This window comes from Petromyzon marinus, chromosome 60 (genome assembly GCF_048934315.1).
Source record: "Petromyzon marinus isolate PM22_M1 ecotype Great Lakes invasive population chromosome 60, UKy_Petmar_22M1.pri1.0, whole genome shotgun sequence".
NCBI classification, from domain to species: Eukaryota; Metazoa; Chordata; class Hyperoartia; order Petromyzontiformes; family Petromyzontidae; genus Petromyzon; species Petromyzon marinus.
This window is the reverse complement of record NC_133726.1, coordinates 6,044,972-6,166,867: the sequence shown is the minus strand read 5'-3', so window position 1 is coordinate 6,166,867 and position 121,896 is coordinate 6,044,972. Positions and strand designations below refer to the sequence as shown.

The 121,896-nt window shown below is 51.1% G+C and overlaps 4 protein-coding genes and 1 long non-coding RNA gene across 7 annotated transcripts; 1 reads left to right on the top strand and 4 right to left on the bottom strand.

The window, feature by feature from the left end:
* Positions 1–743: 743 nt before the first annotated feature.
* LOC116955632 (uncharacterized) lies at positions 744–23,722 on the bottom strand. Of its 2 annotated transcripts, XM_076053305.1 has the most exons (10): positions 23,532–23,722; positions 21,068–21,155; positions 20,454–20,540; positions 18,992–19,071; positions 17,782–17,856; positions 16,686–16,801; positions 10,650–16,021; positions 6,787–9,874; positions 5,712–5,814; positions 744–5,153 (listed from the first exon to the last, which is right to left on the bottom strand). In XM_076053305.1, exons 2-10 carry the CDS (start codon positions 21,123–21,125, stop codon positions 4,986–4,988), a joined length of 9,147 nt encoding a protein of 3,048 aa, XP_075909420.1. In that variant the 5' UTR covers positions 21,126–21,155; positions 23,532–23,722; the 3' UTR covers positions 744–4,985. The 2 variants fall into 2 exon arrangements, with proteins under 2 accessions (XP_075909420.1, XP_075909421.1); XM_076053306.1 differs by lacking the exons at positions 18,992–19,071; positions 20,454–20,540; positions 21,068–21,155; positions 23,532–23,722 and adding an exon at positions 18,576–18,983.
* A 3,720-nt stretch (positions 23,723–27,442) lies between these two features.
* On the bottom strand, positions 27,443–33,071 carry UTP11 (UTP11 small subunit processome component). The gene is made up of 8 exons (XM_032976689.2): positions 32,830–33,071; positions 31,821–31,882; positions 30,803–30,905; positions 30,295–30,411; positions 30,056–30,149; positions 28,890–29,020; positions 28,244–28,354; positions 27,443–27,726 (listed from the first exon to the last, which is right to left on the bottom strand). Exons 1-8 carry the CDS (start codon positions 32,887–32,889, stop codon positions 27,643–27,645), a joined length of 762 nt encoding a protein of 253 aa, XP_032832580.1. The 5' UTR covers positions 32,890–33,071; the 3' UTR covers positions 27,443–27,642.
* A 3,212-nt stretch (positions 33,072–36,283) lies between these two features.
* Positions 36,284–57,190, bottom strand: TGFBRAP1 (transforming growth factor beta receptor associated protein 1). The gene is made up of 13 exons (XM_032976561.2): positions 56,297–57,190; positions 53,113–53,262; positions 52,335–52,458; positions 51,516–51,710; positions 49,906–50,060; positions 49,073–49,155; positions 47,763–48,176; positions 47,167–47,224; positions 44,301–44,444; positions 43,623–43,769; positions 42,363–42,561; positions 41,377–41,921; positions 36,284–40,644 (listed from the first exon to the last, which is right to left on the bottom strand). The coding sequence occupies exons 1-13, from the start codon at positions 56,723–56,725 to the stop codon at positions 40,471–40,473; spliced, it is 2,817 nt and encodes a 938-aa protein (XP_032832452.1). The 5' UTR covers positions 56,726–57,190; the 3' UTR covers positions 36,284–40,470.
* Positions 57,191–59,833: 2,643 nt separating this feature from the next.
* On the bottom strand, positions 59,834–82,745 carry LOC142905982 (uncharacterized). 2 transcript variants are annotated; one of them, XR_012930012.1, is made up of 2 exons: positions 81,816–82,745; positions 59,834–61,968 (listed from the first exon to the last, which is right to left on the bottom strand). It is a non-coding gene; the product is annotated as an uncharacterized LOC142905982 (long non-coding RNA). The 2 variants fall into 2 exon arrangements; XR_012930011.1 differs by lacking the exon at positions 81,816–82,745 and adding an exon at positions 62,987–63,653.
* Positions 61,692–88,731, top strand: LOC116955501 (uncharacterized). The gene is made up of 6 exons (XM_032976631.2): positions 61,692–61,816; positions 77,496–78,008; positions 79,984–80,181; positions 81,660–81,838; positions 84,075–87,315; positions 88,425–88,731. The coding sequence occupies exons 1-6, from the start codon at positions 61,772–61,774 to the stop codon at positions 88,632–88,634; spliced, it is 4,386 nt and encodes a 1,461-aa protein (XP_032832522.2). The 5' UTR covers positions 61,692–61,771; the 3' UTR covers positions 88,635–88,731.
* The last annotated feature ends 33,165 nt before the right edge of the window (positions 88,732–121,896 follow it).

Below are 121,896 nucleotides of genomic sequence, written 5' to 3'. Positions count from 1 at the left end.
AGTAAGATCCTGCCAAGTTTTTCACAGTCGGCATTGATGGTTGCGATCTATAATCCTAAATGAGCAATGGGTTTTTTCCCCCTCCCTTTTAAAATTTTGACCGTGACGCAGCCGACAATGCCATGACCTGCTCTTGTCAATAATAATAAGTTTACATTTGTAAGGTGGTTTCCACGAATGTCTGAAGGCGTCTTGTAAGAATAAGGGCCAAGAGAGGTGAAGCTAAATAGAATAAGCAGACTTTGAAAAAAATATGTATTTTAAGACGAGAAATAAAAGCAGGCACATAGGATAGACGAATTTCCAACGGTAGGGAATTCCACGATGTCACGGGATCTTTAACGTCCACTCTGAAGCAGAGGGCGCGGATTACGGCTGATACCCCCCGCGGTAATAACCAGGGCAGCCGCTGTGTTTCGAACCTCCGCAACAAGCAGCGAGGGCGCTATCGCTGTGCCAGGTCACCGCGACATTGTTAGACGGTACTTCTGTGCTACCGCGTCTACGTGCCCCACCATCGCACAACCCGCAGTTAATATTTCCATGGGTCGCTGGTTGGTTTGGGGAAGGGCCGTGAATCTACTCGTAGCCATAACCAGGACGAGGTACTACTCCATACACTGGGTGTGGTGTGTCAGCCGAAAAAATATTTTCCGGGTCTTCGACCTGGACAGACCCAGTTAAAAGATTAAGGCATGAGTTAACATATTTAAAGAAACAAGCCAAGACACAAATAATCGCAATGACTTTACAATTGCCCTGTATTCACAACTGAAAGGGTACTGAAGTTACATATATACAGTATACACAAAAAATATGACCTGTACAACTGCTGTATAAAATAAATTATTGATAAATCCTATCAGGCATTAGGTATCTTGGTAATATGGCCACTAACCAGTGCACACAATGGTGCTTTTGTACACACACTTCGCGGCGAATGACAATTGTGAGAAAGTGACAAACATTACAACCATCACAGTACTACCACAGCACCCAACCACCGCATACCACCATGCAATAACCACACAATCACTCCAAATATACCATGCATCACGCCAACAACCATGTACCACCATGCACTATCACTCGAACATCAAGCAACAATCACCAACCACCACGCATCACCATACAATAATACATCTAGATTGTGAAGTTTGTCCTTCCCCCGCACCTCCGATTAGCATGGTTGGTTACAAACGGTTCGAATGTTCTCCATACATGCATACATAATAGCATTCCTCAGGCAACACCATACCACCATCCCGCAACAATCACCAGACAACTAGCATGCGTCGTGGTGACGAGATGCTATCTCCAATGCTCTGTACGCAGGAGGGGTCACGGGTTCTCTCCTGGATCCTGACGGTGGCTATTTGGCTGCGACTACAAGTTCCCACGTGCAATGATGATGATGTAAGCAATGTCGATGAGAAATCTCATGTGTAGCCAGGTCGCCCTCTGAAAAATAGCGAATATCTCAGTGGCCTTTACCTGGTAAAAAAAAAACACATTTCACACCACACAGCAATCATCGTGCAAACCAACATAAAACCAGCACCAGCATGCAACAACCATAATAAAACCACGACTCAATTATCGCTTACCACCACAATCAGAAAAGCACCAGCAGGGAGGGATGTGCCACCAGTAAAGTGATGGTTTTGGCCTCGGAGCACACTCGATGTTTCTAAAAATCGACTATTAAGGAAGGCTCGACAACACAAAGAACACCGTATTCGCACACATGAAAACACCATGCAAGCCAACTTCGGTCCCCCACCCCCCGCCGCTAGCCAAAACTGGGGCAAATATCCAAAGCATTACTTCTCTACCATCTCAAGAATATGGTTTCTGTGTACACACGCCTCTAGTAAAGTTCCTACATCGCTTGAAATGAACGTAATTTTGAGAGGAAAAAAATGAAAATGAAGCCGACAAAAAATGGGGTAAAATGATTATGCACTCGTGTCTGCATACGTCTACACCGTACGCGGAGAACCAATGAGTCAAATAAGATCAGCAGGTTCACGTCAAACGGCCAGTGGCAACGTGAGGCCTACCACTTTGAAATGGCCCGCAGGTTGTATGTATCCACTGCATTTGTATCCGCACTCATTGGGGAGGGGATGGGAATATTCTCGACACGGGAAAAAACGTGTTTCTATGTATGTACATGTACGTGTGGTGGCGGCTCGACAAATGTAATGGGAAGGGTCCCCCCCCCTCTCCCACCCCCAAGTCCTATTCTGCACTCACGACCAGATGTTCTTTTTGTTGTTCACTTTCGTATCTCAAAAAAGTTGCGCTCAACGTCCAGCAACAATTTGTTCAGTAACTCTACAGGCCACAATTGTTAATATCCGAGTTCCACGTTTCTCTCTTTAGCTGTGTAACTAAGTGACCCGGGAATGTGAAATCCATACATTTTGTGATCCTGAATGTCAAGCAGAATGCTTAAGAATAACACCACCGGTGCATTAAAATGTTTCAATCCACTTGCGTATTCTCAGAGGTCTCACCTCCCAGCAAAGAAAACGAATTGTATAATCCATTCGACATTAAACTGACAGGGTAAACAAATATACAATTTTTTTAACAAAATGACATCAAACTTATTAAGGGACTTTCCGATCATCCTGAATGTACACCCAACAATGAAATGCCAAAGCACGTGACTTTTCTCTAAGCTACAGAAAAAGAAACTTGTTTTATTATTTAAAGCTTTCCCACCTGATGACGGACGCTGGTGTTGCGCCCGAAACGTCGTGATTTATTAAATGTTTGCTGCAGTCACGAAAGCTTCAAATCAAGATTATTTTAACTTTAAGGAACTGCAATCAATGGATAACTAACAATTGTGACTATGCAATCAAATACGTAAATTATATTGGACATTTTAATTGTCATTAAATGTGAAAATCCCAAACCCATTCTAGATCAAACTCACAACCACCGCAAGTTGAACCACATGTATGCAGTAAATTCTCAATTATCCAGGGTAATAGGGAGGAGGGGGGGTGTGGGCATAGTGGCCCACACCCACGCGGCAAATGATCCTTACGGCGCTACCCCGGGGTACCAAATAATACAAAATGGCCGAGGCAATTTAATATTTTATTTCTGGGTCACTTTTTTTTTTCCCAGGGGTGTACTTCACTCCACGACTGGGGTACCAATCAATCCGAAATCAGCGCCACTCCGCGATGTCGAAACGCATTGAGGACGATTGCGCCGAAACGTTGAACGCTCGCGGTACCACGGTGCATCGTGCATTGCTCGTCGAGACGAGTCGATTGCCGCATCGCCGACCATCAACAGAGACTAACAGTGCTGCATCACGGACATTATGCGAGAGCAGGGGTACTATGGTACCTCGGGGTACCGCCATAAGGTTCAAATATCCAGAGCATTGCTTTTCAGCAGTGTCAAGAAAACTGTTCACTCGACGTCTTGCCGAATGTCTTCAGTAACTCTACAGGCCACAATTCATAACCTATCTTAATTACAGTTCAGTAACTCGATACAGGCCGCAATTTGTAACCTTTTCGAAGGTCTGTTTGGCACCGTTGATGTCACAATTCCTATGACCTTGACGGCCAACCAGAACACTCGTGGAGAATATGGGCGAAGACGTAAAATGCCTCGTCTGTTTTTATTCTTACCTTATATAGATGTATTCCTTCTTTAAGTAAATGGTTCTCTCACTGACATGCCTGCGCTCACGTAGGCACTGACACTCAATGAGGAGCAGCTAATAACAGACAGTGCGTGTGTAAAAATATATTGTTTCGCAAGCCCGGTTAAACCCATAACCCAGACAATCCATCTACGAACATTCGAGAGTGAATTCTATACAGCAGCTCGTGTGTCGGTGTCAAGTGGGCTATATCGCAGGATATTAGAGACTCTGATACCCCTCCATCAAAGTGGGATAACTGTGACTGATGTTAAACTGTATACAGGGTGGCCCAAAAGCCAGGGCACACCAGACCATTATATATTTATTTTATATTACATGATGTTATTTTATTTATTTTAACATATGTTCAAACTGACTTCCATCGACATCAATGCATGCGTGAATGTTTTGAAACGAATTCAGGGCTTTATTTCTAAAAAAAATAATTACAGGTGTGCTCTTTGAACATTTCACAATTTTGTATTTCGATTTATTCAGGGTTATTGGTCGAGTTTTGTAAATGACGGTGACCCCACGGGAAGAAGAAAAATTAGATATCAATTATGATAACAGATATAGCATATTAACTTATAGAATCAACAATTTAAATGTATTAATGCCAGTGTTAAAATAAATTAAGCATATGTCCTGACTCTTGAGCCACCCTGTATATATCTTACAAGTTCAATTAAATATTGAGACTTACACTGAAAACTGGGTTTCCAGGGCAGCACCTCTTCACCGAGAAAACAAAACTGTCGTAAGGTATACAAGTCATGCTATTTAATAGGGGAGGGGGGGAACATAGGCTGGACGCTTCAAACACTGAATAAAGTCAACCAACATGAACTTGTATCATTGCTCTTTGTAAAAAAGGTAAAAGATGCAGGCCCGGCTACTGCTGGTAGCCAAAGCACCTCCAACTAAGGGTGACCACTTAACAGCGCCTGCCTCCTGAGGTTTATTTTGGCCTTCATGTTCACGCCGGCCAGACGTCTCGCCAGAAAGAGGCGGAAGTACCCACAATTTACCCAGCCACGCACAAGGCCCGCCGGTCGAATGTGGCGCACCCATTCATACACGGCTGGGTGGACGGAGGCGGTGAGATTTAAGAAACACACCGAGGATTTCAACCGCCGTTGCCGGAGGACGACTGCAACCGGTGACCCCTGGGGATTGCAATTCGAGAGCGTGCGCCGAACCATTCGCAACCGTCAATGGGCAGCATCCATTGCTTCAGTACCGATATTTATACTGAACGAAATCTGCTTGCACGAGCGACGGCCTGCCTCCGCATCGGCCGTCAGCAACGCGGGGCGTGGGCTGCCGGCGGCGGCGGCGAGGATCCGCGGTCCGACTCCTGCATCGCGTCACTGTCGCTCTGCAACTTGGCGAAGGCCTCGTTGGTTAGTCTTTCCGCCGCAGCCGCCTTCTGGAAAAGCTTCAGCAGCTCCCGGAACCTGCGGGACACCTAGGCGACGCACAACAGGGGGCGGGGCGGGGGGGGGGCGAGCGTGAGAGTCACGCGACATTTGGGCATCTGTTAAAAAGGAGCTTCATAGCCTCGTCGGATTCCCGTAGCATAAATAAAGATGAGGATTCTGCGCAACTGCAATGTCTCCGTGCGGCTCGCGCACACGCATGACTGCACACCGGGGTTTTGCCGCGTAATTATGTTTGATGATACAATACGATAGAATGAGCAATGGAAAGCATTTCAAAACTAAAAAAAAAATGTATTTTACCAGGTATGGCTCACTCAGTAATATAGCTCTTTTTCAAAAGCAGCCTGGCCACAAACCATAGCTCATTTATTAACAGCCAAATACTCTAGACGCATGTTCAGTCTAAATGTGGAGGGGGAAAAAAACGGAGGACCCGGAGAAAAAATCCACGAGACCAGGGTCGGGATTGAACCCATAACCTTCCTATATACCAGACGAGGTAGTTAACATCTCGGCACCGTGGTGGCCCCATTTAAAAAAAACACACACAAAGGCCCGGTCGATGTGGTGGAGCCGGCACTGACCTGAGATCCAGTTTTGTCACCGAGCAACGCCGCGACGGAGGAGAAGATGTCCGGAGAGGGCCCGTGACGCTGCACCTCCGACAGAATCAGCCGGTCGTCGTCCCTGCGGATGACAAAGCGGCACGGAGGTCACGAGGTGGCAGCAGCGGCACTGGCGTGGGTGAGAGAGAGAGCGCACCAGTTCGTGGAAGGTTAGTGTTGGGTTAGCGTTCCCCGTAAGATTACTGGAGCGTTATGGTTAGCTTAGTGCGAGGGTCCAGATTAGGCAGGGTTAGTGATCATCTTAATGTCAGATTGACACTCGTGTCAGGGTTAGGGTCAGTGTTGGAACAAGTGTTAGGGTTAAGGTTAGATGAGTGTTTGGGTTTGTGTTAGTTTTAAGGTTTGTGTTAGCTATAGGCTTGTATGTCAAGAGAGGGAATAGATCTCTAAAGGAATTAAAATGGACCAAAAGCTGAAAATTGTGCAAAACAGCATTGAGAGTTTCACGCTTGGAAGTCACCATTAACAATATCAAAATATCTATTAAGTAAAGCGATAATCGCAAAATTGACTGACTGATAGTTTGAGATCACACTTTACGCTGGAATCTCCCATAAAGTTAAGGAAATTGCCACCGACAGTTTTTAATTGGCAAGTGAACAAGAGGCTGTTTGTGCAGTGACAGAAGTGACTGAAAATGCACGAAAATTAGAAAGTGTTGCCAGGTCAAAGACATTCTTCCCCACCCCCCCACAGTACAAGATTAGCGTAGCCAAGATGCTTGCAGTGACGGAAAAATTGCGTCTGTGCCACGGGCCACATGAAATGAAGTCAAGGGCCAAATGTAAAGGAGTCACGGGCCGTAGGCTCCACGCTCCTGGTTTAACCATGCTACGATATAAGTCAGCTCTCTGCATTTGATTCGTGTGTACGCATGTATTATGTTGAGCTTCTTTCGCACCGTAAGGTAGCCAACCGTGCCAATTGGAGGTTCGGGGCGGGGTGGGGGGGACAAACAACAAACTAAACGCAAAAAGCAGTTGTAAAGAAATTAGCTTTCACTTACGCGCAAAACCATCATCGCTGCACTCACCTGGTCCAAAGCAGCACCACCTCCCCGTGTTTCTTCACCACATTCTTCGCCAGGATGACTTTGTCGGGGGAAGCACTGCAACCCGATCGTTTCTTGCCCTTGCGCGGTGGCTCCTCGCCCGGTGAGGATCTCGCCTCCTCCCCGAGCTCCACCACATTTACCGATGACCTCCTTGATTTAGTTTTTTTTCTTTTCCGTCGATGGCCCTTTTCTGGTGTCAGGAGTTCTTCTGCAGACGACGGCATCGATGATTTCCTCTTCCTGCCACTAGTTGTCGACTCTGGTCCAACGGAATGTTTTTCAGACTCTGGTGACGATACTAAATTTGTCTCGGATGCTCTTGGCTTTTTACATTTCTTTTTGTCTCCATCTTGCTTGGCAGTGACGGGCGACTTGCTGTGTCGCCGCCGTTTACAGCCGTGCGGTTCTGGAGTCTTACTCAATTCTTCTTCCTCCTCCTCCTCTGCCTCCTCCGCCTCCTCTGCCTCCTCCTCCTCCTCTGCCTCCTCCTCTGCCTCCTCCTCTGCCTCCTCTGCCTCCTCCTCCACCTCCTCTGCCTCCTCCTTCTCCGCCTCCTCCTTAGGCTTCCCACCATCACACTCCTCCTCAAAAGGCACCTGCCACTTCCTGGACACACCCTCACACTCCGAATGCAGCCTAAAGTCTGCGTCCGCCTCTCTGCTTTTCTGACTTTGTGGAGCCTCGTGTGTGACAATTTCGAAGAATCCCTCTTTGGGAGCCCTGTTTTTGAGTGGTGAGAACTTCTGGCCAGAGTCGCCGTCCTCCGACGGGCTCTCCGTGTCCAACGCGAGGTGGAAGTCCGACTCCTCCTCGTCAAACTGCGCGTTCTCACTGTAGCATGCTGCGGGCAGCGAGACAAACTTCAGGCCTTCCGACGGCAGCGGCATCTTCTCGCCGACCATCGCACAGTTGGCCAGCCTGTAGCTGTCCTTCAGAGGAGAGAGCAGGGAGTTGGAAACCTCGAGGTCGGCCAGCAAGATGGACGAGATGGGAGGGTCCCAGTTGGTCCTTTCGTGGCACATGGAAAAGGTGGAGTCCGGGCTTTTCAACTGCCTGGATTTATCACAGCTCGTGTCCGCGCTGTCCGATGACGGGAGGCTCTCCGAGCACTCGAGGCAAGGGTAGGTCACTTGCACCTCCGGCGATCTGGCCACGGACAGTTCCTTCAGAATCTGCCTATTCACACCCAGCAGGGACATGAGCTCGTCCCCCATGTTTGACTCCGTGCAAAGGGTAAAGTGCAGGGACGGCGGAAGAGGGGGCGGCTCCTGCGGGGTTTCCACGGCGGGACTCTTGTCGTCTGACTGCAATTCCGACACCCGCAACGCTTCCGCGCTGTCCGGAGGCTCGGTCGCTTTGTCCATGTCCGGGCCGAACATGCTCTTACCGGGTGTTACAGGGCACTCGTCCAACTCCACGCTCGTTGTCTCAACGTCCTCTGCAACACCCTCCAGTGCAAAGTCGCCGTGGACAATCACGTCGCGGCCATCGCTGCCACCGTTACCGCTGCCAACGCTGCCGTGGCTGCCACTTTTACCGCAGCTGCTCACCGCCTCGGTTTTCTTCTGAGCTGCACTCCCACAGTTGTCCCCATTGCCTGCAACACTTTTAAAACCCTTCACCGTTTGGTCAAAATTTCCCTCTGGTTCAATTTTTCTCCTCTTCCCCACTGGGGTGGATATTTTCACAGGCGCGCTTATAACCTCCACCTCTGAACACATCTTTCGCTTGAGCTGTGACTGAGGTTCTCTCATGGACATGACGCCCAACTTTAGAGATTGTACAGTTGAGTTCTGGACAGATGCCATGCCCTCTGTAAAGTGTGGCATGCAAACAGGGTCTCGTCGTTCAACCGGAGATCGGAGGACACCATTAGGATACTTGGGAATCTTGTAAACCTTGAGGTTGGCGTGAACTCCCGTCGAGGCCAGCAGAGACCGAGCAGGCGATGCAGTGGCGACCGAAGCTTTACCACCTACCGCGTGTTTGGGCGACGTTAGCCGCTCACGCTCGTCTCTGCCGCTCACCGTCCCACACTGCTCCGCAGACATCGATTTCACAGACCGACGGCGTGTTGCCATTCTGCTTGCATTGTGGGGCCTGCTGCCGAGCTGCTGCAGACACAGCGTGTATTGAATGTTGTTGAACAAAATGTCAAACTCCTTGTCCAGCAGCCTGAGCAACACTCCAGTCTCGTGAGGCCTGTGGCCTGAAAACAAGCTCTCGAAGTTCGTGTTATTTTTCAGCTGTCCGATTGACTTTCTGATCAGGGAACACAGCTCCATCTTGCTACCATCCTGCCCGCACCAATTGAACTTGTTCAACGTGTCGACGGACTGCTTCTCGGCATAATCCAGGATCTCGAACAGCGGTGGGTCCCGTGCCTGTGTACTAGAGCTCGGGTAGGTGCTATGCACAAGCTTCCGTACGCTCTCCAGTTCGTTCAGGATGGACTGCATCGTCAGCAGCGCTTGTTCCGGCTGCTGATTCTTGTTTCCGGGACAGTTCACTTTAGAGCGGTCGTTTTGTTTGGTCGGGCCGGTCGGTGGGTTCCTACTGAGATGAGACCGCTTGCGCAGTTTGAACTCCTGCCTGCACGACCTATTTGGGAAGCGCCCATGCTTCTGGGAGGCGTAGCCGTTGAGACGCGACAATTTTCCGGGCCACTTTTTGTTCCCACGCGGGTTGGCGGACGCGCTCCTGCACCGGCTGGCAGCCTCCCTGTTACGGCGGACGGGAATTGCTGCCCGATCAGCGACACTGGCGACGGTGGCGGTGATGACGACGGCGGTGGTGGTGGTGGTGTTGGCGGCAGTGGTAGTGGTGCAATTAGCTCGGGAGCTGCTCCCCTTGGTGTCCTGCGCGCACGTGTCCCGAGGGATGTCTTCAGGTTCCGTGTCGCTCACGATCTCGCCCTCCTCCGGCCAGTCATCTTCCGCCTCTGGCGGTTTATCCGGTGTCGACTCTTTGACGCTGCCGCTGTTCTGCTGTGGCATCGCAGCTGCGCAGGGGAATTCCTCTCGCAGATGTCCCGAGAGAATGCTCTTTGTAAGATCTTCCAAGGGGCCTGCGTCCACACCACGTGAATAACGCGAAGTTAAGTGAAGACATCAGTTTATGCAATGTGTGCCATTAACATTAATATTATAACCATTTTACTTGGACATCTCTATGTCCTGGAATATTTCAACACCATTCACATAAAAAATTACACTCTTTTACGGAAAGTTAGTCGGCAGTCGAGGTCATCCGACCAATAAAATATAAAACAATTAAATGCTTTTAAAATGTCACACTTTTCAAGGCACTGGATAGGTTTAAAAATAAGTAGGAATAACTTACTTTTACAATAAATACTATGTATCAAGAATCAACTTACAATTAACAGTATGTATTAATCAAGTGTGCAAATGAATTGGGAATATTCGTCTCAGTCTCGCATGTTCACACAGCATGCAAACTGCTGCGCACCACAGCTCACCAAAATACCATTCAACTTATTAAACATCAAATACCAAGTGGGTGAAGCGGTCACTCAATTTTAGCGTGCCACACCTTGAACCCACGCGACCAGAGCTTAATTCCTGGCCACGGCTAACATGTATGGAAAGTGATCACCGAACTGATCTTGTGCCCCCAAAGCGCCAACCTGCACTGACCAGCGTGGTGAAGTATGGAGGGTCAAACAACCCCCACGACTGGCATATCGTGGCAAGGCCTTCAGCTACCAGTAGGCTTACAAAGGGCTGTGAGGTGACATCGTGAAGTGTAAGTATCGATTTTATTCAATGAATAATTACAAAATATTGTATAAATATGCCAAAGAATAGTCAAATGCCTACCGGCTGCTGCTGGGTCTGTTCCATATTTATCTCGACTGCCGGCGTCTTCTGCTCGCTTGCCCATCGTAGCTGGAGGCCCTGTCTGAGAAGACGATGCTGTCGCCACCTCTGCCACCACCGCCGCTGCCGCCACGACCACCCCAGCACTGTCACTATCCACATTTTTTGCACGGATCCCACGTTGTGGTGACAGCGCTAGGCTCAGGCTCGACATGAACGTCACCTTCGACTGCTTGAGCTCGGGCACCTCCTCTGCGCTGCCGCCTCTTTTTCTCGGCGTTTGCGCCGCCTCTGTTCTTTCGGGCGATACTTCTGAATCACGCGAGGTCGCAGCCGAAACGTTTCTTTCAAGAGTAACGACGACATCGTCTTGCTGGGAGTGGTGCTCGATAGGCCGTGATGGTCGACCGGCTGCCAGGGCTACGTCTCCCAGGGCTTCGTCCCCTGAGTGGCCTTCACTGAATTCTCGCTGAACTAATGCCGAGGTGCCTTCGCCGTCCCATTTGGCTAGAATTTCAGAATGCTCCGCTGAGCCTGCATGCTGATCAACAGTTGTACCGGAATGTGCATGCCAGATCTCTACGCTCTCCTCGAGTCCATCACCATCACCGCCATCGCGATCAGCTTCACTGTTGGAATCTCCAGAATTCTCGAGAATAAACTCATCCACAACAACCAAGTCATCCATGTTGTCTGGCTGATAAGAGGCACTGTTGTTGAGTTCTGATGCCTCGGCCACACTGCTTGACTGCTCAACAATTATGGCTGGGGGAGAAGTTGGAGGCTCCGTGACCCCTTCGGGAGCAAGGCACCAACTAAAAGTGCCTCCGCTCCGCTGAGCGAATTCGGATAACGCCGAAAACGAAAGCTGCTCGGCCCCAGACCCCCACCGTTGGCGCAAATCGTCCGGTAGCGCGCCATCGCGTGGGTCATTGATGCCCACCACATTGCGTGCAGAGTTGAATTTTCGTCCGCGAGACTCGTGCTTTGGTGAAGATTTAGCACACTCAGGGTGACTGTGTTCCTGCATTTTACCTGGTGTTCTTACTGCCGAGCCACCACTACGTTTCAGCTTCTCCTTGGACCTTTCTTTCTCCGGGGAGATTTTCTTCCTGCCGGCGCTCGAGGTAGCTTCTCTCGGAAGGGAACTCTCCCCCTCCCCGTTTTTATGTAAATTTCCCCGGCCGCACTCGCTATCTTTTCCCTCTCTTCCCTCCGCACTTCCACGCTTGTCTACTTTGGCCTTATGCCTCGCGTTGTATTTCTCTGCCGAGCCGTCTCTGCGATACCGGACCTCGCACACTGACGAGCATCCTCCGAAGTCATCAGCAGGCCTTCCCTTACGCTCTCCAACACGGCGTTTGCTACCTTTGCTGCCGTGACACCGCTGTTCGGAAGCGTCGGCGTTGCAATGCGAATCCCTGGGCCTCTGGCATTTATCCACTCTGTGACTTCGCTCTCCCCTCATCTTTTCCTTCCGGTTATTTTCTAGCAAACCTTCCCGGGTGCCGTCACACATGTGAGACCTCCCGCCATCGTTGCGTTCGTAACTCTGCATATCGTGTTCGCTTCTTTGCTCACGTTCCTTGCCATCAGCACCATCAAGAGACCAGCACTGTGAGCCAGATGACTCGATCCTCTGCCGTTGCCTCTCCTGGTTGTAAATGGTGCTGCTCATGCTGGCTTTGCTGTGGGTGGCACTGCACTCATCCGACGGCATGGCGTCCCGGTCTGTCCCATGCAGGCTGTGTTTTGAATAATCCATGATATTCCTGTCTGTCTGCCCAGTGGTCGCATCTGGAAAACCGCTCTGTGACTTCAGCTGCCTCACTCTGCTCTTGTGTGCCTCTTCAGTGATGCTATCGCGTGAACGCTCGTGCTCCTTGGCCCGATGGTCATGAGCAGCCACAGCAAGTTGAAATCTGTGCTTTCTAGGCGTTACCTGATCACAATCTCCTCTTCCTCCACTTTCACCGCTCCTCCTCACTGATCTCCTCTCATGCCCTTGTTCGCCTGTGCCTACCTCGCTTGGGCAGCTTGGGACACTCTGCTTTTCGTCGTCTCCCTCACATAACCTGTCCAGCGAGAGCGCCTGAAGGAGCAAGCGCAGGTCAACTGTGATATCCGTCGGGTCCTCCGTTGCATCATGCATTGGCGCTGCTTTGTTTTCCGATTTCTTTTTGGTGGAGCCCTCAGTGGCCCGTGTCTGTGCTTGGAATGCCTGTCCTGGCCTCGGTGTCCCACCTCCTTTGCCTCTCAGTTCCACGCAATGTGAAAGCTCGGGCTGAGATATTAACAGCTGATGGCCACCAGCAGGTGCCTGTGGCGTCCCGAGGGAGGTCGCAATTGGAACGTCCTGGTCGAGTGCGCTCGCCAGAGACTCGACGTGTTGCTCGGGGTCAAGCAAATACACAGAGAGAGGAGGACCCTTCAAAGAGTTTGGTGGAATGGGCTGCTCTGAAATTGACTCAACAGCCTTGGCAGCCTCGTCCATATGTGGCTTAGGGTGATGCGAACACGATTTCTCAGTACAGTCCGAATGTGGCCTTTCAGCCTGGTGTAAATGTGCTTTTGAGGCATCGTCTGTATGAGGCTCAGAGAGATGAGTATGTGGCTTGGCAGACTGTTTTGGATTCAGAATAGAAGATTGGTTGAAATGAGATTTGGGAGACTGGTCTGAACGTGACATAGACTCGTCTAAATATGGCTTACCAAACTGACCAGAGTGTTGCTTAGAATTGTCTGAGGTCGTTTTATTGGACTGGTCTATGTGCAGCTGTTCTGGCTGGACTGACTGTGTCTTGCAATGGTCTATATGAGACCTATTAGTGTGGACTAAACTTGACTCGGATTGCTCTAAGCACGAGTTATGTTGCTCTACATGTGGCGTATCACACTGTGCTGGACAGGACATATCAGGATGGTCTGAAGGTGAATCATTGCACTGATATAACTGTGACTTCGACCGATCTACACGTACCTCATCACACTGATCTAAATGTGACTTTGACGGGTCTACACGTGACATAGACTGGTCTACATGTGACTTAGCCTGGTCCACACGTGACATAGACTGGTCTACGCGTGATGTATCAGCCTGGCCTACACGTGACATAGATTGGTCTACATGTGACTTAGCCTGGTCTACGCATGACTCAGCCTGGTCTACACATGACTTAGCCTGGTCTACGCGTGATGTATCAGCCTGGTCTACGCGTGATGTATCAGCCTGGTCTACATGTGACTTAGCCTGGTCTACATGTGACTTAGCCTGGTCTACACGTGACTTAGACTGGTCTACACGTGACTTATCAGCCTGGTCTACATGTGACTTAGCCTGGTCTACATGTGACTTAGCCTGGTCTACATGTGACTTAGCCTGGTCTACACGTGACATAGACTGGTCTACACGTGACTTATCAGCCTGGTCTACATGTGACTTATCAGCCTGGTCTACACGTGACTTATCAGCCTGGCCTGCATGTGACTCAGCCTGGTCTACATGTGACTTAGCCTGGTCTACATGTGACTTAGCCTGGTCTACACGTGACTTAGCCTGGTCTACACGTGACGTAGCCTGGACTACGCGTGATGTATCAGCCTGGTCTACATGTGACTTAGCCTGGTCTACATGTGACTTAGCCTTGTCTACACGTGACTTAGCCTTGTCTACACGTGACTTATCAGCCTGGCCTACATGTGACTTATCAGCCTGGTCTACATGTGACTTAGCCTGGCCTACATGTGACTTATCAGCCTGGTCTACATGTGACTTAGCCTGGTCTACATGTGACTTAGCCTGGTCTACACGTGACTTATCAGCCTGGCCTACATGTGACTTAGCCTTGCCTACATGTGATTTATCAGCCTGGTCTACATGTGACTTATCAGCCTGGTCTACATGTGACTTAGCCTTGCCTACATGTGATTTATCAGCCTGGTCTACATGTGACTTAGCCTGGTCTACACGTGACTTAGCCTGGTCTACATGTGACTTAGCCTGGTCTACACGTGACTTAGCCTGGTCTACATGTGACTTAGCCTGGTCTACACGTGACTTAGCCTGGTCTACACGTGACTTAGCCTGGTCTACATGTGACTTAACCTGGTCTACGCGTGACTTATCAGCCTGGCCTGCATGTGACTCAGCCTGGTCTACATGTGACTTAGCCTGGTCTACATGTGACTTAGCCTGGTCTACACGTGACTTAGCCTGGTCTACACGTGACGTAGCCTGGACTACGCGTGATGTATCAGCCTGGTCTACACGTGACGTATCAGCCTGGTCCACACGTGACTTAGCCTGGTCTACACGTGATTTATCAGCCTGGTTTACATGTGACTTAGCCTGGTCTACATGTGACTTAGCCTGGTCCACACGTGACTTAGCCTGGTCTACATGTGACTTATCAGCCTGGTCCACACGTGACTTAGCCTGGTCTACATGTGACTTAGCCTGGTCTACATGTGACTTATCAGCCTGGTCCACACGTGACTTAGCCTGGTCCACACGTGACTTAGACTTATCTGAATGTGACCTAGACTGGTCTACACGTGACCTAGACTGGTCTACATGTGACCTAGACTGGTCTACACGTGACCTAGACTGGTCTACATGTGACTTAGACTGGCCTACACATGATTTATCAGCCTGGTGCACACGTGACCTATCAGCCCGGTCTACACGTGACTTATCAGCATGGTCTACACATGACTTGGACTTATCTGAATGTGACTTAGACTTATCTGAATGTGACTTAGACTGGTCTACACGTGACTTAGACTGGTCTACACGTGATGTATCAGATTGGTCTAAACGATACTTGGACTGGCGTATATCTGCTTTGTCAGACTGGCCTAAACATGGCTTAATCCGGTTTGAATGTGGTTTATCAGACCAGGCTGCACGGGACTTATCAGAGTGTTCTAAACGAGTACTATCATATTGGTCTAATCGTGACTTAGACTGCTCTAAATGGGACTGAACAGAACGCTCTGAACGTGACAGAGTTCGGTCTAAACGTGGCCTATGAGACTGGTCTAACCGTGACTCCGACTGGTACATGCTCAGCCTCTTCGACTGGTCTGAAGGTGTCTTTGCGGACGAGTCCAAGGCGGTGGTTTTATCGGACGCAGAAACGCGGTGTCGAGCAGTCGGATCCACGCGCTCCCCATCCGTCTGGGATGAATCCGGCTCCAACGCCTCTTCCGGCGTTGGCGATTCGCGTCTGCGTTGCCCGTTGTGCCAGGACGAGGAGGCGACGACTGTGGCGGGCGGTAAAGTCCGCGTGAAGCGAGACTCGTGCCGCTGGGCCCTCTCGTGCTGCGCTGCGTGTCTCCTCCAGCTCCCGGCGCACTTCAGCGACGTTAGGCTGTGCCGCGGTGACAGGAAAAAAAAACCGATCATTAATATTTACAATCAAATCATTGGTTTCCTTGGTATCCACATATTTTTTATTGCACAAGGATAGCACAACAGCGTTGTTTGACAGTAGTCTTAGAGTAGGTAGCTATCTTGCCGCGTGGTTTTTAAAAATTGTTTCATTTTCAGGTTACGCAATGTGGACCTCGACACTGGGATACACAGCCGACACATTTTCAAATGACGTCGCATCCGCTGTGAAGCAGACGGCATACATATATTTGTATAACACCCGCAATATTATCAAGGGCTCCCAGTGGGCCCTGGATAATATTGTAATGAATTGGCAATGCCATTGCCCCAAAATAGGTACCAAATGCAAAAAATATTTTGATGGGAGTGATGGTGCCGTCGTCAGCATAATGTGCTCTTAACCCGGTGGCTTTAGTTCGATTCCCACCCACGGCTAACATCAATGGCGAGTGATATCTAAACCGGCCCCATTCACCAATTCACACTCGCCAGCGAGGGGGGGGGGAGCTGGTCAGATATCTTCTACAACCGACACGACTTAGCAAGGAATCCATCCAGTGGGTTGCCAAAGGGGGGTGAAAACGATAAAAGACTAAACGTTTTCTGTGAATAAACAAACGACCCCATTCCCCCACTCCCACCTGCTATGGAGACGTCGGATCTCATCGTCCTTCCTGTTGATCTCAGCCTTGGCAGTCTTGAAGAGGGCGCATATGTTCTTTTTCAGCTGTTCATTCTGGCTCAGGAGTACCGTGTTCTGAACAGAGCAAAAGCACGGCGCTGTGAAATCCTCTCCTCGCAACAAGGACATCAATCTGTCGCGTCCTCCACGCAGAGCCGGCGAGGTCAGGTATCAAAATTTGGCTTTGTGGTGCAGTCTGGGTTTTCAATGTGGGTCATCTCCTGGTTCTCACTTTTCCTCTCACGTGAAAAAAAAAATTCCTCAAAAAAGGAAATTGATCAAACATCACCAATGCAGAACCCCCTAAGATAGACATGTGAAACACAGCAAACAAGGCTTTCCTGGATAAAGGCCTTTATTGGTGCTCTATTAAAGAATTAAAATAGATCCGCAACCACCTCTCATTTCTCTATTCCCCCTTTTTTGTCCACTTAGCTGCCTCTTCATACTCCGCCCATCCATGAATCAGTGCACCATGGGAGGTGTCAATTATTCTCCTTTGGTTAGGAAAATATTTCTCTTGTCTCTGGTTCTTGTTTTCTCTCGCAGTTTCAATGCACAATTCTTATCAACAAGCACATTTTTACGAATGCACACACAGGTGTGCAAGCGTTTATAAACGAATTGTAATTTTTAAGGTAGCTAAAAAGCTACTCGATTGCTATGCGCAGGACATAAGGTGTGTCCATCCAGGGACACGTCGCATGTTTTCACAAATGCAACAAACTGCCGAAACAAATCGTTCACGACGTATCACACAGCTCACCAATACCAAAGTCCAGATCTGTACAGTTGTTGGGCGAGTGCGGCAAGGAAACACTTACAAAATATTGAATTATAAAACGTTATACAATTCGGTGCACATCAGCGAGATTAGTTTGTGTGGAATGGTAGGGGTGGTATAAACTCACATGCCCAACACGTCCTTCCGTTTGTATGTGCATTTGCTTATTTCTCTGCATAATTCTACTCATAAAACTGGCTTCCTTAATGGGCTGGATTGTCGGCTTATTGTTAAAGGCATTTGACAGGCATGAGAAAAAGCCCGAGCTTACCTGCTCCTGCACCGTTTTCATATTTTTGGTGAACACCTCGATTTGCTGTTGGCTTTCTTCAAACTTCTGACACAGCTGCAGCAGGGAGTACAGCAACACGGAACCAGCACAGAGATCAAGTGTTCAAGGACACAGCATACAATATGCTGCCAATTACATATACGCCCTGTGTCATGCAATACAGCAAAATTATTTATTTATCATGTAAATGTGACAGCATTTCAAGGCACTGGACACTTTAATAACTTGAGCATAGATATTACTTGGGGTAGGGAATTGACAGCACAGACTGCTTGAGAGAGCGAGTTCTGGACTATGGGGGCATAATAGGAGAATAAGCGACCTAACCTTAAGTGAAGGTTGATTGGGGGACTTAAATAGAAAGCTCTTGGTTGCTCAGGTAGGGTACAAGGTGATGAGGGAGAGGTAGGTAGGGGCAAGTCTACAGAGCACATTGATCTTGCTACAACTATTATATAGTTTGAATTACACGGGAAAGCAAACGGGATGAGGTATAATAGGCAACAGCCACGTAATTTAACAGTGACCAAATTGTCATTCGTGCATTACTAGAACCACAAGTAAGGAGCATCATCACTCGACTTCGAGGGATCCCAGATTATGATGAACTACAAAGGCTCAATTTATTACACAGCCACACAAACACATGACAGTATTGGCATGCATCACCAGAGATTAGAAGCCCATGCATTGTACTGGATGGTTCTAAACCAGGGATTGTGAACCTTTTTCTTACCGAGGACCAAACAGAACCGAATAGAAATTTAAAATACCTTTGGTTGGCCACACATGTGCACATACCTTAGCATCCAAGAATAACACAAAACAAAATTAGGGTGCACGTTTTCAGATTGACGTAGCGTACCGAACATAGTAACGAAGTGATGCCTGGTCAAAAATATTCCCTTGAGTGCCCGAAGTGTGGCAAAGATGCTTACAGTGACGGATAATCATGAGGTACGGCCAGTTTCTAAGTGGTAGGCCTCATGTGAACATGGGCTGTGTAAAATGAAGTTGCAGGAAATAGGTTCCCATCCCTTTTAATAAATGAAGTAAGCCACAACGAGGTAGTTAATTGTGAGTAAAAATTAAATGATTACAAGCATGGGCAATAGAGCTGTGAGCTACCATGGAAAAAATGACTCTCTACAAATGCCGATATTCATCACGAAAGTTGATAAGCGTTCACCTCTTCGTGGGTTCTCACTTTCAGGCTTGTTTCTTCGATAAGGAGCTCTTCCAACAGATCAAACGCAACTCCTCCCTCACCTTGGTAGAAACAGGTTACTTTACAACGGTTTCACAAAATAATATTAGCAAACAGCAACTTAAACGCACGATTACAGGACTTGGTATTCAGTAAAAAAAAGTGTTTCCTTAAAATACTGGGAAAATTCCGGACGGCTGCTTGCGTTGTGGCCAAAACATCGTGAGAATTTTTAAAATGTTTTATTATTATTTTATTATTTCCCTTCTACGTGACTTTACCGAAAGAACCAAGAATATGAATGTGGGATACCAGGTTTAATACCCATTTTCTGAACAAAATTCCGTTATTTCAGCAACATCAAATGTATCATGTTTTAAAAATTATTTTTAAAAAGGCATTACAAATGGCAAAACAACCACCAACAAAACCACCAAAAATCACAAATTCTGGAATGCACAATTACAATGGTGCAGCAGTGACTATACGGAGCAGTACGAGACTGGGACTGTCTGGTGTTTGATATTCCTGTAATGCGTGGAGACGCAGTTAACAACAAATCAATATTGCTTAGCAGGCTGTTTGACTTTCGAGCTTCGGGAATAAAATAAATAAAATCCCCCTAATTTATTTTTCACTATTTAAGGGTCTCCCTGAAATACCCTGTTATATGCGGGACATGGTATACCCTGAGTAGTTAGCGAGGGATGGATCTGGGCTAGGCAATGATGGCCGTGAGGTCTCAATCAGGTCAGCGAAGGATGTAATGATAATAAGTTACATTTATAAAGCACCTTTAAACAATGGATCTCACAGCACCATGCATTTAAAGGAGGAAAATTATTGAGAATAAATAGACTGAAGAGACAAGATAGAGACGTAGAGAGAAAAGGACCTATTAAACAGGTATGGTCTTCAACTGGAACTTAAAACTATCCACTGACTACGAGTTCCACACCTCAAAGGGCAAGGAATTCCAGAGGCTGGTCGCTGTACAAAAAAAAGCCTGGTCATCAGCTGAAGCGCAGTTTTGCCAAGTAAGGCATGATCGCTAGATCTCAGAGATCTCAGTGGCGTGTATGGTTAATGAACTCATGAAGCAAGCCGATTGATTGAAAGCACGGAACACAAGTAGGAGAATCTGAAATTCAATGCAGGTCTGAACTGGCAGCCAATGAAGAGATATGAGCACAGGTGAGATATGGTTCCAGCGATGGGTGGCCAGTGAGTGAGCATCCTGGCCACTTGATAACCCCCACGACATCTGCTTGACCTGACATTACCAACAGCGAGCTTTCAGACGTCATGAGCAGGAGTTATCAGAGTGTATGACGTGTCTGATGAGTGCGAGCCGTCAATGCATCAATATCTTCAATGCACCATCACACTTTTGCGCTGTGCCAGCAGCACCCAAGGAGTAGACGGTGAAGAGGGCGAGTCTCACCGTGTTCGAACGGTACGGGACTGCTGGGCTTGGCCAGGTCCTCGTAAATGTCCACCGAGTCCTCGCACATGCCCAAAGCCTCGCAGCCTCCACACAGATCCACACAAACTTCATCAGTGAGCAAAGCGAGGTAGTTCAAGCGGTGAGAGTGGCACTAAAGATTCTTGCAAAAATGCAAAAACCAACACAATGATCACATTGATCACACACAAAAGTGCTTGCCACAAACAAACCACAATACCTTGCTGATGTCGTCAAGGAGCATACACTATTACACGAACTCCAGTCATCCTCGCAGCGGCTTTTGGCTGGCCACTGAACAAAGATGGTCACCGCATCACGCACTTTCAGACGCGCTTCTGCGGCCGTCTGGAACACTCTTCCTTCCGATATTAGGAAGCCACCAGAGCTATGTACTTCAAAATCATTATTTAGATTAACAAATTCATTTCTTTAGAATTGATTTTTATGTTCAGTTTGTTGTGCTTCCCCCGCACCTCCGATTAGCATGGTTGGCTACGCACGGTGCGAAAGAAGTTCAACATACATACATACAAACCACACCATTGTGGGAAAACTTTACTTGTGAAAAGAATTACGAGAGCACCTCTTACCTTCCACTGGAGTGGACTGCCCAGGCTTTCCATCAAAATCAACATCGTCCTCCTCCATGATTACAGAGGCGGTGGCATTTGACGGTGCCTGATGTAACAAAGAAGCAAAATGGAAAGCGTTAATAATGGTGGGTACAGCAGAAGGGGCAATTCACCAGTAACATCCCTCCACATTGCTCAATGCTTGCCTTGTCAATCCACGATGAGATAAGGGCCTACCCAAACCGCACGGATCGTGGGGGTTATTTGACCATACTTCACCACGCTGGTCAGTGCGGGTTGGTAATGGAAGGGAGCGCATGTTGGAGAGTAGTCCAGTAGAACAATGGATTCGGCTGCACTGCTATCTGCTCACAACGTGGCAATGCAGGAGCCTACGCGCTATCCAGGCTCAACTCCGCTTAGCTTCTGAGGCATGCCGTGGTTGGGTGCATTTCGGGTGCTTCGCATGCACCTCAAGTCTCGCGATTTGGAACTATTTTTAGTTGTTTACCTGAATATGATTCACTCGGTGCACGGGAAGCTTCCAATGGTTCAGGTCTTACGCGAGGGTCAGCTCCAAAAGTATTGTCTTCATTTAAAGCCATTTTTGTGAAAAAAAGTGGGAAACTATTAACTATCCAGGGTTATTATTACTTCATTAACTATTGGGGTGTTCACCAAGTGGTCGATATTAACCCTCTCCAAACAGGTACGAGCAGAACTCCAAAAAAGTCGCCCCCCCCCACCCCCCTTGTTTTACAGTCAAATGTTTGCGTCTCAACTTATTGAGTTTTTCCTCTCGGTTTCTTGAGTTTCCCTCCCTTTCCTGGGCTTCTGCCTCAGTTTCTTGAGTTTTCCCAAGGCATTTTCTATTGTAGGGGATCTCATTTAGTGAAACCGTTTTGGCCTTGAAATGTACGTATTTGATGACAGAACGTTACAATGAACGAATACCAACCGCAAACGGCCAGCCCTGTTGTTTGCGAGGCAAGATGAAACGAATGTTATACAGACACAAAATAAATAAGCAGACAATACCGTCTCCTTCACCTATCTGCCCACATTAAAACAAAATTACAAGCATGTTTTTTTCTTCACATCCCACCAGCCACAAAACCCTCTGGGAGTGCATCATTTCAGCAGCATTTGTTCAACACAAACACTGAACCGTTTTCGACATTCAGTGGCTCATCGGCAGTCTATGTTTTGTAATACAGGGTGGGTTAAAGAACCTTGGAGGCACGCGATGAGCCCACACGCAATACATTAAGAGTACTGCACACAGACTACTACTCGAGATTGCTGGTAGTAGCTTCGTGGCAAAGAGTAAACCTCTGTTTATGTACAATATAAAGTGGTCAGCGCACTGCACTACAAACCCGGCGACCCGAGTTTGAGTCCCGCTCACGACCAGCAACAGTGGCAAACACGTGAACCGGTCCTGTGCTCTCCCCTAGGTCGACGTGGGCTGAAAATTAGTACTTTTTCTGCGGCGTGTCAAGCATCAGTCCATGGGGAGACAAAGGCGGCCGGGCGTGGCGCTGGTTACATCACTGACTCGTGTGTCTACATAGGTACTCGCTACTAAATCGCGTGGCCCAACAGGTGTGGAGCATAAACGAAACGCTGGACGTGCCACCGTACTGTACACTGTACAGTATGTTACGCGGCCTGTTATCAGGGTCACCCAATATAGGCGAGTATGTTAAAGCAGAGGACGTGAAAGAATGCAGTATTGTAGCATAAATAACGCTCGCTTCTACAACATAAATAACGTCAGATGTGACGTTAATAGACTAAGTGGCGCTTAAGCCAAATGCGTTAATTGAGCAGTACTTTACATAAAAAATGGACCTCACGGAGTACACCACTTCAAGCGATGCATTCGAACTAGCACATCTTAACTCGCTACTCTGTAGGTAGCAAATATTCACAGCACTGTACCAGGCGGCACGGTTAAAGCGGTATATTACAAGTGGCATTCAAAACGGCGACTTTACGAAAGCGACAGAGCGGGCGTCCCCGACGCCGCACAGCAAGTCGCGAGCCCTCGCCTCACAGGAGGAGTGGTGAGTTTTACAAAGGCGAAGATCCCCCGCGTAGCCTGTAACAGACTGTTGGTTGCAAGTGCTGTGAGCGAGCAGCAGCAACCTCTCTGAAGGCCGGCAACGGTAAACGCGAAGCGGGTGACGGTGGCCGGCAGCACGCCCGGCCGCCTTTGTCTCCCCTCCCCCAGTGGCGACGTTTGACACACTACGCACCCAGGTACTCACTTGAGGGCGAGTCGACCTAACGGGGGAAGGCCCGGGGACGCTTACGAGAGATAAATCGTCACCGTTGTTTGCCCGTCAGCGGAGGAGAATCGCAAACGGCTGGAACCGCAGGTTTTTTTTGTTTGTTAGCGCTCGGCCCGCGAAACCGCCTCAACAAGTAAGTTGTCTCCCCTCGCGCGTGCGTGCGAGCGCGAGATTTGAGAGCTCACCTCACAGGAGGAAGGGGTGGTGGTGTTGGTTGGTGAGGTTTCCCCTCACGCGGCAACGCGGGGGTGGTCTGAGTTGTTGAGCTCTCGCCCACCCGGGGTGAGGAGACCCGCGGCGAGACTCACCCGGAAGCGGAGGTTTCCCGCGCGCGGCGCGAGAGGCCACGTGCGCGACGTCACGTCCGGAATAACATCACGCTTGGTGGATGATCGGAACAATTGTACTGGTGGAAGAAATCCGAGGAGCTATAAAGCTCTTTTTCAATTATCAGAATCGGAATAATTATACTCGGAGGAATCCAAGGATCTATAAAGCACTTTTTCAACGATCGGCATCGGAATAATTATACTGGGAGAAATCCGAGGATCTATAAAGCTTCGATTTAAAGCTTTCGTGACTGCAAGGATTCATCTTCTTTGGTTCTTTCGGTAAAGTCACGTAGAATGAGAATAAAATAATAAAATAAAATAACACGACGAAACGTCGTGATAATTTTATTGTTATTTTATTTTATTAATTTATTATTTTATTCTCATTCTACGTGACTTTACCGAAAGAACCAAAGAAGATCTATAAAGCTCTTTTTAAATTATCGGAATCATACTGGGAGAAATCCGAGGATCTATAAAGCTATTTTTCATTTACCAATCGGAGGAATCCGAGGAGCTATAAAGCTCTTTTTCAATTATCAGAATCGTAATAATTATACTGGGAGAAATCCGATGAGCTATAAAGCACTTGTTTTATAGATGTCCAATAGGTGTAAGGGGTCAGAACATTCCAACAAACAATACAACACGATAGGAATGCAATATACTGTATAAGAAAGCTAAGCAAATAACTTTCATATATATACAAATAAAACTAAACTATTGTTTTTGTATCTTACCAGTTAAAGCCCACTGAGCTATGAGCTTTTTCAAAAGCCACCTGGCTATCACAAACGATAGGGCAACGAAGTGGCTTATCACGTGGCAATTTATAGCAGGAAAATATTATTCATAATAAACGTTTTTGGGTGAGATCGCGTTATTTATAAATGTGTCGTAACCCTCCACCACCCGACACTGCCAATCAGCAAAAAAGTGTCATGTTGACAAAATACAAAATAGTTCACGACTTGTGGATTCACTCTTCAACACACCGGTGGTTCTGACTTCGTAGTGAGGGGGGGGGAGGCGCCTCGCCCCCCCATGTGGAGTGACGTCACCCGCTAATTATTATGAATGAAAGGGTGTCCATTTGGAAGACGTCACCTCTTCATGATTATTAATGAGGGGGGCTGTTCGATGTGGAGTGACGTCACCTGCTCATGATTATTAATGAGGGGGCCTGGCCGACGTGAAGTGACGTCACGCGCGGGACACAGACATCCTTGGCTCATTATAGTAGTAAATTTGAAATAGTACAATACAAAATTAAGTTTAAAAAAACATGAGGCCCAAAATCGGCAGGACCTGAACCAGATCTTTAAATGAAATATTGAATTGTCACGCGAGACGACTACGAGTCTGTTGTGTACAATATTTCAGTTCGGCCTCGTAGATCAGAAGATATTAAGCATCAACGATTTGAAAGAATATAAACAGAACGCAAGTTAAATAAAAGTAATAATACAAAAATCACTCATTTGAAACCAACTCAATTGTAGTCTTCCCTCCTATCGTCCCTCCTCATCGCCATCCTCTCTCGTGGCGTTTTTGTTTTGATGCCGTTTCTCAATTCGTTTATTCGTTTGGATTTTGCTTGGCAGTAGGTTTTCATTTGCATGTGTTGGGCTTCTTTCGCGCCATGCGTGACCAACCTCGCGTATATGAAATTTGGTCCTTGTATATAATTAATGTACAGCGTTTTGGGATGCTGGTGGCATGAATATCTCCATATATATAAAAGGCAAAGTTGTGAATGTGTGTCTGTTCAAAATGTTTAGCGTACTTCCCGACATGTAACAAACTTGACATTTGCTATGGGGGTACTTTCCAGACTGTACACCATGCAACAATTATAAAAATACACTTTTGTGGTTTTTTTTGGGGGGGGGGGGGCTTAATAATGCATTTTTTTACACGGCAAGTGAACTGTGACGTCAAATCTGTCACGTGACCGCACATGTGGAAGCGCAACGCATTGTAGTGTAGTGGTTAGCGCGCCGCGCTACGAACCCGGCGACCCGAGTTCGATTCCCGCTCACGGCCACCACCGGTGACGATTATTGTAACCGGTCCTGGGACTCCCCTAGGTCGATTCAGCCTCAAACGAGTAACTGGTGTGGTGTGTCAACATCGCCACTGGGGGGACAAAGGCGGCCGGGCGTGGTGAATCCAAGTCTCGGGCGAAGCCGGGTAAAGCTAGTTGCTATATAAAATTAAAGCACGATTGTGTTTTCCGATCGAACTGCTTGCATTATAACAACCAGCGCATCATTTTCCGGGTAGACTGCAGTTGTTCGCACGTGACTCGTAGTCGCCACAATCCATAGCAAGAGGCACGCTGGACGTGGCGTTTCTGGGCGTGGATATATTATCTGGTTTGCTAACCCAGACTTGGCTGAAATTATTCTCCGGCTCAACAAATGAGAAAACACACAAGCTCGGCTGATACAATGTTTGGGACCAAACAGAATCTGAATATTTAAAGGTAACTGTGGCAATGCTGCATGTGTTCATCAACAGCACGGCACACGCTTTCGACAAATCAGTAGAGATGGGGTGGGGGTTGTGGAGAAACGCGGTGGATCGGTAAAATGGAGCATCACCAGCACCTGCCACAAATCCCCTGCACGGGCTGCCTCGGTGCGACAGTTGTGATGACCAAGCAGGCTTGGTTTGCGGTGAAAGTCGTGGTTGCACCGACGGTGAGCTCCAGTGTCCGCGAGCGGCCAGTTGTGCAGTTCGTCGTTTCAGGCGACCGTCCCTCGGGGAGCCGCGTGGCTCGACAGGTCAGAGCGTCGAGCCGAAACAGCAGATGGTCCCTGGGTTCCAACCCAGGTTTTCAGCCGCCAGTAATTAAACCGGGGTTCTCAAGTGTAAGCGATTTGATGGTCTCAGCCCCGTCATCAATGAGCGCATATTTAAAAAAGAAAATGTTATAGTCAATTCATATAAGTTTTGTTGAATATTTGATACATTCGTAACCCCCCTATCCAAATTCCACGGGAAGGCAGCCTCTACTTATAGTGCGGATGGCATACCAGGGTGGTTTTACCAATAAAATGTATGTTGAACACATTATTACGTAGTTCAATGAACTCTTTGCAGCGGTGCTAACAACTGCTCGCACACACAGACTGATCTGTTGCGGTAATACTTTTAACTTGCAAACTTTGTGTGATGTCTGCAATAGTTGAGCAATGTGTCACACACAGCCTTTCCTCACATACACGATAGCCCATGAGCCAAGCGCATTTGTCGGTACCACCGGGGGAGGAAACATTCTACGAGTATCCGCCATTGGAAGTATCCACATGAAATTACAGTGACCATGCCATTATAATGACAGTAGAGTCCACCTCTGGTGTGAGCGGACCAGTGGCCACGGGAGGTAATGACAGGAGAGTGAGCCTGCAGTACGAATGATCGAGGAGCGTGGTTTGGGAATGGGGACGTGGCCTCGGATCGTATTTAAGGGAGACGCTTGGGAGACTCGGGGCTGTTGCAGTGGGGGTCTCCGCCTGTTCTCGTGTGAGCACGTGGCTCCTTAAATAAAGAAAACATCTCAAGACAAGTGCGTCGAAGTCGTCATTACACTTATAAATTTGGGAGGCGGAGATAAATTGCGTCATAAAAAAATAATTGTTAGCAGTTGCCACCCTAATTGGTAGCAATAAGCCGTTTTTTTGGGCCAACAGTTCAAGGGCTAAATACGACAGGGGGGTGAGAGAGTAAGAAAAGAATACACGATGGACAAAAGCAGATCATAGCATCGAACATTTATTTAAGGTTTATCTAACATTGACTGTGTTATGCAACCCCTCCCGCCCCCCCCCCCAGTTTAAACATGGTCGCGGCTACACAGCCGGGGTTGCGGCTACACGGCCGGGGTCGTGGCTACACGGCCGGGGTCGTGGCTCGCAGCCGACAGACGGCTGCGACCGAGCAAACCGCACTCGCGATGTCAGCGCTTGCGCTCGGTCTTGAAGCAGTACACGGCCGCGGACGTCTTGGTCTCAGCCTTCACCTTGATTTTCTGCCGCTTGTCCTGGAAGAGCAAAGACACGCGGCACCGACGGTGAGCGCCAGCAATTCTCCGAGAGCGGGCTTCAGGCGGAGCGATCGCCGACGTGCCGTTCGTGTCGGGCGCTGGTCTTGAGAGGTGGCCGGGTAGCTCAGAGGTAAGAGCGCCGAGCCGGCAACCCACTGAGCTCCTGGCTTCGAGTCCGGGTTTTTTTTAGCCGCTAGTGACTTAACGGGGGGTTCTCAAGCAAAGCGGAGTTGATGGTCTCAGCCCGGTCATCAATGACCGTGTAAAAAATATATATATTTCATTGTGCATTTAATTTGACTAAGTTCCAGTTCTGAGAATTAAAAAGTTTTTTTTTACAATCAGTCACCAAACATTTATTGCTTTATAGCCTAATTTATACTATGCTTTGCATTGTGTGTTCTTTTTCATTTGGGCCATCCCTGGCCTCCCATTACGCGGGATAATGTAGAGCTGAATGCAAATCTTAAATGCACAGTATGGAGTTGTCTCGTGCTGTGGGAGACTGCATTACCATGAGGTCCATCCTCGTCTGGATCTTCTGCTGGGTGACGAACAGCGTGGACTCGCGCACGATCCTCCTCTCCAGGTTGCGGTACTCACGGGCGCGCTGGCGGGCCAGATTCTGCGTTCACACGTTGGCACGGCACGAAGGAAGAAACAAAAAAACGATTATTATTCAATTGGACTCTCTCAAGCGTTTGCGAGTTTATGGCCTGAACCCTGTCACCAATGAAAGGCACACACAACAAACTTTAAAAAAATAAAAAATAAACACTTAGTTCAACGTATTACATCTTTTGGAATTAAACATTTGACTGACGAGCGGTGAAAACGAATTTGCAGGGCATGTGAAATGTGACCCGAGTGTGGATCAAGAGGCCGATTGAAGCGATTTAAGAAACTATTATGGAGATGTCATCGATCTCAGTGGGCCTTACCTGAAATAATAATAATCATAAAATAGATATTGAAAACTGTGTTCATCTTTCAGACGACATCTTTCTTACGGTGCCGTGAATAACCTCGGTGAGACCGCGGTGAAACCAAGCAAGCAGGTCCATCGTGGTCACACGCGACGTGCACAAGGTGGGGGGAGGGGGGGACCACAGGGGCTCAAGTGTTCGTTGGTGCCCCCCCCCCCCACGCCAATGCTGTACCTTGATGGTATTTTTGTCGGTGACTCCCTGCAGGGTGGCGGTGCGCAGGGTGTCCAGCCTGGGCCGGTTGTACACGCACCGCACCAGCTCCGGCGCCGTCTGAAGCCGCTCGGCCAGATTGAATTGTTCCACTGTCGAGACAGACGGGCACAAAGCATCCCGCTTTGGGATTCGCAGCGACGGCGTCCACATCTCTGACAAGACCGAGGAGTGGATACAGGCCGCAACTTCCGCGTGCCTCCGTGTGTGCACGCATTGGGAAGACAAAGGTGGCTGGGTCATAGGTATGCGCCACAATGCTCAGCAGTATGCTAGGAGGTGTCGTATTTGGGGTGGAGTGCCCTGGTTCCAATCTCCCTGCACCTGATAGAATTCAACATAAATCAGTGAGTGTTGATCCAGCACTCACTTATTTACTCCAAAAACAACAACCGAAGTGACTCAATCACCAGGTATTTAATCATGCTTAACTGTTCCCATGAACTCCACTCAATGATTCCTCCACCCATGTTGGCGGCCCGATTTACCAAACTGACCGTTTCACCACATACATATGGTGTTCACAGTAAGCACACTCGAACACTCGCCTACCTCATTCACAAACTCAACCATGACACTTGCAGGTCACAAAACGCCTCTTTCCGCTTCCTCCCTGCGGCCGACGTAAAAATATAATCATCTCATACAGGACCCTACCGTCAAACCTCCCGGTTTCAACCTTCCACGCCACCAATGGTCGACCATCAACCGAATCAGGAGCTGGCCACGTGGTCGATGCGACCACCCGATGCCACAAATGGCGCCATCAAAGACTCGGCAACCTGCGATTGGCACGGCCACGAATCCCAAACCATCAACCGCATCGTAAACACTCCGCCGCTGCTGCTTTCACTCCTTTAAAGGAGCAATGGAACGAGATCTACTTGTGCTTCTGAACAGACAATTGAGTGGACAACACGTCTAAAATGACATCTTTAATCTGCTGAGATTAATCCCAACGAAAGACTGCTGTACTTTGGAATTCCCTTTCTGTCACTTTTCCCAAGTCCTTGGTATAACTTTGCTAGGTAAAAAAAAAGACACGTGGTCGTGTTTCCGCGACGTTGAGCACGATTGCCGAGTCCTCGCTAAGCAACCGCGCCCAACCATCCCTACGCGACTCTCACCGTCCTGTTTGGTGTCCACGTAGAACGTGTGGCGATTCCGCTGCTTTCCGTTGGCGTTCAGCAGGTGCAGCTCCCCTTTCATCCGCTCGATTTTCTGCGCGAAACGCAACAACAGCGCGGCGCAGGTCAGCATCCGTCACGGATGAGAGACGCCGGGGTGCGAACTCTCCGCTCTGGGATGCGAGAGGGCAGCTGCGCTCTCCTCACCCCCCCCCTCTCCCTGCCTCCGCGTGCCTCACCTTGGCCTCTGCTACCCTCTTCATCTCCACGTAGCGCAGGTCGCGGGTCCTCATGAGCTTCAGTTGGTCAGGTGTCGTCTCCTCGTCGGCCGGATTCTTCTTTAAGTGAACACCGTCCTGCAGGCACACAAAGACAGAGATCCACCGTAAAGCCAAACAGACTGCATGGGGCAAGGGCTGTTAATGAGCACCCATGGAGGCCGACATGGCGCTTGGGGGCGTGGCATGGCAAGTACGACGCCCAGCTCGGCAGCCTTTGCCTTCCCATTGGTGATGTTTACACATTGCACCGGGTACTATTGACGCCGAGTTGACTTAGGGAAAGCCCAGGACCGCTTCAGAACTGAACCACTGCAATTGGCCGTGAGCGGGAATAGAACTCGGTTTGCCGGCTTTGTACAGCAGTGTACTAACCACAGTGCCACCGCTTCACAGTGCACGTGCACATACACACACACACACGTGTACGTGCGCACACACACGCACACACACGCAGGTAGGCAGGCACCTTGAGCTTGGTGCTCGTCATCTTGAAGTAGAACTCATCGGGGTTTTTGTCGAGCGCCTTCCGACGCAGCCCCTTCAGGAAGTCCTGCTTGCGGTGCCAGTTTCTGCGGTTCAGGAGGGGAACAAAAGAGCACGGAGCGTGGGTGAGTGAGTGCGGGTGAGTGTGGGGGAGTGAGCACAGAGTGTGGGTGAGTGCGGACGAGCGTGGGTGAGAGAGCACAGAGCGTGGGTGAGTGAGTGTGGGTGAGTGAGTGCGGCTGAGTGAGTGCGGGTGAGTGTGGGGGAGTGAGCACAGAGTGTGGGTGAGTGAGTGCGGGTGAGTGAGTGCGGGTGAGTGTGGGGGAGTGAGCACAGAGTGTGGGTGAGTGCGGGTGAGTGTGGGTGAGACAGCACAGAGTGTGGGTGAGTGTGGACGTGCGTGGGTGAGAGAGCACAGAGTGTGGGTGAGTGCGGATGAGCGTGGGTGAGAGAGCACAGAGCGTGGGTGAGTGAGTGTGGGTGAGTGAGTGCGGCTGAGTGAGTGCGGGTGAGTGTGGGGGAGTGAGCACAGAGTGTGGGTGAGTGCGGGTGAGTGCGGGTGAGTGAGTGCGGGTGAGTGTGGGGGAGTGAGCACAGAGTGTGGGTGAGTGCGGGTGAGTGTGGGTGAGACAGCACAGAGTGTGGGTGAGTGTGGACGTGCGTGGGTGAGAGAGCACAGAGTGTGGGTGAGTGTGGACGTGCGTGGGTGAGAGAGCACAGAGTGTGGGTGAGTGTGGACGTGCGTGGGTGAGAGAGCACAGAGTGTGGGTGTGGACGTGCGTGGGGTGGGGGAGAGAGCACCGAGCGGGGGTGAGTGTGGGGGAGTGAACACAGTGTGGTGAGCGTGAGGGAGAGAGCACACAGAGTCGGTAAGCGTGGGGGAGCGTGCATGGGACAGCAGACAGTGTGGGTGAGCGTGTGGTGGGGAGGAGAGCACAGCGCGTGGGTGAGAGTGATGAGGGGGGGGGTGAGCGAGAGCGAAGGCCCGGTGGGTCACTCACTGAGCCCGCAGCTTGTAATCCTTCTTTTTCTCCAACAGGCCCAGCCCCCGGCGAGCCGTAGGCTGCAGAACAAAGACAAAGATCACCCGTGTAGCCTTAACAGACGTTTCGGGCAATTGCTGTTAGCGAGCACCTATGAAGGCCGGCACGGTACACGAGGTGGGTGGCCAGCACCACGCCCGGCCGCCTTTGTCTCCCCAGTGGCGCTGTTTACTACACACCGCTTCAGGTACTCATTTGAGGCCGAGTCGACCTAGGGGAGGCCCAGGACCGGTTCAGATAATCGTCACTGGTGTTGGCCGCGAGCGTGAATCGAACTCGGGTCGCCGGGTTAGTAGCGCAGCGTAATAAATGGTGCGCACTAACAATTTGACCAGCATGTTGAGTGTGTTGGGGTCCAGTGTAAGGAGCTGTGTGTAGGGTCTAGGGTAGAAAGATAGAGGGGTCCTGGTGCTTAGTGAGTAGTGAGCTAGGGGGGTCCTGGTGCTTAGTGAGTAGTGAGCTAGGGGGGTCCTGGTGCTTAGTGAGTAGCGAGCTAGGGGGGTCCTGGTGCTTAGTGAGTAGCGAGCTAGGGGGTCCTGGTGCTTAGTGAGTAGTGAGCTAGGGGGGTCCTGGTGCTTAGTGAGTAGTGTGCTAGGGGGGTCCTGGTGCTTAGTGAGTAGTGAGCTAGGGGGGTCCTGGTGCTTAGTGAGTAGTGTGCTAGGGGGGTCCTGGTGCTTAGTGAGTAGTGAGCTAGGGGGTCCTGGTGCTTAGTGAGTAGTGAGCTAGGGGGGTCCTGGTGCTTAGTGAGTAGTGTGCTAGGGGGGTCCTGGTGCTTAGTGAGTAGTGAGCTAGGGGGGTCCTGGTGCTTAGTGAGTAGTGTGCTAGGGGGGTCCTGGTGCTTAGTGAGTAGTGAGCTAGGGGGGTCCTGGTGCTTAGTGAGTAGTGTGCTAGGGGGGTCCTGGTGGTCGCCACGGCCACACGAGAGGCTGACCGAGCGACCCGCGTCGCGAGCCGTCCCCCTGCTCACCTGAGACCGCTCGCGGTGCTCCCGCTGATTGGACTTCATCGCTTTCTTGTAGCTCGACATCGCGGCGGCGGCGGCGGCTCCGTTCGAACGGGAGGTGGCCGGCTACTTCGCGCGGATTTCTTTTTATTTCTCGAACAAAAACCTCACGGTTTAAGATCGCCAAACACGGCCTGGGCCCAGCGCTGCGGAAGCCACGCGAGAAAGAAACCTAAGGAACTCACCCACCACCACGTGGTATCGAATATCAGATGACGTCATTTAAAAAAAGCTCATCCGATGACGTCATTTGCCGTGCTATTGCGTCATGTCCTCTTCTTCCCCCCCTTCTCCCACATTGCACCGTGGCCACGTGTCTGTAGTCCAGGGGTCGGGAACCTTTTTGACTAAGAGAGCCATGAAAGCAAAAAAATTGGAAATTTATTTCAGTGAGAGCCATATAATATATTTTAAAAGTGAATTCAACTAAATGTCAGTATAATAAGCCTCTGAATTTATTCTTTTAAATAATGTTGTTATAACACTCACCATTAATGCGACTTCTGGTGCTGCATGGATTTGCTGATGTCTTTGTAGTCGGGTTGGTACTTGGTGAGGTTAAGCTTCATGCAAGCGTTGAGGCTTTCATCCGTTAAACGTGATCGTAGGTTGGACTTGATGTTTTTAAGATGTGAGAATGACTGCTCACATGCATACGTAGATCCAAACATGGTCAATACAGCAATACTCACACGCTGCAGTGTGTGGTATGTGACAGGAAGCGCGTTCCAAGTTTTGAGAATCAGCTGGTCTTCGGGTTGGAGTTTTTTCATTTCTGTCCACATGTGCTTGCTCGCCAACTCCGCTTTCTGTCGTGTGATTCTTTCCAAATCTTCATTCAGTGACTTGAACTTATTCACCCACATGTCTGAGGCCTTCAGGTCAGCCACTTCTGCTTCAAAATCTCTGACGGAGACACCAGGGATGTAATTCAGGTCGGCTGTGTTCAGTGAACACTCGTTTGGATGGGTGATGAACTTAAAAAGACGAGTGTGCTCACGAAATTCTCCAAAGCGTGCTTTGAAGGACTGTAGGAGACTGGATGTGCAGCCAGCTAGCTGGTGGAGATCAAGGTTTTGAATGGGCTCACTTGCTGTGCATGCATCTTTAAATTGGCTCAGTTTTTCAAAATGTAGTAAACGACCTGTTTCAAGATCCGTGATGAAAAGCTCCAGCTTGTTTTCAAAAGCAAATACAGCTTGTTGAAGGGATAACACTGTATTTCCAATGCCTTGCATTTTCACGTTGAGCTGGTTCAGATGTTCAGTCAGATCTACGAGATAGTAAAACTTGAGGAGCCACTCGGTGTCGGCTAGCTCAGGATGCCCGACGCCTTTCATGTCAAGGAAAGTCCGGATTTCGTTCAGGCAAGCCGCAAAACGGCTAAGCACCTTCCCTCTTGACAACCAACGCACATTGCTGTGCAAAAGCAGACCAGGATAGTTATTTACAACTTCATCCAGCAGTGTTTTAAACTGGCGATCATTTAAGGCTCGGGCAACAATAAAGTTGATCACACGAATGACCAGCGACATCACTTCGCCAAACTGCCTGTCACACATCTGAGCACAAAGTGCCTCCTGGTGTATAATGCAATGGAAACTTAGGATGGGTCTATTTTCATGTTCACGGAGAAGCGCCACAAATGCTTTGTTTTTCCCCACCATACACGGAGCACCATCAGTACACACTGAGAGAAGTTTATCCATAGGTAGACTTTTTTCTTGAGCAAACTCCATGAAAGACTTGAATAAATCCTCACCTCTTGTGGACCCTTTTAATGGCAGAACAGCAAGACTTTCTTCGCGCAGTGTGTCACCAACAGCATATCTTGCAATCACGCTGAACTGCGACAAATGGCTCACGTCTGTTGACTCATCCAAAGCCAGAGAAAAGAACGGCGCTGCATTTATGTCCTTCACTTGCGTTTCCTCCACTTTGTTTGCCATCACGATGGTACGATCATGAACAGTTCTTGCCGACAGAGGCATGTCTTGTATCCGTTTGATTATCTTGTCTTTGTTCGGAAGATCATCAAAAAGTTCATTGGCTACATCCAGCATGAACGTTTTAGCATACTCGCCATCTGTGAATGGTTTTCCGTTCCTCACTATTGCTAAAGAACCAGCAAAGCTAGCCGAATTATAGTCACCTTGCCGGGTCCATACGCGGAGTTGCTGCTGGCTAGCTTGCACCCTGCTCAGAAGCTCTTGGCACGCTTTCTTTCTGCTGTCTCCCGCAGGGTATTTTGATGCAAAGGTAGCGTGGCGCGTGTCGAAGTGCCGCTTTACATTCGACCGTTTCAACGATGTAATTTTGTCATTGCAAATTAGACACACCGCAGAACCCGCTCTCTCCACAAAGGCGAATTCTTCGGTCCATTCGTCCTGAAATGTACGATACTCGTCGTCTTTTTTTCTTTTCGCCATCTTCTTCGTCGAAGGGTTAGCTTTGAGCTAATGACCGAGCAGACGCAGTCTCAGACTGATTCAAAAGGGGGCGTTTACCTGTTTTACCCAGCAACGGCAAACGTAGGCCAGTATCATCCAATTAAAATAATGGACAATTGCTCCTGCAGCCCTGAACAGGACATGCGCAGTGAAAAATCGATGGATGGATTAAAACAAGTGAGAATATTTTGTTTTATCTGCGAGCCATATGCAATCATCAAAAGAGCCACATCTGGCTCGCGAGCCATAGGTTCCCGACCCCTGCTGTAGTCTTTGGGTCTTTCGGTAAGGGTTGCGCCCGAAACGTCGTGATTTATTTTATTTTGTAACTACGTGACTTTACCGAAGGAGCCAAAGAGTATGGATTCCTGCAGTCACGAAAGCTTCAACTCAATGTGTTCTGTTGAGAACAAGGCACAATCCACAGGGTATAAATATCCACTGCTGGATGAAGCCCTAACCCACACCTGTGTAGGTAATGTGGGTGAGTTAGACACGGAGCTCGCCTGGGTTCCACATCCCATGACATTTACACACACACGTGGGTTTTCGCAGAGTGTTTAATTTGAATGTGGAGACACATTCAAATTAAATCGACGGTGCTGTAGTTAGCGTTTGTCCTGCAGCGTGTGGCATCCACGGCAGTCATTGAAGGCGGATCGGGATCAAAATAATCAGTTAAATAGGCAGATGAGAGCGTGGTTGGGGTGCTTTAAAAAAAACTCATAAATCATGAAACCTTTTAGCCAGTATCAAAAGTATGAAAAGGTTTTACCCTTTTTGGCAATACAACAGGTGTTAAGATATCATACTTTATTAACTCAAAGTATAACGTTTCTTTCGCATCATACCTGCTACGACGTGGTAAATAAGCAGACGTCACCTTCACCGTCCAAATCACTCCACGTAAAATATACCGTATTGAAGTAGTTCTTATTGTTTCAGCAGCATTGATTCAACCACACAAGGACGTTTGTTTAATTTTATTTTAAATTTCTTTAAGTAGTGCACACTCCCATCAGCTTGAAATAAATGGTATTGTATTGGCTGCATTTTTATGCATCTCATCAAATCACACGAACTGCAGTCATAGTTCATACACAGATTCATAGAAACACGTCTATACAAGCACACACGTATACACACACACATACACAAAATCGCGTAAAAATGTTTGCGGAATTATTTCATCACAACTCGACGGGGGGTGATGAATACAGAATTTGCTTCGAGACACCGCTGTGTATGCATGTTGAACTTCTTTCGCACCGTACGTAACCAACCGTGCTAATCGGGGGTGTGGGCCGGCTATGGCGCGTGCAGGCGGTGCAACTGCACCAAGGGGGCCGAGACGCTGGGCTACGAAGAGGAATGGAAATTAGCACCGCTCCCCCCCCCCCCACATTTAATTCCTTGCTCCATCCATCCCATGCCAGCTGCTGTGGGCGCATGACTTCGGCAGGGGGGGGGGGCATCGCACGAGGAGGGCATGTCTATTACGAGCTTGGGTAGCGTGCAAGTAAGTCGTGGAGAAACAGCGGCTACTTTTATAAATGTTTTTTTGCGCTAAACCGGTGAAAACGCCCCTACTCCCACACGCACACTCTCGCCGCGTTCCACCAGCACAGCGCAGCGAGACCGCGGGGTGCCGTGTGATGCACGACGATCCGGCGGGTGGAAGTGGCTGCCAATACGCCGTGCGGCTGAGTCAACCAAACAAGAGTCAAGAGTTGAACTCGCAACCTTCTGACAGCGCGAGCCGATCACCCTGCCGCCGCCGAGCCGCACGGCATGAGGATTGATATCGTTGTGAATGTAATAATTCTGCGAACTTTTGACTGGCCCATCGTCACAGACCTTCACAGATGCACATTCATACATTAGTATATACATACCATAAAGAGCCCTTGTTATCAATCCGCTTTTGGATGAGGGCCTCCACCGCACCTGTGTGGGTCGTGGGCATCACTGGACAATACTTGACCGTGCTGGGCAGTGGTCGGACAAGGCCGGGAGGATTGGCGAGTGGAAGAACGGAAGCACTGCGCTCTTTTACCGCCAAGCACCGACCCGCGAGCCCCATGACACCCGATTTGTGCGCGGTGGTCTTCGACACAAGCAGCGGTGTCCGGGCGCAAACCTGCCGAGCTTCTGAGATCCGACGCATTCCAGGTGAAGCGCGCGCCACATGCATCTCCAACAGCCACCATTCGCCCCCGGGTGGCATCACCACAGCAGCTGTGTGCCAGGTTAGGTGCAGGTGATAGGTCGGAACCAGATGTTATGAGGAGAGTGTACCACATGCATGTACAACGGCCACCATTCGCCACCGAGTGGCACCACCACAGCAGTTCCGCGCCAGGTTAGGTGGCAGGCGATGGGACGGAACCAGATGTTATGGGTTATACCTGGGATTACTGGGAGATGCATCGGCTTCAACAAGTTGTGTCTATGTACGTACAACTTCTGCGTAGCCAACCGTGCTAATCGGAGGTGCGAAAGTTCCACACGTACAATGACAAGGCACGTTCATACAGATAACCAAAGGGCACACACACCCACACATCACTCATTCTTTTGTAACATGCCATTAACTCGCAAGCAAACCTGCTCACACACACAAAATACCCCCGCATAGCCTTATCGGCTATTGGGGTAAGCGCTGTGAGTGATCACCTATTAAGGTAACCTCGGCACACGAGGAAGTAGTGTGGGCAGCCCCATGATTGACAGTTTCTGTCTCCCCAGTGTTTATGTTTACACACAGAACTAGGTACTGTACTCATTTAAGGCCGAGTCTATCTAGGGGAGGACCAGGACTGCATGATACACTTGTCACCGTTAGCCACAGCTGGCAATTAAACATGTCATCGGGTTCGTAGCGCAGTGCGCTACCACATTGTACTTCCCACCCCAATGCACACAAACACATACAGCACAGACGCAATCCTTACAGTACTTTGCCTGAACTGCCACTGATCAGCTACCCCCAAAGCCGACGAGTGTTATGCTCCAGCTATCCGTCCAACCGTGTGGCCCACATCCAAACCGCCGTGTTCATAAGTGGGGTGACCATCAATGGCGAAGCTACCGAGTGTCCAGGTGTTACAACTGCACCAGTGCCTGCGAACCAGGAGGGCCGTTTTGCCATGCTACAAATAAAGAGGGCGAATTGGATAATGGGGGGGGGGGAGGGGCATTTAATTCCTTGCCACGAGGGGCCATGCCAATTATTGCCCTGCCATCGTGGAGGAAAGTGTCTAAACCATAAAAACCCTATCAACCATATTAAGGGTGTGCTACGTGTCAACTATAATCAGCAGGCTTGCATGTCATGGCTGCGAGACCATAGGTCACAGGGGGCAGCTTCGCACCCCAACGATTTGTTAACTCAACATGGGCCCCCATAGCAACACGCACCTCAAATCACCTGTCATTACCTTGGCTCGCTGGTAAAAAAAATATATATCAATAAGCCCCCCTCGCCTAAGTCCCACAATTCCGCAATAAATCGCACAGCTTACTCACCTGGTCTCATCACCACACGGCTCAACACCGAGTGACGGACATGTGACAATTCACGTCCGTGGTGATCCGATGAATACGGTCACGGTTCAAGTAAAGAATCAATTCTTCTTTGTCCCATTCTTACCGTTGTTCTGTTAATAGTCTACCTCATATCTTTCGTCTCGTTGTTTCAGTTACCACACGCCGATATGAGTATATAATTCTCATAAATTGTAAACAATCAATTCTGAGATGTGCGATTTTAAGTGTGTGCTGTGAGCATATGAATCTATTTTAATCGGCGAGTTATTTCATAATTAATCAGGCGTATCTCTCGCCTGGGGGGGGGGGGGGTGACAATTTAACGGTGGCACCCTCCACTCTCTCGCGTGCAGCCGAACGATCCAGCGCGACGTCACGCAACACGACGACACGCAAGCTGGATGAGTCGCGTTCACATCCAGGCCAGAGCCGACAAGAGTCGGACAATCCTACGGTCTATGCCGAGCTCGCGGAGGCCGGCTGGCCAGAGCCAAGGGGTCTCCCCTCTTCAGATGAGGACCAAATGGACGGCAGTAGTAATCGGTCATAAAACAAAACACAATGGGCCGACAAGGAGCCGCGTCTCTCTACGTCTGTCCTATATTTGCCGCAATCACTCCGGAAATTGCTCTAAAAGCAGGGGTGAGGAACCTATGGCCGATGCAGCCCATTACTTTGTTTCATATGGCCGGCTGCCACCAAAGGGGCCTAACTACCTCCGAACAGTGGCCCGCAGTTCATTGTCGCTGCAAGCATCTTAAGTCGTACTCATCGGGCACTAGAGGGCAATTGTTTTTCCACCTGGCAACACCGTTTCTAAAATTATAGGTGTTCCTCAATTATTTTTGTACGCTATTATTGTATATATGTCTAAGGTGTGTGCGTTTTTCAAGTGCGGTTGCCCGCCACATGTATGCGACAGTCCAATTCGGCCTTCGGCAAAGAAAAGATTCCCCAGCCCTGCTCTAATGCTATGCGCGTCCCTACGAGCAGCGACCACCGCTTAGCGGCATTCCCCCCCCCCATCCACATGCACAGGTGCGCGATCCCACGACACGTCGCTCGCAGATACAACGCACAACTAAGGTTAGGAAAGTAAAATAATTGAGGATATGGTCGTGGTTTGTTTCCGGCGAGGGCAAACCCTTCCGTTCATCACGACGAGGGAGACATTTGTTTAAATTCATGACTTCAGGCCCCGCGTCGTCGTCATCATCATCATAACAGAGTATTTTTTGGCAGGGTAGAATTCGCGGTTTTGTCATTCTCAGGGCTTAATTCCCCTAATGGAATATCTTGCGGGTCGCTGGCAGACTGGAGCAGGTGTGCAAGTGACCAGCGGCCACAGCCACAGCGGGATGGATACCTGGATGCGATGTTGCCGGGTGTGGAAACACTTTTTCCTGGTCGCTGACCCAAACCGATCCAGCTGACATTAAAGCCCTGGCTCTTCTTGCTCGCTTTGTCACAAAGTTTCCACGCAGAAAAAAATAATCGGCGAAATCCTCGGCGACGCCGCCGCCGCCGAGCAGCGGCGTGGCCAATCGTTCTTCAAGTTTAACGACACAATGGAGTGGACGGACGCACGGGGCGGGCGGGGGCGCCGTCACGGCGAGTACACGTGGCCCGTGATGGGGCACACCGAGCGCTGGCGGGCGCACGCCGGGTGCACCACCGCGCCGCTGGGGTAGCGCGCAAACTCGGGCTCGGAGAACACCCCCTGGCACATGGGGCAGATGGTACGCTCCGTGAGCACCACGGGCCGCCGGCACAGAGAGGCCTACGGGGGCGGTGTGTGTGGGGGGGGGGCAGATGGAGGCACGGATGGGCAGAGGTCAGCGCCGCACGGCGAGTGAGAAAGGACGATGATCGCTTGCACGCTTCCAAAACTAACGACGCTCGCAAAACCTACCTGCTTGAAATTGCGCTTGAATTATGTAACGCGTTCCAGCGTGTGCTCGTCTTTGGAGGTATTTGATTCGCAAGACAGACGCCCAAGGGGAGGGCAAAATGTGTGTGCATATTTGTAAATAAAGTAATTATTTTGCTCTCGTTTTTTGTTTCCAGGTTTTTGGGCAAACTTTGGATCAATGTGGCCGGTAATCAATAAAGTAGGTCGCCAATCGCAATGCCACTTTTTAGCACAGTTTGATTCATACAGGATCATCTTTATGATAGTCATAGAGCCCGCACCATTATGGACAGACAAGACAAAGAACCCTCATATAACCTTAACAGACTGTTAGGGCAAGTGCTGTTAGCCAGCACCTATGAAGACTAGCACGGCACACGAAGGGCTGGGTGGAAAGCACCAACGCTACGTTAACACATTACACCAGATACTAATTTGAGGCCGAGTCGATCTAGGGGAGGCCCAGGGCCTGTTCAAATAATCGTCTATGGTGTTGGCCACGAGCGGGAAATCGAACTCGGGTCGCCGGGTTCGTAGTCCAGCGGGCTAACCGCTACGGCACCATCTCCCCGTTACGGACAGGAGGACACATTCTCTCACCTTCTCCCTGCGCAGCGCGAGGTTCTGCGCACACGCCAGCCCACGCTGCGCCTGCGCGGTGCGCCGCGCGTGCAGGCTGCCCCGCAGCGCCGTGCGCAGGAACGGCGCCAGCAGCCCCGCCGACCAGCCTTCGGGCAGCGTCGCCAGCACGGCGGACGCCTCGAACTCGGGGGCCTCGCCGTTCAGCAGATCCGCCACGGCCACCGCGTCGGTCTCGTCGGCACGGCGCACGCCGTCGTGCCCGTCGAAGGCACTGTCGTCGTAGGCGCCGTCGTCGTCGGGCCCCGCGCCCGTCCCGTTGCGGGCGGCGCCGCGCTCCGGCCCGTTGGACTGGCAGGGCCCGGCCGGCGGCACCAGGCAGGCGGAGAGGAGGAGGTGGAAGAGGCGGCGGCGCTGGGCCGGGTCCGGGTGGCGAGAGCAGTAGCGGCGTGCCGCGGGGAGGTCGTGCGCGCCGTGCACCAGAGTGTGCAGGGCGCCGCCGTGGTCGCCCAGGCGGCCCTGCAGCAAGGCCCGCTCGGCCAGCAGCGGAGAGGCGCCCAGCTTACCTGCAGGGAGGGGAAAGGGCAGAGGGGGAGGATGTCGAAGAGCAGCGAGACAGGGGGGGAGGGTGGGAGCAGAGGGGACGGAAGGGAGGCGTTCATCCAGCGGTATTTCGCCAATGACAATATATTATTATATAAATAGGGAATTAATGAGTTGGTGGCCAGATGGCGTATTTCATGAGATTGCTTTCAAAGGGGGTCAAGCACTGTCAAGAGCTGGGCCCCATCTAACTCTAAACATCTCAAGGGATGAAGCCACCTGCCTGGGCTCCACTTTACACACTGCACGTGTCTTCCCCCACACTCCCGGTGTCTCTGCCCACACTCTCCTAGTCTCTCTTCACACTCCCCGTGTCCCACACTCCCGGTGTCTCTGCCCACACTCCCCAGTCTCTCCCCACACTTCCCAGAGTGTCTCTACCCACCACCACCACCACCACTCACCGAGCAGGAACTCCGCACGGTAGAGCTCCGACTCCTGCAGCATGAGCTGGAGCTTGGCCCGTGCCGCGGCCAGCTTGGCGCCCTGCGACCCCGCCGTGACCCCCGGTGACCCCCCGTGGTCGTCAGGCTGATGGTTGCACAGGATGTCGAGGACGTCCTCCAGGTAGAGTGTGGCGAGGTGCGTGTGGTGCCTCTCCTCCTGGGCCGCGTCGCCACCATCATCACAGTTAACACCGCTACCATCATCGTCGTCATCAACATCGTCAACACCACTACCATCAAAGTCATCGTCGTCAATACCACCACCATCATTATCATCATCACAATCTTCAAAATCATCATCATCATCATCACCACCATGTCCTGTCAAATATCGGACCGTGAGATACATTCAGCACGATGCTGTATTGCTACGTTGACAGCACCGATTGGATGTCGGCCCAAATCTCCTTCTAAACGACGACGATCTGAATACAAATTTCCGTGTCCGCGCCATGAGATCCACAACTCGGCCGCTTTGGAAACACGCGGCACAAACTCTGCACAAGGGGAACTTCAGCATTGAAACAGTGTGGACCAACGCGTGGGATTCAATGTGCCTAACACACACCCTGTTCAGCAAGTCCACCACCCCACTACCCAGCTTCCATAACACGCAGCTCGCCAGTGAACCCACCACCACACTGCCCAGCTTCCACAACACGCAGCTCGTCAGTGAACCCACAACGACACTGCCCGAATAGGGCTGATTGAAACTGGATTGGCAGCTTCGAACAACAAGCCATGCAGCGATTCATTTTTCACTTCCCCAAATATCAATATAAATGCAATGGGTGGGTGAGTTGGTGGGTAGTTCAGTAGGTAAGTGTGGCTGAATCAGCTGAGAACTGAATCTCTATTGTTTCTCTTCATCAGCCATATGAAATCATCACCATCACAATCATGAAAGTTAGTATCTTCATCAGAATCACCATCACCATTTTCATCATCATCACCACCACCACCAGCATAATCATCTACATCAGCAAAGTCATCATCACTATCATCACAACCATTATTACCATCACTAGTCATCACTGATCACCCATGGTGGGTCAATATACTGCGTCCCGGTTCAAATAATCGTCACTGGTGTTGGTGTTGGCCGTGATCGGGAATCGAACCCGCGTTCGCCAGGTTCGTAGCGCGCCAATCGATGCACTGCCGCTCACCACACACGAGTAAACGCATGCGCACTTGCACACAGCCGTGCGATCGCACCTGCACCCGCCTCTCCAGCACCAGGTGTTCCAGGAAAGCCATCAGGGCACGCGGGAACTGGCCCAGGAACCGCACCACCTCGTCGGCGCACAGCTCCTTGCTCCCCTCCTCTCGCCACGGCCGCTTGGTGAAGATGTGGACTCCTGTCTGGGCGGCCAACATGGAGACCTCTTTCATTCGCGGCACCGGGCGACGCTCCAGCCGTCAAGCGTGCAGAGCAGGCGGTGGGGAACCAACCAGCTTGTGACTTAATATCATGCGGCCCCGCAATTTTAAATTCAAACGGCCCGCGATTTCATATCACACGGCACCGCGACTTGATGCGACACGCAACTTCATTTTAGATTAGCACGGTTGGCTACGTTACGATGTGCAAGAAGTGCACAATATATACGTACATTTCCAACGGTCCGTGGCCACATGAGGCTTACCCACTCCGAACAAGATGGCCCACAAACTTGACATTGTAGAACTCGACATTGCCGGCCCCTCCAAAACCCCAGGCAAATGCCTACGCTGCCCTACACTGCCCTACGCTGCCCACGCTGCCCTACGCTGCCCACGCTACCTATGCTGCCTACGACCAATTGCCAGTGCTCGCCCTTGCCTACTTTCCCCCAACTTCATAGCCCCCCTCCATCCTCTCCCCCCGCGCGCCACCGCTGGCGGTGAGCTCACCTCCTCGCTGCGCTTCAGGGCCCAGGCGGAGTGCCTCCACACCAGCTTGGCGTTCGGGCAGTAGCTCAGGAAGTCGATGATGAATGAGAAGAGGTCGGGCCGTGATGCGTCGCTCAGCTCCCCGTCAACCACTCGCACCCAGTACTGGCGAGAACACAAAGACAAAGATCCCCCGTGTAGACTTACACAGGCTGTTGGGGCAAGTGCCGTTCGCGAGCACCTATTGAGGCCGCCACGGTGCATGAGCGGTGTGGTGTGTGCATCGCTGTGCCCGTCCGCCTTTGTCTCCCCTGTGCCCATGTTCTCAAACCGCACCAGGTACTCATATTTGTCAATGTTGATGGTTGCGAGCAGGAATCAAACTCGCGTCCCCGGGTACGTGCCACGGTGCGCTCACCACTACGCTACCACTCCCCTACCGCCCCACAAAGACAAACATCCCCCGTATAGCCTTAACAGACTGTTGGGGCAAGTGCTGCAAGTGAGTAGCACCTATGAAAGCTGGAAAACCACACGAGGGGGTGGGTGGCCAGCACCACGCCCGCCCATCTTTGTCTCCTTTGTGGCAATGCTTTTTACGCATCGCACTAGGTACTCAATGAGGAGGCCCAGGACCGGTTAAGATCGTCACTGGTGTCGGCCATAAACTTGACTACTGTGACATCGTGTATAAATCAGCCCCAAGTACTGTACTGAAGAAGCTTAATTCCATCTATCACTCGGCCTTAAGATTTGCATTGAACTGCCCATATAGGACTCACCACTGTGATCTCTACATTGGGTCAAACTTAACATCTCTTAATGTTCGACGGCTTGTGCACCAGATATTATTTATTCACGATGTACTTACAAAAAAATCCGCAGACTACCTACTGGATCTCCTCTCTGTTTCAAAGAACAAATTTGACCTCAGGTCTTCGCTCATCTACCAGCTTCACATTCCATATTGCCGTACAAAACCGGAGGAACGGCCTTTGCTATTGATGCCTCCAGGGTCTGGAATGCTATTGCCAATAAACTGCAACTTGAATCACTACCTATGAGATCTTCACTCAAAACTGCTCTAGAGGAGTTGTACACCCCTAGCTGCCACTGCTATTCAGTGGCCTAAAATATGGCTCTAGATTTTGGTGTAATCATTTATTTATGTAGTTTATTGTTAAACATTCGGTCACAGTCCCTATGATCACTGTTACATTGCATTTATGGCTTTTATTTTGGTGATTTCGAAAACGTTTTTTTTGTTTTGGCCATGTTTTTGTTTATTGTAGTACGGAGTTAGACTGATGGCCTTAATCTTAGTTGTCTTGTGGTTGTTGTTGTTATTTGACTTGCATCCCACTAGCATTTTTGCACACAGCGTTGGTGTACGTTGCTATTTCAGGAATATTTTGATTGTTTTTTTCCTGGATTTTCTGTTTGCACAGTCACATAATCACTTTAAGATGTTTTTTTTTGTTCATGTTTTTTGTTTGTTGAGGTTGCACCCGATTCAAGAGCCGAATGGCTCACAGGGCTATACCAAATAAATAAACTATGAACTATGGGTCACCGGGATCGTAAGTGCAGCGCACTAACCGTTACACCACCGCTCGTCCTCAGAGAACACACACACAGAGCAACAGCACATCAACATCCACCATTTGCCACAAACTCCCACCTTTTTCACTGGTACATCCAAGCCAAGCCGGCGTGGGTGTCACACAAGTTATGAATGTGTTTCAAATTGGTGTTTCGGCGAGCTGGAGCCAGAATCAAAACGGTAATATGCCGAGCTCGCAAGTGACGTCTGGATCTGGGGCCTGGGGGCCAAGCAGGGCCAGGGCTAACGACCCGTTCGTTGTGTGCGACGTCAAGGCAAAATTGCTTGCACGGCTCAGCTTCTGTAGAAACTTGAATGAGATTATCGGGAATTTAAACGTTCAGAATCGGAATATTTATTCATACTGGAGGAATCCGATGAGCTATGAAGCTCTTTTTCACAGATGTCCGGTAGGCGTGGGTCAGAACGTTACAACAATAAATACAAAAACACCATAGGCGTGCACAGCATAGGAAAGATAAACAAATCACCTTCAAAGGATATAAAAAAAATATTTTTTTATCTTACCAGGTAAAGCCCACTGAGCTATTAGCTTCTTTTCAGAAGCAACCTGGCCACAAATGAGGGCTCAACGAAGCGGCTTATCACGTGCAAATGTATAGCAGCAAAAATCAATAAAACTCGTTTACAATCTGCTGATGCTGTCTATGCGTTGGTAGCGATGCACAAGAACAATTAACAACAAAATCAACAAATCTGTTATTAACACTGCGGCCTTCGAAGGAAAACTACAATGCCTGTCCTGTAACCACAACTACACCACCGCTTTTAACAACCGCACTCGCTCCTTATTTTAAGCACCATAATCTTACGTACGGTTGCATATTTATTGCAAAGCACCTTGGACTAAGCCGCTCTACACATCTATTTCAGATATGACATTCATGGCATTTCGTTTTGGCAGTTGACCAAATGTCAGCCAGTGGCTTATCTTGTGGAGGCTGGCATGGCTAGCGGCAGTGCCGGATTAAGCTAGTGCGGGGGCCTGTACCATGTGTTATAAAGGGGCCCTAAATAAATAAAAAACACAAATATTAAAACACACATTTTTTTACTTGCATAGTAAAGTAATTACATTTTAGTAATAGAGTAATTGCAGAATCACTGAACCGGAATTTATAGCTTGAAAGCATTTAGCGCGGGGCCCTTGAAAGTGCGGGGCCCGTAGCATGTGTAGCTACTTTTGCTACTAGGATAACCCGGCACTGGCTAGCGGGTGGACCCAGCGAGCGTGCTCAGGTTCAATCCCGCGAGGCCTCTCACCTGCAGCGCCACGTCGTCCTGCTGATGGTGGTGGTAGAGCAGGCCGAGTGCAAAATACCTGCAGTGCACACGCAGGAGATAACCACCACAGGGACGGAGGGATCTCATCAACTCGTGTGCAGGCACACAGATGCCCCCCGTATTGCATTAAGCAGACTGTCGGGGAAAATGCTGTTTGCGGGCACCTATTAAGAGCAGCACGGCGCTCGAGGTGATGGCGAAATGAGCAACGCGCGTGGCCACCTTTGTCTCCCCACGACAAAGAAAAAGATCCCCCTTGTAGCCTCAACAGACTGTTTGGACAAGTGCTGTTAGCGAGCTCCAATGATGGCCGGCACGGCACACGATGGGGGTGTGTGGCCAGCACAAAGCACGTCCGCCTTTGTCTCCCCAGTGGCGATGTTTACACACCGCACCAGGTACTGATTTGAGGCCGAGTCGATCAGTTCAAATAATCGTCACTGGTTTTGGCCGTGCGCGGGCATCGAACCCGGGTCGCCAGGTTCGTAGTGCAGCGCGCTAACCGCTACACCACCGCTCCTCACTCCCGACAAAACACGGACAAACACACGCGCGCACACGGACTCAAGGCTCACCTGCCGAGGCGCTCCAGGTGAGCGGCAGAGTCCTGCAGGTGAGCGGCGCAGTCGCCGCCCGCCAGCAGGTCGAAGAGCCGCTCGTCCCCCTCCTCGGCGTACAGCTTCACCAGCGCCGTGTCCACGTCCTCCCGCCAGCTTGGCGGGCCGGGCGGCGGGGGGCTGGGGAGCGCCCCCCCGCCGCCGCCGACGAGCACGACGGCGCGCGAGTCGGGGGGCCCCGCGGTGCGCGCCTCCGCCAGGCGGGAGGCGAGGAAGCGGCGGATGGAGGTGGCGAGGTGGGGGCGGCCCCCGGCGAGCGTGGTGAGGTCGGCGTGCGGGTGCAGCGGGGGGTGCGCACGCGAGAAGGAGGAGGAGGGAGGCAGGAGGTCGGGCACCAGCGAGGCGAGCTCGCGCACGTCCAGGCGGCCGCTCCTGTCGAGTCACCATTCATTAATTTAACAACACGTTCGATTAATAGTTAACTGCAACGACCATTAATTCAATTCATAATTTCATCACCCAATTGTCAGGATTGGGATGTTTGGCCAATACCAGTTATATTGTGTGTTTTTTGCTTTTTGGGGCAACTGGCGAACACGGAGGAAACCTAAACTCCACGCAGAAGGCATCCAATTCAGGAATTGAATCCAGGTCCTTCTTACTGCGAGGTACTAGTGTTACCACTACGTCACCCTGCCCACAGACTTATGTAGGAACCCATAGACTAACATGGAACCTCTACAATAGCGTTGGCTCCAGTGTTGTGGCTATAAAGTGTGCACCGGGGGCCCACAGGACGGAGGGGCCCCCGCTCTTGGCTATGAATAATTGGGGGATAAATTGGGCAGGGAGGGCCCATTTAACCGCTTGCACCAAGGCCGACGCCAACCTCGCTACGCCATTGGGTTCGGTGTTTCTGACGTAAGTCAAGCAACCACTCAGCTGCTGTTGTTGTTCCCGTGTTAACTCAGTTTGTCCGATACCCAGTGCCGGATTATCCTAGTAGCAAAAGTTGCATATGCTATGGGCCCCGCACTTTCAAGGGTCTCGCGCTAAATGCTTTCAAGCTATGAATTCCGGTTCAGTGATTCTGCACTTGCTCTATTACCATAGTACTATGCCGCCTTCAACTTTTATGAACGACTGGGTGTTTAAGGTTAGCGATTTGTCGTATTATCTGGCTGTATAGCAAATGAAAAAATACAATTACTTTACTATGCAAGTAAAAAAATGCGTTTTAATATTTGTGTATTTTTTTTTAATTCATGGCCCCTTTTTAAACATTTGCTACAGGCTCCGCCACTAGCTTGATCCGGCACTGCCGATACCTGAAAAGCTCCGTGGCTTCAGGGAGGCGTCCCAACGCCAACTCCACGAAGCCCGCCTGCTGCTTGACGCGCTCGTACAGCGGCTGGGAACGCGCAGCACACACGATCCCCGCATAGCCTTAGCGGAATGTTGGGGCAAGTGCACACAGTAAGTACCGGGTTCTCGTTTAAGCCTGCGTGGACCTCGGGGGGTTGGCCCAGGAACCCGTTCAGTTATTCTCGTCGCCGATGTTGCCCGCGCACCGCAGTTTAAGTCGCGTGCCAAGGGCTCGCGGAGCAGTGCGCATTAACCGCTCTACAGGGCTCTCCGCGTGAGAAATTGAAAATATTTCACGAAAATTAAACCAATGTTAAATGATACAAGTTGGCCTCGGGTAGATTCATTTTTGTTAAGATCAAAATACAATGACAAATTAAGTAAGAAACGTTTAAACACACACATTGGGTGGCTATTGTACTTGTATGTAAACAGCCAAGGATGTGTCGAATGCATATATCCTCGTCTGTTTATATATCAGAAGAATATGCGTACAAGCGGGAACGTATCAGTACGTGGTGTCTAACTTCCGGCGTCTTCTCTGTAAAACTGGAGACAAATTACGACTTAAAGGGGGCCCCATTTGTCGATGCAGATTGGAAGGAATATGCAGCCCAACAAACCGGAGCGCCTTAACATGAGAGCACCTCCAATTATCATGGCTGGCTACGTACGTACGGCGCGAAAGAAGTTCAAGTTCAACAGAGTACGACGAGCGAGCGGGCAAGCGTGCTGCAAACCACCCGACCGTGTCGCCGCGTGCGTGCGTGCGTGCGTTCACTCGCAAGCAGCTCACCGCGTAGCGTTCGCGGGGCAGCGTGTGACGCGACGCCCTCGCCAGCTCCAGCGCCTGGTCGACGCGGCCCCCCGCCAGCAGGTCCCCCACCTGGCTCTCGAGCGAGCACGGCTCCAGCGCGTAGAGCCGGCCGCCCGCGCACGCCAGCAGCTTCCCTGCACCGCGAGCACGCAAGGGCGCCCCCCCCCCCCCCCCCCCCGGCGTCGCCGCAACCAACCGTCAACACCGGCTACCGGCACCGCTGGCGAGGAAGTGTTTAATGGGTAGAGAGAGCAGCTCGCGATAAGAATGTCGCGAGCTCAAATCCTCGATGGGTGGATTGACTCGGCCCATCATCCCTCCAGGGTCGATAAAATAGGTAAAATGGGTGGATTGACTCGGCCCATCATCCCTCCAGGGTCGATAAAATAGGTAAAATGGGTGGATTGACTCGGCCCATCATCCCTCCAGGGTCGATAAAATAGGTATCACTTTGAAGGGGAAGTTAAGAATGGTTGTCCTATTTGAGTTAATCACCTCTGCCATAGGAATGTGGAATTTCCACCAATCGCACAGGGCTGTATACAGGCGGCGAGCAATGCCTCAATTATCATTTGGGCAGGAAATCACGAGGTTTTCTTTTCTAATGGGTGGAGCGGTGGCATAGTGGATAGCGCACTGCGCTTTAAATCCAGTGACCCAAGTTTGATTCTCGGTCAAGGCAACATCAGGAGCGAGTGATATCTGAACGAAACAAAAAACGATTTTAATATTACCAGGTAAGGCCCACCGAGCTATATAGCTATTTTTCAAAAGCAGCCCAACCAGAAATTATAGTTCAAAGAAGTGGCTCATCATTACGTGGAAATGTACAGCAGCCAAATACTCTAAACGTGCGATGTTAATTCTGAATGTAGAGGGAAAAACCAGAGGACCCTGGGAAAAATCCACACGACCACAGGGAGAACATGAAAACTACAAATATCCAGGTGTCAGGGTCAGGATCGAACCCACGACCTCCTGTATACCACATCTCGCAACCGTGGCGCCCATGAACAGGTCCTGGCCACCCTTCTTTCACCAACCCACAATGACCAGCGCGATGAACTGTGCTCAAATTATTCCCATGATCCACATGGCGTGGGGTGGTCCTGTTTCAGCAAAGCATTACCAAAACAGGCTCTAGACACACGAACGCTCACTGAAACACCTTTACTCACTCCAACACCTTTACTAACAAAAACACCATCAGCCATGGTCATTCCAATGCCGCCATCTCTCCTGATCCTGCGACGTAACAACCCACTTGGCACCCACGCACCACAAGCTGATTTCATCGCTCCATCTCTCCGGTGGGCATCCTCTCGGACTCATTCCACTCCTCGCCTGCCATCCCGTACTCAATCTCGCCCAAACATCCCTTCTAGCGACGTGTCCTACCCAAGCCCACTCACTTGTTTTAACAGTTCGAACGATGTACGTACGTATGTTCAACTTCTTTCGCAAACGTACGTAGCCAACTATGCTAATCAGAGGTGCGGTTGTTCATGTCAACAACCCCGTCGAAAGAACGGGGAAAGATGTGGGTGCTTGGCTGTGCGGGCGTAGGCACGGGTCGTTGTGCTCCGTACCCTCCAGGCTGTCGAGGCAGTGCCCGCCCGTGAAGGGGATGCTCTGCTTGAGCTGCTGGTCCAGGAGGCTGTGCACGGTGAGGAGCTGGGCCCCCAGCGCCAACAGGTACGGGGGCGCCAGCGCGGCGCCGCGCACGCCATCGCCCCAGCGGACTGGGGCCCGACGCGACACACCCTCCGACGTTACGAACATTCCTGCGGACAGCGGCGAAGAGTAGGTTGGCGTCGGCAAAGAATACAAAGAGGTGACCCGGTCCAATTTACCCAACAATCTCTTCGTAGCTCAGCGTCTGGGCTCACCCCCGGCCTGTGGGCTCCGGTGCAATTGCACCGGCTGCACACTCTCCCGAAAGTCACACCACCAGCTGTGGTGCAAGTTAGGCCCCGCAACGATTCCTGACAGCGCAATTTTCGTTCTGCTCTGTATATGCTGGCAAATGGAGAAAGCAATTATCGTGGACTGTATATCATACAATATATATCACAGTACTTCCATGTTGTTGCAACAATCATTTTTACGGCCTAATTGACATTGTTTTTTTTATTACCCGTGTCTTTGTTTTATCCAGGCCATACCTCGCCTCGCCCCACCTTACTCCGGAAAATCGAGGGCCGACTGTACTTCACCACGCTTGTCAGTGCGGGTTGGTGAAGGGGCAGGGGACACGGCACGGTGTACAACAACGGATGTTGCCACAATGGGCTGATGACTCAGCAGGTAGATGGCAAAAGGCTGCTCTCACCACCGAGTCACATTCCGTCAGAGAGAGAGAGAGAGAGAACGAGCGAGTGGGTGGGTGGGCAGGCGGGCAGACTGACCGAGTGAGCCGGGCCCAGTGAGCAGGAACTCCTCCTTGGCGATGCGCTTCACGATGGGGGCGGTGGTCCGCCCCGACCCCTCCGTCTCATCCTCCTCCTCTTCTTGCTCCCTCGGGAACAGCTCCTGGGCAGTGCAGTCGGGCGGCGGATGGGAAAACGAGGAAGCCGGTCAATAAACATTTAGATATTTATTACTTGAAACCTCTGTTCCCACGTGTGACGCAGGACGGTAGATCCTTTTTAGGAATAAATTATTGATTCCAATAGTCACGGAATCGCTAATCGAATCGAGCTCGATTTTTTGTCACATTCGAACACCAAAAATCTATTTCAACCCTTAGAACCCCCCGATGGTGGATTTGCACAGCAACTGCAATGGTGCAAATCCATAATAACGTGAAGGGTTGGGAAAAAATGCAAGAGTGATACCGATCGCAGACAAGCTGAAAGGTCAACTCATAAGGCAGGAACACCATATCAGAAGGTGAACATGGAATCATCAGAGAGACAGGCATAAAATTAGGTGGTGCGGAGTGGTAAGCCAGGATATTAAGGGGAATGTGGAGTGGATAAAGAGATGGGCTCAGATATAACTCACAACCAATATTAGCCATGGCCAGGAATCAAACTCAGTTCACTGGATTCACAGATCAGTACGACAGAAACTCTGCTGCTGCTCCACCCCACATATCTACTCATCATAATCGGCCATAATCGATCTACTGCTGCGTGTCTGCAAATGCCAGTGACTGAACAACGCCGATTGCTCTTGGCCAACCTGGCAGGCTCCCGTGGAGGAGTTGAGCATCACGTATCGCGTTGTCATGGCGACGCACACAAAGGCTCCGTCTGCTGCCACGGCGACGGGCAGCTCCGGGGTCGCGAGGTCACGCAGTGGCTGAATGCGGTCCCCGCGGACCAGGTAAATCTGTGGAGGCAGCGGAATGGCGCAGACGAGCAACTTGAACGGGCGAGCTTTCTGAACGATGCTGCAGCGATGATGAGGAAAACGGTTATGTATTCAATGCTTATTTACTCAAGAAGGCATCGCTCAGTCCCTGCTAAGTTTTTCGCAGTCCGAATGATCATTGCTGTGCATATTCCAATTGGGCAATTTGTGGGAAATGCAAATTACTCAATTGGAATGTACGTAACCATCAAAATGATGGTGCAGTGTCCTCGACATGCCGTGGGCGGATATATCGTGTTCCGCATATACAGTGAGGGAAAAAAGTCTTTGATCCCCTGCTGATTTTGTACGTTTGCCCACTGACAAAGAAATGATCAGTCTATAATTTTAATGGTAGGTTTATTTGAACAGTGAGAGACAGAATAACAACAACAAAATCCAGAAAAACGCATGTCAAAAATGTTATAAATTTATTTGCATTTTAATGAGGGAAATAAGTATTTGACCCCTCTGCAAAACATGACTTAGTACTTGGTGGCAAAACCCTTGTTGGCAATCACAGAGGTCAGACGTTTATTGTAGTTGGCCACCAGGTTTGCACACATCTCAGGAGGGATTTTGTCCCACTCCTCTTTGCAGATCTTCTCCAAGTCATTAAGGTTTCGAGGCTGACGTTCGGCAACTCGAACCTTCAGCTCCCTCCACAGATTTTCTATAGGATTAAGGTCTGGAGACTGGCTAGGCCACTCCAGGACCTTAATGTGCTTCTTCTTGAGCCACTCCTTTGTTGCCTTGGCCGTGTATTTTGGATCATTGTCATGCTGGAATACCCATCCACGACCCATTTTCAATGCCCTGGCTGAGGGAAGGAGGTTCTCACCCAAGATTTGACGGTACATGGCCCCGTCCATCGTCCCTTTGATGCGGTGAAGTTGTCCTGTCCCCTTAGCAGAAAAACACCCCCAAAGCATAATGTTTCCACCTCCATGTTTGACGGTGGGAATGGTGTTCTTGGGGTCATAGGCAGCATTCCTCCTCCTCCAAACACAGCGAGTTGAGTTGATGCCAAAGAGCTCAATTTTGGTGTCATCAGACCACAACACTTTCACCCAGTTGTCCTCTGAATCATTCAGATGTTCATTGGCAAACTTCAGACGGGCATGTATATGTGCTTTCTTGAGCAGGGGGACCTTGCGGGCGCTGCAGGATTTGTCCATATCGTAGTGTGTTACCAATTGTTTTCTTGGTGACTATGGTCCCAGCTGCCTTGAGATCATTGACAAGATCCTCCCGTGTAGTTCTGTAGGCCGATTCCTCACCATTCTCATGACCATTGCAACTCCACGAGGTGAGATCTTGCATGGAGCCCCAGGCCGAGGGAGATTGACAGTTCTTTTGTGTTTTGTCCATTTGCGAATAATCGCACCAACTGTTGTCACCTTCTCACCAAGCTGCTTGGAAATGGTCTTGTAGCCCATTCCAGCCTTGTGTAGGTCTACAATCTTGTCCCTGACATCCTTGGAGAGCTCTTTGGTCTTGGCCATGGTGGAGAGTTTGGAATCTGAATGATTGCTTCTGTGGACAGGTGCCTTTTATACAGATAACAATCTGAGATTCGGAGCACTCCCTTTAAGAGTGTGCTCCTAATCTCAGCTCGTTACCTGTATAAAAGACACCTGGGAGCCAGAAATCTTTCTGATTGAGAGGGGGTCAAATACTTATTTCCCTCATTAAAATGCAAATCAATTTATAACATTTTTGACATGCGTTTTTCTGGATTTTGTTGTTGTTATTCTGTCTCTCACTGTTCAAATAAACCTACCATTAAAATTATAGACTGATCATTTCTTTGTCAGTGGGCAAACGTACAAAATCAGCAGGGGATCAAATACTTTTTTCCTTCACTGTAATGGGGGTTTTGGGGGAGACCCATGAAAAAAACACAAGGAAATGATGAATATCCATAACAGATTGTTTTTGGGTTAGATCGCGTAAGTATAAACGTTGTGTCGTTAAAACCGCCACCACCCGACACAGCCAATTAGTAAGGTTTGGTCAGGTAAACAAAACATGCCAATTCTTTCCAAGTACGGCACACCGGTGTGTTGGAGAGCAAAATCCACAACATTTACAATTATGAACATCACACTCCCGAAGCTCAAAAGCTGATCGGCATGCAAGGCGATACCGACTTGTTAAATGCGTCTCCAAGCCGGGCGGAAACGTCATGGTCCAAGCCAGTCCCAGTTGCGCTGTACCAATCGTCACCGTGGTTAGTGGTGGGTCGTGCATTTTCAGAGGCAGGTGGACAACTGCGACACGCTGACAAGGACGTGAGCGCCCACACTTGCCTTCGAGAGACAGCGACGGCCAGGTAGAAAATATCGAGCATGTCAACAATGAATGTGGCTCGACCAGGAAGCTGGGCTTGTCCTCTGTATCGACTTCAGTTCGTTAATAGAAGACAGTTAAAGGGGGAAGTTGGTTTATTGTGAAGGTCGCAGGTAAGAGGCACCTGTCGCAGTTGATTGACACGTGTCAACGGTGACAGGTGACTCCGCAGTTACCTTCATTTATAATGATGTAAAATTATTGACTTATTCAGGAACGCCAAACTGAGTCGTCGTAGTGGGTCCTGCATTGAGTTTGCATTTTAAAACGAATGTTTATACACGCTGGAGGAAACCGGAGCACCCGGAGAAAAACGCCGCGCGCAAGGGACTAACACTCTATCCTCGTACAGATGGAAACAGATGGCGATGAATCCACTTGCTGTGCTGCTTTCTCCCGGCCAGCCAGGGGTACGGGGCAACCCTCCTCAAAGTCCACGGGAAGCGAGTTTCCACAACATCCGTGCAAGACCACCAAACACCCTCGCCCTCCACACCCAGTCCCGGCCTCCATACTTAGTCCCCGCCTCCACACACAGTCCCGGCCTCCACACACAGTCCCGGCCTCCACACCCAGTCCCGGCCTCCACACACAGTCGCGGCCTCCACACACAGCGCCGGCCTCACACGGCGTGCGCCAGCATCGCGCCCCCGGGTTTTACCTGCACGACCTTGCGCTTCATAGCCGCCACGCACAGCTGCACGCAGAACGCCTCCGTGCCCACGGGGTTCTCGTTGAGGCAAAACGCGGCCACGCCACGCAGCCGCGCCGCCCCGCTCACGGCCGCGTCGCCGAGCGCCTCCATGTCCACCACGCGTAGGCAGCCGTCGGCCCACAGTGCCAGCAAATGACCCAGGGCCGAGGCCGCGCGCAGGCACGTGGCGGGCCCCGCGTGAGGGATCGGCGCCGGCCGAGAGCAGACGAGGCGAGCGCGGGCGGCGCCCTCGGGCATCGCGAGGCGGTGCAGCATGCCGCTCGCAGCGCCCGCGTACAGCCGCTCGCCGCTGCGCTCCAGGCTCACCACGGCGTCCGCAGGCGGCAGGTCGCCTCGCTCCGTCACGGGCACGAGGGAAAATGCGCGCACACTCATGGTCGGCGGCGGTAGGGGAGCGGCCAGGGCTTGGTCGAAGCGAACCCTCTGGTGCCGGGGTGGGGGGGGGGAGGTTCAACTCCTGCCTAACCGGGCAGGGCGCACCCCTCGCCTGTTAGGGCATTCAGGCAAATGGGTAGGGCCCGCGAGCGCGAAGTAGGCCGTCGCCGCCGCCGCTGAGACGCGAGCCGAGGTGGGGCGCGGCGCTCAGCCGACGCGGCGTGCTCGAGGCGGCATGGCGGTGTTGGGCTTCTCGCACCGCGGTGTCCGCCCGCTGTGCCGCTCTTCGCGACGCCACTGCGGGGTGGGGTTTTGAGGGTTGAGTGGGGGGTCACCGAGACGGAACGTAAACACGGCCGGGGAGCTGTGGCGGTGGTGGGAGCGTAACGACGGCACGCGCCCCGGGGGTGGGGGGTGACGGTGACGTCGTAGTCACGTGGGGCTCTGCCGGATGTGACGACGACGCGCCACGTGCGGTTGGGCAACTTTGATGAGTCCAGGATCAAGTTTATACTGGTAGGTACGAAGTTGTAAACTGAGTGTACCAGCCTGCAATAGATTAATGTGTCCGTCCGTCCGTCCCCTTTCAATACTTTAACGAAGTGAAATCTCGTGCTGTTGGGTGTAAAATCAGCAATAGACAGCGCAGAGACTTGTCCTACCAGCCCACCCTGCAGGGACCTGTTTTAGGGCTGGGCTGGAGGAGGATGCCGATGAGCTGTAAAGCTCTTTGGGGGGTTGTTGTTTTACAGATGTCCGGTAAGAGCGGCAGGAGGGGTGAGGGTGCGTCCAGAACGTTACAACAAATAATACAAAAAACACGATAGGATTGGGAAAGTATAGGAAAGGTAAACAAATAACTTGAAAAAAATATTTTAAAAACACAGATAAGGCTAAACAATGTTTTATATCTTACCAGGTAAAGCTCACTGAGGTATTAACTTATTTTTCATAAGCGACCTGGCTACCACAAATGATAGCCCAACAAAAGTGGCTTATCGTGTTTAATAGCACCCAAATACTCGAAATAACCTCAAATGGGAGATGAAGCACGGTGTGTGACTTTGGGTTGCCAACTGACCCCGGGGTTGACCCGAATAGTCCAGGAATTTGTTGGCATCCGTTGTGTTCTCGCGAGGCAGAAATTGATGATTTGTCACCGTGATCTTATGCAGGACCAGGGTGTTGCGTTGAAATTTGTAACAGTCAAATAGCAGAGTTGTGACAAACTTGGTTTCGAAAAGGTGGCAACCATAGGGGTGCGTCGCTGTGTAAACATCGCCACTCGGGAGACAAAGGCGGCTGGGCGTGTTGTTGGCCACTCATCCCGTGGTGTGCCGTTCACCAACAGTCTGTTAAGGCGACATGAGGGATGTGTCTTGAGTTATGTCCTCTCCTCTGTACGGAGGACCTCTTTCAAGACAATGGGAGCGATTAACTTACGCTTATTGTGGCACCACTTCAGAAGGGTGGTGAAGGCGCAGCCATGCAATTTCTCTCTCCAACGACCCCTGCTAGCGGAAACGCTTCATCTACAATGGGCATTAAGAGAGTAACCTCACGTGCACTCACTTTAACTCGTGGGTTTCCGTAGCCGATGGAATGGGATTCGTAATTATTGGGTTTAGGCCACAGTGGTTCCTGGTACAACCCCCCCCCCCCCTTGTTGAATTTCGTTTCAAACCAAGTAACCCCCCGCCTCCCTGGCCTGACCCCAACATGGTTCTGATCAATTAAATTAATGAATTAATGAACATCGATATTTTAACCAAATTGTCCAATTTGAGAGCTCGTAACTGCAAGCGATTAAAAAAAAACAAAATTCAACCGACGCTTTGCACGCGCTCGCTGGTTACGCTTGGAAACAAAACATTTTTTGCCTTTTACATCGTTAATGTTTACCATATGGATTCACATTTGATAGTAGTTATTTCATAATGTCAGATTCATATATGAATATTCACCACTCTCGTGTCTGAATTTCGCACGTTTATAAATCTCATCACGTACCCGTTGGGACATTGCCACGTAACCCCCAGGGGTCCACGTAGACCCCGGTTGAGAACCACTGGGTTAGGCTACGAAATTAACTCACTAAATCAATGTTACTTGGAACCCTCCACTACCCAACACAGCCAATTACATTGTCACGTGTAAAAGGATTTAACGCGCAATTTATCCAACGACAATCCTCACAACCAGATTTAGCAATACCTCTCGTGGGTATTTAGCCTCCTCTTCTGCTACGCTGGTCAGACGACTTTGAAGAGGTGGGCGCAGCCACACGTTGCAGTCCTCCACCACACGCCACCTGCCGGTCGACTGCGGCGTTTACCAATGGATATCTGCTGGGTGGACAGAGGTTCGGTGCATTTCAAGAAAGCTGTCTGTCCATTATTTAAACCGTCGCACCAGGAGATCGAACCGGCGACCTCTGCATTGTAAGCCGTGTGCCAAACATTACATCACGGCAGCGACCCTCCACACCACATGCACGGTTGTGTTATTGGGTAGCAACACCTTTTTAGCCTGCAGAGAAAAAAACACACACACACACACTGACCGATAGCTAAATATACCTGCGTCTGGCGAATGGGGGAGGAGGCTGGTCTGCTGTTTCTGGGCCGCGGAGCTGCTGATGATGGTGGTGTTGGTGGTGGTGGCCGGGCGAGGTAACTCACGAAAACAGTGGTGCATCAAGCATCAGCTCACATTCTAAAGGCGAGTGAACATTCGCTCAGTAACATTTCTTGATCTCTCCCATATCGTCTCTATATCTCTCCCATATCACCTCTATATCTTTCTCCAAAGGGGCCGTCCATAAATGACGTCACGCACCTGGGGGGGGGGTCAGACATTTGTGACGATGTGTGACAAGGTGGGGGGGGGTGATAAATGTGACGTCACATCAAAATGCGCAACTTTAAATAAATATAGACAACACGTTCTACTTGATTAAACATACTTTTTAATGTTTTCTCCTACAACATCAAAGTGCAACGCCACATTAAATACGCACTACAATGACAATAGTTTAAAGCGATTTGAAGCATGTTTTTTAGGGGGGGGGCAGAGCTTTGTTGCGTCATATTTGAGGGGGGGGGTCTGACTTTTTGTGACGCCGTGTGACGAAGGAGGGGGGGTCAAAAATCGTCCAAAATCGCGTGACGTCATTTATGGACGCCCCCTCACCTCTATATCACTCCCATATCTCTCCCATATCACCTCTATATCATTCTCCAAAGGATCTAAATCAGTTCAAGCCTCCCGTAAATCACGTGACTTCCGTGGTAGCCAACACCCTTCTGCCCTCTGTGAAAACACACGCTGCTCCGTGTAGCAGCTTCGAGGACCTCGTGTAGCCTCTTCCTCCTTATCCTTATCTTATTTTGACGCATTTTCTGCAGTTTTTCTATTCCCTTTAAATTATTGTCCTCTTATTTGCCATTCTTTTTCTCCCCATCTCCCGCTCCCATTCCCATGCCTTACGTTTATATCATTGATGACTCTGCTCTCCCCTTGCAGTGGCGTAGCAGGGGTTAAACAAACAACGTTGCTTGGACAAAACCAACAACACCTCTCGTATCTATCTGAACTCACCCTGACCACAGCTCTATTTATGTCCGCATCGCACTCCCATCTATATCTCTGCCGTCATCTCACCAGGATGTTATACATATCGAAAGGGGCAACGGTGGATGGAGGGGGAGGGAGGGCCAGTGGGCCCGTCATTAACCATTGGTGGTGGCGATGCACGGAGCTAATTGGTTTGGCCGCCTAGAATGGGTTGGCTAAGCCAGGGGCGGGGAGAGGAAGAGAGGGGGGTGGGGGACCGAGATGAGAAGAGACCCCTGCTGACTCTGCGTGGGCCATTTGAAAAAAGTCACCAAGCCACGAGGTATAGGATTTGCTTTTGTACGACAATGTCCATAGGCTGTCCACGCTATACACACACACACAGAGGCTGTTGTCTACGTGTGTGTCGCGTGTGAATCAGTGCAGATGGACAGCTGTGCCCACGTGGCTCTGGTCGTGTGAGAGTCGTCGGATGGTTACTTTTATTTTTAAACTCTGAAGGAAATTACAAAAATAAACGCGGGCCGACCTCTCTCGTCCGCTCGTCTTTCAGCTGTTCGTGTTGCACAGCCAACAGCAGCAGCAGCAGCTTCAGTATCAGCAGCAACAACAGCAGGAGTATCATCATTCGCAGCGACATCATTCAGCAGGGAGCAGTAATTGCAGCAGTAGAGTATTAGAACCGCCTGCGGGAGCAATATAATCAGCGGTGGCAGCAAAGGAGCCGCGTCAGTATCATCAGCAACAGCAGTATCAGCACTATCATCATCATTAGCAGGAGCGGTAGTATCAGTATCACAATTGTATTATCCGCAGCAATATCAGCAGGGGTTAGTATTTTGAGCCAGCAGCAGCGTTACAAAGTTTCCTTGATAACCAGACTGCAGTGCCACCCGAGGCAAACCGATTTGCCAACTTTCATCAACAACCGGATTGGTGTATATACAGCGTGGGCGCCCATAGCCTGCAGCAACACTGCGTTACAACCGGACAAACAGATTGATTCACTAACAACGACGCTTCAGCCACGCGATAGCTAATTGAATGTAGAACAAACTTTGAGAAGGAGTTGAGAAGGAGGAAGCGGCGGCGAGGAGGAGTGGTGGCGTGGCAGTTTGCACATTGTTCCCGCTGAGATCGGGTCACGGATCTTCTTCGCAGAAAGAAGAAGAGTCAAGTCGCACCACCCTCCACATCTCATCCCTTCTTCTTGCGTGAAGGCGATCCCCTTCTCACGGGAGCGAGAAAAGGGGGGTCCCCACCCCCCTCCCTACCAGCCTGCTCCAACTTCTCCCGGGGCCATGAGGTGACCCAGTTCGGAGGGTCTCGGCCCCTGGGGGTGGCCGACTGCAACCCCCGGATCTCTGTACCTCCTCCTCCTCTTTAACTACCCAGGGTGTCCCCCTTGTACCCTCCACCCCGACAAGTCCCTTGCTGCCGCTGGAGGCTTTTGCCTGGACTCACTCAACAATGGAGCGGTGGCGAGATGGTTGCAGCTGGGATGACACGATGCTGGTGAGTGCTGTTTTCGCGTCAATAACGCGCACTGAAGGTTACACAACCTCCATCCTTCCCACCATCCCGTCGTGATGAACATTTGTTGATGAATCTTGACGTAAAGCTTTCGTGACTGCAGGAATTCATGTTCTTCAATCTTTAACCGCTTTCTACGGGGGGAGGGATTCCACACAACTATTTTGTTATTTGCTCTGAACCCATCTACGTGACTTTACCGAATGACCCAAAGGAATATTTGTTGATACATTTTTACAGAAACAGACCGGTTAGAGACATCAAGTCGATGCTCGTGGGAGATAACCCATTCAGAAGAGGTTTGTGGCCAGGAACCACATCTGGTCGCCGCCCCTCTTTTGCTCCCAGCAGTGTTGTTACGTGGTTTACACACACACAGCAAGGTTGTAGTTGGTGGGGTTTTTTAAAATTGTCATTTAAAAAAAAATTCGTCGTGTTGAAGATTTTTCTCGTCATTTACAGATTTGTACTTAAAAGTCGCAACCACCCTACGCAGTACCATTCGCGCGATGTGCATGAATGTACTTTATACTTCAAGATAACTTGACCTAGGAGAGGCCCAGAACTGGTTCTGATGTTACCAGCAATGCTAGTGGAACAAATTACAAAGATCCCCCGTGTAGCCTTAACAGACTGTTGGGGCAAGTGCTGTTAGCGAGCACCGGTGAAGGCCGGCACGGCACACGAAATGGGTGGGTGGAACAACACCACGCCCGGCCGCCTTTGTCTCCCCAGTGGCGATGATTACACACCGCACCAGGTGTATTCATTTGAGGCTGAGTCGACCTCGGGGAGGTCCAGGATCGGTTCAGATAATCGTCACTGGGTATTGGCCGTGAGCGGGAATCGAACCCGGGTCGCCAGGTTCGTAGCGTAGCGCTAACCACTACACGACCGCTCCTCACCCAATGTGTGCGTTTCCCAAGTGTTTGTGTAACACACACGTGGGTCACGTGTGTACAGTGCTGTACATGCAGTAAGTAGGAACAAATCGGGACTTCTCGCCGGTATAAGACAGGCGAGTGGAGCCCCTTATATATCACAGCCTGAAAATCTGTTCTGTACGCGTACCCTTAATAGTGGTAGGTATAGGGTGGGCGAGAAGTCCCTATACCACAGTCCTAAATACAATCCCAACTCGCGCACACTTACCTTGAGATTGTTGCTACGACGCGCGCGTGTGCGCGTGGAGATTACGTAACGATCAACAATTAGAACGTTTTTCTTTAACGAATCGCTCCATATCATTTACCCAGGGTATACGCAGATCGCGCTGGATTGCATACAAGCATTCTCCGCACTCGAGGCTTCATTCAAATGGGTTTGGCTCCGACCGATCGATCAATCGGCTGATCGATCGTGCTAGTTGAGTCACTCATATCGCGTCCCAACGCCACCGCATATTTCAAAAGGACCACCCACGCGGTAGAGCGGTTAAAAAAAAGTTAACTCTACGCATTTCGTTGCTGCTGTTGTTGTTGATGTTGTGATGTTTTCTTGCGTGTGCCGTACAATTCTCGCCCACGTGGTTGTTGCTGTCTCCGTCCAGCAAAGTGGATTTTTTTTATCGTGGCCTCGTGGGTGAATTGACCGTTTGTAAAAGTTGCCGTTCTACCCTCGTTTTAAATGTCTGGATGTTGCTGCAAGAGCAGGAGCAGCAGCACACGTGGCTGGAGGGTGGTCGCCCTTCTTTGTCCAGACCGCGTATTGTTCCGTCAACGCTTATTTGCTGTTTGCTCCGTGTGTGTGTGTGGACTGGCCTTTGAATTGCGTTAGAGGGCGCAGTGTTTCGTGTGTTGCTGCTACTGCTGATCCTCCGTGTGTGTGCGCTTTGTAAGACACCAATCAGGGGCTTGTCTCTCGCGCGCGAACAATCCGTCAATATGGCAACTCAAAATAATCATAAGCACGCTTTATTGTGGAGAATATAAAAATAATTAATAAGCAGACGCCTGCTAAATTTATTTCCTCCATATCCCCATCAGCCGCACGGCCTCCTGGGAAGCGCATCATTGTAAATATTGTGGATTTGCTCTCCAAAAACACCGGTGTGCTGTCCTAGTAACCATTTGGCACGTTCTGTTTACCTGACAAACCTTACTAATTGGTTGTGTCGGGTGGTGGCGGGTTTAACGACACGTTTATAGCTAGTTTTTTTTAGTTTTCATTTATTTGGTATAGCCCTGTGAGCCATTCGGCTCTTGAATCGGGTGCAACCGCAACAAACAAAAAACATGAACAAGAAAACATCTTAAAGTGACTATGTGACTTTGTGCAAACAGAAAATCCAGGAAAAAAAACAGCAAAATATTCCTGAAAAAGCACCGTACATCAACGCTGTGTTAAAAAAATCCCAGTGGGTACAATGGTTGCCATCCTGAAAGTGACTTTAAATAAAAATTATCATTAACGAAGTTTCAAACCCATTTTAGACCAGGTCAAACAGTCCATTTTAGCATCTATAAAATAAGAGTGGTTCATCCTGTGCGGGCTGCGTGTCCCCGTTTACGTGAACTCTTCTCAACGATAGCTCCATGCAACTGGCCCACACTACGTGATGTAACCCAAAAAAAGACCTAAATTATTGAAGGGCCTCATTTTCAGCAGCATTCATTCAGCACAGGCAAAACTCTGGACCGGTTTAGGCACAAGTGGCTCATCAGCAGTGGCGGGCTTGCTCGGTGAACTGCTGCCCAACTTACGGACAAGGACCCCCCCACCTCTCCTCTCTTATACTCTGTGGGGCCGCTAGCTTTATGGGAAATAATGTGATCCGAGAAAAACCTACTGTGCTGGCGAAGGGACAATTTGTGTCGAATTCCAGTCCAGAGTTTTTGCTCGCGTTGAATCAATGCCGCTCTGGGAAGGTCGTGCGGAGGATGATGGGTCGTGTAAGAGTTACTTTTATTTTTTTACGTGAAGGGACGGGTATGTGGTGGAGACGTTACTTATTTGTGTTGTCAGTTGCTCAGCTAAACTATGCAGTTGTCAAATAAATAATAAGACAATACGTCCCCTATTCTTGGGTCTTTCAGTGAAGGCACGTAGATATGTTCAAAGAAAATAATAAAAAATCACAGAAAATTACGACGTTTCGATCGCGACGCAGGCGGTCGTCTTTTTCCTGAAGACGACCGCTTGTGTTGCGATCGAAACGTCGTAGTTTTCTGTTATTTTTTATTATTTTCTTTGAACCTATCTAGGTGACTTTACCGAAAGACCCAATAATATTAATTCCTGCAGTCACGAAAGCTTTAAGTCGATAAGTCGAGACAATACGTCCCCTTAATATCTATGGTTTTATTTACATTCTCCACAATGAATGACTCTAATAATTTTTTTATGATTTTGAGTTAAACTTGGACCCTTAATCTTAAAAACAGGGTCCTTAATTAGAGCCGACTCCACTGATGAGACACCGTGTGTGTCTGTGTGGAATTCGGCCCAGTGTTTTCTTGTATTGAATCAAAGCTGCTGAAATTCACGTGCAATTATGCACCGATGGTTCTTGCAAACAAAAAAAATCCTTAAATTTTTACGTGGCAATACAGATTTACGCAGGATAATTATTGTCTCGTTTTGTTATTTTTTTAGGGAAGGACACGACATTTTATATGGTGCACGTGAATCGAACGCCGTGTGTCTGTAGAATTAGTGTTTGTGAGTTGACAACTTGGGTAAGCCCGGTTAACCGTTCCCATAGTCCGACCTCAGTGGAATTTTAGTGATGATTGAAGACACCGATTTGCACTCACAATCGTACAAATGGCACGGCGTCTATGTCACCGGGTCGGCACATCGTCTGCCCTCGTTCCTCCGTTAGACGGGCAAAGACGCAAGCCCTGCAGTAGCGCACTTTGTCACACCGCGCGGGAAGAGTGCTGAGCCGTAGCCCCTGTGTTGAGTGGCACGCGTGGAAAGCCGGTGCGGGAAGGGGCTGTTGTGGCACGGGGTGTTGCCATGTTGCTGTTGGCCTTTCTGGGAAACGTTCCGTGCCCCTAAGGTGTTTTTTTAATAGCTCAGGGTTTTGGATGGGGGGGCGTGGGGGGGGGCAGAGTAATGAGGGGGGGGGGTGTTCAGGGTCTTTGTTTGTTTTGGGGAAGGCAGCTCTTGTGTACATGAGCAATTTCGGCATTTGACGATTTGTGTCGGTACACCAGAACACCAATACAGGGACTCCTCTACCTACGAACATTCGACTTACGAACTTCCAGAGGTACGAACAAACCTGTCCGTATGTCCAGCCGCCTGTGCGGACCGAGAGTCTTAAGTTCAACCACCGTACAACAGATGACGGAGGTGGCGTCTACATCTGCAGGAGATTATACAACTTTTAAAGCCATTCCCTGTGGTTAGTGTACACGCCGTACAACATGTCTGGATTCGACAGGAGTAAAGTTGGACTTGAGACCAAATGGACTGACGAACAGACCTCTGGAACCTAACTCGTTCGTAAGTAGAGGAGGCCCTGTACCACGCAGCAGGGCTTCATATCCCAATATTTGTCACGTCGCTGGTAGACTGGCGTAGGCGGCACGTGATGAAGAGATAGCCAAAGCCATCTCGAGGTGTATACTCAGGGGCGGAGCCAGGATTTCAGGCCGGGGTGACATTCAACAAATTTTAATTTCACGAATGTTTAGAGAGTCAGGCTGTTGAACTAGACGCCATCGGTTGGCGACACACGCTCTGACAATGCAGTTGGCACGGAGTCCGCCAGACCGAGTGTCGTACACTTTTACGCAGAATGTCACCCCTGTCACCCCCCCCCCCCCTGGCTCCGCCCCTGTGTATACTGGATGTGGTGTGTTGGTTTTGGAACAAACTTTTCCAGTCACGGTATCAGACAGACCCGGCTGAAATTAATCGCCGTCAGTGATGATAATAATAGAATATGAGAATATGTACACACGCAGCACTTTTGGCAATACACTCCCGGATGACAGCCTGTGCAGTTCAATGAGGGCCATAGATGTGGAAACATAGAACTACAGTACAACGGTGGAATTACCTGCACTGTTCTCTACCACCCACCGCGTAGCTCTGTGACAACCCATTTGTGCATGGCGGTCGTTCGTCCACGCACTGTCGAGGCTCAGCGCTGCTTGGCTTGCAAATTTTGATATCAGGGGCACTCTGGGCGATTGTTCCACAGGGCAGTGGTGGAAGTGTGAATGTAGGAGCCAGGGTATGAACCTTCTGCGGCCTGCAGCAGCAGCAGCCCATGTTTATGTACTGCAACTTCCCCTCTGCGGAGACGTCTCGGCATACGAATATGAATAATTCTGACCAGTGGCCGGTATTCATGCTCGGTGTATCTGAGAAGTGCCGGTATGAAATGCCATCGCCTGCCGGCCACATTTCAACCACTGGTCATAGGCCAATAATAATATGAACGTGGCTTGTTTATCCAAGAGAGCCTCACCAAATATTAAGATGCATTTTTTTTTTAGGAAGGATCCAGCATTGAGATATTCGGCTGTTTTCCTTTTGCGTGGCGAGTGTGAAATCCGATGCGTAGAGATGATAACACTTGAGAGGTCCGCACAGACAGTTTATATTAACCCACTCGCTGTACTGCCATTCCCTGCCTAGCTGGCAGCCTAGCAGGTTGGGAGTTTTGCAGCACTTGGAGATGACTGCGTGACACACGCTGTGGTCCACTGCCGGGCACTTAGATCACAGCCACGCGTCACCTTCGCATTATAGACTACTAACTTACAGCCCTTTGTCAAACCACTGCTGGACGAGGGCCTCACCATGTTGTCCCGGTCCTGGAGGAGGAAGGGGGGTGATTGTTTGACCATACATCACCGCACCGGAGTGGCCAGAACCGGTTTCGTATGTCGCTCGCCATTGCGGCCAGGATTCGAACTCGAGTGATTCGGGGCTTATGTAGTCGTGGCGTCCTAACCACTGCCGTCACACAGCCCCAGCCACCTCCACAGCCCGGCAGGAACCTCCAAAGCACGAGGTGGGCAGCCGACGCACGCGTGGCCACCGCACACGTGGCCACCGCACGCGTGGCCACCGCACACGTGGACACCGCACGCGCGATTAATGCCGCCCTGCTAAATAAGGGCTTCGTGTCTGCGTGCACAGGCGCCTAATAATAATTCGCAGCCGATCCTCGAGCAAAGCGGGCTTCTTTTTTTTATTTTTGTACGGAGCTCGCCGGCTCTTAGCGGCTCGCGGGCAACGACACTGTACGTTTCGCGGAGCTATTTAAATGGACAACGTTGAAACTGTAGCAAACAAATATAGCGGGGGGCCCCGTCGCGGCCCGCCGCCGGAAACCCGATGAGGCGGCTCGCGTGTCCTTCGCGGAATTCTTTTGGAACGGGACGTTCGAGAAAGGGCCTCAGTTTTGGCGCGCCGTGCGGTTGCTGGGCAACAGTGGAATTGGCTCGGGAGCGTCGATCTGAAAGGTCTGGAGTCGTGCCGGGGCACCCGTTCGGGACACGCGACGCGAAAGTCGCCCTGTACCCCACGGCCTGCCGTGTACGTGGACGGGTCGGGTCATGGGGCGATGGCGACGCGGTGAACGTGGTCTGACCTGCGCTCCGAACGACCGCCCGTAAAACTCCTTGGTTCCAACTGACCTTGCGGGTCACCAGTAGCTTAACTCGCGTGGGGGCACGGGGTGCCTTGGCCTCAGCTGGTGACCAATGCTACTGATAATGTAGACACTACACCACTGATAATGTAGTTACTACGCCACTGATAATGTAGTTACTATGCCACTGATAATGTAGTTACTACACCACTGATAATGTAGTCACTACACCACTGATAATGTCGTCACTACGCCACTGATAATGTAGTTTACTACGTCACTGATAATGTAGTTACTACGCCACTGATTATGTAGTTACTACACCACTGATAATGTAGTTACTACACCACTGATAATGTAGTTACTACACCACTGATAATGTAGTTACTACACCACTGATAATGTCGTCACTACACCACTGATAATGTAGTTACTACGTCACTGATAATGTAGTTACCACGCCACTGATAATGTAGTTACTACACCACTGATAATGTAGTCACTACGCCACTGATAATGTAGTTACTACATCACTGATAATGTAGTTACTACGTCACTGATAATGTAGTCCCTACGCCACTGATAATGTAGTTACTACGTCACTGATAATGTAGTTACTACATCACTGATAATGTAGTCACTATACCACTGATAATGTAGTTACTGCATCACTGATAATGTAGTTACTACGTCACTGATAATGTAGTCACTACGCCACTGATAATGTAGTCACTACACCACTGATAATGTAGTTACTACACCACTGATAATGTAGTTACTACGTCACTGCTAATGTAGTTACTACGCCACTGATAATGTAGTTACTACACCACTGATAATGTAGTTACTACGTCACTGATAATGTAGTCACTACGCCACTGATAATGTAGTTACTACACCACTGATAATGTAGTCACTACACCACTGATAATGTAGTTACTACGTCACTGATAATGTAGTTACTACACCACTGATAATGTAGTTACTACGTCACTGATAACGTAGTTACTACGCCACTGATAACGTAGCTACTACGCCACTGATAATGTAGTTACTACACCACTGATAATGTAGTTACTACGCCACTGATAATGTAGTTACTACACCACTGATAATGTAGTCACTACGTCACTGATAATGTAATCACTACGCCACTGATAATGTAGTTACTGCACCACTGATAATGTAGTTACTACGTCACTGATAATGTAGTTACTACGTCACTGATAACGTAGTTACTACGCCACTGATAATGTAGTTACTACGTCACTGATAATGTAGTCACTACGCCACTGATAATGTAGTTACTACGTCACTGATAATGTAGTCACTACGCCACTGATAATGTAGTCACTACGTCACTGATAATGTAGTTACTACGTCACTGATAATGTAGTCACTACGCCACTGATAATGTAGTTACTACGTCACTGATAATGTAGTCACTACGCCACTGATAATGTAGTCACTACGTCACTGGTAATGTAGTTACTACGCCATTGCGGGTCGCCCTTGGATACCCACGGATACCCGACCTGATGCAGGACTCTCCTGCGAGGCACGCAGTCTCCGTTCATACTCAATGGACGGCGGCGCCGGTTTTAGTCGTGGTCTCGGTGCGGTTGCTACCACCGAGGTGAAAATAACTTGAACTTATCATGGGAGGGAGAATATCTCCACAAGTTGTCACCGTGTCTCGTGCCTGGGGAGGCTATAGAGACTCCCCGAGAGACCCATGTAAATCGCATATACGCCTATAGACTCGCATAGAGCCCCCACAGACTCGCAGATACGACGTGTAAATGCATTGCCCTGAGTGTGCATTCTTGCACAGCTGTCAAAAGCAGGAATTTTATTATCCTGGAAATACCGAAGGGATTCCCCAGGATGGCAGCTACTTCAACAAGTAAGATGTTCCGGGAAAACCAGGACGGGTGGCAACCGTAACGATGAAGCTACCATACGGTAGATATATGGCGTCTGATTGTGGTCGCGCAGTTTGATTGCTTAGGTGTGGACCCGCTATAAAATATCTGAGCCACCTATTCTGGTATTGATCATTCGTGCAATTGCGGGGAGTATATAAGCAACGACGACTACTGGACGTAGAGCTCTAGTTTAAAATCAATAAATGTACTGATTCTGAGTATCCATGACATTTCTGACGGAGTCGTGACATTGTGGAACTTCTCGGCAGACGTGTTGCACGCAGCCGGGGCAATTTCACGTTCGTGGGACGTCAGCGATAGCTAATACGAGTGCCCGCGTCATAAGACGTGAATGATGATGTGGATATTATTAACGTGACACAAAATATATACTTTAGCAGGAAAACGAGCGGTCTACCAATGTATTTGTAGAATTTCCCATCACAGAGGCTATAACAGGGGTGGTGGGGGGAACCTTTTCTTTCGTGAGAGGCGAATAGGAATTTGAAATATCAACTATGGGCCACGCATGAACACCCACCCCCTGAGCCTTGTGGCAAATTGGAATCGGCCGTACTCTTACTGAGCGTGCTAAAATTGGCGCGGCTAAGACGCTCACAGAGACGGGTAAATATTTAGGGGGCCGTTTCTCAGCCGTCGGCTTTGCGCGGTCGCAGGCCGCGTGCGATTAGGCTGCATAGTGCCGGCATGTGCCGCAGCCTTGGTCTATAACAACGGTGACACCGCGGGACCTAAAGCCAATGTTTTCCACCCACGTGGCTTTTACTCTCGCTTTGCCAGCGTTCCTAAAGGGCGCCCGCTCGCGTGCCCGCGCGCTCATGGCGTTTGAAAAATAATCTATTTTTATTTTATCAGGTTAAGGCCCACTGAGCTCTGTAGCTATTTTTCAGAAGCGACCTGGCCGCAGATAGTTCAAATATGTGGCTTATCATCGTCACGTGGACATTCGTAGCAGCGAAATACTCTAAACGCGCGATGTTAATTCTAAATGTGGAGTGAAAAACCGGAGGACCCGGAGAAAAATCGGGGAGAGAGAAACATGCACACTCCAAATATACAGCAGGCGTCAGGGTCGGGATCGAACCCACGAGGGAGTTAACATATTACCACCGTGGCGGTTACGGTGGCGAGATGTTTGATGTGCCCTTCACTCGTCCGCGGGCACCCATGGCTCTACTAGCGCCACCTGCCCCTGCTGCCTCCCACTGGACTAAACGAGGTGCCTGTACCCTGGCCGTACCTGTTGCCCCCCCCACTCCGCCCTTGCAAGGAAAACCGACTCCACGTGACCCCCCCCTCCCGCCACGCTCCGCAGGCTCCCCCGTGCGGCCCCCTTCACCCCGCGGCGATCCATCACGCTGTCGTCGGCGCAGCCTCCCCACTGAGGTCGCGCCGACGCTGATCCGTCATCCGCATGTGCTAGGGTTGCCACCTTCAGGGCACAACAGAAGAATCCCCGTACGTCTCACGGATAGGAACAAGGTAAATAAGTGGACAGCACGCCCCCCTTCCCACATCTGCCCCGACACATAAATAATACGGATCTACAGTAAAACCTTGGATTGCGAGTAACTTGGTCTGCGAGTGTTTTGTAAGACGAACAAATTTTTTTAATATTAATTTGATAAACGAGCGAGGTCTTGCAATACGAGTAGTAGTATAGACGCTTTGTCTGCCGAGCGTCACGTGATCACAACTGATATACTAGTGCTTTGATATACAAGTGCTTTGGATCACAAACACGTTTCTAGAATGAATTATGCTCGCAATCCAAGGTTTTACTGTATTTTTATAATTTACATCCCGTCGGCCAAGCGGCCTTCTGGGAGTGTAGTATTTATTTATCTATCTGTCGGCATCGGTTTAACAAAAGCAAATTGGAAGGTCTATTGTCTCCTCATTTATTTGTTGCTTATATTCTCCGCAATCGCGTGACTGAAAGTTGCGTTGTCAATGCCATGAGTGGGGAGACCTGATTGACCGAAGGAGATTTTCGCGGTCGGTATTTTTTAAATCAACATTTCGTTGTTTTTTTTGTTTGGGTCAGGTCTCGTAAGTACAGAGCACAAATGTTGTCGTACACCAGTCTTCTTGTAAGGCCCGCGGGCCACTGGCGGCCCCTTGTGGCCTTTAGTGTGGCCCTTGACGTGCAGCCCCTGACGTGCAACCACCGACAATCACAAGTGAAAACACCCTCCCATCATCATCGTGCTGCTGTCAAACTACCCAATGGTTTCAAATGTGTGTCGGCCCTCACACACTGATGAGGTCTTATCGGCGAAAGTGCCCCCCCCCCCCGCTCTCTGAAAATGTGTGAGGAACACTAGTGTACAGGAACACACGCGAACTCAGTAAGACTCGTGTGAATGATAACGGCTGTTGCGGATGTAACGATGTACTGCATCTCGCGATGCAGTACATCAATACATCTGTACGATGCAGTATTGATGTACTGCATCTCGCGATGCAGTACATCAATACATCTGTACGATCTTCGATTCTCACATTTTGAAAATAGCTCCCTTTATTATAGCTCATAGCTCCATTTATTTGGTATAGCCCTGTGAGCCATTCGGCTCTTGAATCGGGTGCAACCGCAACAAACAAAAAACATGAACAAGAAAACATCTTAAAGTGATCATGTGACTGTCCAAACAGAAAATCCAGGAGAAAAAAACATCAAAATATTCCTGAGATAGCACCGTACACCAACGCTGTGTGCAAAAATCCCAGTGGGATGCAAGTCAAACAACAACAACCACAAGAAAACTAAGATTAAGGCCATCAGTCTAACTCCGTACTACAATAAACAAAAACATGGCCATCTTCATTAGCAGCGGCATTGACATTGCCACCATCAGTTGTTGCGGTGTCATCAGCGGCATTGACATCACTGTCGCCTGTATTAGCATTATCATCATCAACAACATCAGCGTCATTGAGCCTCTGGGGTGGGTGGGTGGGGGGTCTGTCTTCGTCGTTGTATGAATGAAGTGCACTGCCGTACACCCTCTGGTACCGGACACGGCCAAACAAATCAAGCTGTCTCGTGAACCGTGACGATTGATATTGTGTTCGGTAAAGTGGCCTGGATGTTGAGAGAGTAATTCACTCCAAAATCTCACTTTCTTATGAACGAAATGAGGACAAAATAAGGAGAGACAGGTGTGGCATGCCGATGTTTTTTTTTATTTAAACAGCGTTCCGGACTTTTCCGACTAAAATGAAGCACTACATTAAGGTGTACATCCGTCTGTGTACACAGGTGTGTGAGAGAACACAGGTGTATGTGTGAGAACACAGGTTTGTGTGTGAGAACACAGGTGTGTGTGTGTGAGAACACAGGTGTGTGTGTGAGAACACAGGTGTGTGTGTGAGAACACAGGTGTGTGTGTGTGAGAACACAGGTGTGTGTGTGAGAACACAGGTGTGTGTGTGTGAGAACACAGGTTTGTGCGTGAGAACACAGGTGTATGTGTGAGAACACAGGTGTGTGTGTGAGAACACAGGTGTGTGTGTGAGAACACAGGTGTGTGTGTGAGAACACAGGTGTGTGTGTGTGAGAACACAGGTGTGTGTGTGTAGCTGGGGTGGTGTGGACCACTGGATGGGTTCCACAGGATTGGAAGGATGCCTTGGTGGTTCCCATCTTTAACAAGGGGGACCGCACAGACTGTAATATGTCAGTCCTCAGTGTGCCGGGAAAGGTCCTGGCAAGGTTTATTCAACATTGCCTTGCCAGGCACGCTGAAGAGAGGCTTGCAGAGCCCCAATGTGGCTTCAGGAAAGGGTGATCCTGCAAAGATGCCATATTTTCTGTCTGTCTGCTACAGCAGAGGTGTAGGGAATCCAACAAGCCCTACACTTCTGCTTTATTGACCTGGTCAAGGTCTATGATACCATCAGTAGGCTTGGGCTCTGGGTTGTTCTTCGTGCTTTCAGAGTCCCTAACTCTCTGCTCACAATCATTAAGGACCTTCATGATGGTGAGCAGGCCCGGGTGAAACTATGTTTCCGGGAATCAGAGCCATTCCCTGATCACCTTGGGGTGCGACAGGGATGTCCTCTGGCTCCCACATTATTTAACATCTATTTCGACGACATAGTCTGTGAAGCCTGCGATGGCTGTACTGGTGGGAGGCTGATCGATGCCCGGGTGCGGTCATGGGATGGCTCCTTCTTGGTAAACTCCCAATTAGTGATGGGGCAGTTGTGGAGAGAGTGGAGAGTTTCCATACCTGGGCAGTGTGTTAATGACCGGCTCCGGTTTGACAGCAGAGGTCTCACTCTGAATCAATCGAGCGGCATTATCTTTTCATCGGCTGTGTAACACATTTTGGAAGCTACCTGGTCTGTCGCTCCACACAAGCTTCGGGTCTTCTCAGACATGGTCATGCCCTCCCTTTATGCTTGCAAAACATGGACCCCCTAATGGAACATCTTTGTCAGAAAGAAACATTTAGGCTGGCCTGCCTACGATCCATCCTGGGTTTAACCAGGCTGGATTGTGTGAGCTCAACAAATCCCTGAATGATCTGGACAAAGTCCCATCGGTGAGCTCCTCCGGCAGACAAGGCTGCATTGGTTGGGTCATGTAGCCTACATGCCCAGCCACCGCATGCCTAAACAGCTTTTGTTCAGCCGGATAGAGGGGGGCTCAACGGGCACGGCACGGGCTAGAGAGGAGATGGAGTGATGTGGTACAAGAAGATGTGGAGCTGAGTGGACTTGCCGGTGACTGGTACCAGCGGTGTCAAGATCGGCCTCTGTTGAGGAGGCTGGTGAAGGACGCTGCTACTGGACAGTTGGAGGCAGTCACCCTCCAGCAACAACTGAGGGCAGAGGAACGATGCTCACAACAACGAGCGGAGCGCTGGGCAGCTAAAACACAAGTTGGTACAGTAGGGGGCACAGGTGGTGTATCGGCCAGTCATCTCAGTCAGTCGACCCATGGCACCTCTTGTCTGCCCCATGACCTCCTGCCAGCGGGCGTTTGACACTTCACGTGGCCTTAATGTGCACATAGCCTGGCACACGTGCCGTGGTGACGTCACCGCCACTTAGTGGCAAATGGCGATTGTTGGTTGGGGGGAGTGGCAGTGTAGTGGTTCGCGCACTGCGGCACAAACCCAAGTTTAATTCACAATAACGGCCACCAACACCAGTGACGATTATCTGAATCGGTCCTGGGCCTCCCCTAGGTCGACCGAGCCTGATATTAGTGCCTGGTGCGACATGTACACGTCGCCACTGGTCAAGCGTGGTGCTGGCCACCCACCCCCTCGTGTGCCGTGCCGACTTTCATAGGTGCTTGCTAACAGCATTTGCCCCAACAGTCTGTTAAGGCTATACGGGGGATGTTTGTCTTTGTGGGGTGGTAGGGGAGTGGTAGCGTAGTGGTGAGCGCACCGTGGCACGTACCCGGGGACGCGAGTTCGATTCCTGCTCGCAACCAACAACAGTGACGAATATGAGTACCTGGTGCGGTTTGAGAACATGGGCACAGGGGAGACAAAGGCGGACGGGCATTATGACACCCACACCGCTTCATGCTCCGTGGCAGCCTCAAAAGGTGCTCGCGAACGGCACGTGTCCCAACAGCCTGTGTATGCTACACGGGGGATCTTTGTTACATAAGTGTGCCAGGTCGTGCGTGCGAGTGTGCGTGTGTTCCAGGAATCTATGGTACATATCTCACCAAATTGGGGCGCTCGCCCCAGTTATATCAGAATGCCGTGTGAGACTCGCGGAACGAAAGGCATTTTTTAATTCATCCGGGCGTACCCCGAAAAACAGGTCATCACTTTTTTGGACATTGGACTGATTGATATGAATGAGCGGTGGCTTTTTTGGTCACTCAATCGCTGCTCCTCCTCATCCTCCTGGCTTTGTTTGGAAGTTTGTGATTGTGGTCTGGCATGCGTAGGAGACCTCATGGACTCAGCTCTTTGTTGCGATAACTGCTTTGTTGTTTGTGCTTTTCGTTTTAGTGTCATTTATTAATTTGTTTATTCATTTAAAAATTTTGCTTGGTAGTAGCAGGGTTTTGATTTGCTTGGTAGTAGTGGCTTTATATGGGGGTTGGTCCTCATGTACAGCTTTATAGGGATGCTATAAGCATGAATAAAACAATAGAACATGAAAGTAATATTATCCCACACTCGCCCGGTCGCGTAATCTCTGGGCCACCGCCACCGCTCATCACCCGGCGGCTAAAACACAGCGGGCGTCACACCAGGCCGCTTAGGCTGCCGAAGGTGCAGGCCTGTGATTGGCTGCTCGTGCTCCTGCCTGCACCAAAACGAGCACTAGAAATCCTCCTCCAGAGGGTCTTTGGCCTACTCTTCCACGCTGGCCAAACGTGTCGGAGGGGGGTGGGGAGTATCCACATTTTACCGCAACCGCACCGTGCACGCGGGATCTGCCAATCCACTAACTGCGCCGTGCCCGGCGATGCCTGCTTGTGGTGGACAGAGGTGGGCTCCGGATTGCAAGCCCGGTGCGCCAAGCATTACATCGCGGCAACGTCCGTTGACGCCACTGCTTAGTTGTGTTGTTGGGTACCAACACCTTCAGCAGGCGGAGAGAAGCGCTGACCGACGGCTAAATATACCCGTGACTGGCGGGGGAAAGAGGCTGCCCTGCTGTATTTGGGCTACGGAGCTGCTGATGAAGATGATGATGGCGGTGGTGTGGTAGTGGCGGCGCTATGTAAAAGTTTCCCTCGCTCTACGCGGGTTCGGTTTGTGCGATTTCATGCCGTCCAGGCGGCGAACCTATTTCTACCCAAAATTCGCTCCATTATGAGGTTTGAATTCACTCGCACGCGGCTATGCGGTCGGACTTGGAACAACATTGCATGTGTTTTGTATGTGCTACTAGGCAGGCAGCTGTCTCACACAGATATGCGCAGATATACACACACATACGGAGATACGTACACACAAATAGAGTTCCATAGAGATGCATACACAGATGCTAACACACGGAGAGACATTGTTTGTGTACTTTGCTCGCTACACGGCAGGCAGCTGTCTCCTCGTGCGGCTTCGCTTTGCTCGCGCCCTTTTTTGAAAAGCCACTACCACCACCACCGCATAGAGCGAGGGAAACCTGTCTAAGCAAACCAAGCAGTCCACTTCCGTGCCACCCGCAGCCACGCTCCGGCAGCGGCAGCGGCAGCGGCAGCGGTAGCGGCAGCGGCTCCGAGATCGTCCAATCGGCGCACCGGTCGCGCTCACGGCAGCGCGCGGGGATCCGCAGCCAGCGCCCCTGCTCCAGCCAATCGGACGAGTCGTCGAGCCCCACGCCACCGGACGTGCCGCGAGGAGGGCGGCGGCGCAGCGACGGCGCTGGCACCGGCGCGGAGCTGGGGGGAGACGCCGCCGCTCCCTTCCTCGCCGAGCGTTGGGCTGAGTTGGCGGTGGCCGGCGAGCACACCGACACGGTGCGCAGGCGGCACCGGCACCGCGGCGGGGACGACCACCACCAGCACCGCGAGCGACAGCGGCGGCGGCACCGGCGTCGCCGCGGCAGCGGCGGCGGCGACGACGACGACGACGACGACTGCAGCGATCGCGCCCAGGGAGAGGACGCCGGGAACGCACGGCAGAGGCCGTCGAGTGGCAACCTCCTGCAGCTGCTGAGCGTCCTCGAAGGGGAGATTCAGGTGAGGTCATGGCGCAGCGTGGTTGGCGTGGGCGGTGTTGCATTGTGGGCCCTGGCGCAGCGTGGCGCAGCGTGGTGCAGCGTGGTTGGCGTAGGCCCTGGTGCCACGAATGAAATAGGGGTGGCCCCATGTCCAAGTGAACTCCCCCCCTCCCCCCCCACTCTGTGTATCTCGGCGCTTGGGCCCCTCTGGCCTGCGGGCCCCGGTGCAGTTGCACCTGCCTGCACACTCTGAATAGCTGTGTCACTCACTCACATAGAGACCCATAGACTCTCACAGAGACCCATAAAAGCCACGAACTGACATTGGAACGACAGACTCGCAACTGCACCAGGAACCCAGGGACCTCCACGAGTATTCAGTGGTGAGTGGTTATCCAACCAGCTCTGTACCCAGTTCTGGCCCACACCTCCACGATTATTCAGTGGGGAGTAGTTATGCAATCAGTTCTGTGCCCAGTTCTGACCCCCACCTCCACGAGTATTCAGTGGTTATCCAACCAGTTCTGTGCCCAGTTATGGCCCACGCCTCCTCGCCAACCCGCACTGACCAGCGTGACAAAGTGAGGTCAACCAACTCCCGCGACCTGCACGGCATGGGTTGGGGGCGGTCATTGTCCAGCAGTCCTCATGTTGGTTCACATGGCCACTGAAGAGCAACTGTGGTGAGGAGCAAGAGTTCTAGAGTGGTTTAGACATTCAGTTGGTTTATGAGATACAGTCATACCTCGGTATACGACCGCTTTGGAATACGTCGAATTTGGTACACGTCGTGTTTTGACGAGAAAATAATGTCTTGGGATACGACGTCTTGCTTTGGGATACAACACGCTTGCTAGAACTTGTATGGGTCGGGATGAGTCACCGCGTACCCGCGTAGACCCCGTTCACGGCTGAGACAAAGCGCAGCTCCTCAGTCTGCCTGTCCGGTAGATCTCGTTCAGTGCACAACCGTTGCTATATTTTTATTTCAATTTATTTTAATTTATTGATGCATTTATATGAATGCATGTATTGCATTTTAGTAAAAATAAGTAGTGTCTAACTTATGTTATACCACCCCATTAATGTGTAATATGCCATATAAAATAGAATTTCTTATACTCTGGAAGGGATTCTTTTCCTTTCCCTTTATTTCTTATGGGAAAGATTCGTTTGGTAGACGTCACTTCCGGTATAAGTCCTCCTACCTTCTGGAACGAATTAACGACGTATACCGAGGTACCACTGTAGTGAATTGCAGATCGACAAAGGCCCCCCAAATAGCCTTAACAGACTGTTGGGGCAAGTGCTGTTAGCAAGCACCTATTGAAGGCTGGAACGGTACACGAGGGGGCGGGTGGTCAGCACCACGCCCGACCGCCTTTGTCTCCGTAGTGGCGATATTTACACACCACACCAGGTACTTATTTTAGGCTGAGTCGACCTAGGGGATGCCCAGGACCGGTTCACATAATTGTCACCGGTGTTGGCCGTGAACCGGGAATCGAACTCGGGTCGCCGGGTTCGTAGCGCAGCTCGCTAAACAATACCGCTCGCCAGGTTTGTCTGAGAGTTGGTGAATTACAGACACACCCACCCACCCATTCACTCGCCCACCCATACACCCACCGCCTTCAAGTTCCTATTTGGGGCAGTGTGACGTTGCGTGGTTGATGATTTGCTGTTGCACACAGGGGAGAGAGTCTTTGATTTTCCGCTCGTGCATCAGGCATCCACATCTCCCGTGGCGTGTGCGTGTGGCGATCCGGTTAAGCGCTGCCAATTGTTTCCGCAGAAGGTCGAATCCGGGCAGAGTGGTGGCAGTGGCGGCGGTGACGATGGGTGTCACCCATCAGGCTTTTGTCGGGCGCGCTGCTCCAGCAGCGGTATCGTCAACCGGGGATCTCCACGTACTTGCACGCGTGCGCGACTCGCTAACGCTTGCCCGCCACTCACCGCCGCTCACCGCCGCTCACCACCCGGTTATGACGCAGGCGCGGGACGAGGTGATCGCGCTGCTGCGGGCGGAGCGCGTCTCGCCGGCCCGGCTCGAGGCTCGCTACGGCACGGCCGCCGGCGCCGGAGCGCTGCGCTCGCTGCAGAGGGACGCGGCGCTCGGAGACGGAGACCCGTCGTCCCGGCGGCACCGCGACGGCGACGGCGACGACGTCTACGAGACGCCCATGGCCGAGGTGACTCGACGGGGGGCGGCGAGGGGCCCGCGATGACCGCGTGTCGGCCGACGTCCAATGTGGGGCCCGGAGCGCGGGGACGTTGTTGCGTCGCTACGACGTCATGAGCTGACTTTGTCCCAACGCGGCTCCCATCGTGGCACCGGTCGATCATTACCGTGGGGGAAACGTTCCCGTTGCGGCAACGCACGGACGATATTCTTCTACGTCCCGGCTGCCACTTCCGCCGTCGTTTTGACGTTCTTCTTTGCTCGGAATCGGCGAATGATTAACAAGGCGGCCCGGGCGATAGAGCCTGTCGTGTTGCACGTGGCCGTTGATGTGCGGCACCTACCCGGAGCCACGACCGCGGCGACGCCCGTGGCCGAGGTGACTCGACGGGGCGGCGAGGGGCCGCGACGCTGACGATCACCGCTCGGTCGACGCCCGTTCTGGGGCCCAGAGCGCAGGGGACGTGTCACGACATCGCAGCGATGTTGTGCGTTTCGGTTTGAGAGAAGATTCCTCGTGAACCCCCAAGTGAATATGGGATGCCACGGTGGCGAGATGTTAACCACCTCGCCTGGTGTACAGGAGGTCGTGGGTTCGATCCCGACCCTGACGCCTGCTGCTGCTGTATATTTGGAGTTTGCGTGTCTCTCTTCCCGTGGTCGCGTGGATCTTTATCAGGGTCCTCCGGTTTTTCCCTCCATTTAAAATCGACGTGCATTTAGAGTTTGTGATAGGCCAAGCCAAAGCTCAGCGGGCCTTACCTGGTAAAGTAAATTGACTTTAGTTTAGAATAAGAGAATATGCGATGTCGGGCTTTTGGAAAGTGATGAGAACTCTGATTGGTGCGGCTAAGATGTTTGCAGTGGCAACTACTAACATGGTTTGCGAGGCACATGAAGCGGTAGGCCTCTTGGCCGCGTGCAATGTGATGTTGCCGGCTGTGTCCGGCCTGTGGGGTGCCCATAAGTTCCACACGTTGGGTTGCGACCTGTCCTGATTTCCCCAGGACCACCCTCTTGTTGAGGCAAGTGAGCTGCCATCCTGAGAAATCTATTAATGTCCGTTTAGCGCCAGATTTGACCGTCCCCATGTTTTGGCCAACCCCTTTTTGATCAACTTGGCCGGTTTTGCTTATCGGGTAAGTCTCTTAACAGCTTTATGATATTTTTATTTATTTATCTTGGATTGTTCGTAATATAGGGGGGGGGGGGATTTGGGTTAGATTGCGTAAATATAAATGTGTCGTTAAACCCGCCACCACACAGCAAATCAGTAAGGTTTGTCACGTAAACAGAACGTGCCAATTCGTTACTAGTACAGCACGCCGGTGTGTTGGAGAGCAAATCCACAACATTTACAATCCGAGTACGTGATTGTCTTAACCAGCGTTATCGTATACTGTGCATATATATATTTTTTGGGGCCATCAATTTCCGAGACCCTGGAGTTGCCGGCCATAAAAATGCCCGTTGCGTCTCCCCCCACAGCTGGATCGCGTGATCGCGCGCCAGCGGGAGACGCACGCCCGCGCCCTCCGGCAGCTGCTGCTGGCGCAGAGCAGCGAGCGGCGCTCGGCGCGGCAGCTGGAGGCGGAGCGGCACAAGCACGAACAATACATGGCGCAGAGCGACGATTTCACCAACCTGCTGGAGCTCGAGCGGGAGAGGTGGGTCGCTGACGCCCGTGGGTCCCCCGCCGCCCGTGGGTGGCCCCGTGAGGCGGGTGAGCGTTTCGCCCACCGCTCCTGCCTGTCAAACCGCCATTACCGGCGTCTCTCGCGGTCGTTCCCAATCGCTTGCCCGTCACAGACCCCTGGCCGGCGTGACCCCTACTAGCAGGCGGGATTCCTGTTTAATTCAGGAGTTGAAAAATTACCAAATTGTTATTGCATTTGCACGTCACGAGCACCGAATACATTCAACCGACACTGGACGGATACACTCGTCCCCGCCATAGGGATGTGTAATTTCTACCACTGGTCCAGGGCTGTAAAGAGAAAATGAGCACTGCCTTGCTGCTTACTTAATCATAACTTTGTAGGCCACATCTGCCGACGTATTTTTCTGCATATTCCTCAAATTAATTTACACTAATTGCGCATCGCGGCATGAGACGAACAATCAGTTCAGATCTCACGGCAGTGAAACCCTTCGTCCTTGACATGGGCTTCCACGGAAGCAGAGATACCCACGAGGCTATCTTTGAGAGATCCCTACTGGTGATCTCTGGCGCACACAGTAGGTGGCAGCACTATCCCACTAATATAAACTAAAATTTACCGACGGACACACAACGGGAAGGGGAGTAGACTCCAGGATGTAATGTTTGGATACATTTAAAGGACAGGAAAGGGGCGGGAGTTTCGTGGACGGACAAAGAGGGCGGTACGGCTCAAGATGAGCAGCGGGAACAGAGAAAGGAGCGGTGGTACAGGAGGAGGAGGATGGGCAGGAGGAGGAGGACGATGGGGGGGAAGGAGTTCGGAGAGAGACAAGAGAGATGGAAGGAGCGAGCAGCCAGTTACCCAGCTAGTTTGCAAGGGAGATCCGTGGTTTGTTCATTGCTCTGCCTGCTGCGTGTAATTTGCACGCAGGGCAAATAATGAACTCGCGCGCACGCAATTCGACGTGCAGTTCGCGAGCGTGGCCAATCCCGCGCGTCGTTGCTCGTCGGCTGGTTCGAGAACGTCGCCCCCGCACTCCGCACTCTCCGGCGCGTCTCCCCGGGATATCCCCCCGCGTGTTGTTCGGCGTGACATCCGACGTTTCACGCCACGCGCCGGGGAGATTCTTCGGCGACTGAATTTTGGTGGAGCTCGCCGTCTCCTTCGTGATTGCACAGCGCCCGCCCTTCAGCTGCAGGCACAACGGGAAACGCCGCCCGTGTGTCTGATTGAGGGATGAAGATCGCCGGTGTGCGGCTGGCAATTGTTTATGATCAAGGCCGGAGAACGTAAGCCGCTCGATTCGGGTTCCTGAACAAGCTCCCAGCACGGTGGAGCGAAACGTCGGGACACCGTGCCGAACGACGCGCGGCGTGACCCGAAAATGCGAGAGAGTGCGGCGCCTTACGCTGTGGCGCCAAGCCACATTATTCAGAACACGGACAAACTTTAGATTTTTATCCCACGTGGCTCCATCGTGGCACCGGTCAATCATTACCGCGGGGGAGGGAAATGTTCCAGTTGCGGCAACGCACGGACGATTTGCTTCTCCGTCCCAGCCGCCACTTCCGCAGCTAACGTCGCCAAGTCACACGCGCACGCGCGCCCTCGATGGTTATCGCCGTCGTTTGATTTTCAAAAATGTTATTTTTGTGTGCTCGGAATCGGCGAATGATTAACAAAGCAGCCCGGCGATAGCCGTCGTTTTGCACATGGCCGTTAATGTGCGGCACGTGCCCGTGGCCACGACCGCGCGTCGGCACAGCTTTTTGAGCAATAGGCACCCCGATAACAGCACTTGCACCCGTTATTTTCGAGCCGGCGGTCTCAGGAAGAAAAGAATCTATCGATAAAACATATTCAACATTTTTTGTATTGATTATGTATAAATACCGGCAACATTAATAGCAACATTAATAAAGACCATAATAAACATAATAAATATATTTACCCGAGCGCATCGGGTGGTGATGCCATGGCGGCCATGTTGCATGGGGTTGTCTTCCTGGCAGCTGATTGGCTGCTGCAGATGGATTTGATGATGTCATCCCTAGCAACCGCTGCCACGCCCACAGCATTGCAATCTCACTGGGAGACACCTGTATTTACGTTTAATGCTCGTCAGTTGTCTCTCGCGGTCTTTCGAATCTTGCTACAAACGGCGCCTGAGACTTACAACTAATTTCTCGTGAACATTTTCCACGCTTCGGTCTTCTGTCGTCGCGCGTGTCTCCCAAAGGCTGAAGCGGCTGCTGGACCAGGAGAAGGCGTCGAGCGCCGAGCGCGAGAAGCAGCAGGAGACGGCGGCGGCCACCCTGCAGGATGAGCTGCGCAAGCTCAAGTCGTTCTCGCTGCTCCTCGTCGACGAGCGCCAGGCCCAGGAGGCGCGCCTCGAGCAGCAGGCCGAGCGGCTCGCCGAGCTGTCGGCGCGCCTAGGCGAAGAGCAGGCTCGGGCCGCGAGCCAGGCCGAGAGGGCGTCCGCCGAGGCCGAGGGCGCTCGCCGGAGCGCCGAGGAGGCGGAGGAGCGCGGCAGGGAGGCGGCGCGGGCCCAGCGGGAGGCCGAGGCCCTGGCGGCCGAAGCCGAGCGCCGGGCGTGCGAGCAGGAGCGGCTGCGCGCCGACGTGGAGCGGCTGGCGGTCGAGAGCGCCGAGCTGCGCGCCGCCAAGGCGGAGCTGGAGGAGGCCCTGCTCAGCGGCAGCCAGGAGATGGAGGGCCTGCGCCAGCGGGCCGTCGAGCTGGAGTGGAAGGACGGCGAGGTCCGCGAGGCGGAGGAGCGCTCCGCCGAGCTCCGCGGCCGCCTGTTGGCCGAAGGGGGCCTCCTGGCCGAGCTGCAGGAAGAGCAGCGTCGGCTGAGGGCGCGGGCCGCTGAGCTGGAGCGGACCGGCGCTTCGGAGCTGAAGCAGAGCCGGGACGAGTGCCAGCTGCTGGCCGAGCGGCTCCACGCGGAGCAGGACGGCGCCCGGGCCCTGGCGGCCGATGTCGCCGAGCTGAGGCGGCGGCTGCTGGAGGCGGAGAGGTCCGGGGAGGCGCTGAGCGGCGCCGAGACGGCGCTGCGCGGGGAGGTGGCGCGCGCTCGGGCGCTGGCGTCGGCGCTCGCCGAGGATCGGCGGGTGAGCCAGGAGCGGCTGCGTCTGGCCGAGGCGTCCGTCGAGGCGCTGGCGGCGGAGCTGACGGCCGAGCGGGACCGGCTATCGGAGGCCAGCGGGCGGCTGATCGAGGAGCGCCGGCGGGCGATGCACGAGCGCGCGGAGGCCGGGGAGGCGCTGCGGCGCTCGCGGGAGGAGTGCGAGGCGGCACACGGCAGCCTCGACGTCGAGCGGGAGAAGGCCCGAGAGGCGGCGGCCCGGGCCGCCTCGCTGCGCGAGCAGCTGGAGCGTGCAACCGGCACCGGCGGCGGGAGCGACGGCGCGATCGAGGGCGCCGACGACGGCACCGACCCCGTGCGACCGCTGGCCAACGGTTGGTCGAACCGTGAGGCTGCGGTCGCCGCGGCGGCGTGGGACGAGAAGGCGAGGGGTCCCCACACGCCGTCCACTAACCGGCGCCGGGACAAGAAGCAGCTGGCGCCGCAGGATCGGGTCGAAGGCCGCGAGGGGCACGCGGCGTCGCTGGCCGAGGAGGTGCTGTCGCTGCGCCGCGAGGTGGCCACGTTCCGCGCGTCGCAGGCCCGGCCGGCGGGCGGGCCGGAGGAGCGGCCCGTGCTGTGGCGGCGCTGCGAGGCGGCGGAGGCGCGCGTGCGTGACCTCGAGAGCGACCTCGAGGACCTGGGCCGCGAGCTGGAGTGCTACCGCCACTACAGCCGCTCCATGCTGCGCCCGCTCCTCAGCCCCGTCGGGCGCAAGCTCGTGTCACACGCGTCGCTCTCCGACGCCTGCGCGCAGACGGGAGCCGAGCCGGGGCCGGAGGGACCCCCCGAGGAGGCCTCGGAGGCCGCTACGGTGGCGGCCGAGGAGGACTGGATGACGAGGCGGCTGATGATGATGACGGCGGCCGCCGAAATGGTGGCGCGATCCTCGCCGGCGTCGGCGATGGCGTCCCTGGAGCCCGGCGTGGGGCGCTCCTGGCTGCCGGCGCCATGGCTCAGGCAGGGCGGGGGTGACGTCGAGGCCACTGCCGCCACCGGCACGGCCGTCGGTGGCAGTGTCCGTAGCGCCGTCAGCAACTCCGCCAGTAACCACAGCATCAGCAGCAGCAGCACCAGCACAAGCGGGGGTGGCAGCAGCAGCAACAACATCACTGGCAAGTGCAACAACAGTGCGGATAAAAGTAACAGCACCAGCAACAGCACAATCAGGAGCAGCAACAGCACGGTTAACGGGAACAGCACCAGCAATACTATCAGCAAAAGTAAAGGCACAAGCAGCACTGTTAGCAGCAACAGCGCCAGCAGCACCACCGTCGTTAGCAACAGCACCAGCATCAGCGCTACAAGAAGCAGTAACATCATTGTCAGGAGCAACACCAGTAGCATCATCAGCAGCAGCAGCAGTAGGACCCTCTCCAGCAGCAGCAGCAGCAAGGGCGATGGGAAGCGCATGGGACCCGTGTACTCCGCAATGAGGAGGGTGGCGAGCGTGATGGACGTGAGTCGAGCGAGCTTGCAGCGGCCACTACAGATCGTCCTGGAGAAGCGCGACGCGCAGGCGGCGCTGGCGAACCTCCCCGGCGACGGCGCCAGGCCCGCCCGGCCGGACGCGGCCACGCAGAACGGCGCCGACGGACTGAAACGCCCATCGGCGACGACCGCACGGGACCACGGCGTCGGCGCCGCCCGGCGGAGCGAAGGCTCCCTGCGGGGGGCCGGCGGCCCGCCTGCCCTGCCCGTCCAGAGGCACGCGCCGGCGGGAGCGGCGCCCCACCCGCCGGCGCCGCCGGGGCGCGAGGTGGCGAGCGCCCCGTCGACGCCGAGGCGGGCGCTCAGCCCGCAGGCCGTGGTGGAGCGGCCCGGGCGGCGCCCGCACGCCGAGAGGCCGCGCTCCCTCGCCGTCGTGCCCAGCTGCGCCGGGAGGATTTTCAACGGCGCCCCGTCACCTCCGCCCGTGTCGCCGCCCGCCTTCGCCACGCTACCGCGGTCAAGGGCGCGCACCATGGAGGGAGGTGACGGCGGCGGGGGGGGCGGCAACATGGCCGCCGCCGTCGTCGCCGTGGTGTCGCTCGAGAGCCGCTCGCTTGCCACCTCGCCCGTCTCCACCGCTGCCAGCGCCATCTCCATCGCCACCACCTCCACGCTGCGCCGCACTATCTCGGCACGTGGCGGGCGGGCGGATGTGCCGCCGACGCCGCCGGTTAACGGCACACCGACCGCGGCGGCGACGGCGGCGACGGCGGCGAAAGTGGCGGCGACCGTGGCCGAGGAGACGAGGATCCAGCTGCAGGTCGGGCCTCAGTACCGGCGGCGGGCGGCTGGTCAGGGCTGCGACGGCGCTGCCGACTGCACGCCGGTGGACGGCAACGTGTGCGCGCCGACATCGACGCCGTCCGTGAGTGGAGCTGCTCGCTGTGCGGGTTGTGTCGCGGTGGTGCCGGGTGGCTCCAGAGAATCCTGGGTTCCAGTTTCAAACCCAGGATTCTCTGCTTCTGAGTTTGTGGTTGAGCTGGTTTCTCGAGTGAGTGCGGCGAGTAGTGCGGCTGATTGATTCCCGCTCACGGCCAATGCCAGTGAACCGGTCCTGGGCCTCCCCTAGATCCACTCGGCCTCAAATGAGCACCTGGTGTGTTGTATAAACATCGCCACTTTGGAGACAAAGGCGGCCGGGCATGGTGCTGACCACCCCACCCCCTCGTGTGCCACGTTGGCCTTCATGGATGCTCGCGAACAGCACTTTACCCCAACAGTCTGTTGAAGCTAAGGGCGGGGGATGTTTTGTTTTTGTGGTTGCGCGCGGTGCCAGGCTGCAACTACAAACGACGCGGCATCAACTCGCGTTCCTCGCAGAGCGCGAGTCCGCGGGCAATTTGCGATCGTGACTTTTTGCTTCGGTGACCTTCGCTGCTTGTTCTCGTGGCAACGGATACGAGTGACGTAGAATATTTAGCTCCGTCAACACCCCACCGCTTCGGGTTGCTCAACTGCCCTGTTTTCCCCAGGCACCGTCCTGGGGAAAAGTCCTAGTATTGGCTGCAATAATAATAATAATCCACCACTCCAGACGATGCATTTGCATGTATGTATGTTGAACTTCTTTCGCACGGTACGTAGCCAACCGTGGTGATCGGAGGTGCGGGGGAAGGACAACAAACTAAATACAAAAAGCAGTTCTAAAGAAATAAGTTTTCAATCTAGATTTAAAAGTGCATAGCTCCAGTGGCTTCCTAAGGCCGCGGAAGTGCATCGCGCGGATCTAAATCAAGGATGACCGGAGGTCGCGTGATGATTTATGCTCCTTGCATGCAGCTCTCCCCTCTCCCGGCAACGTGAGATCGCCTTCTTCCCACGACGCGGCCCACGGTGATCTCCCGCGTCGCGGCCGGCGCCTCGCAACCACCGCCCGCGACGGTCGCGTTGCATAACGGCAATGTCCTCTGCCGCCTCCCCCCCCCCCCCCCCCCACAACCGCCTCCCTTCATGACCTCTCTCCCCCTCGCGCAGGTGGAGACGGACGGGAGCACGTGCCGCCCCTGCCCAACGCGCATCCCCATGCCCCGCGGCTCCAAGGTTCCCCGGCCGCTCTCCGCCATCGTCTCGTTCATCGCCCCCACCATCGTCTCCGAGTCGGCGGTGGCGCGGGGTGGCCCCGCCGGCGGCGGCGGCGGCAAGGGCCGTCAGCAAGCGGTCGTCGGTGGCGCCAGGGAGGCGTGACGGGCGGCCCTACCGGCGCGGTGCTCGCGGACGAGCGACGGTCGAACCGGAGGGCGACGGCGTGGGGGGGGGGAGGGCGGCCCGGAGCCGCTGTGCTCTTGTGGATCAGCGGCATGTGCGCCGGCGCTTTTTCGCGAAAACCAAATTCCCGTGTTACCCCTTTGTGGCGCTGTCATTTTCTCCAAAGTTTTTTTTTAAAGGACAGCGCTTTTACCCCCCCCACCCAAGCCGACGGGCGCTCGGGATTTGACTCGTGGGCCTGTCTTAGTTGGGAGGCTCTGGGCCGCCGCCGCCGCATGGTGTCAACGTGGGGGAGAGATGGCGGGCGGGCGGGCGGGCGGGCGGTCGCGGGATGCATCGCAGCGGCCATGCAAGCTCGTCCTCTTACAGTGGAGCGGCCGTCCTGTCTAAGTTGGAACCTTCATCCCGGCCCGAGACATTATCCTTGACTCCCCCTCTTTTTTACATTTTTTTTTAAAGAAGGCGCAACACGATAAAGAAACGTTTTTAGATACGAAACGAGTATATTCACAGGGCTTCTTCAAACCATTGTTGAATGAAGCCCTCCCTCCACATGCTGTGTTGGTTATGAAGGATGGGGGGGGGGGGGGGTTTGTTGACTATACTTCACCACGCTTGTGAATCGAAGGGAGTGTTCAGGACAGGTTTAAATGCCATGTGCCAGGGAACTCGGGTCGCCGAGTTCACAGCACAGTGTGCTAACCACTGTGCCACCCCGCATTCCTAGCAGGGGCGTACCCATTGCAATGAACTTCTGTATAATAGTGCGATGCACCGCAACCGTAAACTTGCACAACGGCAATAATATACAGCAGTGTTCGTCACTGCAGGACCCGCGGGCCACTGGTGGCCTTCAGTGCGGGCCACTGGTGGCCTTCAGTGCGGCCACTGGTGGCCTTCAGTGCGGCCCCTGATGTTCGGGCCCCCGACAATCGCACAACAAGTGAAAACCACCCCCCACCATCATCATCGTGCTGCTGTCAAGCCCCCCCCCCAATGGTTTCAAATCTGTGATGGTCCTCACACACTGATGATGTCTTATTGGCGAAAGTGGCTCCCCCCTCTCTGACAATGTGTGAGGAACACTGGTGTACAGGAATACACACAAACTCAATTAAACTCGTGTAAACGATAACAGCTGTTGTGGAGGTAACGATGCTGAGAATGGCTGATGAACGTCGAAGCTTCGAGCTCGCGACGCAATGCATTGGTTAATGTGTTCGATATTTCAATGACCTTCGATTCTCAAAGTCTATGTCGTGACGGATTCTCGTGATGGCCGTGTCTGCTACAGGACATGTACAGTGTTCACAGAGTGTCCCTTCTTGAGTAGTAATGACAGTTCATCAATTTTCTGGGGTGATGGCAGTGGGGGCAGGGGTAGGTGGGGGAGATTAAACTAAAATTATTAAACACTATTTTTATTTTACCAAGTAATGCCCGCTGAGCTATGTAGCGCTTTTTCAGAAGCGACCTGGCCACAAACGATAGCTCAACAAAGTGGCTAATCACGTGAAAATTTACAGCAGCCAAATACTCCAAACGCACGTTGATTGTAAATGTGGAGGGAAAAACTGGAGGACCCGGAGAAAAATCCATGCTACCACGGGGAAAGAGACATGCAAACTCCAAATATACAGGAGCCAGGGTTCTGGATCGAACCCACGTATACCAGGCGAGGTAGTTAACATCTCGCCGGGGCGGGGTACACCCCTACTGGGCCGTGTCCCAAGTAGCTCAACAGCAGTTTGAAGAGGAAAAACAAAGACTTTGAATCAAATCGAAAAGAATAAGCGGACAAGACATCTCCTTCACGTGTCCGCCTCTCCACGTTTAAAAAAAATAATCTACGGTATTTATTACTCGTGCCATCAGACGTGCGGTCTTCCGCGAGACTTCAAGATGAGGAAAACACGACACCGGTTTTGACATACAAATAATGTCCCATCGGCTTGCTGAAGAATTCAATGCTGGTGGACTGCCGATCTCACGGACAAGGGGCATTTAATTCAACTCGGATCGTTCGTACGTGTTGGCATGCGCGCCATTCTTACCACGCAAAGGGTAGCACGAAGGGGATTTGTTTCACAGACGGTTTTCGTCATCCGGTAGTTTTGTATGTTTTTTTCTTTCGCACCGTATGTAGCCAAGCGTGCTAATCGGAGGTCCGATTAAGTTCGGCCTACGGGGGAGGGGGCGGCGATGTTGCTCTGCCGTTTTACGCCATCAGGACAACTTGCGCGAGGGTAATTTTTCAAATTTAGACCGCGATGTCGGCACGCAACGGACTACTTACTCCTTCCGATATTACTGGTCGGCTACGTACGGCGCGAAAGAAGTTCAACATGCATAATACTCTTTTGAACTACGTCCCAGGATCCTCGACAATTCGCTGCAAAGCGGACGACGCGTAGTATTGTACGGTTGACGCGCCCGCATCGGTATTAACCAGGGCAGCCGTAGGGCTAGAATCGCAAGACCGTCCCTGCCGGGCAGCGTGACCGCCGCCCCCTACGTCACAATCAGGCGTGTCATTGTGATGCTCCAGTGACGTCATGCGTAAGTTTTTAAATGCTGTCAAGATAGTGCGGTCGCTGCTGTGCCAAGCTAGAGTCTGACACCCCTCCCCCCCATTATTTAAAAGGTTTTTTTTTGCTCATCCAGGAAAGTTTCAGATTGTCGGGACAGTATGACATGCAGCCGACGTAATTTACTGCCCACTTTGTCGTCAATCCACTGCTGGATGAAGGTCTCCCCCACCCCCCCCCTCCTCCCCCCACGCCATACTTCGCCACGGTGGACGGCGAAAAGTTGCGAAAGAATCGGCTTGGGTGCACGTCCACGAAAATTAAAATCCGTCTGTTTAGTATTTTGTTTTGCACCTTCTGCTAGCCCCTTAACCCCGCCACCCCGCCCTATCACAAACCCGCGGCTTACATGTGGAGTTTATTTTTTAATGAAGAACAGACTGCAAAACGCTGGCAGCAAAACGTCTCTCTGCCGCTTCCGCCGCAGATTCCGTCGGCAAAATGCACAAAGGTGTGCAACGTCGTGCGGGGCGTTGCCGCGATGTCGCCAAGAGGACTACTTTTATTATTATGATGATTATTATAAATAAACAAGCTGGCGAAGCCAGTCACCCGAGCGAGAGCGTCTCGTTTCGTTCGGGCAGTTGCTTCCTCGACTACGGTTTTTTCCGGCGGGCCAACGTCGTGACGTTGGGGTGCGCACGATGTCGTGCTGCGGCACGATTCGTAATTTGTTTCAGTTTTTTTTTAAATACATAGCTTATATAACGTACAATTCTGCAATTGAAAAGTTAGGCGCGCCTGTATACGCTAAATATTATTCTGTTCTATTTTGGGTTCCTATTAAACTGTCAGAAGTGACCAGGTAGGTCAGAGGTCAGAGGGCTGCGCTGAAGCTGCTGACAGTCCTGGGTTTAAAAAACACCGGGTTCCAGCTTCATCCTGCGTTTACAAAACACCGTGTTTCAGCTGCTTCCTGGGTTTAAAAAACACCGTGTTGCAGCCTCGTCCTGGGTTTAAAAATCATCGTGTTGCAGCTTCATCCTGGGTTTAAAAATCACCGTGTTGCAGCTTCATCCTGGGTTTAAAAATCACCGTGTTGCAGCTTCATCCTGGGTTTAAAAATCACCGTGTTGCAGCTTCATCCTGGGTTTAAAAAACACCGTGTTGCAGCTTCATCCTGGGTTTAAAAATCACCGTGTTACAGCTTCATCCTGAGTTTAAAAAACACCGTGTTGCAGCTTCATCCTGGGTTTAAAAAAACACCGTGTTGCAGCTGCTTCCTGGGTTTAAAAATCACCGTGTTGCAGCTTCATCCTGCGTTTACAAAACACCGTGTTTCAGCTGCGTCCTGGGTTTAAAAATCACCGTGTTGCAGCCTCGTCCTGGGTTTAAAAATCATCGTGTTGCAGCTTCATCCTGGGTTTAAAAATCACTGTGTTGCAGCTTCATCCTGGGTTTAAAAAACACCGTGTTGCAGCTTCATCCTGGGTTTAAAAAACACCGTGTTGCAGCTTCATCCTGGGTTTAAAAAACACCGTGTTGCAGCTTCATCCTGGGTTTAAAAATCACAGTGTTGCAGCCTCGTCCTGGGTTTAAAAATCATCGTGTTGCAGCTTCATCCTGGGTTTAAAAATCACTGTGTTACAGCTTCATCCTGGGTTTAAAAAACACCGTGTTGCAGCTGCATCCTGGGTTTAAAAATCACTGTGTTGCAGCTTCATCCTGGGTTTACAAAACATCGAGTTGCAGCTGCGTCCTGGGTTTAAAACACACCGTGTTGCAGCTTCATCCTGGGTTTAAAAATCACCGTGTTGCAGCCTCGTCCTGGGTTTAAAAATCATCGTGTTGCAGCTTCATCCTGGGTTTAAAAATCACCGTGTTGCAGCCTCGTCCTGGGTTTAAAAATCATCGTGTTGCAGCTTCATCCAGGGTTTAAAAATCGCCGAGTTGCAGCTTCATCCTTGGTTTAAAAAACACCGTGTTGCAGCTTCATCCTGGGTTTAAAAAACACCGTGTTGCAGCTTCCTGGGTTTAAAAATCACCGTGTTGCAGCTTCCTGGGTTTAAAAAACACTGTGTTGCAGCTGCTTCCTGGGTTTAAAAATCACCGTGTTGCAGCTTCATCTTGGGTTTAAAAATCACCGTGTTGCAGCTGCATCCTGGGTTTAAAAAACACCGTGTTGCAGCTGCGTCCTGGGTTTAAAAAACACCGTGTTGCAGCTTCATCCTGGGTTTAAAAAACACCGTGTTGCAGCTTCATCCTGGGTTTACAAAAACACCGTGTTGCAGCTTCATCCTGGGTTTACAAAACACCGTGTTGCAGCTGCGTCCTGGGTTTAAAAAAAACCGTGTTGCAGCTTCATCCTGGGTTTAAAAAACACCGTGTTGCAGCTTCATCCTGGGTTTAAAAAACACCGTGTTGCAGCTTCATCCTGGGTTTACAAAAACACCGTGTTGCAGCTTCATCCTGGGTTTAAAAAACACCGTGTTGCAGCTTCATCCTGGGTTTAAAAAACACCGTGTTGCAGCTTCATCCTGGGTTTACAAAAACACCGTGTTGCAGCTTCATCCTGGGTTTAAAAAACACCGTGTTGCAGCTTCATCCTGGGTTTAAAAAACACCGTGTTGCAGCTGCTTCCTGGGTTTAAAAATCACCGTGTTGCAGCCTCGTCCTGGGTTTAAAAATCATCGTGTTGCAGCTTCATCCTGGGTTTAAAAATCGCCGAGTTGCAGCTTCATCCTTGGTTTAAAAAACACCGTGTTGCAGCTTCATCCTGGGTTTAAAAACACCGTGTTGCAACTGCGTCCTGGGTTTAAAAATCACCGTGTTGCAGCTTCATCCTGGGTTTAAAAAACACCGTGTTGCAGCTGCGTCCTGGGTTTAAAAAACACCGTGTTGCAGCTGCGTCCTGGGTTTAAAAAACACCGTGTTGCAGCTTCATCCTGGGTTTAAAAAACACCGTGTTGCAGCTGCTTCCTGGGTTTAAAAATCACCGTGTTGCAGCTTCATCCTGGGTTGTTGTCCCCGCACCTCCGATTAGCACGGTTGGCTACGTACGTACGCACACTGCGAAAGAAGTTCAACATACGGTACATTAAACCGGGTTCTCAAGTACGGTGAGTTGATGGTCTCAGCCTGGTCTCCAATGGCTGCACAATAAAAGCATTAAATGTTGTATTTAATTTGCCCGAATTACAGCTCCGAGAAAATTCGAACCTTTTGGTTTTGGCTGTCGTGCCACGAACGTGACTCTCGTAACTGGGCGGGGGTAGGAGTTGTGTTGCCTACTTACTGTGTGAACCCAGAGCTCTCACTTGAAAGGAATCTCAGAAGTAGCTCTCTATCTGCCCCCGGCCTCAGCAAATACGCACCTAACCCAGGCACAACACTCTGCTGGGCCAAGAAGCCGCCACAAGGTGATATTTAGCATATACAGGTGCGTCTAACGTTTCAATCGCAGAAATGTACATTATAGAAGCGGAGTACACCGTGTGCTCGACGAGACATTGTGGCCTGTTGGGGCAAGTGCCACACCGCACCAGGTTCTCATTTGAGACCGAGTCGACCTATGGAGAGGTCCAGGAGGGGTTCAGATAATCGTCACTGGTGTTGGTGACCGTGAGCGGGAATTTAACTCGGGTCGCTGGGTTCGCAGCGCAGTGCGCTAACCACCGCGCCGCCGATGCAAACACTACTCTACAAAGACAAAGATCCCCCGTGTAGCCTTAACAGACTGTAGGGGCAAGTGCTGTTCGCGAGCGCCTATGAAGGCCGGCGCTGCACACGAGTCGTGTGTGGTCAGTACCACGCCTGACCGCCTTTGTCTCCCTCGTTGGTGATGTGTACACACTGCACCGGGTACTCATTTGAGGCTTATCAACCTAGGGGAGGCCCGGGGACCAGCTCGGATAATCATCACTGGTATTGGACCGTCGGCGAAGAATCGAACTCGGCCCACCGGGTTCATAGCGCAGCCAAACGCTACACCACCGCTCCCCGCACACAACGCGAAACGATCATGGACCACTGTCGTGGAGAATGTAAGGAACTAAAATAATTGGGGCAAACATTTAATACTCTTTGGTTCTTTCGGTAGAAGTCACCGTGGTTAGTTTTATGTATAACTACGTGACTTTATACCGAAAGAACCAAAGAGTATGGATTCCCGCAGCCGCGAAAGCTTCAAATCAAGATTTAAACATTTAATAATTATAAAAATAACAATAATTCTCATTTCGTCTTGGAACGCGCTGCACCAGCATTTGCTCGCTCTCACGGAGAGAGAGAGAGAGAGGAAGCGGCTTGGAGTGGTGAGGAGTGACGGATCAGCCGAGAAGGTTGCAGGCCCAAGGGATGTGGATGTGGAGGGTAAGCCTCCGAGTGGAGTGATGTATGTACAGGGTGCTTTAAAAAATGTTAACGCTTATATGGGACGATCGTTTTAAACGGAAAAGTAACGGATAATGCACTGTAATATGATAACAAATGTAATGCCAAGAGCTTCAAAGAGTCTCCACTTGTTCGCCATCGTTGTCAACGCGTGCCTGGAATATTCTCCAGGTGGTCTCTGGAGCCCGGTGGCAGCAGCGCATGTCACGTGGTATTGTTGCAAATTCTCGGAAGTGTTAACAATTTTTTGAGGCACGCTGTATATCTACGGGACATGTTTTTTTTTTGCCAGTATAAATGTAGAAAAAATAAGAATAGTTTTTTTTTTCAAGACCACAAAGAAGGCTGCCGTCTCTGGTGTAGACCCATCGATTTCAAAGACAATGCGTATATTATTATTATTATTATTCAGAGCGTGTTTGTTTGCATGTTTTACCACAAGCACGTGCGGTCAATGCAGACTTGATGCCTTGCAAAATGTACCTTATTTGGTGTTTGAACATCTCAACACCACCTTTTTATTTTATTCCCAGAAAGGATACACCCCCCCATGATGCGTGTATGTAGAACGAACGTCCTTTGCACCGTACGTAGCCAACCGTGCTAATGGGCTTCAATGCAATATCGACCAAAACATCGGAATGCTGGTGACGGGTCCAGGAATGCTGCGATAAACGCTGTACAGTCGACGAAACACGGCCAAGAGCCATTCACGTGAACTCTGTCTGATCGGAGATGTGGAGAAAATAAAATAAAACTGCACAAAAAAAGCTATTTTTTTTTTCAATCTCGATGGAAACCACATAAAGTCAATAACACAGTAGACTTTAATCACACGCTCTTACCGCACCGTAAAGTTCACGACTAAATGCCAACAAAATAATCTAAAAGTGGAAAATGCTGGCGGCGGGAATGTCTGCGATGATTTGTGTATCCGCGACGAGGGCCTGAGCGGGCTTGTGGGGTTCCTCCCTATTGGGCTTATTCCATTCACTGCAGCGCGTTGCGTTTTCACACAAGCAGTGGGCGGGCATCACCTTGCTCATGCGTAAAATAAGAATATATATAACTAAAAAAAAGCTTTTTACATTTTACCGGGTGAGGCCCACTGAGCTGTATAGCTATTTTTCAAAACCAACCTGGCTATCACAATTGATAGCTCAAGGAAGTGGCTTATCATCGTGTGGAAATGTATAGCAGCCAAATACTCGAAACGCATGCTGATTCTAAATGTGTAGGGAAAAACCGGAGGAAAATCCACGTGGCCATGGGGAGAACATGCAAACTCCAAATACCAAACCTGTCAACCCCTTCTCAGTTCCTGTCTTATTACAGACCGATTCAGACCTTATTGGTCACCCCTTGCCCTTATAAATCTCAACGTCCATCCTACAAAGTCCCATCACAAGGGATGGGAGACACAAGCAAATAAACAAATAACTATTTTTTTCGGTGAAGTCACGTAGGTAAAATAAAATTAAAATAAATGAAAACAAGTAAATTAAATCACGACGTTTCGAAAGGCAACACAAGCATCCGTCTTCAGGTAGAACAGTCACAGCACTTGATAGATATATTCTGCTGTGACTGTTCCACCTGAAGACGGAAGCTTGTGGTGCCTCCGAAACGTCGTGATTTAATTTAGTAAAACCAAAGAGTATGAATCCTTGCAGTCACGAAAGCTTCAAATCTAGAACTATTTTTTGCCCGTATTGAAACGGCTGTACACTGTACGGACCTGAAAACTAAATTTCCCTGTACAAGAATACGGGTAAACCATATGAGTTGACAGGTATGAAATACACAGCAGGCGGCGTCAGGGTCGCGATCGAACCCACGACCTCCTGTACACCAGGCGAGGTAGTTAACATCTCACCACGAGGACAGAGGGAGAGAGACACACGCAAACTCCAAATATACAGCAGCAGGCGTCAGGGTCGCGATCGAACCCACGACCTCCTGTATACCAGGCGAGGTAGTTAACACCTCGCCACCATGACGATGAAACGCCACGAGGTTCGTAAAACACGCACACTGTGAGCACGCACCAAGCACTCAACCTCTGTGTAGTATTTCAGTAGATCCTGAAGAACTGCATTTTTGGTCCTCGAGTCTGAGGTTACCATAAAAAATTTCAGAAAATGTCACCGGCTGGCAGCGACAGCAGCAGTGATGCCCTGATAGACAACTGGTTTTGTCGTTGTTAGGACTCGTCAGTGCAGTACAGCGTAGAGACATGTTTAGATTATCTGGCTGCTATAAATGTCCACGTGATAAGTCACTTTGTTGAGCTATCATTTGTGGCCATGTCGCTTGTGAAAAATAACTAATACCTCAGTGGGCCTTTCCTGGTAAAATAAAAAAAATCTATATTTTCACGGTTAACACACCTGCAGCATTGAGCAGGGCGGCCGTGTGATCCGAACCGCGAACCCCTGCAACGAGTGGCTCACGCGCCAGCGGTTGGGCCGAGTCACCGCCCAGGGCCCATGTTGAGAAGTTGCCTGGGGGAGGGAGTCCCAGGGGACGTGTGGGGCAGGCTTCGTGCCTCGAAAGAGCATCGAGCACTTCCCCCCGTACGTGTGTGTGTGTACATGTGTGTGTGTACATGTGTGTGTGTGTACATGTCCTTGACACCAGGACCTACCGTGGAGCTGATCTGCCCTCTGACCATCGACTAGTCATCTGTAAGATGCGCCTGCCATTTTTCCACTCCGGTGGTGGGTGTACACCCAGGACCCCATTCCAACCTAAAGTGGCCTGGTCTCAGTTATCTGATGAAAGTTGCAAGCGAGAATTTCATCATCGCTTGCGGCTGGGATTGGTATCGTCCCCGACTCCTCCTGATGTCGAGGGTAAATGGGCGAGGTTTAGGACTGTGACTCATGCAGCTGCAATGGCTGCTTTGGGTACGCGGTCCAGACCTCCCCAGACACCCTGGATGACAGAGGAGTTGTTCACGATGGTTGAGAAAAAGCGACAGGCCCACTGTCATCGGCTACAGAATCCCACGTCAGAGAATGAGGAGGCTTACCGCAGCCTTCGCTCGGAGGTTCGGAGAGCCGTGAGGCGCTGCAAGGATGGGTGGTGGTCGCGGGTTGCTGAGGAGATGGAGTCTGCCTCAGTGGCCCGTGATCACAAATCTCTATTTAACTCCATCAAAAAAGTAACCTGCAGCGCCACACCTATTACCATCATTAGGGGAAAAAACGGTGATCCAATTTCCGACCCCCAGGAACAGGTTCGCAGATTTGCTGAGCATTTCTGTGAGGTCCTGGGGGAGGGAAAATCCCTCAGCCAGGAAAACATCGTGGCACAAAGTGAGGATGACCCTGCTGAGGCTGCGGTGCCTCAAATATTGGATGAAGTCACCCCATGTGAGTGGCTGGCTGAGGTGCCATCTGCTGAGGAAGTATTGAAGGCGATACGGAGTCTGAGACCAGGAAAGGCAGCGGGCAGAGATGATCTCCCAAGCGAAATGCTGAGGGAGGGTGGCGTTTGCGCACAGACTGCCCTATATGACATCATAACAACAGTCTGGACCACTGGACGGGTTCCGCAGGATTGGAAGGATGCCCTGGTGGTCCCCCTTTTTAAGAAGGGGGACCGCACAGACTGTAACAACTACAGGGGCATCTCACTCCTCAGTGTGCCGGGAAAGGTCCTGGCAAGGATTATTCAGCATCGCCTTGCCAGGCACGCTGAGGAGAGGCTTGCGGAGCCCCAATGTGGTTTCAGGAAAGGGCGGTCCTGCACAGATGCCATATTTTCTGTCCGTCTGCTACAGCAGAGGTGTAGGGAATTCCAACAAGACCTACATCTCTGCTTTATTGACCTGGTCAAGGCCTATGATACCATCAGTAGGCCTGGGCTCTGGGTCGTTCTTCGTGCTTTTGGAGTACCTGACCCTCTGCTCACGATCATTAAGGACCTTCATGATGGTGAGCGGGCCCGGGTAAAACTACGTGGCCGGGAGTCAGAGCCATTCCCTGTACACCTTGGGGTGCGACAGGGATGTCCTCTGGCTCCCACATTATTTAACATCTATTTTGACCACGTAGTTCGTGAAGCCTTCAATAGCTGTACCGGGGGAATCTCCATATGGTACAGATATAATGGGAGGCTAATCGATGCCCGGGTGCGGTCAAGGGATGGCTCCCTATTGCTCAACCACGTTATGTATGCTGATGACTTGGTAATAGCTGCTCAGTCAGAGGAGGAGTTGGAGACGCTGCTGCTGAGACTGGAGCGTGCCACTAAGAGGTGGGGCCTTACCATCAGCCCCACCAAAACTAAGCACCTGCCTGGGTATTTTGTACCATCGGACACTCCACCCCCACAACTCCCAATCGGTGATGGGGCAGTTGTGGAGAGAGTGGAGAGTTTCCCATACCTGGGCAGTGTGCTTATGACTGGCTCCAGTTTAACAGCAGAGGTCTCACTCCGAATCAGTCGAGCGGCAATATCTTTTCATCGGTTGCGTAACGCTGTGTGGAAGCTACCTGGTCTGTCGCTCCGCACTAAACTTCAGGTCTTCTCGGCCACGGTCATTCCCTCCCTTTTCTACGCTTGCGAAACGTGGACCCCCCTAATGGAACATCTTCGCCGGTTAGAAACATTTAGGCTGGCCTGCCTACGATCCATCCTGGGTTTAACCAGACTGGATTGTGTGAGGAGCTCACAAATCCTTGAAAGATCTGGGCAGGGTCCCATCGGTGAGCTCCTCCGGCAGGCAAGGCTGCGATGGCTGGGTCATGTAGCCCGCATGCCCAGCCACCGCATGCCGAAACAGCTTTTGTTTGGCCGGATTGAGGGGGCTAAGCGGGCGCGGCACGGGCTAGAGAAGAGATGGAGTGATGTGGTACAGGAGGACGTGGAGCTGAGTGGACTTGCCGATGACTGGTACCAGCGGTGTCAAGATCGGCCTCTGTGGAGGAGGCTCGTGAAGGATGCTACTGGGCAGTTGGAGGCAGTCGCCCTCCAACAACAACGGAGGGCGGAGGAGCGACGCTCACAACAGCGAGCGGAGCGCCGGGTGGCTAAAGCACAGCAGGTTGGCACAGTAGGGGGCACAGGTGGTGCATCAGCCAGTCATCTCAGTCAGTCGACCCGTGGCACCTGGGTCTGCCCCGTGACCTCCTGCCAGCGGGCGTTCGACACTTCACGTGGCCTCAGGGTGCACATAGCCTGGCACAAGCGTCGTGGTGACGTCACCGCCACTTAGTGGCGAATGGCGGTTGTTGTTGTTGTTGTGTGTGTACACGTGTGTATAGTGTGGGGAGCGGTAGTGTAGCGGTTAGCGCACTGCACGATGAACCCAGCGACCCAAATTCTCAACTATAAACTAAACTATTTTTATGTTACCAGGTAAGGGCCACTGAGCTATATAGCTCTTTTTCAGAAGCGACCTGGCCACAAATGATAGTTCTAACGAAGTGGCCAAATACTCTGAACGCGTGGTGACGTTGATTCTAAATGTGTAGGGAAGAACCGGAGGACCCGGAGAAAAATCCACGCGATCACGGGGAGAGAGAGAGAGACACGCAAACTCCACATATACAGCAGCAGGCGACATGGTCAGGATCGAACCCACGACCTCCTGCATACCAGGCGAGGTAGTTAACATCTCCTAGCTACCACGGCGCCCTAATTCGATTCCCGCTCACGGCCAACACCTGTGACGATTATCTGAACCGGTGATGGGCCTCCCCCCCCTAGGTCGGCTCAGCCTCAAATGAGTACCTGGTGCGGTGCGTAAAAAACATCGCCACTGGGGAGACAAAGGCGGGTGGGCGTGGTGCTTCGCCACCCACCACCTCGCGTGCCGTTCCGGTCTAACAGCACTTGCCCCAACAGTTTGATGAAGTCTATACGGGGGACCTTTGTCTTTGTGCATGCCCAATAACCACGTCCACGCCAAGCCGGTGCGTGCGTGTCTCTTGTTGACACACGCAGCTGCCACCTACATTGCTGGGCATGCGAAGGTGAGCGTATGGTCAAAGTGCACGCTGAAAGCAAATCTTGTGTAAGAAGGAGTTCCTGCCCGGGCGAGTCTTGAACTTCGTCTTCGTGACGGCTAGCTGCAGCCACAGCGCATCTCACGCGTCTGGGAACCCCTCCGTAGGAGCGACCCCGTCCCGTCCCCCCCGGGGACCCAGTGCCGGACTAAGATAATGCGGGCCTGTTGTTATAAAGGGGCCCAAAATAATAAAAACACATGAATATTACAATAATTTATTTTAAACAAGCATAGTAAAGTAATTGTATTTTGTCATTTGCTATACAGACAGATTATACGATAAAATCAATAACCTTAAACACCCAGTCGTTCATACAAGTTGAAGGCGGTATAGTGCTATAGTAATAGAGCAAGTGCAGAATCACTGAACTGGAATTGATAGCTTGACACTACCCACAGACTCAACACTGCCCATAGACTAACACTACCCATAGACTCAACACTACCCACAGACTCAACACTGCCCATAGACTCAATACTGCCCATAGACTCAGCACTGCCCATAGACTCAACACTGCCCATACTCAACACTGCCCATAGACTCAACACTGCCCATAGACTCAACACTGCCCATAGACTAACACTACCCATAGACTCAACACTGCCCATAAACTCAACACGACCCATAGATATTCTTAGCTCTTTCGGTAACGTGACTTTACCGAAAGAGCTAAGAATATGAATTACTGCAGTCACGAAAGCTTTAAATCAAAATTTTACGACCCATAGACTCAACACTGCCCATAGACTCAACACTGCCCACAGACTCAACACTGCACCTCTTATTAGCGCGGTTGGCTACGTAGGGTGCGAACGAAGTTGAACACACGCACTGTACTCTGCCACCACCACCCTTGACGCCTCGTCAAGATCTCCAAAATTTTGAATAAACACAAGATCCAGGTCCGATTCAACACATTACATAAAATCCGTGATCTGGTTCCATCTGTAAAAGATGTGATTCCGGACATACAGTACCCTGGCGTCTACAAACTAAGTTGCCTCTGTGGTAGTAGTTACATTGGAGAAACCAAACGACATGTCTCGGACCGCATTCGTGAACACAAAGCAGACCTGAAACACGGTAGGACCAACACCTCGGCTGTGGCAGATCACTGTTATAATTCAGTAGGCTCTCATGACATTGACTTCTCCAAGATAGAGGTTCTTTGCAATCCATCTGGCTACCATGAGAGATTCGTTCATGAGGCTATCCACATATACAAACACAGAGACAATTTCAACCGAGAAGATGGATTCTGGCTTACCAATCATTGGAAGGATTTGATAAACCATTTCGGGTCTTAATTGATTGATCACGCTTAAGGTGGCTTTCAGACCGCATCCATTATTTTTCGTCTCCCCCCTTCTCTTTTCCGAACATAAATGGACTCGTCCATCTGAACAACTGTCAAATCGCTCTCCGTGGTGCTAACGTTAAAAAACCGCCACTTTTTTCAAATTTGCTTGCTATGGTTTTCACACCTGATGATAATTGCTTGTGTTGCAGTCGAAACGTGATAATTTTATTGTTTCATATTTTTGTATTATTTTATAGTTTCCCTTCTAAGTGACTTTACCGAAAGAACCAAGAATAGGTCTCCCAACCGTTCAGTTTTCCCTGTCGACCAATCCCCTTTCGAGGGCTCCTCCACCGTCAAAGGCCATTGGGCGGCCATACTACGCCGGGCTCCCCCTCCCCCTCTGTGATCGCTCCTAGCCAATGGGAGTCGCGCGCGTTATTCGAACTCGACAATGAGCCACGCGACCCGGTTTGTTTGGAGCTTTTACTGGTAGGAAACGTAGTGGACTGGAAGCCCAACCGGGCTTAATTCACAGGAGGCAGGGGATTAATTGTGTATGTCTGTGGATGTCTGTCCACGTGTATCCGGACACCCGGATATATAACAAATGCGCTCCTAGTGGGCATTACTGGTAGGAAACGTAGTGGACTGGAAACCCAACCGGGATTAATTCACAGGAGGTAGGGGATTAATTGTGTATGTCTGTGGATGTCTGTCCACGTGTATCCGGACACCCGGATATATAACAAATGCGCTCCTAGTGGGCATTACTGGTAGGAAACGTAGTGGACTGGAAGCCCAACCGGGATTAATCCACAGGAGGCAGGGGATTGTGTATGTCTGTGGATGTCTGTCCACGTGTATCCGGACATTCGGATATAAAAAATGGGAGGGGTGGGGCTGGGTGGAGAGGGGAGGATGGGGAGGGGCTGGGTGGGGAGAGGCTGGGTGGGGAGGGGAGGGTGGGGAGGGGCTGGGTGGGGAGGGTGGGAGGGGCTGGGTGGGGGGTGGGAGGGGTGGGGCTGGGTGGGAAGGGGCTGGTCACCCCGTGGTGCCCTTATAAAACTCAAAGTTTAATCTACTCACGCCGGCTTGTGCCCGCCCTCACAGTCGGGCATATTTGCGGAATACACCACGTGGTGGCGCCGTTGACCCTGGCCATTGACCGAGCAACCCAACGTTCCTACCAGCTCCCTCCGCAGGAATGTGTTAACCCTTTCTGGCCAATAAAACGGGACATGTTTAGACGGTCAAACACCAAATAGGTACCTTTTGGAAGGAAATCAAGTGCTGCGTTAAACACGCACGGTTACCTGTGGTAGGCAACCTTTAAAAAAAAAACATGCTCTGGTAATAATGTGAAGCATTGCCTTTAAAACGGATTCTTGAAGAAGCCTGTCTCTAGTGCTAATCAGAGGTGTGAGTGCAGTGTGTGTGTTGAATTTCTTTCGCGCCGTACGTAGCCAACCACGCTAAATCGTAGGGGCATGCTTCAATGCAAAGCAATCCGAATGCAGATTTACAGGTGAAGAAATTGCTGTGGTAAACGCTGTACAGTCTATGAAACAGGGGCCATAGGGTCCATCCACAAACCTGTCAACCCCTTATTACAGGCGGTTACCCCGTGCCCCTGATAAATCTCAACGTTCATCCTACAAAGTCCCATCACAAAGGAGAAACACAAACAGATAGACAAAACATGTTTTTGCCACCCTATTGAAACGGCTGGTGGCCAGCCGTATGGACCTGAAAACTCAACTTCCCCCTGTACAAGAACACGGGGTTTAAACCGTACGGGTTGACAGCTTTTGTCACTCACGTTGAGTTCTGTCAACTCGCTCTTTGGCCGGTGGCCCAGCATTCGTGGCCCAATAATTGCTCGGCACGCCGCGTCTACAAACAAAGGCAAAGATCCCCCGCCCCGCGTTAGCCTTGAACATAATTTCTGGGGCAAGCGTTGTTAGCGGGCACCCATGCAGGCCGGTACGACACACCGATGGGGGTGGTGTGGCCGCCAGGCACTACGCCAGGCTGTCTCTGTTTACACACCGCACCAAGTATTCATTTGATGCCGAGTCGACCTAGGGGATCAGAATCAGAATATTTATTTATGCTGGAGGAATCCGATGAGCTGTGAAGCTCTTTTTTTCACAGATGTCCAGTTGGGGCCCGGTTCAGATGTTCGTCACTGTTCTTGGCCGTGAGGGGGAATCGAACTTGGGCCACCGGGGGTTCGTAGCACAGTGCGCCAGCCACTGCACCACCGCTCCCCACACAAAGACAAAGATCCCCCGTATAGCCTGTAAACAGATTGTAGGGGCAAGTGCTGTTAGCGAGTAGCAGCACCCTACGAAGGCCGGCACAGCACACGAGGGGGTGGGTGGCCAGCACCACGCCCGGTCGCCTTTGTCTCCCTAGTGGCGATGTTTACTTCACACCGCACCAGGTACCTATTTGGGGCCGAGTCGACCTAGGGGAGACCCACGCACGTGTCACCAGGGACCGGTCTGATCTCAATGAGACGCGCAGCGGGAAGCCAGCGTGGAGGGATGGGATTCAGCCTAGTAAGGATGACTCCAGCCTAGTAAGGATGACTTCAGCCTAGTAAGGATAACTCCAGCCTAGTCAGGCTGACTCCGGCCTAGAGTAAGGTTGACTCCAGCCTAGTCAGGCTGACTCCAGCCTAGTAAGGATGACTCCAGCCTAGTCAGGCTGACTCCAGCCTAGAGTAAGGATGACTCCAGCCTAGTCAGGCTGACTCCAGCCTAGAGTAAGGATGACTCCAGCCTAGTCAGGCTGACTCCAGCCTAGTAAGGATGACTCCAGCCTAGAGTAAGGCCTAGTCAGGCTGACTCCAGCCTAGTAAGGATGACTCCAGCCTAGAGTAAGGCCTAGTCAGGCTGACTCCAGCCTAGTCAGGCTGACTCCAGCCTAGTAAGGCCTAGTCAGGCTGACTCCAGCCTCGTCAGGCTGACTCCAGCCCCGTCAGGCTGACTCTAGCCTAGTCAGGCCTCGACAGGCTGACTCAAGCCTACTAAGGCTCCCTCGAGCTTTGTTCAGGCTGATTCCAGGCTAGTAAGGCCTAGTCAGGCTGCCTCGAGCCTGGTCAGGCCTAGTCAGGCTGACTCCAGCCTAGTCAGGCTGACTCCAGCCTAGTAAGGCCTACATTTTGATTTAAAGCTTTCGTGACTGCAGTAATTCATACTCTTAGCTCTTTCGGTAAAGTCACGTTAAAGGGAAACAATAAATATATAACGTGACTTTACCGAAAGAGCTAAGTATATAGTAAGGCCTAGTCAAGCTGACTCCAGCCTAGTAAGGCCTAGTCAGGCTGACTCCAGCCTAGTAAGGCCTAGTCAGGCTGACTCCAGCCTAGTAAGGCCTAGTCAGGCTGACTCCAGCCTAGTAAGGCCTAGTCAGGCTGACTCCAGCCTAGTAAGGCCTAGTAAGGCTGACTCCAGCCTAGTAAGGCCTAGTCAGGCTGACTCCAGCCTAGTCAGGCTGACTCCTGTCTAGTAAGGCCTAGTCAGGCTGACTCCTGCCTAGTAAGGCCTAGTCAGGCTGACTCCAGCCTAGTAAGGCCTAGTCAGGCTGACACCAGCTAGTAAGGCCTAGTCAGGCTGAGCCTAGTCAGGCTGATTCCAGCCTAGTAAGGCCTAGTCAGGCTGACTCCTGTCTAGTAAGGCCTAGTCAGGCTGACTCCAGCCTAGTAAAGCCTAGTCAGGCTGACTCCAGCTAGTAAGGCCTAGTCAGGCTGACTCCAGTCTAATAAGGCCTAGTCAGGCTGACTCCAGCCTAGTAAGGCCTAGTCAGGCTGACTCCAGCCTAGTCAGGCTGACTCCTGTCTAGTAAGACCTAGTCAGGCTGACTCCAGCCTAGTAAAGCCTAGTCAGGCTGACTCCAGCTAGTAAGGCCTAGTCAGGCTGACTCCAGCTAGTAAGGCCTAGTCAGGCTGACTCCAGCCTAGTAAGGCCTAGTCAGGCTGACTCCAGCCTAGTCAGGCTGCTCCTGTCTAGTAAGACCTAGTCAGGCTGACTCCAGCCTAGTAAAGCCTAGTCACGCTGACTCCAGCTAGTCAGGCCTAGTCAGGCTGACTCCAGCTAGTAAGGCCTAGTCAGGCTGACTCCAGCCTAGTAAGGCCTAGTCAGGCTGACTCCAGCCTAGTAACGCCTAGTCAGGCTGACTTCAGCCTAGTGAGGCCTAGTCAGGCTGACTTCAGCCTAGTAAGGCCTAGTCAGGCTGACTTCAGCCTAGTAAAGCCTAGTCAGGCTGACTTCAGCCTAGTAAGGCCTAGTCAGGCTGACTCTGTCTAGTAAAGCCTAGTCAGGCTGACTACAGCCTCGTAAGGCCTAGTAAGACTGACTACAGCCTAGTAAGGCCTAGTCAGGCTGACTCCAGCCTAGTAAGGCCTCGACAGGCTGACTCAAGCCTACTAAGGCTCCCTCGAGCTTTGTTCAGGCTGATTCCAGGCTAGTAAGGCCTAGTCAGGCTGCCTCGAGCCTGGTCAGGCCTAGTCAGGCTGACTCCAGCCTAGTCAGGCTGACTCCAGCCTAGTAAGGCCTACATTTTGATTTAAAGCTTTCGTGACTGCAGTAATTCATACTCTTAGCTCTTTCGGTAAAGTCACGTTAAAGGGAAACAATAAATATATAACGTGACTTTACCGAAAGAGCTAAGTATATAGTAAGGCCTAGTCAAGCTGACTCCAGCCTAGTAAGGCCTAGTCAGGCTGACTCCAGCCTAGTAAGGCCTAGTCAGGCTGACTCCAGCCTAGTAAGGCCTAGTCAGGCTGACTCCAGCCTAGTAAGGCCTAGTCAGGCTGACTCCAGCCTAGTAAGGCCTAGTAAGGCTGACTCCAGCCTAGTAAGGCCTAGTCAGGCTGACTCCAGCCTAGTCAGGCTGACTCCTGTCTAGTAAGGCCTAGTCAGGCTGACTCCTGCCTAGTAAGGCCTAGTCAGGCTGACTCCAGCCTAGTAAGGCCTAGTCAGGCTGACACCAGCTAGTAAGGCCTAGTCAGGCTGAGCCTAGTCAGGCTGATTCCAGCCTAGTAAGGCCTAGTCAGGCTGACTCCTGTCTAGTAAGGCCTAGTCAGGCTGACTCCAGCCTAGTAAAGCCTAGTCAGGCTGACTCCAGCTAGTAAGGCCTAGTCAGGCTGACTCCAGTCTAATAAGGCCTAGTCAGGCTGACTCCAGCCTAGTAAGGCCTAGTCAGGCTGACTCCAGCCTAGTCAGGCTGACTCCTGTCTAGTAAGACCTAGTCAGGCTGACTCCAGCCTAGTAAAGCCTAGTCAGGCTGACTCCAGCTAGTAAGGCCTAGTCAGGCTGACTCCAGCTAGTAAGGCCTAGTCAGGCTGACTCCAGCCTAGTAAGGCCTAGTCAGGCTGACTCCAGCCTAGTCAGGCTGCTCCTGTCTAGTAAGACCTAGTCAGGCTGACTCCAGCCTAGTAAAGCCTAGTCACGCTGACTCCAGCTAGTCAGGCCTAGTCAGGCTGACTCCAGCTAGTAAGGCCTAGTCAGGCTGACTCCAGCCTAGTAAGGCCTAGTCAGGCTGACTCCAGCCTAGTAACGCCTAGTCAGGCTGACTTCAGCCTAGTGAGGCCTAGTCAGGCTGACTTCAGCCTAGTAAGGCCTAGTCAGGCTGACTTCAGCCTAGTAAAGCCTAGTCAGGCTGACTTCAGCCTAGTAAGGCCTAGTCAGGCTGACTCTGTCTAGTAAAGCCTAGTCAGGCTGACTACAGCCTCGTAAGGCCTAGTAAGACTGACTACAGCCTAGTAAGGCCTAGTCAGGCTGACTCCAGCCTAGTAAGGCCTAGTTAGGCTGACTTCAGCCTAGTAAGGCCTAGTCAGGCTGACTCCAGCCTAGTAAGGCCTAGTCAGGCTGACTTCAGCCTAGTCAGACTGACTCCTGTCTAATAAGACCTAGTCAGGCTGACTCTGTCTAGTAAGGCCTAGTCAGGCTGACTCTGTCTAGTAAGGCCTAGTAAGGCTAACTCCAGCCCAATCAGGCTGAAGCGGGCGACACGCCACGATTTGTTTACCTTCCCCATGCTTCGCACTCCTCTCGTGGTTTGCGTCGTTGTCGTTGTTGTATCGTGCGAGCTGAAGGCAGCAACGGGCCGTTTAGTGAGTAGCCTAGAAGCTTCAAAACCCCGTCCATTGTAACATTTTGAAGGCACCCTGTGTTTGTGTGTCGTTTTTAAAAAAAATCCTTAATCTGTTTTTAGAGCAAGAAAAAACCCCAATACAAGCTGCCGGTCGTTGGTACGTCCGTGAAATATTACACGCGCTATGAATAGCATCATTATTGTTACTACCATTATCGTAAAACGTAGAGGAGTTGGCACAGTGGGGGGTACAGCTGGTGGTGCATCTACCAGTGGTCATCTCAGTCAACCCATGGCACCTGCCGGGTCTGTCCCGAGACCTCCTGCACCTAGCCTGGCACAGTAGGGGGGTACAGCTGGTGGTGCATCTACCGGTCATCTCAGTCAACCCATGGCCCCTGCCGGGTCTGTCCCGAGTCCTCCTGCACCTAGCCTGGCACAGTGGGGGGTACAGCTGGTGGTGCATCTACCGGTCATCTCAGTCAACCCATGGCACCTGCCGGGTCTGTCCCGAGTCCTCCTGCACCTAGCCTGGCACAGTGGGGGGTACAGCTGGTGGTGCATCTACCGGTCATCTCAGTCAACCCATGGCACCTGCCGGATCTGTCCCGAGTCCCCCAAGCGACGAGCCTTCGACACTTCACGTGGCCTGCTTGAAAGTGCACCTGGCCTGGCACAGGCGCCGTGGTGACGTCACAGTCACTTAGTGGCGAATGGCGAGGGTATTGGTGGAGGAGAGGGCGTGTGGGCACGAGTAACGAGGGGACATCTCTCACGCGACCTCCACCCTCCACTCCCCCACCCCCTCCACTCCCCCACCCCCTCCACTCCCCCACCCCCTCACTCCCTCCACCCTCCCCACCCCCTCCACTGCCTCACCCCCTCAACTCCCTCACCCCCTCCACCCTCCCCACCCCCTCCACTTCCTCCACCCTCTCCACTCCCTCACTTCCTCCACCCTCTCCACCCTCCCCACCCCCTCCACCTCCTCCACTCCCTCCACCCCCTCAACTCTCTCACACCCTCCACTCTCCACTTCCCCCACTCACCCCCTCTACTCCCTCCACCTCCTCCACCACCCCTCCACTCCCCTCCACTCCCTCCCCCCGTCGCCCCATCCACACAGCTCTGCTGGCAGAGTGGTCGCTCAGCCTCGACCAACTCCAGAATGAGAATATTTATTTATGCTGCAGGAGGAATCCGATGAGCTGTAAAGCTCTTTTTCGCAGATGTCCAGTAAGGGGCACGGTGTAAGAACGTTATAACAACAAACACGATCGTAGTGCAAAGTACAGGAAATGTAAACAAATCACCCAAACACAAATACAACACTCAACCATCTCCATCCGACCAGGTAAAGCCCACTGAGACATTCACTTAGGGGCCGTCCATAAATGACGTCACGCGATTTTCGACGATTTATGCACCCCCGCCCCCCCCCCCATCGTAACACGGCGTCACAAAAAGTCAGACCCCCCCCCCTCAAATATGACGTCACAAAGCTCTGCCCCCCCCCCCAAAAAAATGCTTCAAATCGCCTTAAACTATTGTCATTATAGTGCGTATTTAATGTGGCGCTGCACTCTTATGTTGTAGGATAAAACATTTATTAAAACGTCTATTTAATTAAGTAGAACGTGTTGTCTATATTTATTTTAAGTTGCGCATTTTGATGTGACGTCACATTTCTCACCGCCCCCCCCTCGTCACACATCGTCACAAATGTCTGACCCCCTCCCCCCCTCTAGGTGCGTGACGTCATTTATGGACGGCCCCCAAACACAAATACAACACTCATTTTTTTTTTCGGTAAAGTCACGTATGTAGAAATACCATGAAATTATATTAAAATAAATCAATCACGACGTTTCGACCGCAACACAAGCAATCTTCATCAGGTGTAAAAAAAAAACAAATAGCGAGGGAGCACATAGGGCGACACCAACGCAACACGTAGAGAGCGTTAAACTTGCACGGAGGTAAATACAACAAGAAGATGAGAGACGAGAATTCAACAAACCTAAGAAAAAATCATGTGATGCAAAACCAGTCAGGCCAACAACACAATTAGACGCTTGCCTGGCGGACCACCGAAAAAAAACAAAGAGTAATTTATGCAGCCACGAAAGCTTTAATTCTTTACAAATACAACACTCGACCATTCCCCATTGTACCAGGCAAAGCTCACTGAGACATTCACTTATTTTTTCAGAAGCGACCTGGCCACAAATGATAGCTGAAACAAAGTGGCCCCAATCATTTGGATATTTATAGCAGCAGAATAATCAAAATAATCATCAATGCGTGTGAGCCACCGCGCGATAGTGCTTCCTCATATAAATAGTAATAAATAGTAATAACGCTTCTGCCGCTGCTGCAGCAATCTCCACAGAGCGACCCCTGATTGTTGAGCACACAGGAGGACCCGGAGAAAAATCCACGCGACTACGGAGAGAGAGGGAGAGAGAGACACGCAAACTCCAAATATACAGCAGGCGTAAGTAAGGGTCGGGATCGAACCCACGTCGTCCTGTACACCAGGCGAGGTAGTTAACATCTCCTAGCCACCGTGATGATGATGAGAGAGAGACACGCAAACTCCAAATATACAGCAGAAGGCGTCAGGGTCGGGACCGAACCCACGACCTCCTGTATACCTGGCGAGGTAGTTAACATCTCCTAGCCACCGTGATGATGATGAGAGAGACACGCAAACTCCAAATATACAGCAGCAGGCGTAAGGGTCGGGATCGAATCCACGACCTCCTGTAGACCAGGCGAGGTAGTTAACATCTCCTAGCCACCATGATGATGATGACAGAGAGAGACACGCAAACTCCAAATATACAGCAGGCATCGTCAGGGTCGGGATTGAACCCACGACCCCCTGTATACCAGGCGAGGTAGTTAACATCTCATAGCCACCGTGATGATGACAGAGAGAGACACGCAAACTCCAAATATACAGCAGGCGTAAGGGTCGGGATCGAATCCACGACCTCCTGTATACCAGGCGAGACAGACAGGCAGAGAGAAAGACGACATGTTGTGTTGTTAGTGGTGGTGAACATATACTGAATGCACCAACAACATCGGTTGGTGGTGGCTTTTTGTTTACAAAAATATAAATTTATAACGTCGCAGGCTTGTGCTAGCAATCTTATCAATGTCAGAGGTTTTTTTGGGGTTAGATCGCGTAAACATAAATGTGTCGTTAAGCCCGCCACCACCCGACACAGCTAATTGTAAATATTGTGGGTTTACTCTCCAACAGACTGGTGTGCTCTACTAGTAACTAATTGGCATGTTTTGTTTACGTGACAAACCTTATTTATTGGCTGTGTCGGGTGGTGGCGGGCTTAACGACACATTTATATCTCGGCACCTCCTTTGCCAGTACCAAAATATGATCATAAGATTTTACCCTTTTTTCTGGCAACAAAAAAACAGGTGTTAAGATGTTAAAACACTAAACTGAAACATTTTACAAGGATTTGAAGCTTTCGTGACTGCAGGAATTACTCTTTGGTTCTTTCGGTAAAGTAACGGAGAAAGAAAATTAATTAAATAATAGAATACAACGTTTCGATTGCAACACAAGCAACCGTCATCAGGTAGAACAAAATTTGAGAGAGAGACAAAACACAGACACGGAGACACACATACAGACACACAAGCAGAGAGAGACAACACAGAGACACACAGAGAGACACACAACATAGACACACAAACAGACACACAAGCAGAGAGAGACACACACACAGAGACACACAGAGAGATACACACAACATAGACACACAGACAGACACACAAGCAGAGAGAGACAACACAGAGACACAGAGAGAGAGACACACACAACATAGACACAGACACACAAGCAGAGGGAGAGACAACACAGAGACACAGAGAGAGAGACACACAACATAGACACACAGAGACAACACAGAGACACAGAGAGAGACACACAACATACACACACAGACAGACACACAAGCAGAGAGAGACACACACACAGAGACACAGAGAGAGACACACACACAGAGACACACAGACAGACACAAGCAAAGAGAGACAACACAGATACACACAGAGAGAGAGAGAGAGACACACAACACAGACACACAGACAGACGCACAAGCAGAGAGAGACAACACAGAGACACACAGAGAGAGACACACAACACAGACACACAGACAGACACACAAGCAGAGAGAGACAACACAGAGACACACAGAGAGAGACATACAACATAGACACACAGACAGACACAAGCAGAGAGAGACAACACAGAGACACAGAAAGAGACACACAACATAGACACACAGACAGACACACAAGCAGAGAGAGACAACACAGAGACACACAGAGAGAGACACACAACATAGACACACAGACAGACACACAAGCAGAGAGAGAGACAACACAGAGACACACAGAGAGAGACACACAACATAGACACAGAGACAACATAGAGACATAGAGAGAGACACACAACATAGACACACATACAGACACACAAGCAGAGAGAGACCACACAGAGACACACAGAGAGAGACACACAACATAGACACACAGACAGACACACAAGCAGAGAGAGACAACACAGAGACAGAGAGAGAGACACACAACATAGACACACATACAGACACACAAGCAGAGAGAGACCACACAGAGACACAGAGAGAGAGACACACAACATAGACACACAGACAGACACACAAGCAGAGAGAGACAACACAGAGACACACAGACAGACACACAAGCAGAGGGAGACAACACAGAGACACACAGAGAAAGACACACAACATAGACACACAGACACACAAGCAGAGAGAGACAACACAGAGACATACAGAGAGAGACACATCATAGACACACAGACAGACACACAAGCAGAGAGAGACAACACAGAGACATACATAGAGAGACACATAGACACACAGACAGACACACAAGCAGAGAGAGACAACACAGAGACATACAGAGAGAGAGACACACAACATAGACACACAGACAAACACACAAGCAGAGAGAGACAACACAGAGACACAGAGAGAGAGACACACAACATAGACACACAGAGACAACACAGAGACACAGAGAGAGACACACAACATACACACACAGACAGACACACAAGCAGAGAGAGACACACACACAGAGACACAGAGAGAGACACACACACAGAGACATACAGAGAGAGACACACAACATAGACACACAGACACACAAGCAGAGAGAGACAACACAGAGACATACAGAGAGAGACACACAACATAGATACACATACAGACACACACGCAGAGAGAGACAACACAGACACACAGAGAGAGACATACAATATAGACACGCATACAGACACACAAGCAGAGAGAGAGACAACACAGAGACACAGAGAGAGAGAGACACAACATAGACACACAGACAGACACACAAGCAGAGAGAGACAACACAGAGACACACAACAGAGACAGCTTTCTTTTGAGCCTCGTCTCAAACGGTGTGAGACAAGAAGACGCCAAAAGGTATTTTTGGCGTTCTCTGGTGTGGACCAATCCGTTTCAAGGACAATGCATCATATATGATCAGAGTATTTTGTTTGCATCCTGACCACAAGCATTGTGGTTAATGCAGACATGATTCCTTGTAAAAGGTTTCAGTCTTATGTAACTTTTTGCCCGCTCAATCGCCCGCCCCTCATGTGAAGGCTACGTGCATTGGTTGGGAAGTTCGTGATTGTGGTCTGCCGTGTGTAGGAGACCTTATGGACTCAGTTATTTGTGTGCTCGTTGCGTTGGTGCCATTCCTGAATTTGTTTATTCATGTTGGATTTTGCTTGGTAGTAGTTGTAGGGTTTTCATTCGCTTGGTAGTAATAGGGTTTTCATTCGCTTAGTAGGAGTAGGGTTTTCATTTGCTTGGTAGTAATAGGGTTTTCATTTTCTTGGTAGTAGTAGGGTTTTCATTTGCTTGGTAGTAATAGGGTTTTCATTTTCTTGGTAGTAGTAGGGTTTTCATTCGCTTGGTAGTAATAGGGTTTTCATTCGCTTGGTAGTAGTAGGGTTTTCATTTCCTTGGTAGTAGTAGGGTTTTCATTTGCTTGGTAGTAATAGGGTTTTCATTTGCTTGGTAGTAATAGGGTTTTCATTTGCTTGGTAGTAATAGGGTTTTCATTCGCTTAGTAGTAGTAGGGTTTTCATTCGCTTAGTAGTAGTAGGGTTTTCAATTGCTTGGTAGTAATAGGGTTTTCATTTGCTTGGTAGTAATAGGGTTTTCATTTGCTTGGTAGTAATAGGGTTTTCATTCGCTTAGTAGTAGTAGGGTTTTCATTCGCTTAGTAGTAGTAGGGTTTTCAATTGCTTGGTAGTAGTAGGGTTTTCATTCGCTTGGTAGTAGTAGGGTTTTCATTTGCTTGGTAGTAATAGGATTTTAATTCGCTTGGTAGTAGTAGGGTTTTCATTCGCCTGGTAGTAATAGGGGTTTCATTTGCTTGGTAGTAATAGGGTTTTAATTTGCTTGGTAGTAGTAGGGTTTTTATTATGAGTAGGCATTTCATTCGCTTGGTAGTAGTGGCTATGTATGGGATTTGGTTCTCACATAATTAATGTCTAGCGTTATTGGCACGCTATTAGCATGGATGACGTAATATAAAATGAAATTATTATTTTTGGTAATGAACAGTCCTGTGGAAACACACAATTGGACGAAAGGCACCCCCACACTGAATACAATCATAGGAGTTGTCCTGACCATACTTCACCACCGCGCTCGTGTGCCAGTGCTGATTGACGAATCAAGAAGGGGGGGGGGGGGCGGGAGCATCGGTTCGGACATCACTCGCCACCGACTCGGAATCTTTATTTAGACTGCGGGAGGAATCCGATGAGCTACAGAAGCTCTTTCTCATGCACGGAATGTCCAGCGAGGGCGGGTCGCCAAGTTTACCCCTGGCGATGTTAGCCGTGGCCGGAAATCCAACTGGGGTCACCAGGGTCCATATTGCGGTGGACAAATAGCTTCCACCACCATTCTCCCACGTCGCATAGTTTGATTCAACGTTTTTTTTTTTGGGGGGGGGGGGGGTGGGGTGGGATGGGGGTGGGATGAGGGTATGGAATTATTCAACGGGGAGAGAGGCAGAGTGCTAAACGTGGGATGTGAACTCAACAGCACTGACCCCCCCTCCACCCCCCACCTCTCCACGGTGCGGCTTGGGATCGCCTGTCGCATCATCTCTCGGTCTTCTTCGCCTTCAGGCACCAACCAGCACCTGGGGGGGGGGGGGTGGGGGGGTGAAGCTATTCAGCCGTGGCCCGCAACTTCGTGGCGTGCCATCGCACGCCCACCACATTCAAAAGCGGCCCGCACGCAATATTTATCCATCGCTGCATCCGTATTTCAAGCGTATAGCCTAGTTCTGTCGACTCAAGAGCGCAATTAAAACCTGCCTTAATTGTGGAATATTTTGCCTCGCTTGATTTTCATAATTATGGAGAAGGGCCATTGCCCCAAACGTCGCCTATTGTATATATTTTTATTTATTTTCAGGCCACGCACAACGTTATCAACGAACGATTTGCGTTTGTTGATTGTAATATCAATGCACAGTAAAACCTTGGATTGTGAGCATAATTCGTTCCGGAAACGTGTTTGTGATCCAAAGACCTCGTATATCAAAGCACTCGTATATCAGTTGTCATCACGTGACGCTCGGCAGACAAAGCGTATACGTACTGCTCGTATTGCAAGACCTTGCTCGTTTATCAAATTAATATTTAATTAAAAATTTTGCTCATCTTGCAAAACACTCGCAGACCAAGTTACTCGCAATCCAAGGTTTTACTGTATTCAGAGTACGGTGACATGGCCCAAACCAACAACGTATGCAACAGGACATCTTATCCGAAGTAATATTGACACATACCCCTTGTGCAGTCATTATGATTCCTCCCGTAATCAACCCAGTTGCTCCCCTGTGATTTAGTTTAGTTTTTTGTCTCTCGCTGGTTTCTTTTTATTCCTTTTGTGCCGTTCGGGTGACCCCAGGCACCTCTTGAAAATGAAACTGTCCGTCCAGGAGGAGCTGTACCCTGACTCGGTATAGCAACAGCTGTGCACCACCATCTGTTCCATCTGCGTGGGATATAGAATGTTGCATTCCATTTCTCCGTGTGCTTCGCGTGTGTGTGTTGGTGCCGGACGGCAACGCTGTGGTGAGCAGTGCTGTCGGGGGAGGGCCAATTTAGATTGGCCATTCCCCTCATGGCGTTGATAGCCACCACAGCGGCCAAATGGGGGCTCTGGTTGGGTGCGAGGGGCTGGAACCCCTCCACCTTCAAATAGATTACCACAATACCATGGAAAAAATGTTAAACGAAGCTTATGCCGAAGGCCAAACTCCATTTGGCGGAGCCAGGAAATTAAATTCTTGCCCTCGGGGTTCCTCCAGAAACAGGGATGTCCTCTGGTTCCCACATTATTTCACATCTATTTCGACCACGTAGTTTGTGAAGCCTTCGATTGCTGTACCAGAGGAATTTCCATCTGGTACGGATACAATGGGAGGCTGATCGATGCCCGGGTGTGGTCAAGGGATGGCTCCCTATTGGTCAACCACGTTATGTATGCCGATGATCTGGTAATTGCTACTCACTTAGAGGAGGAGTTGAAGGCGCTGGTGCTGAACCTGGAGCGTGCCACTAAGAGGTGGGGCCTTACCATCAGCCCCACCACAACTAAGCACCTGCCTGGGTATTTTGTACCATCGGATACTCCACCCCCACAACTCCCAATTGGTGATGGGGCAGTTGTGGAGAGAATGGAGAGTTTCTCATACCTGGGCAGAGTACTCATGAGCAGCTCCGGTTTGACAGCATAGGTCTCACTCCGAATCAGTTGAGCAGCATTATCTTTTCATCAGTTGCGTAACGCTGTGTGGAAACTACCTAGTCTGTCGCTCCACATTAAGCTTCAGGTCTTCTCAGCCACACTCATGCCCTCCTTTCTCTACGCTTGTGAAACGTGGACCCCCCTAATGGAACATCTTCGCCGGTTAGATGCATTTAGGCTGGCCTGCCTACGATCCATCCTGGATCTAACCAGGCTGGATTGTGTGAGGAGCTCACAAATCTTTGAAAGATCTGGACAAAGTCCCATCGGTGAGCTCCGGCAGGCAAGGCTGCTTTGGCTGGGTCATGTAGCCCACATGCCCAGTCACCGCATGCCTAAACAGCTTTTGTTTGGCTGGATAGAGGGAGCTAAACGGGCGCGGTATGGGCTGGAGAAGAGATGGAGTGATGTGGTACAGGAGGATGTGGAGCAGAGTTGACTTTTCTAGATTTAAAGCTTTCGTGACTGCAAGGATCCATACTCTTTGGTTCTATTCGGTAAAGTCACGTAAAAAACAACAAAAATTCACGACGTTTCGGCCACAACACAAGTGGCCTTCATCAGGTGAAGGGACCAGACTGTCTGTTGTTGTTGTTGTTGTTGTTTTTTTACGTGACTTTACCGAATAGAACCAAAGAGTACAGAGTTGACTTGCCGATGACTGGTACCAGCGGTGTCAAGATCGGCCTCTGTGGAGCAGGCTCGTGAAGATGCTACTGGGCAGTTGGAGGCAGTCACCCTCCAACAACAACGGAGGGTGAAGAAGCGATGCTCACAACAATGAGCGGAGCGCCGGGTGGCTAAAGCACAGCAAGTTGGCACAGTAAGTGGCACAGGTGGTGCATCAGCCAGTCATCTCAGTCATCTCAGTCAGTCGATCCGTGGCACCTGGGTCTGCCCCGTGACTTCCTGCCAGCGGGCGTTCGACACTTCACGTGGCCTCAACGTGCACATGGCCTGGCACAAGCGTCGTGGTGACATCACCGCCACTTAGTGGCGAATGGCGGCTGTTGTTGTGTATGTGTTGTATGTATGTTGAACTTCTTTTACACCGTACAGAGCCAACCGTGCTAATCGGAGGTGCCTGGCCAGGACAACAAATTAAACACAAAAAAGCAGTTCTAAAGAAATTAGTTGTCAATGTCGATCTAAAACGGCATAGCTCCAGTGGCTTATTAATACCGGAAGGAAGAGCGTTCCAGACGGCCGCGGAAGCGCTTTTGAAAGCGCCGTTCAATGCGGTGACCACCGCCTTTGTTCAATTATGAGCCAAAAGCCGCCGCTGCTGCGAGGATGAGCGGAGTTCGCGTGATGATGGTTTAATGCTCCTTGACGAGATCAGCGAGGAACCGTGGTTTATTTGCGGCAAGCACTTTGTGGTGTCACGAGTGCGGTCTCCTCCCACGAGTAAACCCTCATGAATTGGCTGATAACACCTTCATATATGGAGGACCGCAGACCTTGGGGAATCGTTGGAGCAGCAGCAGCAGCTCCTTACCTGGCCGCTGTCTTCCCCGCTTGGCTGTGGTTCCTCCTCGCACCCCGCGAGTCGATCTGTCTCACTACGAAAGTGAGCGAACACGGTGCGGCGTTGTTAGACGTTGAAATGATGATTCTTCTCATCATCATTATTATTATTATCCCGGTCTCAAACGCTTGTTACACGAATGCAAACACGGCCACGTCGAGCAATTGAACCAATAATGAATCGGTCAAATACAGTGAGGGAAAAAAGTATTTGATGCCCTGCTGATTTTGTACGTTTGCCCACTGACAAAGAAATGATCAGTCTATAATTTTAATGGTGGGTTTATTTGAACAGTGAGAAACAGAATAACAACAACAAAAAATCCATAAAAACGCGTGTCAAAAATTTTATAAATTGATTTGCATTTTAATGAGGGAAATAAGTATTTGACCCCTCTGCAAAACATAACTTAGTACTTGGTGGCAAAACCCTTGTTGGCAATCACAGAGGTCAGACGTTTCTTGTAGTTGGCCACCAGGTTTGCACACATTTCAGGAGGGATTTTGTCCCACTCCTCTTTGCAGATCTTATCCAAGTCATTAAGGTTTCGAGGCTGACGTTTGGCAAATCGAACCTTCAGCTCCCTCCACAGATTTTCTATGGGATTAAGGTCTGGAGACTGGCTAGGCCACTCCAGGACCTTAATGTGCTTCTTCTTGAGCCACTCCTTTGTTGCCTTGGCCGTGTGTTTTGGGTCATTGTCATGCTGGAATACCCATCCACGACCCATTTTCAATTCCCTGGCAGAGGGAAGGAGGTTCTCACCCAAGATTTGACGGTACATGGCCCCGTCCATCGTCCCTTTGATGCGGTGAAGTTGTCCTGTCCCCTTAGCAGAAAAACACCCCCAAAGCATAATGTTTCCACCTCCATGTTTGACGGTGGGGATGGTGTTCTTGGGGTCATAGGCAGCATTCCTCCTCCAAACACGGCGAGTTGAGTTGATGCCAAAGAGCTCCATTTTGGTCTCATCTGACCACAACACTTTCACCCAGTTGTCCTCTGAATCATTCAGATGTTCATTGGCAAACTTCAGACGGGCATATATATGTGCTTTCTTGAGCAGGGGCACCTTGCGGGCGCTGCAGAATTTCAGTCCTTCACGGCGTAGTGTGTTACCAATTGTTTTCTTGGTGACTTAGAGATCATTGACAAGATCCTCCCGTGTAGTTCTGGGCTGATTCCTCACTGTTCTCATGATCATTGTAACTCCACGAGGTGAGATCTTGCATGGAGCCCCAGGCCCAGGGAGATTGACAGTTCTTTTGTGTTTCTTCCATTTGCGAATAATCGCACCAACTGTTGTCACCTTCTCACCAAGCTGCTTGGCAATGATCTTGTAGCCCATTCCAGCCTTGTGTAGGTCTGCAATCTTGTCCCTGACATCCTTGGAGAGCTCTTTGGTCTTGGGCATGGTGGAGAGTCTGGAATCTGATTGATTGATTGATTGCTTCTGTGGACAGGTGTCTTTTATACAGGTAACAAGCTTAGATTAGGAGCACTCCCTTTAAGAGTGTGCTCCTAATCTCAGCTCGTTACCTGTATAAAAGACACCTGGGAGCCAGAAAACTTTCTGATTGAGAGGGGGTCAAATGCTTATTTCCCTCATTAAAATGCAAATCAATTTAAAACGTTTTTGACATGCGTTTTTCTGGATTTTTCTGTTGTTATTCTCTCTCTCACTGTTCAAATAAATCTACCATTAAAATGATAGACTGATCATTTCTTTGTCAGTGGGCAAACGTACAAAATCAGCAGGAGGATCAAATACTTTTTTCCCTCACTGTAGCCCGAATAATTTTTTCGTCTTTGATGAGAATCACTGCACCGCAGCGCTCTGTGTCACGTGTGTGGATCCTATGTCACAGAATTCTCCCTCCCCGTCCAGGCCTTCATCATCATCATCCCCCCCACCATCACTTTCACTACAAACTCGTGCTCGGAATTCCAATCCCATGCCCGCACAACCACAACAACCTCTGAAGAGCCACCACATGTTTTGAGTTTGTGTCTGGGTTTTGTTGCTGCTGTTGTTGTTGCTTCTGCTATTTTCGAATGGGGGTGGGGTTGGTTATTTTTTTAGGGTGGGGGTGATGAATCTATGAAGTTTACAAGAATGAGAAACTCAAAGCGCCATGGCCAACTACGGGTGTTTCGTATGTGTGTGTATGTTGAACTTCCTTCGTACCGTACGGAGCCAACCAAACTCAACACTAAAAAAAAACAGTTTCTTAAGAAATTCGTTTTCGATGTAGATTTTAAAGTGCATAGCTCCAGCCGCTTACTAATATCGGAAGAGCGTTCCAGACGGCCGCAGAAGCGCGTCCGAAAGCGCCACGCGATGCGGTGACCCACCGCCTTTGTTCGATTAAGCGCTAAAAGCCGCTGCCGCCGCCGCCGCTGCTGCTGCTGCGAGGATGACCGGAATTCGAGTGATTGATGGTTTACGCTCCTTAACGAGATCAGCGTGGTGTTTCGGC

Bases quoted from the DNA above. Each gene is read 5' to 3' on its own strand.
- LOC116955632 (XM_076053305.1), bottom strand. From the start codon at position 21,125: ATGGAGGAGGACGATGTTGATTTTGATGGAAAGCCTGGGCAGTCCACT. The intron at 20,541-21,067 runs GTAAGAGGTGCT...ATCTGTGTGGAG, and splicing joins GCAGTCCACTCCAGTGGAAG to GCTGCGAGGCTTTGGGCATG. The intron at 5,815-6,786 runs GTGAGTGCAGCG...TGTCATCCGCAG, and splicing joins GTGGTGCTGCTTTGGACCAG to GGACGACGACCGGCTGATTC.
- UTP11 (XM_032976689.2), bottom strand. From the start codon at position 32,889: ATGTCGAGCTACAAGAAAGCGATGAAGTCCAATCAGCGGGAGCACCGC. The intron at 29,021-30,055 runs GTGAGAGTCGCG...CTGTCTCGACAG, and splicing joins CGTGGACACCAAACAGGACG to TGGAACAATTCAATCTGGCC. The intron at 27,727-28,243 runs GTAATGCAGTCT...TTGCTCTTCCAG, and splicing joins AGACGAGGATGGACCTCATG to GACAAGCGGCAGAAAATCAA.
- TGFBRAP1 (XM_032976561.2), bottom strand. From the start codon at position 56,725: ATGAGTGTGCGCGCATTTTCCCTCGTGCCCGTGACGGAGCGAGGCGAC. The intron at 51,711-52,334 runs GTCAGTCTGCCC...CGCTGTCCGCAG, and splicing joins CACTGGGCCCGGCTCACTCG to GAATGTTCGTAACGTCGGAG. The intron at 48,177-49,072 runs GTATCGGCAGTG...GTGACTCGACAG, and splicing joins GAAGCCACGGAGCTTTTCAG to GAGCGGCCGCCTGGACGTGC.
- LOC116955501 (XM_032976631.2), top strand. From the start codon at position 61,772: ATGGAGCGGTGGCGAGATGGTTGCAGCTGGGATGACACGATGCTG. The intron at 81,839-84,074 runs GTGGGTCGCTGA...TGTCTCCCAAAG, and splicing joins CTGGAGCTCGAGCGGGAGAG to GCTGAAGCGGCTGCTGGACC. The intron at 87,316-88,424 runs GTGAGTGGAGCT...CCCCTCGCGCAG, and splicing joins CGCCGACATCGACGCCGTCC to GTGGAGACGGACGGGAGCAC.